The sequence below is a fragment of the Lygodium microphyllum genome, chromosome 22 (genome assembly GCF_053477565.2).
Source record: "Lygodium microphyllum isolate KBCC chromosome 22, Lygodium_microphyllum_v1.1.10, whole genome shotgun sequence".
Lineage (NCBI taxonomy): Eukaryota > Viridiplantae > Streptophyta > Polypodiopsida > Schizaeales > Lygodiaceae > Lygodium > Lygodium microphyllum.
In genome coordinates this window covers 72,378,952-72,523,130 of record NC_141156.1, presented here as the reverse complement: position 1 = coordinate 72,523,130, position 144,179 = coordinate 72,378,952, and the positions used below count along the sequence as shown (strand labels likewise).

Here is a 144,179-nt window from a genome sequence, read left to right as displayed (position 1 = left end):
GAGCTACATAAGTTGGGCCTTGTTCCAAGGTTTTGATGGCATGCCTCTACTTAGCATTAGTCATGATTTGGCAACCCTCTAGCTCCCATTAAAGTCAAAGAGTATACCATTTCCACAGGAAAGAGGAGTTGTTTTTTTCAATAAGTTGTTTCAATTCTTCAATTTCTTGGTCTGTGGTAGGGGTTGTGCTCTTGTTATATGAGGTGATGAATCATCATATGTACAGTTATTCATGGGAAATCTAGGTGGCAATTAGCTCCTCAACTACTTGGGGAGCCTTAACAAATAGGAATTCTAATTCTTCCTAAGAGCAAGCCACTGTATGTACCTCCATGGCCAAAGGCTCTTCCAAAAGGCCTAGGTCTAGTCGATCATTACTTTAAGTAGCAAGTATAGTAAATGTAGCATCCAAGCATTGAAGGCAAGTAACCACGTCATCACCCATATTTTTAGCCAAGTCCAAGGCCAAGGTAAGAATCGATCATCTCTCATAAGAAGGTTTTTGGCCTATAGGTGTTGAGATATCGAGCTCCACTCATGATACGCCAAGGTGACCGTTGTGTATTTATGTCACCGACTTGTCAGTTGTAGACGCGGTTGGTACACCGCTCATGAATAATAGCTAGATGACAGCTATCATTATCTACTCTAGTTCCTGGCTCAGTTAGTATGCCACCATAGTTAGTTGAGTTTGGTTTGAGACCCATATATAGGGTTCTTCTATTTCTTTGTAAGTGAGTTCTTTTGGCTTACACAACTAAGAAGAGGAAAACTGTTTTCAGCCTCCACCTCTGTGTGTATTCCTCCATTGTGCAAGCAAGAAAGCTACAAGTGAGACTCCTTCCTTCTCTCCCACAATCTTGACATGGTATCAGAGCCTTGTTCATGGTAAGGAGCTCAAGAGCACATGAACAATTCTGTGACAGGTGCAGAAGAAAGCAATGATGTATGGTATGTTGACTCAGGTGCATCAAACCACATGACAGGTCATGCAGAATGGATGGAGGATGCAAGGAAAATGGAAAAACCAGGATTTGTGGAGACTGGTGATGATACTGCACATCCTATTGTGCATATTGGAAAAATTCCTTTGTCTATGCAGGATGGGAAAGAGAAATACCTGTCCGATGTATTTCATGTCCCGAATATCACCAAGAATCTGGTTTCTGTTGGTCAAATGGTTGAGCAGGGCTTGCAGGTCAGATTTAATCCTCATGGATGCTTTGTTGAGGATATGAAAAATAAAGGTCGCTTGATAGCAAAAGGAAAGAAGAAGGGCAGAATGTTTACGTTGGATGCAAACATGTCTGAATTGAGTGCAGCAATGTTTGCACATGGGACCGGTGTAGTTGCAGATATTGATATCTTGCATAAACGCATTGGTCATGTTAATGTACAGCGACTTAAATCAATGCAGGCCCAAAATATTGTTGCAGGATTGCCCAAATTCAAGGTTGCAGAAATGCATAAGGTATGTGAAGCATGTCAGTTTGGAAAACAGGCAAGGAAACCATTTCCTAAACATGTTCAAGAGAGTGAGAAGCCATTGAAATTAATTCACTCTGATGTGTGGACTACTAAAGCTGCATCTCTTGGAGGCTGTCATTATTTTGTTAGTTTTATTGATGACTATAGCAGAAAAGTTTGGGTGTATTTTATGAAAAAGAAAAGTGAAGTTTTTGGGCATTTCAAAACTCTTAAAGCTATGGTTGAAAAAGAAACAGGTCTGTAGATAAAATGCCTAAGGTCGGATGGAGGGGGAGAGTACCTCTCAAATGAGTTTGCAAGGTTCCTGCAGGAGCATGGCATAAAGCAGCAATATTCATGCAGCCATACCCCACAACAAAATGGAATTGCAGAAAGGAAAAACAGGCATATTGGAGAGGTATCTCATGCCATGCTCAATGAAAAAGACTTGCCAGATTTTTATTGGGCTGAAGCAGTTGCTACAGTAGTCTACATAATGAACAGGACTCCCACTGCAGCAATACATGGAATGACTCCAGAGGAGAGGTATACTGGTAGAAAACCAGATATTTCTCATTTGAAAATTTTTGGTTGCATTGCCTATGTACATGTGCCAGATGAGTTGAGATCCAAGTTGGATCCAAAAGCTGAGAAGTGCATCTTTATTGGTTACTCTCTGTAGCAAAAAGGGTATAGATGCTATAACCCTTCTACTCATAAGTTTACAGTGAGCAGAGATGTTGTTTTTGATGAGATGAGTAGCTGGTATAAACCAGTAAATGTGATAGATGATGTAGATGCACAAAATGGTAATGCTGCACAGAATTCACAGCAGCAGTCACAAAATATTAGTGGACCTGGAGCGTCCTCTAGCAGTGGTTCACATTCTTCGCCATGGACAGGCAGATTGAGATCAGGAGAATCTTCTCAAGGCGGTGCAAATAGTGGTATGCAGGTATCACGAAAAGAAAAAGAGAAGGTTGATCAGCCCATGTTTGATGTGAATGCAGGTCACTCTTATGTGGATGGTGAATCCAGTGGCTCAGAACAGAGCATTGATGATGAGTTGGGTATTCCTTCTATTGTTACACCTGGAGTAAGGAAGACCAGGGATGTTTTGAGAGCATCTGGGAGTGAACCTATTTTGCGCAGGTCTGCGAGAGCTAGGTATCCTGTGGATAGGCTGAAATATGATGGATTTACAGCCATTCACTATGCATATATGGTCAAAGTGATACAGGAACCAGAACCCACTTCTTTTGAGCAAGCCATGGGAAAAGAAAAATGGGAGAAAGCCATGGATGCCTTGGAAGCAAATGCTACATGGGAATTGGTACCTTTGCCTAAAGGTAAGAATGCAATTGGCTGTAAGTGGGTTTATAAGGTGAAGCACAATGCAGATGGTTCTGTGAACAGATACAAGGCAAGATTAGTAGTCAAGGGGTATGCACAAACATATGGCATTGACTATGAAGAAACATTCAGTCCGGTTGCAAGGATGGAAACCGTAAGAGCAGTCATTGCTATGGCTGCATCAAAGGGATGGTCGTTACATCAGATGGATGTAAAGAATGCCTTGTTGCATGGTGATTTGCAAGAAGAGGTCTATATGGAGCAGCCACCAGGTTATGTACATGATGTTCATCCTGAGTTTGTTTGCAGGTTGAAGAAAGCCTTGTATGGCTTGAAGCAAGCACCTAGAGCATGGTCTGACAAGATAGGACAGTATCTTGTCACTATTGACTTTCAGATTTCCAAGGCAGATTTCTCACTTTATGTGAGAAAAACAGAGAAAGGTATCATGCTACTTGTCATTTATGTTGATGATTTGATTATGACAGGTGACAGTGATGAAGATATCCTTCATGTGAAAATGCTATTGAAGCAGAAGTTTGAGATGAAGGATTTGGGAGAGCTGCGTTATTTTTTGGGCATTGAGGTGATTAGATCACCAAGTGGGATACAGCTCTTGCAGAGGCAGTATGGATTGGGCATGCTGTCCAAATATGGGATGACAGGCTGTAAGCCTATTTCAGTTCCTTTGGAGCAGAATGTGAAGCTAAGCGCGCAGATGCAAGTGAGCTTCTGGAAGATCCTACTATGTACAGACGCATAGTAGGAAGTTTGATTTATATGACTATTACCAGGCCAGATTTGAGCTATGCTGTTGGATTGGTAAGTCAGTTTATGCAGGCTCCAAGGAAACCGCATTTGGATGCAGCTAGACGCATACTCAGGTATGTGAAGTCCACATTGCAATATGGACTATTTTATGAGACTGGGGTTGAGATACAGCTACATGGATACACTGATGCTGATTGGGCTGGTAGTATTTCTGATAGACGATCTACCAGTGGATATGTGTTCTCTTTTGGGAGTGCTGCAGTCACTTGGAGCAGCAAGAAACAGCCTATAGTTGCCTTGTCGAGCACAGAGGCTGAGTACAGGGGTGCAACAATGGCTGCATGTGAGGTAGCTTGGTTGCATAAGCTACTTTATGATATGCATCAGTCTACAGATGGGCCAGTTGTCATTTATTGTGACAACATGAGTAGTATACACTTGGCAAATAACCCAGTCTATCATGCTAGAACAAAGCACATTGAGGTGCATTATCACTATGTGCGAGAGAGGATTTTACTAGGTCTTATTGATCTAGTTTATGTCAGCACAGAGGATCGGGTAGCTGACATATTCACGAAGGCATTGGGCGCAGAGAAGCTGCGCAAGTTCAGAGACCTGCTTGGTGTGCAGGAATTGGGATTGAGCTCGAGGGGGAGTGTTGAGATATCGAGCTCCACTCGTGATACGCCAGGGTGACCGTTGTGTATTTATGTCACCGACTTGTCAGTTGTAGACGCGGTTGGTACACCGCTCATGAATAATAGCTAGATGACAGCTATCCTTATCTACTCTAATTCCTGGCTCAGTTAGTATGCCACCGTAGTTAGTTGAGTTTGGTTTAAGACCCATATATAGGGTTCTTCTATTTCTTTGTAAGTGAGTTCTTTTGGCTTACACAACTAAGAAGAGGAAAACTGTTTTCAGCCTCCACCTCTGTGTGTATTCCTCCATTGTGCAAGCAAGAAAGCTACAAGTGAGACTCCTTCCTTCTCTCCCACAATCTTGACAATAGGAGGTCGAGAATTGTTGACTGGGCTAGACACATCCACGCCTGAGGTTGGAGAATTTAGTTGCTTTTGAGGAAGTGGTGTAGTCACTTGTGCACTAGGTGAGGGTTGTGATGTAGTTGTTGTGTTGCTAGATACTTAGGAGGCCTTGGGGGCACTGGCAACACTAGGTTGAGGTGGTTTGGATACATCAAGCTGTAGTTTTGACCAATAGACTCATTGAGGCTTCGCAAGCATAGTGGGTTTGGACCCTATGGGCTCTATAGCTTGCATTGTTTGGGATTTCGGTTTTTGATCTATCATGCAGGCTTGTGTGGGCACACTTAAGGTTGCGCTTGAATAGTGCACTTGGTAGTCGTGGCTTTGGGTACCCATATCCAAGTATTGCCCTTGTATAATAGCCTTGCGCATGCAATAAAGTCTTGGGGACCTAGCGCAACTTGACTGTTCATCAATGCCTATAGTTTATTTTCTGCCTCCTAGGTTTTGAGGGTGGATTCCTAGCCTTGCAAGGTCATACTTGGTTGCTTCTTGGCAACGGTCCTTGATATTTAGGTACCCATTGGAACTTGGGTTCATGGGCTTTAATGTAGATGGTTCTGTTAGCAGGTATAAGGCTAGACTGGTTGCAAAAGGCTATGCTCAAGTATATGGCATAGATTATGAAGAGACATTCAGTCCAGTTGCTAGGATGGCAACTATTAGATGTGTGATTGCCTTGGCAGCAGTGACAGGTTGGAGTTTGCAACAAATGGATATTAAAAATGCCTTCTTGCATGGTGGATTGCAAGAAGAAGTGTATATGGAGCAGCCATCAAGTTATGAGGATTTAGAGCATCCCCTATATGTGTGCAGGTTAACAAAGGTGCTCTATGGGCTGAAGCAAGCACCTAGAGCATGGCCTAATAAGATTGGAGAGTATCTTGTCAATATTGGATTTTGTATTTCTGATGCCGATCACTCACTTTATGTGAGAAGGGGAGATGCAGGTTTGGTCATCATAGTCATTTATGTGGATGACTTGATTATTACAAGTGACAATGACAATGGGATTGTTGAAGTTAAGGACTTCTTGAAGAAGAAGTTTGAGATGAATGATTTGGGTGAGCTGATATACATTCTTGGTATCGAGGTGATCAAATATGATTATGGTATATGGCTATCCCAAAGGCAATATGGCTTGGATATGTTATCCAAGTATGGTATGATAGCATGTAAGCCTCTTTCGTTACCATTGGAGCAAAATGTGAAGTTGAGTGGCGACGTTGGGGATGAGATAGAAGACCCTACTATGTTTAGGAGGATAGTAGGGAGTTTGATTTATATTACTATCACAATGCCAATAGACTTGAGCTATGTTGTTGGCCTTGTCAGTCAATTTATGCAAATGCCTAGAAAGCCTCATTTGGATGCAGTTAGACGTATATTGAGATATGTGAAGTCCACTTTACATTATGGAATTTTTTATGAGGCAAGGAAGGATGTACAAGTCTTTGGATACACAGATGCAAATTGGGTTGGTATGTAGCATGTCAGACAGAAGATCTACTAGTGGATTCATATTTTCCCTTGGTAGTGTAGCAGTTACATGGAGCAGCAAAAAGCAACCTACAATTTCTTTGTGGAGTACAAAGGTTGAGTATAGAGGTGTTGTTACGACAGCATGTGAGGTGGTATGGCTGCAAAAGTTATTAGATGATTTGGATGTACAAGGAGATGTCCAATTGTCATGCATTGTGACAACATGAGCAACATACAGCTAGCTAGGAATCCAGTGTTCCATGCTAGGACAAAACACATTGAGGACAAAACATAAGGAAAGGAATCGTAGACATGGGAGCAAGAGTCAGTGTGCTTAGCCACACGATGCTCTAGGTCTGGGGTGACCCGCCTATTGAGAATGCTAGGTCTAATGTCATGCTAGAAAATGGAATGAAGGTCAAATCATTCAGAGTGCTAAGAAATTGACCATTGAAGATAGTAGGAGTCCAATTGAGTAGACTTCATCGTCATGAAGGGAGTCAATTACGATATCCTGCTAGGTTGACCCTAAATGCAGAATGCACAAGTCATAGAAGACTGGGACAACGGTCTGATCTTCTTAGGAAATCGAATGGAAGCACTGAGAGTAGAAATGGACACTTGGAAGACTATGCCAATTGACCTCGATATCATCTCAACTTTGTTAAAGGGTGACACTCAAGTTAGAAAATCATGCAGGTCGCTAATGAAGTATATCCCTTGCCCTAAGGATGATCGTGATTGGATACACATGCTAGCCATGATCGATCTGCCATTCTTGGATAACAAGGAATATGAACAAGCTGCTAACGCAATCGATGAGCCCAAGGACAAACCCCCAGTGCCACTATGCATGATGGCTAGAAGCCCTAATGAATGGCCCACCCCTATCACATTCCAGATCTTGAACAACAAGCAAGAGCTCCACGAGATCTTAGGGAACTTGATGGACAAGCTAGCTGGCAACCCAGTCGCTAATCTCAAACCCCTCAAGGATCTATTGGATGAACCCAAGTGGAGGTCGATCAAGGTGCATGATCTGAACTTGATGTACAATTAGGCCTTAGTTGTCAATGAGAAAGAAATGGACCATCGAGGCTTGAGAGGTGACAAGTAGTCGTTGGATGAGGATAGTTCAGACGATGAGTATGAAGATTGCTACTCTATGAACAAGGATGATGAAGAGGAGACCAATACAATAGAATACAACATGATGGTCGAGTAATTGAGCAAATTAGAGTAGACTCAAAGTCAAAGAGCTCCAAAGCATCTAGAATCAAAGGAGGATTTTTCAAAACCCAAATGTGATCTCACTTGGCTAGACCATGTAGGGGTAATAGACTATGAGCAAGCAAGGTTAATTTAGCCACGCCCCTATTGAGAATCGAGTCACCGTTAGAGGTACGACCACTAGGAGACGCTCCCTCTTCTAGCAAAGATGAAGAGTTTGATTCTGAGTTTAAAGTAAGCTCAGACAGTGACCCCGAGATACCTTGACCTCCTACTAGTATAAAGTGCACCAAGGGACCAGTCCACTAAAGGCATCGATGGTTGAGGGAGGAAGGAAGGGACTGCAAACTAGGGAGTCGAAAGCTAGAGATTAGAAAAAACCGCAAGACCTACCAAAATGATTCACGAAATTCAAGAAAGGTGATAAGGTAGTGATCTTGCTAGGAGCCAAATGACAATGGTAAGCAAGCGAGTCTATAGAAGGACCTGCTAAAGTAAAAGAGGTCAATTTGGTTAAGGAAGGGGAGATGACCCGACCGGTCTTTATAACCGATGACTTGAGCATGCAAGAAGAAGTAAGACTCATTGCTCTCCTATGAGAGTACATAGACGTGTTCACTTGGTCTCTTAACAAGTTGAAGGGAGTGTATCCGAGTATAGTGACTCATAACATCCCCATGACACCTGACGCAATGTCGGTCAAGAAGCGATCGTATCTGATGAATCCCAAGCATGCTCATGTGGTCGAGGAAGAGATAGAAAAACTCTTAAGAGTAAGATTTATCTACGAAATTGAGCACATGGACTGGGTTTCACCCATCGTAATCATCCTCAAGAAGAATGGAAAAATTAGAGTGTACGTTAATTATAAGAAAGTTAACATTGTTATGAAGAGAGACAACTATCCACTATTGTACATTGATCATATACTCAAAAGAGTAGCTAGCAAGGAAGTCTATAGTTTCCTGGATGGCTTCCTAGGTTACAATCAGGTGCAAAGTACATCCTGATGACAGGCACGCATTCGTTACTGAGTGAGGTGTCTTTGTCTACATGGTCATGCCCTTTGGGTTGACTAACACACCATCCACATTTCAACGGCTCATGTGTACCATCTTCAAGGACATGCTTTGGCAGGAGTTAGAAGTGTTTGTTGATTACCTATGTGTTCACTTGAGTTAGAAAGACTACCTAAACAAAATCTGTGCAATCTTTGAACGATGCAGACTGTATTGTCTCTCATTGAACCCCCTTAAGTGCCACTTTTGGATGAAGCATGGATGCATCCTAGGGCACCTGGTGTCCAAGAACGGCATTGCCACTGAATTCTCAATAGTTATGGTTATTGTTGACCTTCCACCACCAACCAACTACAAGGGAGAGTTCAGTGCTTCCTAGGGCATACATCATACTATCAATGATTTGTGTTGGACTATGCATTAATCACTAGACCACTCTACAAACTGCTGATAATATTCAAATGGACCAAGGAATGCCAACGTGCATATGAATAGTTTAAAAGGGCTCTGAAAACTGCCCCAATACTATAGGCCCGAGACTAGACCACAACCTTCCACATCCACATTGATGCCTCAAAGTTTGTCATGGGGGCAGTGTTGTGTCAACCTAGCAAACAGAATCTAGACTATCCAGTGAGTTTTGATAGCGGACAACTCATGGACAATATGTGTTTTAAAGTCCTTGAAAACATCTAGCACTTCACCCTTGTGCTTAAGAATATACAACCAAGTATATATGTTGAAATAATCAATAAACAAGACATCATATCATCTTGCACCATTCAAGGATGCATTATGCACCAAACCCCAAACATCTAAATGTACCAACTACAATGGTCTAGTACTATTTCTGACATGTTTGATAAATGAAAGTCTTGCTTGCCTCCCAAACTTGTAAACATAACATACATATTCTAACTCCATATACTTGAATTTTAGCAAACCAAGTACAACTCCAACCCTTGTATGTTTATATGGCCAATTTCACTTTATGCTACATCTCCACATTTGTGACTACTTTGGTATCACGAGCCAACATGGCTGCCTTTAACATAGGAATAGTAGTATCCAAGGTAAACATTGTGTCATCCCTTCTACCTTTAGCAATCATCTTGCAAACAATTATTCCGTGGAGAGACAAGGTTTAGCCATGGAGTTTGATGTGAAGAAATTTCGGCATTATCTATTGGCTACGCCTTTTACTTTCTTTGTTGACCATCAAGCCTTTCTCTATCTTGTTAATAAACCTTGTGCTACAAGATGCATTGCTGGATGATTACTACTTCTTCTTAGAATTCGACTTCTCTGTGGTTGTGTGCAAGGGGAAACAACATTACATGGCTGATCACATGTCTCGCATACCCAGAGGAGAAGCCGCTAGATAGGGTATCATCGACAAATTTCCAGATGTGCATCTCTTTAACCTGTCTAGTGAGAAAGATTTGTTTAGAGCCAACCTGATGCCATACTAGGCAAATGACATAGTCCAAGTACTTGAACAGGAACTACCCAAAAGACCCATCGAAAAGGCCCACTTTGGTGACTCGCCCTCAAGATGCAACCCTATTACTTCATAGTAGGACAGCTCTATAGGTTAAGGCAAGAAGGCTTGCTATGCAGATGTGTGTGCAAGCATGAAATCATGACGTACTTGCAAAAGCACACAATAGAATTGCTGGAGGACACTTCAGTGAGACATGACAGCTCGCAAGGTACTATAGTCTCAACTATGGTGGCCTACATTTTTTTGAGACACAACATGAATTAAAAAGCACTATGATGAGTGCCAACAGACCAAAACACCAATTCACAAAGACAAGATGAAGCTAACCCCAATCATTGCAAAACAACATTTCGAAAAATGGAGAATTGACTTCATCATGCCAATTAGTCCCACAGCACAATACTCGCAGGTCAAGTACATCATAGTTGCCACAAATTACCTCACAAAGTGGGTAAAAGCACAAGCCACTAGAAAGAACGATGCTAGAACCACAGCTAAGTTCTTGTGGGAGCAGGTGATCTCATGATTCGGTTACCCCATCGAACTAGTTAGTGATCAAGGCACACATTTCATCAATGAAGTGATTGCTCACCTCATGTCTACCTTTCTGATCATACATCAGAAATCCTTGCCTAACTATCCTCAAGTGAATGGCCAAGCAAAATATTAGTGAAGGTCTTGACCAAAGTTGTATCTGCTTCATGCAACCATTGGGACTACAAGCTGATGGGTGGCAGCCTTATGGGCCTATTGAACAACCTATAAAATGGTTGTAGGATAGACTCCGTTTAGGTTGACCTACAGAACTGATGCCATTTTACCAATAGAATTCTTTGTTTCTAACTTGAAAATGGCCACTCAAGAGAGATGGGATGGAAATGAGGCATGGATAAAACACCTAGTTGAACTAGAACGCCTATCGGAGACTCGACTTCTAGCTACCCATGCACTGATTTGCGAGAAGGCATGACGTAAGAGCTAGTTTGACAAGCATGTCAAGCAGTGATACTTCAATCAAGATGACCTTGTGCTATTATAATTAGTGCAAGACCACAAGTAAAAGATGAAATTTAGGGGATTGGGGCCTTTTAGAGTTTGCATCATCAACCAAACTAGCAATGTAGAGCTCAAGACCCTAGATGGAGAGGGCATAGGCTTCTTCAATGGTAGCCACATAAAGAAGTACTACCCTCCCATACATCCACTACACAAGCCTCCCATGCTAGAGTCCCCTATTATGAAAGTTTGAGCTGCCGCAATTATAGAATTTGAAGACGAGGCTAAAGAAGTAGTGGAACCGCTTACCTCCGTACAGCAATCACCACCCAGCGAGTACATACTTTCAATGTATTGATCGATGAGGAAGCTGATTTCCACATCTTAACTCATGATCATTGGGCTCAAATTGGCTAACCACAACTATAGCCCACGAGTACTAAACTCAGTCCTTTTGGGGGCAATCATACGCACTTTTGGAAAAGTGCAAAGTCGCAACCTCTATCAAGTCTGAAAGCATACCCATAATCTTTTATGTATTGCCGAACACAAAAGATGTTGGTAAGAAATCGCTGCTAGTTTGCGCCTTTATAAAACAAGTACATTGCCATGTCGACTAGAAGTTACAATGCATTCACCTTGCCATCAACAATGTATGCATCATAACATCTTTTAGTAAGGGTAGCACAACTCCATCAATGCCCACGAAGCCACTAATAGAGGGATCCACAACCAAGTCTAAGGAGGGGGGTCGTGACTTGTCACAACTTACCAAGCCTCAACATTAACAAGCCAATGAGATGACTTATGTACACTTCGAGTGTGTGTGGTGTTCTTTTCATGCACTGTGCAAAATCAGGCTTTTAGTTTCTTAAGTACACTTTAAGTGTCCAAAATAGTGTGGGGTGCAAATGCACGATGATAGATGCAACTCTCTTACTCCCTTGCACGTTCTTGGCCAGGTATGCTTCCAGGCTCAATTGTTGTTGGCCACTCTCAAGGGTCTCTAAGGTCTCCACTGTGTGCAATCCGGAGGCTCCACAAGATGTTCGATGCATCTAGAAGGCTACCGAAAGGTTTTCTTGCCAGAGAAGGTGCTTTGTTTTGCTTGGGATATGCTGGATTAGTCAATTTTCATAATAAACCTTTGGTCTGATTTAATAGGGTTCAATTCTCAGTGTTCAATTCCTAGAATTGGATGTTTGAGTGCATATGGTTTGAATTTTTTTTGTTTGATTTTGACATGTCCAATTTTCAAGTGGTCCAATTTTGGGCATGTGATTGTTCGATTATCCGAATTGGATGAGCCATGTGTCTGATTAGATAGGTTGGGTGGTGTCTGAGTGGTCCGATTTCCAAAATCGGACCGTTTGATTATCTAAAATCTGGCATCAGAGTCTAATTCTAGGAATCAAACTCTATCAGTCGTGTCCAATTCTGATGGCCATGGTTCTAGTCAATACAAAAAATCGAATTGATGGTGATGATTTTGGGCATGCCAGGCCACACAAACTTCCAGAATACCTAGCACGGCTAGAAAATACCCGTGCGCGACAATCGATCCGTGCTTTGGCCCTGGACCCTCTCTCTCTCTCTCTCTCTCTCTCTCTCTCTCTCTCTCTCTCTCTCTCTCTCTCTCTCTCTCTCTCTCTCTCTCTCTCTCTCTCTCTCTCTCTCTCTCTCTCTCTCTCTCTCTCTCTCTCTCTCTCTCTCTCTCTCTCTCTCTCTCTCTCTCTCTCTCTCTCTTTATAGAAGCTAAAAATGAGCCTTCAACCCCCCTTCCTTGAGTCTTAAACATTTGTTCCAATGCCAAATTATTGCCCTGTTAGTGCTCATGCCTTGTCAATGGATTTCAACCCCATTTTCCCCCTATTTTTTCCTATTTTGGGCCTGTTTACAACAATAACCCTAAAACGATTCGCTTCGATCTTTTGATCCTATCCTACTCTAGATGCAACAAAAATCAAAACTCAAGTACTAAAATGGTTGATCCTACTTACCCAATCATTAAAACCCAAAATACTTACTTGCGTTGAAGATTAAACTCCAAAATCTCCTACGTACATCAAGCACTAGTTTGGGGATGAAGCCTTACTTCGACGCTCGATTTGAAGCACACAAGTGCTCAAGCTTGAATCTATTGGTCCCGACAATGGAGCCAAAATGTAGTGGAAGGTCATGTGTTCAACCTCTAAGACCCATGGACCACTTATTGTTCAAGAATTTCAAGTGAGCTCTAATGGATATCTCTCACCTAGCCAACACGGCTTCAATCCCACGGGTGTAGTGAGCTTACCTTGATGCTTGTATCAGTGGCCTCCTCCCGCAAGCACTCCGATAGCTCCACGATCCTAGTTGCAAGCTTAAGCAACCTCATGCCTCCTCCCTTAAGCTCTATCCTCCATAGCCATGCATGGGTCAAGAGAAGAGAATATGAGAAGAGAGGAGAAGATGGAGAGCTTCTCCTCCACGGTCCCTTACCCTCACACGCTCACACACTCACTCCCTCACACTCTCACACTCCCTTTCTCAAGCACAAGCACACACAAGCAAGAAGGAGAGAAGAAGAGAGGAAGAAGAAGCCACTTTAGTCACACACCAAAGAATGATCTTCTCATTCACTTTTTGAGTTTATATACAAGCTCTAAATCCCTTGGGCATCCATCCCCCTTTTTTACATGACCGGGGGCATCTTGTCAAGGTCCTCTTTCCCTATTCCCTTCTTGTTGCCTTATTCCTTCTTCAATGCTTGTCTAGATTTTATAATTTTCACACGAGGGAGCCTAGAACTCTTCTACTTTGGTGATGCCGTTGTATTTTAAAATGTGTCTTTACCTTCGACTACTTGACCTTTTGCGCTTTTGACATTGCCTTTTTCCGCGTTATTCCCTATTTTGAATTTTGAATTTTTCAATCTCGCATTAGGGTTAACAAATTTTTTTTATTTTTTTAGAAAGGTGAAAGTGCTTCATATGCTTAAGATTCCATCTCCTGTACTTGTAGTGGAAGTATTATGGTTGCCAATAACTATGTTACATCATATAGCTTTCTACCTCATGGATAATAGCACATGGTTGTTTTCTTCAAGAAACTATATTTGCCAAATCTTCATAAATACATGCTCGAGCTTGACTCTCTTGCCACTTTGTGCTCACCAGTGGACGTATTCAGTCGATATTATAATTCTTCCATCATCTAGGACATGCTCAAGGTTAGGGATATAGGCTTTCAAAACACTCATATGAAATGTATTGTATGCTTTGAGATGAGACAAAAGTTCTAGTTTGTAAGAATTCCTACCAAGACATTTGACAAACTTGGAGGGTCCAAGCACCTTGGATTGATTTTCTTGATATTTGTCAAGGGACAAAGAACTCTTCTATGGTTGAAATCTCAAGAAAACCATGTCCTTCCTCCTTGAAAGTCCAACGAGCTCTCTTGGGATCTATATAGGCCTTTTATATGCCTTGGATTCCTTTAATGTTCTAGCAAATTACTTTGGTTTGCTCTTTTATCTCCTCCAACATTTTTGTGGATGCCTTGATCCTCATGATAGGATCATAAAAACTTAGAGGAGATAGATATGCTTCCCGAAAAAATACTCAAAAAGTAGTCATGCCAATACTTTATTGGTATGAAGTGTTATAGGCAAACTCTACTAGTGATATCCATTTCTTTGGCTCCCTACTATAGCAGGCCCTTAGAATGTCTTCTAGAACGTGGATGAATTGTTCAATTTTCCCATTAGTTTGGGGATAATAGGCATTATTGAAACAAAGGTAAGTACCAATAGCTTGAAAGAGATATGTCCAAAATTCGGAAGTGAACAATGAATCTCTATCACTGACAAATCTCTTTGGAAAATCATGCACTTTGAAATTTTCTTTGACAAATAATCTAAGGATGTTAGATTCTTTGAAAGTAGATTTTACAGGAATGATATGCACTCCCTTTATTGTCATGTATCCACAATTACTAAAATTGTCATATTCTCCATGCACAGTTGGAAGACTGACCACAAAATCCATACTAATATATTCCCAATTCATCTATGGAATATCAAGTGGATGTAGCTATCCTGGTAGCTTGATCCTTTTAGCTTTGATCCATTGGCAACTCAAAGATTGAGTTACATATCTTAATACATCAACTTTCATTCCTAGCCAATGCTGGCTTTTCTAGAATGATTTCATCCTTGATTTGGATTTGATAATACCTAGATCTTATGTTGATATTTGAAAAGATCACAGTAGGTTGTAAGCTATCCAACAATTTGTCAATTTTGTGAATGGAATACTTATTATATACAATAACATGATTCAATCCCCTATAATCAATGCAAAGCTTAAGGTTCTTTTGGAATAGAACAAGAGCACCCTAGGGTGAATTGCTAGGAGGATGTACATACCCTTGATCCACTCATTGCTTTAATTGCTCATTTAATTTAGTTGCGTTAGGGATAAACATCTTGTGAGGTCTTTTGTGACCATTTTTGCTTCAATTGTTAGTTTGATCGCATGGTCGACTTTATGCTCAAGGTGTAGTTTAGTCCTTAGAAAAAATATCTACATATTCACTTAACCACGATGGCTTTGCCTCATCCTTAGAGTGTTCTGCTTCATTGAGTTTAACTAGATAAGCATGGAGTCCTTTCCTCGTTCCTTTCAAGATTAAACTTGCTTTAGCTAGCTAGATTCTAGATTTTTGTGGCTTTCTTTGTGACTCAAACTATTCTGCCTAGCTAATGTTTGAAAGTGACTTGCACTTCCCTATAATGTATGTTTTCTTGGTTGCAACCTAACCAATCCATCTCTAATTGAAAGTGATAAAATCCTAGTGGTATAACCCTAAATTTGGCTCGAGTTATTTCCCTTGTCTAATTGAAATTGGGTATTATTGACTGCTTGAGTTGATAATGTTTCCCTTCAATTTGCTAATTCTACCAAAAGTCTCTTTGTCGGTTCTAGATTCAACATAAGATCTTTCACCAAATTAGGAGAAATAAATAAATGGGTAGCAATCAATTAAGATTTGGAAAAAAACAGCTTGATGATCTCTTGGGATTTGGATGACAAAGAACCAAGGTCCCACACTTTGGCTATTTACAACTACATGGATAGATCCTCTTTTGACTTTCTCTTTGAGAAGGATCTACTTCATCAACCACAACAACACATGCATAGGCTCTATCTCCACTCTATTGTTAAAGTCTCCTCCTCTTGGAGGATTGTGACTAGCATTGGCTCTTTTATGCCTTAGGTTCTTCCAAAGAAACCCATTCTTTAGAAAATAGCCATATGACTTTCTGTTGATTCTCTTGAACTCATCATCTAACCATCCTTTCCTTCTTGTCAAGGTATTCAAATATCATACAATTACTTTCAACCTTTCTCATCCTTGCAGTTTTAAGTCTACACAATTGTGAGGCTATGTGGCATCTATGAACACATAGATCATTTTCTTCATTTGGTTTGCACTTATTGGCCATTGTGTAAAGTACTAGATGTGAAATATGCAAGATCTAGAGTATGGTAGATGCGGAAGCTATGGAGGTTGAAAGAGGAAAAAGAAACTCATGAAGACATTGACCCTGACTAGGACAAATTGTTACACAAGTGAATTAGGTTCCAAGATTGAGACTTGGACTCATAAACACAATCTTGTGTATTGACAGTGACATGACACTTTACTGGAAAGAAAAGAGTACTACCATTGCATTAGAAAAAGAGTGCAAGTACAATGCTTTATAGGATTTGAGTGGTGGTACTTTCTCCTACTGTGCATATGGGATTTTGGTCCTGAGCCCTCACTACTCTTCACAAAGGGACTAAAGTAGGTGTGATTGCAAATATATCAACACTAGACACTACCATTGCCTAGATCAATTGTAAGACCTTCCTATGATGGCCATGTCTTATGCCAATGTTAGACCTCAAATTCGTAAGTTTGATGAAAAAGACTTTCATCTATGGTACGTACTAGTGAAATATAAAATGATGGAATGGGGTTACTGGCCCTTCATCAAAGGGACCAAGGTTATTGATCCATCAAATCCACTTGATGTAGAAGATGATGAAAGAGCCCAAGCCATCATCATGCTTCATCCGAATGGGTCCCTACCATCATATTGATCGACTCTCCACTGCCAATGAAAAATGGGATAAGCTTGAAGAGCTTTATGGTGCTATAGGAAACAACTGTAAAATTTTCCTTAAGATCAAAATTTTTAGCTTGGAGTATAAATAAGGAGAAGACCTAGGTAAGTTCACTTCTCACATGAAGGGGCTCATGGCACAACTATCCTCAATTCAGGCTGTAAAGAATGTATTTCCAACCCTTGTAACTACTCTTACAAATGTCCTTAATCCAACTTTGGAAAGCACCATCCAATCTTGTTTAGATGAGGGGAACAGAAATCAGAAAGAAGATAGCACTAGTCAAGCATCCACTTCAATAGCCCGTGACTAAGTCTTGGTTCATATTGTATCCACTAAATGCTCTTTCTACCACAAAAAGGGACATCTTGTCAGCAACTATTGGAAAAAATATCTTGATAAAATGAAGTGTAAAAAATGTAAGAAAATGTCATACCATTCCTAAAGTACCAAAAGCATTGGAGGCCAACCTTGTCTCCAACCCACATATGATCAACTTTTCTAAATCTAAAAATACTCTACTTATAAGCACTCTTGTAGTGTGATTTATAAAGGCATCCCACTTTGTTGAAAGGGGGGGGATATTAACATGTCTTGTAGTCCAATGCCACTCGGGCATTAAGGGGGGGTGTTGAGAGAGATAGGCATGTGAACCCTATGTATGCAACGGTGGATAAGGGTAGCTGGGTGTGAATGAGGGAGGGTAGGGGGAACACCCTAACCCTAGCCATCTAGAGGCTATATAAATAGCCTAAAGGTCACTCTCAATGTAGAAGAGAGTGTACTATTTGTACTTGTGAACAACTCATTAAGCAAGATCTTCTTCTTGTACTTAAGCTCTCTCTCTCTCCCTCTTGTGCACACTCTCATGCTCCCACTTTGCTATTTCAACATACAATTGATGAGCAAGTCTCTTCCATCCTATCAGTAATATCCACTTTTGCTAGAGATGGCCACCTACTATACAAAGGACTAGAAATGCGTCCCATAATCAAAACCTCATTCACCCCAAAGATTAACTTCTCTCTAGAAAGAGTAAGATTCACCTCTTTTAGTCTAGTTGAGATCTTTTCACAGTTGGCAATGTGTTGTACAACAAATCTCCTACATTTTTATTCATCCAATTCTTCATATTTATCCTCTTTTGCAGACCCTTTCATCAACACATCATCTAGAAAAGAAATAGTAAGATGTGGTATGTGATCTCGTAATACTTTATTCATTGCATTCATCATGTGAGCAATAGAGTTTGTTGGCCCTCCTAAGGTAAAGTACACACCCACACTAATCCCAATGGTGCTTTCATAGTAGTGAGATCATTTCTTTCTATTGCCAACATGAAATAATCATAACCAAAATATTAGTCACCCAAAGAGTATATAGCTCTCCCAGCAAAAGCCTATGTAAACTCATCCACAACAAGACTTGCCTCTACATTTCTAATGGTCACTTTATTAACTTAATGCATATTTTGAATAAATCTCAAAGGTCCCATTTTTCTTAGACACTATAAATCACACTTGTTTGAATAAGGAGCTAAAGGAGGCTCCAAGTTCCCCATTTTAATCTTTTCATTCAATACATCAATTGGCTTAGGTAGATGAGCCTTTGGCACTAGAATTGGCCACAAGCCCCATGGTACATGTACCTAGCCAAATGAGCCTTTGGCACTGGAATCGGTCACAAGCTCCATGGTACATAGTGAAGATGGCCATAGGTGCAACAATGCATGGATCCACCTAGCCAATCTCATGTGGTTAATATGCAAAAGCTCTACCATAAAGCTCTACCATGTCTAGATAGCATATCCATAAAAATTGTTTCTTTCATGGGCACACAGCTCAGATATTATTGCTCTTAAACTCTTCAAGGGTCTTCAACCATTAGACATATATCCACATAGCAATGCTAAGTTGCTCTAACTAAAAACACCCTTACTGTTGTCTTGAACATGATAATGTCCAACCTTAGAAAAAGCTTGTGTTGTTACCTAAAAAGCAAGATAAAAGATGATTGAAGATGCACTCAAATGCTACATAAAACAAATGCCATCTATTTGATTATATCCACACTTGCTTTAGACTAAATTCACTTTTGCTTGCTATTCATAGTCCCATCATCTCTAATACTCCTTGGGTGGGTAGGTAGCTCAATGACCAACTAAGCATGAATGGTGGTTGTTTCTTCTCTATTGTTAGACCTATCTACTACTAATGAAATGGCTATGTGACCACAAAGCAATAACTATCAACAATGGTTATTGACATGAAGCTTACAATGTCAACATTTTATGGGAGATGGATTGAGAGATGAGAGAAGAAATAACCATGGAAGCTTGAAGGAAAGCTTTGAGAAAGTAAGAAAGAACCTTGTATTACAAAATGTAGAAGTGGGTTTTAGCTATTTTTAAGTCCTATAGCCTCCATTTTATCAAAATGACTTTTAAAATGGCTCGAAAATTGTGACAATCTACCAAGTATATCCAACTTCCACCATTTTTGCTATATTCTTCTTTAAGCATATTTGGGAGGGGATGGATTGTAATATAGCTTTTTTTAGGGCATGAAAAATATGCTAAACCTAGGGAATTAGGGCTTAGTATGAATGGTGGAACCCTAGGCTTTGCACACATCTTTGATGATTTTGAACATACATTTGTAGCTTCTCCCACTATGGAGATCTTAAGGTTATTCCTCCTAGTATTCATGATGGTGCATAGTCATGAGACCACTATGCATGAGGTGTGTTTCATGCAACCTTCTATTGTATAAACCTTCTTTGATTTCAACTATGGCTACATTGTGCCATGAACAGCATGTTAAGATGAGATATGGATACGACATGGCTATGGCTTTAAATGTTTTTTGGAATCCTCTCATGATTATCAAGTTTCTTTTCACTTAGAAGTTTGATCTATTTCAGAGACTCTTTAATTAAACAAAGCGAATAGCTCTCTAAATTTATCTAATGTATGGGAAATTAAAGTGACCTACAACTTGCTTGAAATCCATTTCATTGCTATTTGATTAACTCTTATTTTATTTGATGGTGCTGCATTAGGATGGATAAATTTCTATGATATGTTTTGTGATTTTGTTTTATTGAAATATGTGTTAAATGAACTCTTGGATGCGAGACAATGTAATACAGAAAGATTTGTGATTAATTTGGGCATTACTATTGTGCATTAGATTTGTATTCTTCAGGTGTTAAGACTAATCCAAGGGAAGTGATGAGTGTAGCTTGGCTCGATAATGTGGGCAATCCCATGTGGTGGAGAGCTTGCAAATCATGCAACGCGTGGTTAGGGGGTCTAGGAGATAGGGAGGGTAGCTAGTAGTCATAAAGGGAGCAAGTGTAATATGAACAATTGAATTAATGTATAAAGGGTTTATTAGGAAAGCATTTCTTGGACCGTGACTTGGTCCATCGGAAGCGTAGGTGCGAAGGACTTTAGGAACGCGGGATTGGGGGGGGGGGGGGGGGGGGAGGAAGACTTGTCAAAATTGGGCGATGGGGATTCCTGTCGGGTACGAGGGGCGATGTTTTGTCAAAGGGGAGGGTGGATAGACGATAACGTATGCTCACAAATTTAATATTACTAGTGAGCGTGTGTGTGTGTGTGTGTGTGTGTGTGTGTATGCGCTGTTGGGAAAGGCAGTGAGGTGTCAAAAAGGGAGAGCGGGGAGACAATCTCTCTTTCGTACGCGGCATCGGGTGAGGTGTGACATGAAATTCCAGCTTGCTTCCTTCACTCTCTCGTGATACACATATCAACTATTATTACGTCTCGTGATGTATGTGTACATACATACATACATACATACATATAATTAACAACAACACTCCACCATCATACCCTTTTCTAGGTCTCATACACATCACCCATTTGTATCCACATGCCAATACCTATTGATGGGTTTGGTAGCACTTGCCTTTTTACCTGAAGTTGGAACACTATGGAGCTGCGTAATTCCGAATACCTTGATCTCCCATAACTCACATACACTCTCACCCAATCTGCTCGGCCACTTGTTGTTAGTAATTATACTGCACATGTGCCTAGTACATGCTTGCATGCTAGTGTAGAGAAAAATTTGAGAGACAATACTCACATGCTTAAGAGATATCTCTCATACACAAGTAGATAAATGCACCCTCTCTCTCTCTCTCTCTCTCTCTCTCATGTACATATACATACACATATAGTACATACATGCACATCTCTCTAAGTGCTCACAAAAAACAGTATTTTACTCTATTTGTACCAACTAGAATTTTGAATTAATAGCAATTCAAAACTTCTCATACATATACAAAAAGAGCACGAACACCAAACATTTTTGTATATAAAATTGAGCAAAAAACCTATTACTTTGAAAGTTTGACTTTGATTCCTTGGGGATAAAAAATCTCTCTCTCTCTCTCTCTCTCTCTCTCTCTCTCTCTCTCTCTCTCTCTCTCTCTCTCATATTTCTATCTTTAGCCTCTATCTTAAATACACCATACACATGCCTCCCTTTCTTTCTCTCACATTCACACATGAGTACAAATGCACATACTAGATATGAAAACGTAACATACATATTTGAGATCTCTCTCTCTCATATGAGATACAAAATCCTTCATGTATTATACAATAATGCATACACACACATGTACTTTTAAACAAACCATTCTATGCTTTTTCTGCACAATTTGCCTCCTCTCACCTCTTACAAGCAACTACTTTCGTTACATCACATGAATCCTCAACACAAGGTGGCCAGACAAGAACTTTGTGATGTGATCCTAGCCAAGTACAATAAAGTCATGCAAGCTTCAAAAGGCATTACATCCCTCTTCTTGATCTAGCTTGATATGGTTCTCCTAATAGGTACCACAACACTGAGTTCAAATGACATAACCTCAAAGTTTGGCCCCAATGTGACATCCTAAACGCAAGTAACTTTCTCAATCTTCTCTTTATTACAAACACACGTAAAAGTCAAGGCTTAGGTTCTTACCCTCAAACTGTACCAAATATTTCAACATATTGCTCCTAGCCTTTTTAAGTACAAGTGGTAAACTCATGAGAATATCATTTTTATTAACTTTAGCTAGTTATCCTTCCAATACTTTTCTTCATAAGGCCTTGCGACAATTAAACAAATGTATAGATTAAAGCTGAAGTCCTTTTGTGAATTTAACTTTGTCAAAGCATATACAAATCCAATGTTTACTATGATTACATTTAGAAATCTTGTTTCCTATAATGACATTTAGAAATCCTAGAATGGACATAACAAAAGCTCATTGGGTAGATGTGGAAAATATTGAAGTCATTAATCTAGGTTTATACCATTGATTTAGAACATGTGGAGACATGTCTCCTTGCATGAACCTTAGGAGTCACCCAAAGTATCAGGTTTTCCTTCCTTATTTCCATTTTGGAAAAAGAATACCCTAAATTTTAAGGCCATTAGAAGGGAAATGCTTTCCCCTATGACAATTTTGTCAAGCATGACATAAATACATTGTGGAAAGAATGCAAAATAATTTCATAAGCAAGTTTTCACTTGTTTTGGAGGGAGTTACTAATTGGGTTAGGACCTGATGGAACTTCATGATAAGCATGGGAACCTGGCCTAATTGAGTGCACACAAGTTGCGCATTCACTTTGAAGCTTGTGCAGTGAGTCTCGGAGATGGGTTTCATGGGCTTGAATATTAGTATATGTTTGTGACTCCCCTTCATTACTTGATGCTGATGGCACCTCCTTGACAATCTCATCCTTGTAATTAGCAATAGCAAGGAGCTCGACAAGTTTTTGCTGCAAGTAAGAAGTAAAGGAGTAAAGGAAAGAGATCAAGGAATGCTACGATTAAGTTAGCCAAGACTATGAGATTATGTTAAGCATAAGGTGAAACAACTTGTTGTGGCTTAGTTTTAAATTTATTATATTAAGTGAGGCATAATGCAAAAATGACACTAGCATGCTCTTCAAACTAGGCTAGGTAGGGTCCTAAGGTTCTCAAATGAAACATACTAGCAAAATTGTGGAAGTCCATCATCCCTAAAGAGTCCCACAGCCTAATCAGTTATTGGCTTGGGATAGATGTATATACAAGCTCTTTGACTTGGGAGATGCTAAGGAGAGGTTTACCTGCTTGGTGATGGCAGTGTGGCCACTCCTTTGGACGCCAGCAGAAGCACCAACTTGTAGTTGCACTTGTGAAGAGGCAGCTGCAATATAGGATGAATCAGAATAATTGACAAATAATCAAGGTAACGGAAGAAACAATATTATACGAATGGACCATAACGCCCAATATTGCAGCATAATTATTGACAAAATTTTCAGGGAACACAGGAAACAAATCTACCAAGGAACCGGCGTAATGCTGGGAGATGGAGAAATGATCATAATGTGCAAAAACGAGGAGGAATGAACAGAAACGATTAGTCAGAAGCACATAATGAGCAGACGCTCAAGAGAAACTGTCTGATAGCGGGTCATAAGGCGAGAAGAATTAAGTAGAGATTATCTTAACTGCAGAGAAGAAAGGTTATCTTGCTGCATATTAAAACAATCACGAGACAATCAAGAAACTCTGATCTGATAGCTAGCCATAAGCTGGCGATCGAGAAGAAGGAGGGATGATCTTATTGCCGAAGAAAGCTGAGCTTAATAGTGGCAAAGGATGGAAGATGGCGCAGTCCTTGATTATGCTGCTGATAATTGTATATGAACCGAGTGGATCATGTTCTGGTTGTTGTATGAGAGTATATGAGAGAGTATTACATCACTGAGTCAGAAGAATTAACTAAGCACGCAGGATGAATGCTAGAAGAAGCTATAAAGCATGCGCGATCAGTACTAATAATTACCCATCAGAAGGCGCGAGCTCTGGACCAGGTTTATCGCCCAAAGAAGCGTAAGGAACAGGAGCTGGAATCTGCGGTAATGGCGCATCACAGCTTTAAGCATGCTTCTCTGAATATGAGCACTCGCCAACTGCAGGTCTGCTGATCCGATTAATGACAGTCTGCTTGTTTGATAACTCACTGATACAGCAAGAGATTCTGATTGATTGAATGCAATATTGTTAATTGGATTCGTTTGAACTTTAGATCAGCTCAACAGTAAGGGTATCTGATATAGTAAGGGATTGTGCAGGAGAAACTGATGGAAAACACACACACACACACACACTCTCTCTCTCTCTCTCTCACACAGATGCATACATATAGACTATAACCTTCCTCTAAGTCCAACCCACAAAACAAAACCCACTACCCCCACGACTTTTCACATAGATAGTCGCACACATTGGCACACCACACCTCCCCTAGGCCCCCTTCTTCCCCACACCTTTTTGTACTCTTGTCCTTTAATTGGAGTGTTGGAAGTCGAGTTGCTTGTAGACTTGGAATATGTTGCAATGTTGGCCTATCACAGAGACTTCGGGCATACTTGGAATATGTTGAAAACCTTTTATTGAAGCAACATGTTTGTCACTGATTTTAATAAACTTAAACAAGACAATAGTGCCCCACAAGCACACACTGGTGGAGGAACATGGTGGAGGAACATTCTTACGGTGTCCATGGAAAGTATGGAGGGCTCATGTGTAACTCTTGGGTTATTAACGTAATGATTGCCCCTTGTATTTCAAAACTTAGTAGCTACAACCAAAACCTGTGTGTATGTGCGCATGCACATTTCAGGGAATATGGAACATGCATGTGTGTTTGTTTGTGTGAAAATGTGTGTAAGTGTGCATGCAACACATAACTATATGTTTTGTGTGCATGCTTATGTGTTCATGTCGTCATTCGTATATGTAGATATGTGTGCGCATGTGCTTCAGTGGTAGGGTATACCAAATGAATCAACTACATAACTAAATCCCAAATTCAATTCCTTATATATTTGTAAGTTTTAGCATAAGCGTTTAACCATAATTACTGCTCAAATGTATCTTACACCCATAATTTAAGTTTTTAATATCACATATGTAGGATAGGTATGATTTTATTAGGGTCTAAAGGAGTGTTTTTATTTTAAGGCTAGATGTGAAATTGTAGTAGATGATCATCTACACTTGTTGAGCCCAAACTTTTGAGTCTAAGGTTGGATTACTTAGGTTTCAAAGAAAAGAACAAAATTGCACTCTAATGCATTGAACAAGCACTTATGTTAGAAAAGGTACATCATTGCATTGGTTTGCACCCTTGAATAGTTTGAACTATTACTAACTATTATAAACTACCATATAGTGACATCTCAAAAGACTAAGTAGGCATTTGAGTTAACTCTACAAGAAGAAGGCTTGTTGGATGCAAAGGAAATGAGGGGAAACCATGAGTGCCATGGGGTCATGCCTCCTTACTAGCATGTTTATTCAATGCACAAACCTACACATGTGTACATACACACATGAATTTTTTACATTCATGAACAATATACATCTTGGAAACTTCACATCATTGAAAGCTCCATAACATTACATAATACACACTTTACACTTGTGGAGATGAGTCGATCTTGTGATAGCATAGGTAGTCTATGTTTTCATCTTACCTTGACTTTCATATCAAATTGCTACAAATTTTCAATGATTAGACTTGAAATATAGGAGATTATTTCAATGAACAAACTAGCATTATTTCAAACATGAATTCTACATGTGAGCTTGACAAAAACATAATATACTTGACCTCCACTCTTGAAACGTACTAAGCTCAATGATTTTCTCAAGAGTGAGATCATCCCATCTTTATCCCACGCTATATTCACATCACACCATGACTTTCTTTAATGTTCTCTTGGCATTGAGACTTTGACGATTTTCTCATGGTGGTGATTGACCATAATAAAGCTTTTTAATAATATATTTGTACTTTGTGTAATGTGTTTTTCAAAAACTTATCATTGAGTTAATCCATAGTATGTAAATTGCTCAAATTACTTGGGTCAATTGCAGGGCTTCATGTAGGATCAACCAAGAATTTAAAGCCAAATGACAAAATGCTCATGATGATTAAGTTGTTGGGCATGTATGAAAGTAAAATTTTCATCACAAATAACTATCCCTATAGTATGCCTTTCCAACTTTGACATGGTATTGTAAAAAGAAATGGGACTAAGTGAACATATCTCCAAAGCAACGCCTACAACATACAATATGTACAACATGCTACATATGCAAAATATCAAAGATTGTGTCTTTTACCAGCATTAAGAAGTGTTTATAAAGAGCATGCATTTTTATGCAAAAACAACATTGATGATTGGAATAGATAATTTCATTATTAGGAATTACTCTCTACATAGAGAATACGGAAAAAAAGAATTGCATATAGACTAAATTTGCCAAAACCTATCAAAGACAAAAAGTGAAAAAGTTTCTAAATTTTGATTGATGTTCTTCATTTTTTATTGGTGTTAACTTTTATATCAAAATGTATGGAGTCAGTATTTCAAGCAGAGTATCAAAGGAGTCAAAATGTATGGAGTCAGTATTTCAAGCAGAGTATCAAAGGAGTCAAAATATTACTTAGAATCTTTTTCTATTCAACAAATGCTACTTAACTTGAACACTTCATAAGTTGTTACCTACAAGCCTCCTTTTTTTGTGATGGGGTGTGTATGTGCATGTTATCAAATAGTGATTACAAAAGTCAAACAAATAACATATTAAAAAGATTCATATGCTTGATTGAACAAGTATGTTCACATGTATATAACTCCCACATTTAGAGTCAAATGTAATTCAACAAGTTTGCAACTCGTAGCACATCATGAACATTGACAAATAAGAAAAGTAAATTTTACTAAATATTAAGTGGTGTATTCCAATAGAGGATAGCACAATAAGGGAACTCCCCCCATGCATGGGTGAGCAATTTCCCCATGCATATATTTATGGATTTTGATTAACTTTTGTGCTCAAATTACTTTAGTGGAAATGGAAAATTTCCCACATACTTTAACAATAAATTAAGAGTGTGAATGGATCATGGAACCCAAGTAATCACTACTAGATAATTTGCCATTACATGCTCACCTACACTCTTATGAATTGAAGCATTATTGGATACAATATCAATTACATTCTTTAGACCTCCTAACTTTTCTATCAATCGCTCCTAAATATTTTAATGAAATGCACCATCTTTTCTTGCAAGAATGTATCAACTACTTCTACAAAAACACTTCTTCTTGGACGTATAGTTACTTCACTAATTAATGGCTTACATATAGTTTCTCTTTGACATATAATTACTACATTAATCAATGGCTTACAATGATTTCTTGTCCAACCATTTATTGCAATTGCACATCCACATGATGGTACAAAATTAAATACTTGGCCTTTTAGCTACATCTCCAACTTTGTTTCAACGCTATCCATGTCTTCTATGCACATTTTATTTCTCTCTCTATCTCTCTCCCCACCCCCTCTATCTCTCTCCCTCTCTCTATCCCCATGAAGACCAAGTGAGCATGGAAAATTCAAATTGTGTAGTAGTCTCATATGCATGCTCACTTTCTTTGTTGTCATCCACAATATAAGGAAAAAGTAAGTTACCACATGATCCAAGCAAATGCCTCTTCTATGCTAAGCTCTCAATTTATCATGATGCTCTACTCCAAGCTACCAAGAAGAGGTAGACAAACAAAAGAGAAGGAGAATTCTTCCCCTTCAGAATCCTTGACTCTCTCCCTTGCCATCCCACTATTTTTCATGCTCAAGAATGGATATAGAGACTAGAAGATATCAACATGGTGGATAAGATAGGAAGAAGAAAAGAGAAGGAGATGAGTAAAAGTGAGAGAGAGCTTCAATCTCCAAATCCATCACAATCTCTCTCTCTCTCTCTCTCTCTCTCTCTCTCTCTCTCTCTCTCTCTCTCTCCTCTACAATGGAGGTAGAAAGATGAAGAGAAAGCTTGAATAGTCAAAATTCACACATAAGAATCAGGGATTCTATTCATTTTACACATCATATACATAAGGTTTGTTGAGTGGGTAGCCTCAACACTTTTCCACTATCAAGTTCAATCAAATAGATAAGACAATGGAAATAGGAAGATGAAGGGAAATCTTGAATACTCAAAATTCACACATAAGAATGAGGGATTGTATTCAATTTACACATTATATACATAGGGTTTCTTGAGTGGATAGCCTCAGTGCATGTCCACCAACAAGTTTGGTCGCCTCTCTTTTACATGCTGGTAGCTTTTGTAGTTGTGGCATGAACTTCTCTCATGACATACAAACTTGTGTTTAGATCTTCATGACTTGTGGGCCTCTTGTGAAACATTAGAATACATACATGTCCATGATTTTAGGAGATATTACTATTTGTATGAGTGATTCTAGTTCTCACTTTCTACCATTCTAGTTCAAATGGACTTTATCCTTCTGCTCTCCATTCTAGCTCTTATGTACCAAAGTGATTCTAGGCCTCACTTTCTACCATTCTAGTTCTAATCCTTCTATTCTCCATTCTAGCACTTATATCTCCCCTAGGCTAGTTTGGTGGGATTGTGTCAAGAAAGAGGGGGGATCAAGTTAACACTAGTAGTTGTACCTGTAGAGAGGATCTTGATAATCATTAGTTGATGGGTGTAGATGCATTATTGCCCCTCTTGTGTCATTGGCACTGTTAGGAATTTTTTATCTTTTGGTGGGTAGCACTCCTTGCTTCCTCAACGAATTGATCAAATATCATCATTGTATCATCAATGTCTTAGAGGCACTTAATCATGGGCCAATTTTACTTTTTTCCTATGTCATCTACCATTTTCGATATATCTCTCTTGATCAACTTAGGCTTTAAGATTGCTAATGTTTGTGGTCAATAAATATGTTTCGACATTGATGCATCAATTGTTCTCCAACTCCAGTTTTGTATGCATTCCCATTGAAGCATTTCAAGCTTCTTTCTTGGTTGAGTTGATGCATGTAGTCACAATCAAGATATGGGATTTTTTTTATTCCACTCTTGATGGAGAAATAATAGCTATCAATTTAAAGGTTTTAATAGTGGTAGTAGTTGAGAATGACCCTGTAATAGTGGATTAGTAGTAGATGTTTTTTTACGAAATCTCTATTGCAGAATTGATAGTGAAATGGGATTATTGTTATTAGAGTTTTAGTATTTCAATTGCTTTCCCTTTAGAATCCAATTTATTGGTTTGAGTAGCAGCATGGGTGATGCTAATGTTGCATTTCCTATCTTGGTTTTGGCAATGTTAGCTTTTTGCAACCTTTGGTTATTCACATGGACTCACAAATACCATGGGTTGCTGCTTTTTTGGGTTTGATGGTTTCAATATCTTCCCTTGAGGACCCATTTTCTTGGGTTGAGTTGGGGTATAGTGCTATTGTTGTTTCCTTTTCAACTTCAAGTTTGGTAATGTTAAAACATGGATCTAGGACATGGCTTTGACAGAAGCTATGGAGGTTGAAAGAGGAAGAATGAACTCATGAAGACATTGACACTAACAAGACAAATTGTCACACAAGTGAATTAGGGTTCCAAGATTGAGACTTGGACTCATAAACACACTCTTGTGTGTGGAAAATGACACAGACACTTTACTAGAAAGAAAATAGTACTATCATTACTTAGAAAAGAGAGCAAGTACAATGCTTTATAGGAAACTGGATGGTAGCACTTCTCCTGCCCTCCTCAATCACAACCAAAAGTACAAAGCATATAGAGGCTTTAGTGAAAGCAACACCTGCAAAGTGTGGGCACACCATAACCATGGCAAAACACCAGAGGAGGCTATTGCAGGAAAGGCTAAGTGTGGGTACCAAAAACATGATGGACATCCAGAGGCTGTAACAGGGGCCTCACAAAGTGTACAAAGGTTGTAGTAGAGGGCTACATGAGGAGTTTACAAGTTTATGTCCAAAGCATTAGGGCTAGGCAATGCAAGGCTGAAAGAGTCTATCCGAATAGAAGAAATGATGAGGTTTCTCCTTCTCTTGGTGGTCTTCTTCTTCTTCTTTTGCTCCATGTTCTTCTTCTTCTTTAACAACTAGATAGGCCTTTTCGGACCTCTTTCTAGCATGGCAAAACTTCTCGGTGTGTCATGTTGTCCTTTTACAGAACTCACAAAAAAGCTTATTCTTCTTGCCTTCGTACATGTTGCCAACATATAATGCTTGTTCATCTCTAGAGGTGCTTGGTTCTTCCTTAGTTTTTAGCTTATTTTCCTCCTCTAATAGTGATGCATGGATATCAACAAGCTCAGGGTTTGGCATATTCATTAGAGTTATTGATACATTATTATATTCAGGAGGCAAACTTTTAAGTAGAACACCAATGCAAACATCTTCTTCCATTTTAATGTTGATTCCTTCAAGTTGGGTTAGAAGTCCTTCCATGTAATTTAGATGTGTGGCAAGTGATGTGCTGGACTTCATTTCAAGCCTAAAATTTTCAATCAAGAGACCATACTTTGATGATTTAGACTATGCACCAAACAAGGTGTCAAATCTCTTCCATGTATCTTGTGAATTATCACAGTTATCCACATGGTGGATATAGCTATCGTCTAGCTCCAGTTTGATAATGGCCTGAGACTTACTTTTCTAGTGGTAATGACCCAAAGGCCCTTCTTCATCAGGATGAGTTTAATGCGGGTCTTCCAAGTGTGAAACCCGACTCCTTTGAAGTGAGCAGTTGGAGAGTCTTTGCCCATATTAGATGACTGGATCAGCAGAAAATTAGCACCAAAATTCTTAGATTTTGAGCAACACAAGAGATAATCTTGAGTGTGCTAATAAGCACAAGTGCCAAAAAGTACTAAGTGATTAGTATCAAGAGATACTTATGGAGCCAAATGCTTGGTAAATGCTCAATAGGTCTTCTATTCCCCTCCTCGATTTGCTTGATGAACTGCTTGTTAGAAACTCAAAGTGGCAGAACCTTGAGTAGGGTAAGAAGAATGAGAAGGATGAGATGTAAGAGGTTTGATTTCTTCAAGACTTCAAAGGATCTTCAAGCACTTCCTCTCCTCAATGATTTGATGGCCCAAAGTTTGCTGAGACCTCTTATTTTGAAGCAGATAAGAGTGACATGTTAGTTTTTCCCAATGGGAGTGAAAGAAGAAGTGGAAAATGAGCTTATGATAAAGTGGCTATTGCAAACTGCTTCTAGGGTTTCAAACCCGTCTGCATTTTTGTTTGCAGCGAGTCACAAGAGAAGGCATTTGCCACAAAACTTACTGGCCAAGGAGCTCAAGCCATGGGCTAAATTTTCCATATGCTCAGTCGCGAGATTGTACCATGTAGCTCCATCGCCAACTATACAACCAAATTGGGCATGCAGACTTGTGCTGCCATGGAGAATGTTGCCAATGTCTGGACCAAAACAGCACCAATGTCGAAATATGGCATAATAGGATACTGCGTCCTGAGCAGAAGGACACATTCAGAGAAGAAAGTGTGATGTATTATGGCTTCTAGAGTGAGAACAAGAGGCTCCAACCAAGGTAGGTTCTGCAGGCTATGGCTGCCATGGAAGATCAAGTAGAGATAGGGATGGAGATGAAGTTAGATACTCACCACAAGCTTCGATTGAGCTGGAGAGGGACTGAGAGAATAGGCCCAAATGGGCTCTGATACCATATTGAAACATGGATCTAGGACATGGCTATGACCCAAGCTATGGAGGTTGAAAGAGGAAGAATGAACTCATGAAGACATTGACACTAACAAGACAAATTGTCACACAAGTGAATTAGGTTCCAAGATTGAGACTTGGACTCATAAACACAATCTTGTGTGTGGAAAATGACACAAACACTTTATTGGAAAGAAAAGAGTACTATCATTACTTAGAAAAGAGAGCAAATACAATGCTTTATAGGAAACTGGATGGTAGCACTTCTTCTACTATGCATATGGGATTCTAGTCTTAAGCCCTCAATGCTCCTTACAAAGAAACTGAAGTAGGTGTGATTGCAAACATCTGAACAGGTAGTGTGGGTTTCTTAGATACATTTGGTTTCTCATGTGGGTTGGTACCTATCATGGGACATTGTGCTATAATCTTGGGTAGCTCTAGTAACTTCTTCTAATAGATAACCAAGGGACTTTTGACAACTAGTATTCCACTTTAGCTAGAAAATGCAATCCGATGTTTGGGGGTAATGTAAGTAAGCATGGAGTAGTTAACCATATAACCAGGGGAAACTCCGCGCGAGTGTTTGACAACAATTAATGGATGGTTGCATGATTTCCTAATCATACGATTCTTCTCTCTCAACATATGGTATATTATTTTTAGGAGCCCATTTTGTTTGGGCCTTTAGCTTAATGTTTCTATTCAATGGTCATGGATACTAGCAAGAACTCGTTGAATCAATTGTTTGGGCCCATCACAAATTGAGGCTCACTCCTATCACACAACCTAAGGCCTTGAGTATTGTACAAGGATGCATTGTAGGGGTGGTTCATTACCTCCGAGGTCGAATTGCTACAACATGGGCGTTCTTCTTAGAGCAAGAATTATTGTAGTGGGATAATGGCTAGGAGGGTTTGAGAGACATTATGGCATCAAGATTTCCAAAGTTTTGTCCCAAGACCCAACTACTCGTCATATCTGATTCAATATAGCCATTGCACATGACTTCAAGATTCACAATGATATTATCGAGGAAAGACTCTTCATCTCCTTAATTGGCTTCACACATGGTGCTAATTCAAAACTATTTGATTTGAAATCATCTTTTGCCAATTTTGGAAATGGAACAAACTATGTTCCATGAGGGGTCAATTGAGATGATATGGGTACCTAAATTTATTGATTGTCAACATAACCAGTCTAGGTAACTAAATCCATTGATTGCCAAAATAATGTCCTTCACCATGCAAGAGGGATTTGGGAATCGAGCATGGCATCAAGATCATTGTTCATTGATAACCATAGTGAAACGCTCTTCATCTTTTATATTTTTTTGGTGGGGCCATTTTCTATGTCTATTTGGCAAGCTAGAGGCTGTTACATTGCCATTATTGGCAATAGGCACATCCACTTAGTGATCTTTTTTGTTTTTTCAAGAAGCTTATAGGTTTCCTCTTTGCCTCTTACAGTTTAAGTTACTCCTAAAGCACTTGTTTATCCCCCTCTTTCAAAGACTATGGGTTGATCTTGATGCAATTTGATTGCTTTTCCTTTGGAATAAAATATTCCCTTTACTAAAAGTATTAATAATCTTGATATTAGGGAGGCTCAATTGTATTCTTTTAGTATCAAAGTCAATATTACACTTAGCTATCCACTTGAAGCTTCTTAGAAGTAGGACATTTTTCAACATCCTCGCAATATGGAAGTATAAAGAACATGAGCAATGTGCTTCTAGTATCTATTGTCAGTACAATCCTGAAATCAAAGCCTTCATCTCTAAGAGCATCTGTGACATCTTCTCTCTTCTCTCTCTGTCGTTATGTTGGCTGTAACATATGCAAGTTCAACTAGCTCTTCATCCTTTGGGTCAATTGATGTGACCTTGAGATTTCTCATAAAAACATTTGTCCATGTAACTAGTTGAAAGCAAGGCTTGGTGAGACAAAAAGGAGTGTCCTTGACACCGCATTGGATTGGTGGTTTTTGTGTGTAAAGCCAAGTGTTTTTTAAAGAAGATGTAAAGGTTGAAAAGAGAGACAAAAAAGAATTAAATCACGTGGGGGTTGGAAAGGTGACCTCTTTTGAAATGTTTCATAACAAAAGGGTGGGACCTCAATAACATTAGAGGGTGAGGAGAGTTGCAATGCTCAACCTATTTTGCACACACTCAGTCTTTGTAGTTGCTGCACACTATAGCCCTCTCTCTCTCTCTCTCTCTCTCTCTCGTAGCATGGAACCTCACATCAACCCCTCCACCTTTGTCTACTCAGAGCAAGCTACATCAACAATGACTACCATGAAAGTTGGTGCCCCTTCTTTAATCCATGAACCTCTCTCTAATCAAGCTTATATCCACAACTATTGGGCAAAAAAGAAGTGGGAGCAATGAAGCAAGGAAACAAATCATGGTATGAGAGCTCAACTATCAAGTGCAGCAAATTCGAAGCTCAACTGGATGGCAAGAGTGGTTACATACAACATCAATAGTACAAGTTTTGGTAACAAAATGTATGTGCAATACCAAACTATAACATATTTGGTGTTGTATTGTACCCTAGTAGTACCCAACAATGCAATATGATCCAAATATGAAACTAATTTGAATAGCAAGAGTGATACAGTACCAAAAGTACCTTACGGGATACTAAAGTAAATGTGCAGTACCTGATTTGGTACTTGTATGTATTGCACTAGTTCTATAAAGTACCAAACTTGGTACTGCAACATATTTGGTACTTTATTGTACCCTATATACTACCCAAGCATGTGCACCAAATATAAAGCTAAAATGAATAGTACAACTTACATATAGTATCAAAAGTACCTTGCTAATGTCAAATTGTATGCATAGTACCAAATTTGTTGCTTTTTTGTGTTGCATTGGTTCTATAATATACCAAAAGTGGTATTGCAATAGATTTGGTTCCCTGCCTTGAATTGGAGTTGGTATTCTATAATACCAAATTGGTACTCGGTTCGAGTTTGGTACTTCGTACTAGTTTGGTACTTTGTATCAATTTGGCAAGAACAATACCAAAATATGGTACTTTGTAAATAGTACCAGATTTTGATATTATTCTGAATTCATGGGTTCGCATCAAAATATTTGGTTTGTTTTATCGTGAAAGTTTGAGCTCTAAGTTGGATTGTTTTCATGTGATAGGCTAAGCTTTACAAAAGATTCAACAACAGTTATCCTAGAATTATGCTATCACTTAAATTCTTTGAGATACTAAAACCATTCTTTGTTTGGAAGTTGAAAGAGTGATAAATGTGTTGCTGTGTATTATATCTAGATTATATATTTCAAAGAGGCTTTCATTGGATGCACCAAAACAAGTTTGGGCATCATGGAAAAGGTCATCTATATGCTCCATTTGTTGTGCAAGGAGTGGCTTAGGTTAGTGTTCTACAAACAAAGCAGTACATCAATACATAAGTATTTTGTGGCAATCCATATTGTGCTCAAAATAATATCCAACAAATACACATTTTTTTATGTGGGATCCAATTTACTACACAACTCATCAAGAATATGTATATAAGTAATACATCCAAATACTTTTAGATGGGATAGATTTGACTTTCTACACATAAACTTCTCTTAGGGTGTCATACCATGTATAGCAAAGTGGGTGTCATATTCATAGTGTATATAGCAATAGCAACTACTTTAGCCTTGTAGTAATGAGACAAGTTTCTTTCTGATATCAATGCATGAGTTATCTCTGCAATATACTTGTTTTTATACTCGGCAACTCTATTTTGTTACATAGTATATTTATATGTATATTGTCTCTATATACCATTTTTCTATAAAAAACCAAAAAACTCATTGGAGAAATATTCACCTTCTCCATCCAATCTTAGGGTTTTAATATGCAACCATATATCCTTCTCAACCAAAGCCATAAAGCTCTTAAAGTGAGTAAATGCCTCACTTTTCTCACGTATAAAGTGAACCCATACTTTGTGAGTATGATAATCAATGAAGGAAACATAATACTTACAACCACTCAAAGTTGTAGTCTTTGTAGGATCCCACACATCAGAATGTATCGATTTAAGTGGCTTCTTGCACACATGCTTTTCATGTGGAAATATATGCCTTGCTTAATTTCTAAATTGACATACCTCACATAGTTTATACATCCCATCAACTCTAAACTTAGGCAAATCATCCACAATCTATTTAATTGCATATCTTTTAATTGCTACACATTCACATGACTAATTCTCTTATACGGAATTTCAATATAAATCACAACCCCCTAAACATTGTGCAAACATGGAAGCATCCATTTCAGGTAGACATACATTAAAAGTAAACAATCTGCCAATGCATTTTCCTTTTGCAATCAACCTGCAACCATTTTTAGGATCTTCTATATACAACCATCAAATGTGAAACCAAAACTACAATCCTTGTTCTACCATCTGACCAATAGAAACCGAATTTTTTGTAATATTTGATATATATAGCACATCAACCAAGTACTTAGTTTTACCACCATGCATACTCAAATGAACATTTTCAACATGAGTAATGGGCCGAGTTGCATCATTCCTTGTCTCCACATTGCTTGGAGACTCTAGACTACACATTTCTCTAAACCACTCTTGATGAGAAGTCATGTGGTTAGAGGCAACTGAGTCTATATACTATACATTATTATTTGATGAACCATTAGCAATCATAGTATTTATAAAGTGATGCATAACAAATAATTATTTGCTTTTGTCATCGTTGTTTCTGTTATTACTAGATGTATAATTACCTTGTTCCTTTTTTTATTTTTTATTTTAGCTTTCTATTTTAAGCGGTTTTTAGAAGTATGGCCTTTCTAAGCATAATGTCGGCACTCCCTATTATCACTAGAATTCTATTGCCTATTAAAATTTACAACTTAGTGTCTTTGACTCCCCCTTCCTTGAGACTATCTCACTCTGTTTTATTATACATCATAACTTTAACCAATCACCATCTTGGCCTTTGCCACGATCTCTACCTATGTTAATAGAGTAAAACACTTGTTTAGAATTGTTCTTGCTTTGAGAAGAAGAGAAATCCAAGCCGAGATTCTTCTCCTCAAGTATCAACATAGAAATCAAGTCTGCAAAATCAAAAATATCATCCCTCATATTCATAGATGACTTAAACCTCTTATATTCATCTCTAAGTCCACCTAAGCATACACACACAACATCATCATCATCAACTACCACAATGATATGTCCAAGAGCTTTCACAATACTCTTGATCTTCAAGGCATAATCATTAATGGATAGGTTTTCACTTGATTCATGAGTTGTAGCTTTCTAACATTTGTGTTTACTTCAAATAGCCTTGCTAGATTCTTCCATGCAATAGTGGGAGTATCATATTCCTACAAATAAGTTGCCTTAGTTGGAAAGATCAAATGACAAGTGTGTTTGTTAAAAGTACTCTTTCTACTTCATATTGAAGGTAATAACGCTCTATTAAGAATCCTAGACAATTTAACGTCCTTTGACTTTGATCCATATGTGGACGAAGTAATTTTGCACATGGATTTGTGATTGGTACATGTATCTAATGCAAGCATAAAAATATATCATGAAAATAAAGGAATAACCAAGTCTTTTATATACCACCTTGAGGGTAGATATTCTCAATCACGAGTATATACATAAGATTGAGGGAGAGGATCTTGGTCAAGGCTTTCCTTAGAAGAAAGGAAACCAAGTAGTAAATAGGACCATGGTTGAGACCATAGCACTTGGTACTTGTCTTCAAATTGGCAAAAACTATAGAACTCCAAGACGTCCACATCTTCGAGGATAGAACCACCAAGTTGGAGATAGTGGCATTCAAATCTTACAACTCTATGGTATTTAAATGCAAATGCAAACTCCACTCTCAATTTCTCCATTTTGCTTCTATGGGCACACAACTATTTCAAGGGAAAAGAGACTCGAGGTTTTGGTCTATGTGCATGAAATAGAATGATGAAGATGAAGTAAGGCTATTACAAGCTAGGACATGGTTACCAACTCCCATCGTGCATCCATCATCTTAGCAACTTCGGCGCATATGCCCTCTATAAACTCTTTGCTATATAGAATGTAAGCGCTTTGCATTGAATAGGCAGATGCCAATGGAAAGCCTGGTTTCATAGGAGATAGCAGCCTCCAAAGTAGGCTGCACTGGTCGATCATTCCAAAGGAGCTGACTAATTGCAAAGCAGCAGAATCAACTGGTCAAGTTTTGTGGATTAGCCATGGATGCATCAAATGGTAGCCTATGTCTTCACTCGTATCATTGCTTAGGATTCCAGAAGAGATGCGTACCTTATTCTGCCCCTTTTAAATCCAGAAATATTAAGTTTCTCATAAATATCGGGATATTCTTGCACTAACTGCTCAGTGCACTGAAGTATCTTGGGTGTACCGAGAGTGCTACACCCTATCGGTTGTTACAGCCATCAAATCAGTTTGGGTATGTCAATGCCGAAACCGTTCAATTAGATATACTGTGTGTTCTTTAAAGTACCTTTTCTTTCCCTAACGACCTTGGTAGATACTAGATTGACCAGTTCGTTGGTTTAAGGAAGCTAACGAGTATTCCACCACTTCATTGGGATAAGTTAGAAGACTGTACGCTTGGGTAAGTAAGGTACGTTTGTGCAAGTTAGGGCCAATCAAAGCAATCTCTTATTAGATAGAGCAGTTAGCAAGGCCCTTGTGAGCAGTTCGATGCAGCATTCGAGGTAACACCTCTTGGGTGGCCTACTTGGGTTAGTGTCATCAACTTGGGTATGTGTCAGGACATCTTGGGTGGCCTACTTGGGTTCATGTCACTAAGTTGCAAGCATGTGATCTTATGAATAAAGCTATAAGTATTCTCTTTATAATAGGCAGTTGAGCTTCAAGACTGTCTTTCACATCGAAAAGTCTCTTGATAGAAGTATCCGTTAAAACTACAATCTCTTGCTTCATGACAGGCTTCTCGCTTCACATAGTTGGAGAAGTGCAACTACCTGTTCAGCATTGCCTCCTTGCATTATCCAGTTCAAGAAAGAAAAACTAAAATGAATTGGCAATCACCCTCACGTTGTGTATAATTTGCAGATTGCTGGTGGACTGTTGCCATATGTATAATCACAATCTTCCATGGCTTTGTGGGGGTGTGCTTATTGAGAATGATGGCTAGAATGATAAGGGATAGAATGATAAGAGATAATTTGAGGTGGGTCAAGGGGACTGTTATCTGCCCATCAAATCAATTGTAGCGTGCATCATCCATTAGCATGTGTGCTTGGGGATAAATGATGTGTTAGAGTTTACATGCCTTGTACAAGGTCAAAGCCATTTTATGGATCTTCACAAGTTTTGAATAGTACAATGTAAGAAGAGTAGAAAGCATGATATTAAACTTACAGGTGCAAATAAAAGAATGTTTCCTCCATTTTGAGTGGCTAAATGTCCCTAAAGAGTGAACACCGGTATAAGAGTTTTATGGTCCATTTTGTTGTGGAGGCCCAGCTTAAGTTTGAGTTTAGCATGAGCTTGACAAACTTTCCTTCAGCCTTTATAGAAGCATCCGAAACCTCTTGAAGCGTGGCAAGATAAGTTGAACAGCAATTTTAGAAACTTCTCGTTGGCTGGGAAAATATGTGAGGGTGCTTGAAAAAAGCCCAAGGGCTTGCCTTACCATGTTTCCCAGAATAAGCAATCAGATTTCTTACCAAATGGCTCTAAGAGGACATGTCCATCCCCTCCAGATAATGATGAGTATCATTCTTTTTCAGTGAAGCTGACATCCAGTCTAAAGAAAGCTGTCTGATTAAAAACATTGCAATTACATTTGTTCAAGATTGAAAATCATAACGGCCTCAAATGGTCTTGATGACAATATGAGCAATGCACGGGCAGCCTTCTGAGTTATGTAATACCTTGATCATTCTTATGCACAAGGCCATCATGTCATCGACAATTAGTAGGAAATCTAAGCCCTTTTACTATACCAATACTATTTTCTTCCTTTATGGCTATCCAAGCCAAACAACCCTACTTGCAAAGAAAAGAGGTGCCACAGGACAAATTGATGTAAAAAGAGGAAAAGCTTCAGATGATCTACCATTTGCAGTAACTCTCATGGTCCATGGAAGCACCCCAAAACAATAAAAAGGGCATATAATGTCATCATGGCACTACTTTTGAGCCTGTCCATCAGTCAAACTGCTTCTATGAGACAAAATGGAACAAGAAAATCACTCAGTACCCACATGATCAGAGATAAGGAGTCATCAACTGATAACTTGAGATTAGATTGGGCAACAGCTTCTGTGAGTGAAGATGATACAAAGAAGCCATTCATACTGATTCCCAAAAGTAATGGCAGCAGCCATGCCACCTGCCAGCTTCAAGATGGATGTCTACAACATCACAAACTCTTTATACCCCACAGTTATTTTCAGTTACATAAAGAGCGGATGAACCTCTTCATCAACTGATTCTGCTGGAATCTCTGTATCTATTAGCTCATCTAGCTTCGTTTTAATTGATCCAGGTAAGCTTTGCAAACTGCTAGCAGCTCTCATGGACCAGATATTTGCAGTCTCCTCACGTTGATTGATTCTGGACAATGGTTCCTCATCAAAGGACAAGAATTCTTCCCACTTTGATGTTGCCATCTGACTTTTGCTCTTTCCTTTTGTGACTGCCTGCTTTGGTTGCACCTGACTGGATGCTTCTCCAGGAGTCCCAAATTTCTCCCATTTTGACATAGGGCTTTCCTGTTTCTCTCTTCCAAGCTGCAGGTCCACATCTCCTAAGAATGTTGCCCACTTTGATATTGGCTTATTGCTTGCTTCTGCAACAGTTTCACCTTGTCTTTGTGTGTCTGATGGTACAGTTTCAGAATCCAAGAAGTTTGACCTGACAAAAGACCTCTTTGATACACATTCGCTATTTTTCTCAAAATGTATTCCAGAAACTCTTTTTTGAGGTACTTTCTTTGCACAGAATTCCGAGTTTTGGTTTGATTTGATGCCCTCAACTGGCCCTGCTAAAGGATTCTGAATATCCAATCCAGATCTGGCTTGTCTTTCTATTTTATTGGAGTACATAGAAGCTTCCCTGCCTTCTGGCATCCTGTTCACAAATTCATCAGAGTCTCGACTTGAAATTTCGGTGTGAACTTTCATGATTGAAGATGATGGACCAGATTTGTCAGCCCCTTGCAATTGAAACTTTCTACCCACCTCTTCTGCCACACAAGGATTGCGTTTTCTTCTACAAGGTTCAGGAATAGAAGTCACAAACTTGATATTCTCAGATGCATCTTCTGATGACTCAACATGCACTTTATAGATCTGTTTCAGGTCAGACAATCAGATATGACCCAAGAGTCTGAACTGGTAAAGTTTCTGACAACAGGCTAGCAAAATCCATATATCCAGTTAAAGTTAATCTGATTGAAAACAGTACTAGTCTTCCTCAAACACATGCTGTGATGGAGGTCTCATAAAGAAGTATTAATGAAGAAGCTCCACCCTACCAAAATCTGAAACTAGACTCAGATATATAGCACGTGGACAGTTGCATGTTTAGACAGGACAGCAGATAACCAAATGCCTCTGGACACCATGATTGAACAATATAACCAACTAGACACATGGATGTCCCTTGCTCATGTTAACCAATACACTAGACATATCCCAAGGATGCAGACAGAAATGGAAGCACATAAAAGGTCTCTCCCATGTGCAAACCCCAATTTAAGCAATCACTAAGATATTGAGCTCCTAGAACAAAAAGTTATTTAGCACAAGACTTTGTTGCTGAACGTGTGAGAGTGTGAGAGTGTGCAACAAAAAGGAACAGAAACATAGAGCGTGTGAGAGTGTGCAACAAAAAGGAACAGAAACATAGAGACAAAGGAACAAAGAGAAACTGCAAGAAAAGAAGAATGAAATCTGGACTGAACAAGGAAGAATGCTGATACAAACAGGAAACCGGAAGGAGACCGATCAATCCCTGCATGCAGCCCATGTTGGGAATAAAGGCTCACCATGCCTTTTACCGTGTTCGGGTGTGAATGCACCCTTCACTTGTACTTAATATATATTCAAAACCTAAAAGTGGTACACTAGTCTTTGTACCGAACATCAAGTGTCATGCTCACTCTTCCTCTCTACTGCTCTCAACTCTCTGTGCATTCAATCTCAGCCCAGAAAATTGCCCATCAAACTGGTATCAGAGCATAGGTTGTGCACACTTCCCGAAGCCAACAGGTAGCAGTCGACCGGTAAGTAGCAGGTAGCAGTGGACCAGCAGGTAGCAATCGGACCAAGCCCCAGCAGGTCACACGCGCTGCAGGCGACACATGGACTGCCTAGGCGGTAGAAGAGGTTAGCTATATCTTGCTTTATGTAGACAATTTGTTGATTATTGGCTTAGATTCTGCTACCATAGCGGAAATTAAGGCCAAGCTTTGTGCTACTTTTGAGATGGCAGACCTTGATTTGTTGTCTTGTTTCTTGGGAATGAAGATAGTTTGTTTTGAGGGTTGTATTTTTGTGTCTTAATAGAAATATGCTCTTCAGCTAGTGGAACAATATTGCATTGATCAAACATGGCATGTAGCCACAACACTTGATCTCGTTGTCCACTCGTCTAAAGATACCCCAGGACAGCCCTTAGATTTGTTAGCTTGCCATATTTAGTCATGTTAGTTTTTCATCTCTTGGTTGTGAGCTCTTGTCAAAGTCTGATGAAGACATTGAAGCTCTGATAGTTTAGTGTGCGTTTCTATACATTTCCTCCATTTTAGGCACATTTCTTGTGCATTTCTTGTCAGTCAGTTGAATTTCACCCCTTGACAATGTCTACTTCCTCCATGATTGCTTGGGATATTTTGTCATTATGTTCCCATTTTTTATGTGCAGTCAGATTGCATTTATTGTAGTCATATTGCCTACTTTAGCAAGTCCGCTAAATTTAGAGGCCTTTTTATCAATCGGCCAGTTTTAAAAGTATTTAGCTATATATAGCCACAATCCACACTTGATTGATCACTTTTTCTTGTAGATTTTAGTACATTCTGGCTTCGAGACACTCTTTGACTTGGTACTGATCTCAGCCTGCTTTGGTGCCCTCATTGATGCCTCGGGCTGCATACAGGGACTGAATAGTCCACATCATTGTATTCAGCATTCATCTTCAGTCAATGCAGTGTTTTTTTCTTCATTTTTTGCTTTCTCTCTCCTTCTCTCTCCATGTTCGTGTTCCTTCTTCCATTGTGCACTTTGATATCCTATCATTGCCTAAGTGAGAGCACACAGATGAGATCTATTGCAAAGGAGCATACATAGCCATCAAACATAGGCCCAACACCTTGCGTTTGCTGCAAATGCAGCCATTTTTGGAGGTTTTTGGTAGAGGCAATCCTCCTTGGTGCTAAATCGTCAACTAATTGGTCAATGCGGTAGCTTCTATACCCCAGGTGGCAGCATTTATTGCTGCCATGTCAGCTTTTGCAGCCAATTTTCCTCTTTTGGAGACTGCAACACCCTCTATCTTGTAGGTGCCAGTCTTTTCTTGTGCAGACGGCCTATCTACACCTCTTGTAGCAATTTGTTGTTTGACCTCCGCACTATTTCCATCAAAATCCAGTATTCTAGGTGATCGCAGATTTGGAAGATGTCTTACCATTAGTTTCAAGGCTTTGATGACTCAGACAAGGAGCTTTTGTCTCAACACTCTTCTGAGCGGAGACATGATTATAGGGAGTTTCGATGGGTGGAGTCTCCGAGAACCCATCCATCTTTTGCTCACCTTTCACAATGGGTCCCATCTGAAAGGAAGGCTCCATCTAATGTGAAGATGCCTTCTTTGATACCCTCTATTTAGGTTTCTGTTCTTTCTTCCTTACCCAAAGAAGATAAACTCCACGGTGCCAACTACTCATTGTGGTTTTGCAAGATGGAGTGCATCCTTGACACCTTTGATCTTTGGGAGCTCATTTTTGAGCCTATTTCCCGTCTGCAAGGGGATCCAGTTGATGGTACCTTGTTAGACCATGTTGCCTTGTGGGATCAGCTCAAGTCTTGAGCCCAATCCTTTCTTTTTACGAGTGTTTAGGACTTTGTCCTAGTTCATATTCGCAGGTTGAAGACCGCAATAATGGAGGTGTGGCACAAGCTTTTGCCTTTGTATGAGCACAAGACCTTTGTCCACAAGATTTCCCTTGAGAAGTTGTGAATGCTCAGTCTTGACAACTCTCCTTCTATGAAGGAGCACATCATCAAGATGGAGGACATGAGAGGTGAGCTTGTCTCTCTTGGACAGATAATATTCTTTGAGGATATGGCTATGATCCTGTTGATGTAGTTGCCATCTCCTAGGTTCGATGTTTTCTATACCAGTCTCATCACATCAAGGACCTGTGAGAGGCTCTTATGGAAGGAGATTTCACCGCTTATCTTGGAGCATGATGAGTGACTTAGAGAGGTAGGGGCTAGTGGTTCTGACTCCAAGGCTTTTACTGTAGGTACTAATGGTGGGAAGAAAAAGAAAAAGAAGGCCAAGGATAAGAAGTAGGAGGACAAGAAGAACAAGAAGGAGAAGAAGCCCAAGTGCCCACATTGTGAGAAGGGCACTCATCTCGAGAAGTGCCAGTAGAAGTACCCCCATTTGAAGTCAAAGGAGAAGGATTTGAAGGCCGCACCTATCATGATAGAGTTTGTCTTCATGCATGTCTTTGTCGAGCAGGAGACTGTTAGCCTGCTCTATTTTCATTCTCAGTCTGTCATCTCCTGGTTGTGAACTCCTGCCAAAGTCTGGCAGGAGACAGAGGAGGTCTGTCAGTTTTGTGTTTGCTGATTTAGTCTGCATTCCCTTCTCGGGTGGCACTCAACCCAAAATGGGCCCTTTTTTGTGTGTAGTCGGGCCATATTTGGGCAGGTCGGCGAGTTTCAGCCAGGTCGGCTAGTTTTGGCTGGTTTGGGGCTATTTATAGCACCCCCCCCCCCCCAGTCATTCTCTCATACATTATTCTGCAGATTCAACACACACTCCCTCCTCTCCCACTCCGGCATTGGTGCTGCCATTGCTTCCAGTGTGTTCTGGTGCCCTCACTGACGCTCCGGGCTGCGTGCAGGGACTGATCAGTCCACTTTGGTGTATTCAGCATTCATTACAGTCAGTGCAGATTTTCTTCCTTCATTTTCTGCTTTCTCTCTCTCCTCCTCTGTGTTCGTGTTCTTCTTCCGTTGCGCACTCTCACATGGTATCAGAGCCTGACTGAGAGCACGGAGGACCTAACCTTGTGGAGAGATACCTCACCCCTCTTCTGTTGCTATTGCCTCATCTCCAACTGCCCAGGCGGCCCCTCTAGGTGGCCATTCTTCTTGCGTTTGCTGCAGACGACTACTCCCGAGGCTGCCACGTCATCAAACGACCCCTCCTGCTTGCGTTTACCATCAGGCGGCCTCTCCTTCAGCTGGATGACATATCATCAGGCTGCGTTTTCCTGATCTGGTGGTCGTTTCCACTCCTGGCGGCTCATCTCCTGCTAGTGACCCACTCCCAGGCTGCGTTTTGGTGCTGGCGGTTTCTGTTCTGGTGATCTTCATCAGCTAACTTTGCGTTTTGCAGCTCCAGGTGTTTGTAGGCTATCACAGCTTGCGTTTTGGTGGTTGGTGATCATACTGTTGGTCATACTTCGGCTTCGGCACAGTTTTCTTTGGTGTTTGGTATTTTGCAGATTGGAAGATGTCTTACCAGTTTTCAGGCTTTTACAACTCAGAGGATGAGCTCCTTTCTCATCATTCCTCTGAGCGGAAGCGGGATTATCAGGAGTTTCGACGTCGGGAGGAGACTCCTCGCACTCGTCCCTCTTCAGTCCATGCATCTCAGAGGGTTCCATCTACCGTGAAGGTGCCTTCCGTGAAGACTGCTTCAGATGTGCGGATGCCTTCTTTGATTCCCTCTATTTAGGTGCCGATTCTCCCTTCCTTTCCGAAGGAAGATAAGTTGGATGGTTCCAACTACTCCCTCTGGTCGTGCAAGGTGGAGTGCATCCTCGATACATTCGACCTATGGGAGCTTGTTTCTTCGCCCATCGACCGTCCTCCCGTGGATTCGTCAGATGGAGCCTCTATGGACCGTGCAACCTTGTAGGATAGGCTCAACTCTCGAGTCCGTTCCTTTCTTTTTATGAGTTTACATGATTCGGTTCTTGTACATGTTCACAGGTTAAAGACCGCAGCAAAAGTGTGGAAGAACCTTGCGTCTTTGTATCAACACAAGACGTTTGCCCACAAGATTTCCTTGGAGAAGAAGTTGCGGATGCTCAGTCTTGATGATCCTTCTTCCATGAAGGAGCACATCACGAAGATGGAGGACATGCGAGGTGAGCTAGCCTCTCTTGGTCGTGTGATATCGTCCGAGGATATGGCGATGATTCTGTTGACTCAGCTGCCATCACCCCGCTATGATGTCTTCTACACCAGCCTCATCACCTGGAGGACTCGCGAGAAACTCCTATGGGAGGAACTTTCCCCGCTTGTCTTGGAGCATGACGAGCGACTCAAAGAGGTGGGTGCCAGTGGCTCCACCAAGGCTTTTACTACAGGTACAGGTGGCGGCAAGAAGAAGCAACAGAAGGAGAAGGCCAAGGACAAGAAGGATGCGAAGGAGAAGAAGCCCAAGTGCCCCCACTGTGGGAAGGGTACTCATCTCGAGGAGAAGTGTTGGCAAAAGTACCCCCATTTGAAGCCCAAGGAGAAGGACTCGAAGGCGGCCCCCGCCACGATAGAGTCTGCATTTGTACATGTTTTTGTTGAGGAGGATACAGCCTTAGCTTCTACCACTCAGGAGAAGCCTTGGCTTGTGGACAGCGGAGCATCTTCACATATGACCTTCAGACAGGATTGGCTTCAGGATCTTCGTTCCAGAGGGGGCACTGTCACCATTGGTGACAATTCTACAGTTCCTGTTCGAGGCGTGGGGACTCTACCTATGTTTTCTGATAGGCGGTCTTCTTCCGCCAAAGTTCTCTATGTACCTGATTTGGGCTTTAACCTATTGTCTGTGCATGGTCTTACTCAGCTAGGTACTTGAGTCATTTTTACACAAGATGCAGTCACAGTGGAGGATGCTTCTACAGGTGATGCTCTTTGGACAGGTACATAGGATGGTGGGCTTTATAAGCTCATAGCCTTGGTTGCGAGGGCTTCCCACGCACTTGGGCTGCTTTGGCATGCTCTGTATGGTCATTTGAACCTTGATTCTATTCGGCGGGCTTCTCGGAGGAAGATGGTGGAGGGACTTCCAGATTTCCCTCCTCTTTACACTTTGTGCCCTAGCTGCTTGAGGGGCAAGCAGCATAAGCAGCCTCACCCTCAGGTTGCCTCTAGGAGGGCTACTTCTCCGCTTGAGTTGGTTCACACCGACCTTTGCGGACCTATGGGCACGGCCTCCCTTGGGAAGGCCAAGTATTTGATGCTGATTGTGGACGACTTCAGTCGTTATGTGTGGCCTTATTTCTTGGAGTACAAGAGCGAGGCGTACTCCCGTTTCTGCGAGTGGAAGGTATTTGTGGAGACACAAACAACTTCCAAAGTTCGTGGCGTTCAAGCTGATCACGGTGGCGAGTTCACTTCTCACCTTTTCTCTCAGTTTTGCAGGGATCACGGCATTCGGGTGGAGTATTCCCATCCGAACACACCATCAGAGAATGGTGTGGTGGAGCGTGCGAATCGGACCATGATGGAGATGGCCCGATCTATTCTAGAGCATAGGAGTCTTCCTCATTTCCTTTGGGGTGAGGCGGTGGCTACAGCGGTGCATATTCGCAACCGCTCTCCGACTTCGGCTTTACAGGACACGACTCCTTATGAGGCTTTCTTTGGGAAGAAGCCTTCCGTGTCGCACTTTCGCATCTTTGGGTGTGATGCTTTTGTCCATATGGACAAGAAGAAGAGGAAGACGAAGCTCGACTCTAAGTCGAGAAAGCTTATCTTCGTGGGCTATAGCACGACCACGAAGGGATATCGGCTCTACGACCCGACGACATGGAAGATTGAGGTGAGCAGGATGTGATCTTTGATGAGGGTTCGGCCTCTAAGGATCCGATTGATGGTTCTATTACAGGTGCTTCTTCGACATCGACAGACCATCCCCCACCTTCTCTACCTTCTCTTCCTTCCAGGATACCCCTTAGCACCCCTCCTTTGTCATCGCCTTCTCCCCCTCCCATTCCTCCTCCTACTACGGCTTCCCCTCCCCCTTTGGCGGATGTGACTTCTTCTTCTACGAGTTCTTCCACCCCTTCAGACTCTCCTCCGGAGTCTCCTCGGGATACACAACCATCAGCTGGGGAGCCTTCTTTCGATGAGGCGGATCTACCTTCACTTGGTGAGGGGGAGTCCCTCGCAGACACAGGTGCTTTGTAGGTTCCGGAGACTACTCGGTCTCCCTCGCAACAGGAGGAGTCTCTCAGGATTCCTTTATGGTATCGCCGGCTCATGCAGGATTTAGGTGTTACTCACTTTCTTGCTTCTTCTACAGGTCCACGCAGATCAGCCCGCTTATAGGCCCAGCAGGATAGTTCACTATGTGTGAACTATGATCTTATGTCTCAGATTCTTCAGGATTCCGAGCCTTCCACTGTGGAGGAGGCTCTTGCACAGGATATCTGGCGACAGGCTATGCAAGCAAAGCTCGATTCCATCGAGCGGAACCATACTTGGGAGCTTGTACTGCGTCCCAAGAAATGGAAGGTGATAGGTGTGAAATGGGTCTTTAAGACCAAGTATCTTACAGATGGCTCCTTGGACAAGCATAAGGCTAGGCTTGTTGCCAAGGGTTTTGCACAGCGCGCAGGATTGGACTACTTCGAGACTTTTGCTCCTACAGCTCGGATGTCTACCAGTCGAGTTATTTTGGCTCTTGCAGCTCACCACCGTTGTCCTGTTTATCAGATGGACGTCAAGTCAGCTTTTCTGAATGGCGTCCTTGAGGAGGAGATCTATGTTTCACAGCCTCCTGGTTTTCTTATGCAGGGGAAGGAGGATCATGCCTACAAGCTGCGGAAGGCCCTTTATGGCCTGAAGCAGGCTCCTCGTGCTTGGTACCAGAGGATTGACTGCTTCTTTCTACAGAGTGGCTTTCAACGCTCCGATCATGATCCCAACCTCTACTTTCGGGTTGTGGGTTCTCTTTGTGTTTTCCTTATTTTATATGTAGATGATCTTATCATTACAGGGAGCAACACTCAGCAGGTGGAGCATACTCGGTCCATTCTTCGGCAAGAGTTCGACATGACGGATCTAGGGATCCTTCACTTCTTTCTAGGACTGGAGATCTATCAGATGGCACAGGGCATCTTTATCTCGCAGCACAAGTACATCTCCGAGCTTCTTTCGGAGTTTGGTATGGCCGAGTGTTGGCCTATTTCTTGCCCCATGGACCCTGAGTCCAAGCTTTTGGCAGATGGAATCCCCCTTACAGATGCCACTCGTTACAGGTGCCTTGTAGGCTCTCTCATCTGGCTGATTCACACTCGGCCGGATATCTCTTTTGTGGTGACTTTGTTGTCTTCTTTTATGAAGACTCCTACATAGGATCACTGGAGGGCAGCCTTGCGTGTTCTTCGGTATTTACCGGGGGTTCGATCCTACAGGATCATGTATGGAGATGGGATCACCCTTTCTGGATGGAGTGATTCTGATTGGGCAGGTGATGTGGATTCGCAACGATCCACTGCAGGTTATGCTTTCACCCTTGGATCTGGTGCTGTCTCTTGGAGCAGCAAGAAGTAGCCTACTGTGGCACTTTCTTCTACAGAGGCTGAGTATCGGGCCCTATGTTCAACCGCTATGGAGGCAGTTTGGCTCCATCGCTTGCTGGCGGAGATTGGCTTTTCCCAGACAGGACCTACGAAGCTTCGCATGGACAACCAGAGTGCTCTTGCTCTGGCAAAGAACCCGGTGTTTCGTGCTCGCACGAAGCACATTGAGGTTCAGTATCACTATGTTCGAGAGTGGATCGTGGATTCGGAGCTGGCGGTGGTCTATTGTCCCACGGCGGACAATGCGGCTGATCTCTTCACGAAGCCTTTGCCTCAGGCTTCTTTGCTCCATTACATAAGGTTGTTAGGTCTTCAGACCCTCCCAGGATCTGAGAGGGGGTGTTAGCCTGCTCTATTTTCATTCTCAGTCTGTCATCTCCTGGTTGTGAGCTCCTGCCAGAGTCCGGCAGGAGACAGAGGAGCTCTGTCAGTTGTGTTTGCTGATTTAGTCTGCATTCCCTTCTCGGGTGGCACTCAGCCCAAAATGGGCCCTTTTTTGTGTGCAGTCGGCCCATATTTGGGCAGGTCGGCGAGTTTCAGCCAGGTCGGCAAGTTTTGGCTGGTTTGGGGCTATTTATAGCAGCCCCCCCGGTCATTCTCTCATACATTATTCTGCAGATTCAACACACACTCCCTCCTCTCCCACTCCGGCATTGGTGCTGCCATTGCTTCCAGTGTGTTCTGGTGCCCTCACTGACGCTCCGGGCTGCGTGCAGGGACTGATCAGTCCACTTTGGTATATTCAGCATTCATTACAGTCAGTGCAGATTTTCTTCCTTCATTTTCTGCTTTCTCTCTCTCCTCCTCTGTGTTCGTGTTCTTCTTCCGTTGCGCACTCTCACAGAGACAACCCTTGCTTCTTTCACTTAAGAGAAGCCCTGGCTCGTGGATAGTGGAGCTTCTTCTCATATGACCTTTTGATAGGATTGGCTTTAGGACTTGAGTTCCAGAGGGGGCATTGTCACCATTGGTGACAACTCTATGATTCCAGTTCGTAGAGTAGGGACCATTCCCCTATTACTAGACGGGCAGTCTTCATCTGCCAAAGTTCTTTATGTATCTAAGTTGGGCTTTAACTTTTTGTTTGTTTGCTGAGCTAGGTATATGTGTGGTCTTCACTAGAGATGTAGTTACAGTGGAGGATGAATCTACAGGCGTAGCTCTTTGGACATGCACACAAGAGGGTGGGCTTTATACACTCACAACCTTAGTCGAGAGGTCTTCCCACGAGCTAGGGCTACTTTGGCATGCTTGGTATGGTCATTTGAACAAGGATGCGATCCGGTGAGCTTTTTGGAGGAAGATGGTGGAGGGATTTCGAGATTTCCCTCATGTTCACACCCTTTGTCAAAGCTGCTTGAGGGGCAAGTATCATCGGCAACCACATCCTTAGGTTGCCACTTGGAGGGCTTCTACACCACTCAAGTTGGTTCACACCGACCTTTGCGGACCTATGGGAATGGCCTCCCTTGGGAAGGCTAATTACTTGATGTTGATTGCTAACAACTTCAGTCGTTATGTGTGGTCATACATCTTGGAGTACAAGAGCGAGGTGTATTCCGGTTTCTATGAGTGGAAGGTGTTTGTTGAGAAGCAGACGACCTTCAAAGTTTGTGGCGTTCGAGCCGATCATGGTGGAAAGAGTTGACTTCTCACCTCTTTTCTAAGTTTTGTAGGGATCTCACGGTATTGGGATGTAGTATACCCATCCGAACATACAATTCGAGAATGTTGTGATGGAGTGTGTGAATCGGACCATATTGGAGATGGCCCGATCGATGTTGGAGCATCGAGGATTACCTCATTTCCTGTGGGGTGAGGTGGTGGCGACTGCGGTTCACATCCTTAACCATTCTCCTATCTCAGCTTTGTAGGACATGACTCCATATGAGGCTTTATTTGGACGAAAGCTTTATGTGTCTCACTTCGCATCTTTGGGTGTGATGCATTTGTTGATGTGGACAAGAAGAAGAGAAAGACCAAGCTTGACTCTAAGTTGAGAAAGCTCCTCTTCATGGGGTACATCACTACCACAAAGGGATATCGACTCTATGATCCTACAACACGGAAGATTGAGGTGAGTAGGGATGTGATCTTTGACGAGGCTGTGACCTTGGAGGATTCAATTGACGGTTCAAGTGCAAGTGATTCTTCATCATCAATTGCCCCTCCCCCGCCCTCTATACCTCTCCTTCCCCCTAGGTTACCTCTCCACACCCCTCCATTATCGGTCCTCCCCCCTCCCTCTCCCCCTCCCCCTCACTCTCCACCACCCCCTTGTTCTCCTCCTACTCTAGCTTCCCTACCACTGCTAATGGGTTCCTCTACTCCTTCAGAGAGTATCCCTACCCCCTTTGCCTCCCCTCACCTTTTTGGGAATGCACAACTGTCAATTGGGGAGCTTTCTTCAGATGAGGAGGATGTATCTTCACTTACTAAGGGGGAGTCCTTTGTCAAGATTGTGGGAGAAAAGGAAGGAGTCTCACTTGAAGCTTTCTTGCTTGCACAATGGGGGAATACACACAAGGGTGGAGGCTGAAAACAGTTTTCCTCTTCTTAGTTGTGTAAGCCAAAAGAACTCAAGTACAAAGAAATAGAAGAACCCTATATATGGGTCTCAAACCAAACTCAACTAACTAAGGTGGCATACTAACTGAGCCACGAACTAGAGTAGATAAGGATAGCTATCATATAGCTATTATTCATGGGCGGTGTACCAACCGCGTCTGCAACTGACAAGTCGGTGACATAAATACACAACGGTCACCATGGCGTATCACGAGTGGAGCTCGATATCTCAACACTCCCCCTCGAGCTCAATCCCAATTCCTGCACACCAAGCAGGTCTCTGAACTTGCGTAGCTTCTCTGCGCCCAATGCCTTCGTGAATATGTCAGCTACCTGATCCTCTGTGCTGACATAAACTAGATCAATAAGACCTAGTAAAACCCTCTCTCGCACATAGTGATAATGCACCTCAATGTGCTTTGTTCTAGCATGATAGACTGGGTTATTTGCCAAGTGTATACTACTCATGTTGTCACAATAAATGACAACTGGTCCATCTGTAGACTGATGCATATCATAAAGTAGCTTATGCAACCAAGCTACCTCACATGCAGCCATTGCTGCACCCCTGTACTCAGCCTCTGTGCTCGACAAGGCAACTGTAGGCTGTTTCTTGCTGCTCCAAGTGACTGCAGCACTCCCAAAAGAGAACACATATCCACTGGTAGATCGTCTATCAGAAATACTACCAGCCCAATCAGCATCAGTGTATCCATGCAACTGTATCTGAACCCCAGTCTCATAAAATAGTCCATACTGCAATGTGGACTTCACATACCTGAGTATGCGTCTAGCCGCATCCAAATGTGGTTTCCTTGGAGCCTGCATAAACTGACTTACCAATCCAACAACATAGCTCAAATCTGGCCTGGTAATAGTCATATAAATCAAACTTCCTACTATGCGTCTGTACATAGTAGGGTCTTCTAAAAGCTCACCTGCATCTGTGCTCAGCTTCACATTCTGCTCCAAAGGAACTGAAATAGGCTTACAGCCTGTCATCCCATATTTGGACAGCATGTCCAATCCATACTGCCTCTGCAAGAGCTGTATCCCACTTGGTGATCTAATCACCTCAATGCCCAAGAAATAACGCAGCTCTCCCAAATCCTTCATCTCAAACTTCTGCTTCAATAGCATTTTCACATGAAGGATATCTTCATCACTGTCACCTGTCATAATCAAATCATCAACATAAATGACAAGTAGCATAATACTTTTCTCTGTTTTTCTCACATAAAGTGAGAAATCTGCCTTGGAAATCTGAAAGCCAATAGTGACAAGATACTGTCCTATCTTGTCAGACCATGCTCTAGGTGCTTGCTTCAAGCCATACAAGGCTTTCTTCAACCTGCAAACAAACTCAGGATGAACAGCATGCACATAACCTGGTGGCTGCTCCATATAGACCTCTTCTTGCAAATCACCATGCAAGAAGGCATTCTTTACATCCATCTGATGTAAAGACCATCCCTTTGATGCAGCCATAGCAATGACTGCTCTTACAGTTGTCATCCTTGCAACTGGACTGAATGTTTCTTCATAGTCAATGCCATATGTTTGTGCATACCCCTTGACTACTAATCTTGCCTTGTATCTGTTCACAGAACCATCTGCATTGTGCTTCACCTTATAAACCCACTTACAGCCAATTGCATTCTTACCTTTAGGCAAAGGTACTAACTCCCATGTAGCATTTGCTTCCAAGGCATCCATTTCTTCATCCATGGCTTTCTCCCATTTTTCTCTTCCCATGGCTTGCTCAAAAGATGTGGATTCTGGTTTCTGTATCACTTTGACCATATATGCATAGTGAATGGCTGTAAATCCATCATATTTCAGCCTATCCACAGGATACCTAGCTCTCGTAGACCTGCGCAAAGTAGGTTCACTCCCAGGTGCTCTCAAAACATCCCTGGTCTTCCTTACTCCAGGTGTAACAATAGAAGGGATACCCAACTCATCATCAATGCTCTGTTCTAAGCCACTGGATTCACCATCCACATAAGAGTGACCTGCATTCACATCAAACATGGGCTGATCAACCTTCTATTTTCCTTTTCGTGATACATGCATACCACTATCTGCATTGCTTTGAGAAGATTCTCCTGATCTCAATCTGCCTGTCCATGGCGAAGAATGTGAACCACTGCTAGAGGACGCTCCAGGTCCACTAATATTTTGTGACTGCTGCTGTGAATTCTGTGCAGCATTACCATTTTGTGCATCTACATCATCAATCACATTTACTGGTTTATACCAGCTACTCATCTCATCAAAAACAACATCTCTGCTCACTGTAAACTTACGAGTAGAAGGGTTATAGCATCTATACCCTTTTTGCTGCAGAGAGTAACCAATAAAGATGCACTTCTCAGCTTTTGGGTCCAACTTGGATCTCAGCTCATTTGGCACATGTACATAGGCAATGCAACCAAAAATTTTCAAATGAGAAATATCTGGTTTCCTACCAGTATACCTCTCCTCTGGAGTCATTCCATGTATTGCTGCAGTGGGAGTCCTGTTCATTATGTAGACTGCTGTAGCAACTGCTTCAGCCCAATAAAAATCTGACAAGTCTTTTTCATTGAGCATGGCACGAGATACCTCTCCAATATGCCTGTTTTTCCTTTCTGCAATTCCATTTTGTTGTGGGATATAACTGCATGAATATTGCTGCTTTATGCCATGCTCCTGCAAGAACTTTGCAAACTCATTTGAGAGGTACTCTCCCCCTCCATCTGACCTTAGGCATTTTATTTGAAGACCTGTTTCTTTTTCAGCCATAGCTTTAAGGGTTTTGAAATGCCCAAAAACTTCACTTTTCTTTTTCATAAAATACACCCAAACTTTTCTGCTATAGTCATCAATAAAACTAACAAAATAAAGACAGCCTCTAAGAGATGCAGCTTTAGTAGTCCACACATCAGAGTGGATTAATTCCAATGGCTTCTCACTCTCTTGAACATGTCTAGGAAATGGTTTCCTTGCCTGTTTTCCAAACTGACAAGCTTCACATACCTTATGCATTTCTGCAACCTTGAATTTTGGCAATCCTGCAACAATATTTTGGGCCTGCATTGATTTAAGTCGTTGTACATTAACATGACCAATGCGTTTATGCCAGATATCAATATCTGCAACTACACCGGTCCCATGTGCAAACATTGCTGCACTCAATTCAGACATGTCTGCATCCAATGTAAACATTCTGCCTTCTTCTTTCCTTTTGCTATCAAGTGACCTTTATTTTTCATATCCTCAACAAAGCATCCATGAGGATTAAATCTGACCTGCAAGCCCTGCTCAACCATTTGACCAACAGAAACCAGATTCTTGGTGATATTCGGAACATGAAATACATCAGAGAGGTATTTCTTTTTTCCATCCTGCATAGACAAAGGAATTTTTCCAATCTGCACAATAGGATGTGCAGTATCATCACCAGTCTCCACAAATCCTGGTTTTTCCATTTTCCTTGCATCCTCCATCCATTCTGCATGACCTGTCATGTGGTTTGACGCACCTGAGTCAACATACCATACATCGTTGCTTTCTTCTGCACTTGTCACAGAATTGTTCATGTGCTGCACCATAAACAGATGCTCATTTCTATCATCACCCTGTCTACTAGAAGATGCATAATTTCCTTGTTGCAGTTTTCCATTCATGATGTCATTCTGCTTTTTGTAGCAGTCTTTAGCCATATGACCCATTTTACCACAATAGTAGCATTCAACATTACTGTTTGCATTTTGGCCTCTTTGCCATCCACCACAACCTCTTTGGCTCCCCCTGCCTCTAGAGTTACCACGTCCTCCTCCATAGGACTGGTTTTTTTGAGTTTGCTGCATATTCTGATTTCTACCACGGCCTCCAAATCGGCCTCCTCTACCTCTGCCTCTACCTCTTCCAGCATTTGAGTAGAAGACAGCTTCTTTTGAAGTTCCTCCTGAAGAAGATGCACCACCATTTCTCTGCTCCTCAGAAATTAGAAGAGCAATCAACTCCTCAAAATCAGGAAATCTTTCACGGACGGAAATGGATGTCCGAAACTGCGCATAATCCTTTCCTAGACCATTCAAGGTCACAGAAACTAAATCATCATCTTCCACTGGCGACCCAATGGAAGCAAGTGCATCTGCAATCTTCTTCACCTTCATGTGGTAGTCATTGATGCTCATATTTTCTCTTTGCACATTATGCAACTCTTGCTTGAGCTGCATTTTCCTGGCTTGAGTATTTGTGCTATACATTTTTGACAAAGTATCCCATGCCTCCTTTGGCGTACTTGCATCCTGAATATGCACAATCATAGAGTCTGAAATACTGATAGACAGCCAATACATAACTTTCCTGACTCTCTCATGCCATGATTTAAATGCCTGCATTTGCTGTTGATTGGGAACATCAGGAAGAACTGGTTCTTCTTCATTTCCTGCAACAAATTCCCAATATCCTTTTCCCATAAGGAAATTCGTCATTCTAAACTTCCATGCTTGGAAGTTGTTCTTGTCAAGCTTTTCAGTGACAATCTGTGAAAGAGAATCAGATGCCATTACAGAACACTGCAAAAAATTATGTCACTGCAAAAAACACAGCTTCACCCTCACAAGGAAAAATCTGCAAAACTGACGAAAGTGGTATTTGACCACACAGTCACTTCCTAGTGACGATTTTGCATAAACAGGAACCAAGGATAATTCTGAAACTCCCAATGTCTGCGCACAAGCATACGATGCGATTTCTATAGTAACTTTTCACCGACCTGTAGAACAGTGGCTGCACGGCATAAAACTGAGCCTTTTCCTGAGTGCGTGCAGAAAACTTCCGTCTGCAAAACAAGCCCCGAAATGGCCTCAAATCAAAAAAACAAGGTCGCCAAGGGCTAAAGCCCTATCCCGCAGCATATACTGCCATCTTGCTTCACCGCGAAGGGCGTCTCAACCTGAGACAATGCACTCTTGCAATTTCCAGCTGTGCTACCTGCAGAGATCTGCTCCCAAAACAGAAAATGAAAGCAACACTGCTCCTCTTACCAGAACACCGCAAGCTTGGCTTGCTTTCTTGAGCTCCTTACCACGAACAAGGCTCTGATACCATGTCAAGATTGTGGGAGAGAAGGAAGGAGTCTCACTTGAAGCTTTCTTGCTTGCACAATGAGGGAATACACACAAGGGTGGAGGCTGAAAACAGTTTTCCTCTTCTTAGTTGTGTAAGCCAAAAGAACTCAAGTACAAAGAAATAGAAGAACCCTATATATGGGTCTCAAACCAAACTCAACTAACTAAGGTGGCATACTAACTGAGCCACGAACTAGAGTAGATAAGGATAGCTATCATATAGCTATTATTCATGGGCGGTGTACCAACCGCGTCTGCAACTGACAAGTCGGTGACATAAATACACAACGGTCACCCTGGCGTATCACGAGTGGAGCTCGATATCTCAACATCCTTGCTTAGTCTTAGTTAGTTGAGGAATTTGGGAGCTTTGTCACTTTCTCCATTTGTCATTCATTCTCATGTGTGTAGTCCTTATTTTAGGCAAATTAGGTGGAGATAATATTGCATTTGCACCAGCCCACTTGTGTGATGGTAGTATGCTTTGTAGGTGAGCTATTGCGGCATGCAACAAAGTAGGAGTTGGGTGTAAATGTGGATAAATGTAACAAAGGGTTTGTTAATGTTTATGGATTACATAGGTTATTATTATGTATGTTGTTTTTGTTTGATTTGTTGTATTTGCTTGCTTTTGAAAAGGAGACATATATGAGCATGCTCTGTTAGCAGTCATGATTGTCATGCCTTGTCATCTCTTGCTTGTGAGCCTTAGTTTGAATTAGAAGAGGAGATTAGGAGCTTTGATAGTCGGTCATGTGTTTTAATGGAGGAGGCAACTCTATTTCAACATGCCTTTCTATGCATTTCCTTCAGTTGTCAGCTTCCTCTGTGCATTTCTAGGGAAATTTTTACTTTTTCCAGTCTATCTCCACTTGCTAGACATTATTCTTGCCATCTAGGATTTTTTTGTGGCCTCTTGGTAAATTTGTTGGCATTTTTCTAGTGCGACCAGCATTAAATGCTGGTCGGCCAGCATTCATTGCACCTACAGGTGCAAGTTGGCCAATTTTGGGCTTTTATGGCTATTTATAGCCAGCCCTCCACCTGGCAGTCATTCATCCTCCTTGGTAGGTGCACACTTCGACACTCCATCTCCTCCATGCTTGGTGCTATTATCGTCATAAGCCTGATTTGGTGCCCTCATTGACATTGTGGGCTGTGCGCAGGGATTGATCAATCTCCTTTCACTTTCCCGTTTATATCAACATCCTTCCTTGTTCAATGTAGATTTCATTATTCTTTTCTTAGTTTCTCTCTATTCCTTTGTCTTTGTATTTCCGTTTCTTTTCGTTGAGCACTCTCACATGGTTTTATTGTTTGAGAGACACAAATGTTTTGATTCTTGTAGAGGAGACCATCCATATCCAAAACACTAGTATTCAACCTTGTGTTTATTGAAAATGCACCATCTTTGAAGTTTTGTGTAGGAGCGACATCATTTGAAGCCTTGTCGATTGCTTCTATGTAGAGGTGACCTCTTGGCACTAGGTAGTAGTTTTTTATCAGAATTTTGCTGAAAACGCAACCTTTTGGCTGCAGGTTATAGTTCCCCTTGGCGACAGTCGCTACCCTTAGGCAATAGCCTCTCCATCATCGCTTTGTGTTGCATCCTTGTGGTGGTAGGCAATAGCGTTTAGTGTGCAATAGTATTTTCCCCATAGGTGGAGCTTCTACATCGAGATCTCGGTATCTTGTAGTCACTTCCTTTTGTTTTGGGGCTGTTTATAGAAAACGGGTTTTCTTTTGTGGGTGATTATAGAAGAACATGTCTGTTTCTTTTTCAAGCTTTGTGTTACGACAAAGAGTGCGAGGATTGAGACACGCAATGCTTTCACACAGCAGAGAGACAGAGAGAGTGCAGAGTAGAGAGGAGAGTGAGCACGATGTTCTTGGGTATGAGGAGTGTACCTCTTTAGGCTTTTAGATAGATATATATATGAAAGTACAATGTGCTAAGGGTGTGTTCACACCCGTGCACATGTAAAGGGCACGATGGCCCTTTATTCCCAACAACCTCCCATCTAAAGGCAATGTGCCTTAAGGGAAGAAAAGAATCAGCTAAGCCTAGGTATGTAGAAAGCTGAAATACATATATCTATCCAACTCCCATCATCTGTCAGCAATGAGCAAACTGCTCTGTTGGAAGACCCTTTGTGAGAAGATCTGCAGGATTATCATCTGTATGTACTTTGACAAGCTCAATGCTCTTGCTGTCAAGTACATCTCTAATGAAGTGATACTTCATTTGTATGTGCTTTGTCTTTGCATGAAAGACGGGATTCCGTGCTAGCATGATAGCACTCTGACTATCACATTGGAGAACAGGTAACTCTATAATGCCAAGCTCTCCCACTAGACGTGAAAGCCATAAAGCCTCCTTGCATGCCTCAGTGGCAACCACATACTCAACCTCTATAGTAGACAATGCAACACACTTTTGTAGGTTGGAGATCCAAGAGATTGCTCCTCTTGGGAGGTAAACACATACCCAGAAGTGGACTTTTTGTAGTCCACATGACTAGCATAGTTTGCATCCGTAAAGCCAACGACAAATGCCTTTTGCTTTCCAAAGCAGATGCACAAATCCTTTGTGCCTTTGAGGTATCTCATAATATCTTTTATTGCTTCCCAATGCTTTTTACCAGGGTTTGTTATGTATTTGCTAACCACTCCCACTGCAAATTCAATGTCAGGACGTGTGGCAACCATAGCATACATCAAACTGCCAACAGCTGAAGCATATGGTATCTTGGCCATTTCAGCCTTCTCATCATCAGATGTAGGGTTGTCCTCTGCACTAAGTTTCACATATGGAGGCAATGGAACCCCAATTGTTTTCCCCCCCTCCATATTGAAGTGTTGCAAAACCTTGGAGATATACTCTTGCCGAGATAGATAGAGTAATCCTTTTGACCTATCCCCGAGTATTTGCATGCCAAGAATGTGATTTGCATCACCAAGATTCTTCATGTCAAAGTTGCCATGAAGACTTTGCTTCAGTGAGTCCAAGACACGAGTATCCTTGCCAACAATTAGCATGTCATCAACATATAGAACCAAGATAATCAGGCTGCCCTCTACGGCCTTCTTGGTGTACAAGCAGTGATCCACTTGATTTCTATAAAAACCTTGAGACTGCATAAATGTATCAAACTTATGATACCATTCTATTGGTGCTTGTTTCAGCCCATACAAACTCCTTTTGAGTTTACATACCATCGTCTCTTTCCCTTTTGCCACAAACCCTTCAGGCTGCTGTATATATATGTCTTCATGCAGATCACCATGTGAGAATGCAATCTTTACATCCATCTGTATAAGCTCCATATCTTCAGTTGCAACCAAGCCCAAAATGGTTCTCAGTGTAGTCATCTTGACTCCAGGAGAGATCTCATCAAAGTCAACTCTATGTTTCTGCTTGTATCCCTTCGCAACCAATCTTGCTTTGTACTTTGGCGAGGAACTAGAAGTGACCTTCATCTTGTAAACCCATTTGCATGGAAGTGTTTTCTGCCCTTTAGGCAACTGCACCAAGTCCCAAGTGCCATTTTTCTCAAGAGATTCCATCTTTGAAAACATGGCTTAATACCATTTCTTACTGTCTTGTCTGTCCATTGCTTCCTTGAAGCAAGACAGTTCACCACAGTTTGTCAACATGACATAATCAGCCACATTGTTTGCACAAGGAACGAATCTATTAGGTTGTCTAGTAGCCCTAGACGATCTCCTAACCGAATGATCATTGTTTGCTGGTGGCTGTCCTGGCATTTTAGCCTGCAAATCAGCATTGACTGTAATCGGCCTGTTCACTGGGAAGGGCAGTAGTGTACAACCAAAATAAATAAATGCTTTCACCCAATTTAACAGTCGCCCACTTTACCTGAACTTAAAGACACAGAATCAAGAAGAAACACGGGAAGCTAGAATGCTCCTGTTGCCACACAGACACCTTATTGGCCCCTAACTTAGGCGCCCCTTGCGGTATTTCTTTATTTTTAAAAAGAGAAAGTACAATGGGCCGTCTTTCACCTATTCTAGGTGAAATTTGACAGCATAACAGTACAATTACTGACCCAAATCAAGTTTACCAAGAGGGGAAACTCTGCCCAAGTCTGAATCTACTGGTTGGAGTGCAGAATTGACCATTTCAGCCTGCTGTATTTACTGGTTCAGACCTGTTCTGAAACCTGTTTACAACTCTTACTGTTCCCTGTACTATTCAGCCCACTGTAATTACTGGTTCATACCTGTTTTGACACCTGTTCTCAGCTCATATTGTTCCCTGCACTGTCTTGCATCATCTGGGCCAAGTGCCCCTTGATTCTGACATCAATTGGGCTCTGAAATACGCTCTGAACAGTCCAGAATCAGTTCTGGTTCAATGCTGTTTCAGACACCTGCTTGGTGAAGTTACCACCCTCACCTGTCCCTACTGGGACAGCAAACAACTGCTCCTGTTCCTGGAGAAAAGAGGCTCTTGCCTCATGCAAAAACAGCATATTCCACACAGCTGTATCTGAATCAGAAGAAAGGCCCTTGATTCTGCAGCATAACCATACTGTCAGGGAGAGGAAGAGAGAGAGTAGGAAGCAAGCTCAGCCCTCTGTGCATCATAGACAAGATAGACCAGCTCTCAAGAGCTCTCCATCTGCAGCTATCCATCTCCCTTTCACAAAATGAGCCCCCCATGCATTGAAACTCGTTTTTCTGCTGCCCTCTCTTTCTCTTTTGGGAATTTATGCCCAAATTGTGACACATGGCATACATGTAACAATTTTCCTGTTTAAACCTTTCGGTCTGAAATTCTCCGTCCTCAGTTCAAAATTTGACCTCGGCATAGACCAGAGGGGCATATTCCACACAGCTGTACCTGAATCAGAAGAAAGGCCCTTGATTCTGCAGCATAACCATACTGTCAGGGAGAGGAAGAGAGAGAGTAGGAAGCAAGCTCAGCCCTCTGTGCATCATAGACAAGATAGACCAGCTCTCAAGAGCTCTCCATCTGCAGCTATCCATCTCCCTTTCACAAAATGAGCCCCCCATGCATTGAAACTCGTTTTTCTGCTGCCCTCTCTTTCTCTTTTGGGAATTTATGCCCAAATTGTGACACATGGCATACATGTAACAATGTTCCTGTTTAAACCTTTCAGTCTGAAATTCTCCGTCCTCCGTTCAAAATTTGACCTCGGCACAGACCAGAGGAGCATATTCCACACAGTTGTACCTGAATCAGAAGAAAGGCCCTTGATTCTGCAGCATAACCATACTGTCAGGGAGAGGAAGAGAGAGAGTAAGAAGCAAGCTCAACCCTCTGTGCATCATAGACAAGATAGACCAGCTCTCAAGAGCTCTCCATCTGCAGCTATCTATCTCCCTTTCACAAAATGAGTCCCCCCATGCATTGAAACTCGTTTTTCTGCTGCCCTCTCTTTCTCTTTTGGGAATTTATGCCCAAATTGTGACACATGGCATACATGTAACAATTTTCCTGTTTAAACCTTTCGGTCTGAAATTCTCCATCCTCGGTTCAAAATTTGACCTCCGCACAACCAGAGGATTAATCCTCGTGCAAAAACGAAGATAATGACGCGGACAGATTTTGGGGTCCAAAAATAGTAACTCCCTAAATTTTAGGAATTGCTTCCATTGCATCCCCACTAGTCTTCTGACCATCTTTGCAGACTATGGCTACATCCAAATTTGTAATGTAGCTCAAGTGAAAGTGAATTTCCACTAATGACCCCACATGGACTAATCTCTTGAAGATTTGTCCATCTTCACTTTGAACTAGTCTCTTCCAGGCTAGTTCTTCAATACACTTGTCCATATACACTTTCACAAGTCTCTTGCAGGCTTGTCAATCTACAGTGCCATCAGTCTCTTCCAGACTTATACTGGACCTTAATGTCAGAGTGCAACGGTGCGGAAGCGTAAGATTGAAAGAGAGAGAACGCAGAGAGAGGAGAGAGAAAGAGACAGTGGAAGATGAAGATCTGCTGTATACAAAGATATGCAGATATGTACACGGGCGCAGTGTGCTGGACTGTGTGTCTCCACCTCGACGATGCAACCTGCTGTTCACCTCGAAGTCCTCTGCAGTCTGCACGATCTCGTCTGAAATCTGTGAACAGAGACGGAGTCTGCACGTATCTCCAGCCTGGAACTTGCATACAAAAGTGTATAGGCAGACTGCTGAAAACTCAGCTATAAATAGCTAGAATATGGGCGATCATAAATGGCAGGTCGACTGCATTTGTACTGGTACAGGTCGGACTGCTACGTGGCAGTCCGACTGTACGGCCAGTCTCTGATTCGCTAACACCCCCTCTCAGAGCCTGGGCGGGGCAGAAGCCTGAGGGATCTGGAATGTCTCCGAAGTAGAGCCTGGGGAAGTGCCTTCGTAAACAAATCCACAAGATTGTCCTCCATCTTGCAGTACTCCACAGAGATGGTCTCATCCAGAAGCTTCTCTCTAATAAAATGGTACTAGATCTCTATGTGCTTCGTCCGAGTATGGAAAACAGGATTCCGTGCCAAGGAAATGCAACTCTCATTATTGCATTGCAGCAAAGTAGGACGAGTCTGGGGGCAGCCAAGCTCCTCCAACAATTTCCGAAGCCACACAGTCTCACATGTGGTGGAAGACGCGGCCCGATACTCCGCCTCAGTAGAGGAAAAGGCTACCGTGGGCTGCTCTTGCTACTCCATGAGATAACACTTGCACCCAAGGTAAAACGGTAACCTGTAGTAGACCGCTTGTGGTCCACATCACCAGCCCAATCCGAGTCGCTCCAACCTGCAAGTACAAGATCTGAACCATCTGTGCCTGCTGGATAATGAACCCCTAAATCAGATGTCCCCCTCGAATACCGAAGTATCCTCTGGGCAGCCTGCCAATGCACCGTCTGAGGTTCACTCATGAACCCCGCCAAGAGCCCAACAACAAAACAAAGATCAACACGAGTATTGAGAAGCCAAATCAATGATCCAATCAACTGACGATAGCGGGAAGCATCCGCCATGGGAGAAGCTGAATGGGAAGTGGCCTTCCGGCTTGGATCTAGAGGAGTAGAAAGGGTCCGACAATCCTCCATCGTCGCAAAAGAAACCAAGAGCTCTTGTACATATCTTTGTTGAGAGATGAAGATCCCCCTTTGAGACTGATAAATCTCATGGCCCAAGAAGAAATGGAGTAGACCCAAATCCGTCATCTCGAACGTCCGATGTAAAGCTGCCTTCGTCTCTTTGACCTTCTGTGCATGATCACCTGTGACAATCAAATCATCAACATACAACACAAAAAGCACACAACCAACCTTGGAAGTGTGTACATAAAGCTGCGGATTGGCTTTGGAACGCCGATATCCCAACTGTGACTGAAGGAACGAATCAATCTTCTCGTTCCATGCACGTGGAGCCTGCTTGAGGCCATACAAGGCCTTCTTCAACCTGTAGACTTGCCCATTTGAAGATCCAAAGCGAGGAGGCTGCTCTACATAGATCTCCTTCAAATCACCATTGAGGAAGGCTGACTTCACATCCAACTGGTAGACAGGCCGTCTCCTATGGCCAACCAAGGCAAGAACAGCTCCAATAGTCGCCATACGAGCAGTGGGGGCAAAAGTATCATGACAATCAATCCCTGGGCGCTGTGCAAAACCTTTAGCAACAAGGCGAGCCTTGTGCTTGTCCAAAGAACCATCGCTAAGGTACTTGGTCTTGAAGACCCATTTGATGCCAATCACCTTCTTATTCGGGGGGCGAGGCATGAGTGACCAAGTGTCATTCCTCTCAATAGCCTCCAACTCCGCTTCCATAGCTTTCTTCCATGGTGCGGGCTGTAAAGCCGCCTTCACGGAGGTGGGTTCTCGATCCTGCATAACACGGGTCATCAAACAATAGTTAGAACAAACAAGCTCCGTAGAATGTGCCTGGTGCCTTCGTGACCGCCGCGGACCATCCTGCGGTCCCCACTCCTCAGGGACCCTCTCGAACCCTGAATCACGGAGTGTGTCACGGGCCCAACGAGGAGGCAGACCTCTCCTCGTCTCTCTCCATCAGCTGAAGACTTTGGGATATCCACCGGTGGTAACACCTCGGGGGTGACTGATGGAGCAGTAGACTCTGTATCAGAAACAGAATCGGAATCAAAAGGCGCGGGCTCCAAAGGAACTGTCTCGAGAGTCCAACTCTCCCTTGGATCTCCAAGAACGGGATGCTCCTCACCCGCTGCTATGGCCGGAACCTTCACGAACCGCACAACTCGACTGGTGTACACATCCCGCTTGACGGGATCATACAAACGATAGCCTTGGGACTGAGAGCTGTAGCCAACAAACACCTGTCTTCGGGAAGTTGCTTCAAATTTATCACGATGAGCCTTGGGAATGTGAACATAGGCATCACACCTAAAGACCCTAAAATAAGAAACATCGGGCTTAGTTCCAAAGTAAGCCTCAAAAGGTGTCATCCCATCAACGGCTGAAGTGGGGGATCGGTTAAGGATGTGGACTGCAGTAGCCACAGCCTCGGTCCACAGAAACTGAGGTGTTTGTCAGTGCTCCATCATGGTGCGCGCCATCTCGATCACACTTCGGTTCTTCTGTTCAAGAATGCCATTTTCTTGAGGAGTGTTGGTGTTAGCAAACTCCTAGTGAATACATTTATTTGCACAAAAACGAGCAAACTCATTAGAAACAAATTCACCACCCTTGTCGGATCGCAAGGTCTTCAATCTCCGGCCCGATCGGTTCTCCTCAAAGAGAAGCCAATCCTTGAAGTGGAAGAAAGCTTCTGACTTCAACGCCAAGAAATAGGCCCATGTCATCCTGCTGTAGTCATCTACGATCAACATGAAGTACGAGCTTCCTCTCAAGGACTCGTTCCTCATAGGGCCACAAAGATCTGTAGATACAAGCTCCATCGGTGAAGTAGACCGCCATGAAGCTTTATTGGGAATCACATCCCTATGTTGTTTCCCACGAATACACGAGACGCATGGCTGTTGGCTCACCACTATGTCCGGCAACCCTCGAACAAGCTGTCCACTTGACGCCCTCCAAAGATAATCATAGTTGAGGTGACCAAACCGAGCATGCCATAGCTTTGACTGTGTCTGAGAGGTAAGAAGAAGAGTAGAGAGAGCGGTAGAAGACTTCAATTTGTAGATGTTGTTCTCCTCATATCTTGATGAGAGAACCTTCCTTGACCCACGATCAAGGACTCGCACCGAATCACTGTCAAACTCCACCAAAAGTCCAAGGGAACAAATCTTATGAACTGACAGTAGATGATACCCTAAACCTGGTACATGCAAGACCTCTGAGGTATGGGTACCACCACGTCCATCTGGAATAAGTTGCATCTCATCCCATCCTGCAATAGACACCGAAGAGCTATCTCCAATGAGAATTTGCCCACGTGAAAGTCGCAACTGGGCAACACCATCTGATGAAGGAGTCATGTGCTGGGAGGTACCACTGTCTACGATCCACTCTCGAGCTTGGGGAGCTGTCATCGCAGCATCAGAAGCATTTGGTGTAGAGTCCTCAATGATAGCTAGATGAAGAAACGCAACTGATAAGGATGCAGCTACCGCTCCAGAATCCTTCGTGTCCTTCTTGTTGGTGTCCTTCTTGTCTTTGTCAGGGCAATCCTTCTTCCAATGGCCGGTCTTTCCACAAATATGGCATGTGGATTCTTTGTCCTTGTCCTTGTCCTTCTTTGACTTGTTATTCCCCTTCTTCTTCTTTTGGTACTTTCCCTTCTTCTGAGAGGCTTGACCTGTCAGTGCCTCCGACTTGGAAGCATTCTGTCCCTTCAGTTGTTCCTCTTGGTCCAAGACCATAGGAACCAACTCTTCCCACCGAAGAGTGGACTCTCACCTTGAAGCAATAAGGGCGGAGTAAAAAGCACCGAATCGTGGCGGCAATTGGGACAAAAGTGTGATCACCATGTCTTCGGAGAAAATCGGCTTCCTCGCATTCTGAACCTGCATCTGAAGCTGTCTAAGCTTGTTGATGTGCTCCTGCAACAAAGAAGACTTGTTCACGGACAAGGTCCGCATCTGCACTTCCAAAGAAACCTGCTTCATAAGGGTCATCCAGTTAGACATCTAATCAAGCTCCAGCCATATCTCCCGAGCCACCGTCAAGTGCTCGATGTGAGCTATCACGGCTGTAGTACAAGACAGAAAAAGAAAGGAACCAATCCGGGCATTCAGTTTGTCCCAGTGAGACTATGCCTTGGCCAACTCCGCACGAGCATTGGAAGAGAGTTTGGACTCATCTCTCACCGAGGGCCGGTCGATCTCTTCCTGTACAAGCTCTGCCAAATCGTAGGACTCAAGGATGGCTAACATCATCACGCGCTAGATGCGGTAATTGTCGCCATCGAGCTTCTGATATGCGGGAAGAGCCGGTAAGACAGGCACCGTCCGGTCCATGATCGTTTGGAACTCCAAGTCAATCTCTATAGACATCTTCATCTGTAATGCCTTTACAAACGCAAAAGCAGCCCCCTCTGAGTGTGAAAACGCAGCCTGCTAGGGCTCTTCCACATCCCGAAACTTCTTCACCCGCCGGAGGCGATGAAAAAGTAAAACCTGCACTTAAAAGCTGAAAACTCAAACTTCCTGCTTGTCAAACAGCAGTAAACAGCAGCAAATCCACCACCTGGGCTCCTTTCCCACTCGCCCACGCTCGCTTCAGCCTCGTTCCGAGGCGCAGCCCTCCTGCTTGCCCTCAAACGTTGAAAACGCAACCTTGTGTCGCGATGGAAACTCTTCTTTAGGTTGGTTCTTCACTCAGCTAGCCCTTCTACACTGCTCTGATACCATGTTAGAGTGCAGCGGTGCGGAAGCGTAAGAATGAAAGAGAGAGAACGCAGAGAGAGGAGAGAGAAAGAGACAGTGGAAGATGAAGATCTGCTGTATAAGTGTGCTGTATACAAAGATATGCAGATATGTACACGGGCGCAGTGCGCTGGACTGCGTGTCTCTACCTCGACAATGCAACCTGCTGTTCACCTCGAAGTCCGCTGCAATCTGCACGATCTCTTGTCTGAAATCTGCGAACAGAGACAGAGTCTGCACGTATCTCCAGCCTGGAACCTGCGTACAGAAGTGTGTAGGCAGACTGCTGAAAAGTCGGCTATAAATAGCCAGAATCTGGGCGATCATAAATGGCAGGTCAGCTGCATTAAATGCAGCCGACTGTACTGGTACAGGTCGGACTGCCACGTGGCAGTCCAACTGTACAGTCCGACTGTACGGCTAGTCTCTGATCCGCTAACACTTAACTGTCCAATCTTGACTCACTAGACATTCCTGTCCATTTCACAAACTGGCCATGCAACTCAAGCGTTTAGATTTCAAGAGGGATCCTTCCAAAAAGAAAAACCAAATAAAATATGTAATAAAGAAATCAACAAAAAGGTACTAGTTGTCACAGTCTTGTGACATTAACAACTTGCTGTCCTAGTTGTTCCTGCACATCTAGTGGCTTATCATTATGGGCAATAGCTGGCTGATCATTTCCAGTATTATTATTTTCTGCATTTGCAGGTTCATTTACAGCAGGTATTTGCTGCTGTACAATGGGCACATTTTGCTATCCAAAAGCTATTTCTTCTTGGAATACAACCCTATGGAACTTCTCAGTCTTTTCGGGCTGTTTGTGCATATGATCTTCTCGGAAAATAACATCATTGCTGTGTACTACTTTCCTTTTCTCGGGATTCCATAATCTGTATCCCATTTCACCTTCATTACCATATCCTAGAAAGTTACATTTATAGGACTTTGGCTCAAGTTTGCTGCGTTTTTCCTTACGTATGTGCACAAGTGCTTTGCAGCTAAACACTTTCAAGTGTGTATACAAAGGTGGCTTGTCCGACCACGCCTCTTGGGGAACTTCCCCAACCCAACCCAACAACCCCTACCCCCACCAAAGCCCTGGTTGGTGACCGATTAATTAAGTGTACGACTGTCATAAGAGCCTCTACCCAAAAACCATGAGATAAAGTAGCATGAGAAAGCATCGTACAGACCTTATCTTGTATGGCCCGATTTATACGGTCTAGAACTCCATTTTGGGGTGGATTATGAGGGGCAGTGAGCTCCCTCTTTATCCCTTTGGCCTTGGACACATATTCCCCACCATTGTCAGAGCGAAGACACTCAAGTGTCTTATTAGTCTGATTTTCAACCAATGCTAATAATATTTTAAACTTGTCAAGCACTTCGTCCTTGCTACGAATAGGGTAAACCTATATCTTTTGTATAGCATCATTGACAAAGGTAACAAAGTATCTCTTTCCCTCTAAAGATAACCTTGGCATTTGACATACATCGAAATGTACTAACTCTAGAGAAGATTTTAGCGAAAGAGACTTTTTATGAGACGTCTGTGCATGTTTACCATAAACACAATGATCACAATGCTCAAAATTAGCATAACGAAGACAAGGCAAGTAACCCAAACGAGAAAGCACTTTCATTCCAATTTGACTCTATGTGTCCCAACTGGCTATGCCACAAAGAAACACTTGGTTGCTCAATCACGGCAACAACATGATCGCTCACATTAGATGCATGGAGAGAATACAAGGTATCACTTTTACAACCTCTGGCAATCACTCTAGATCCCTTATAGATCTTCCATTTTCCATCACCAAAGGTGGTATAAAATCCATCATCATCTAGTTGCCTTGTGCTAATCAAGCTTTTCTTGAGCTGAGGTACATGCCGTACATGCTGAAGTGTGAAGATAGAAGCATGCTGAAACTGCAATTGCACACTGCCAATACCCAATGTCACATGCATAGTTGTCCCTAAGATGAATAACACCATGTCGACCCCTTGTATAGTCAAAAAACCACTCATGATGAGGGGTGACGTGAAAGGAAGCACTTGAATCTAGAATCCAAGTATACATGTCGTCATTCGTATCTGCAAGTAAAGCATGTGTACTAGTGTGAAGAGACAAAGAGTACGTCACTCCTACTGTCACTGTCATGAGTGACTACATTCATCTCTTCAAATTTGACACTGCTCTTCTTAGGTTGACTCTCTTTCTTCTCTTGCTATCATCTGTCTTCTTGCCCTTTTCTTTCTCTTTCTTCCATTTGTAGCAGTCACGTTTAAAGTGACTCTTCTTGCCACAATGATGGCATTCAACATCCTTACCACGTGATTTACTGCGTCCCTTGCTATCAGATATGCCTTTTTGTTGTGATCTGCCCCTAGTATGCAAAGCACTGGAAGATTTACTGGATGCATCGTTTTGCTGATTCATTTCTTCCATGAGTAGAGTACTTTCTACATCAGCATATAGAAGGATTGCATTAGAATTGCTCATAGTAGTCTTGAATGCATCCCAACTCTTTGGCAGGGTGCAAAACAAGAACGTAGCCTTAAATTCTTCATCAATCAAAAGCTTCAAGACAACCAACTGGCTGAAAATAGTGTTAACTCAAGTGAGTAGACATTGCTGTACCCTCTTTCATATGCAAATCCATAAGCTTTTTCAGCCAATAAACTTTGCTTGCAACACTCTTCTGGGCATAGAGTTCTTCCAGTTGAGTCCAAATAGCATAGGCAGAATCCAAACCTTCAATGTTAAACAACAAGGCATCACAAATCGATAGCTCGATGGTTGAGTATGCAAGCTCATTTAACTCATCCCAATCTTCTTGTTCCATGTCTGCAGGCTTTGCCCCTTTGGTCTTAATCAGCTTTGCCTACTTTTTCTGCAACATGATATTATAGCACTATTTTTGCCAGACTGCAAAGTTATGTGCTCCTTCAAGCTTCTTAATGTGCATGAGATTACTGCCGTCATTGCTGCCAGCCATGATTTTCAGCCCAAATGTGACAAAAAAATTCAGCAAATGCAAGCCCAAATTGCACATAAGTGACCAAGGTACAAGCAAGTATCAACCAGCAATAAATAACCATGTAAAAGCAGAAATTTCAGGTTTGCAATTAAATTTTTAGAAGCAATAAACCTTGTGCTACAACACTCCACAATTGATTATAGCTGTTCCAAGGACAAATACATAGCTTCTACCAACGTGCCGCTACCCTCGCCTTGTGTTCCATCAAACTGCCCTCTGCCGACTGGCCGTCGCGCCTTCCTCGTCCCTCTCACCTGCCTCCTCGCCATCAGGTTCCCCCCCCCCTCCCCCCTTCCCGCGCATGATATTCCCCCCCTCCCGCCTAGTACCTCCCCCCCACCTTGGTCACCTTCCACGCCTTGGTACCTGCCACACGCTTGGTCCCCCCTCTCCCTCCCCTCCGCCCTGGTACCTCACCCGCGTTCTCTCCCGTCTCCTCCACCCTGCAGCCACCTGCCTACACGTCTCCCATACTGCCATCCGTGGCGCTCGGGCGCCTCTATCGACATCAGAAAATAGAATCCCTCCCTTCCCCCCTTGCGACAGTACAACAACGTGTTTGGTAGGTTCTTAGTAGGGAAGTGAAATGGAAACCTCTGGTCAGACGGCGGTGCATTCTGCGAGTGCCCCCTAGTCAGATACCTTGTGCGTTGTTCTCTCTGAAGAGCAGCTCTTGGCCGTCCGCACCACAGAGCTGGAGCTTAAAGAAACAACAACTTTCGGTCAGGTGGTAGGGCACTCTCTAGCCAAGGCCCAGCTTCGGGATTGGCTCCACTCCACGCTGCGCATTGGCACATCGCAGACGATAGAGACAGTCCTCATGGGCTGTGGGATCTTCATGGTTTATCTCACCTCTGCGGACGCAGCTCGAGAGTTAGTGGAGAGCTCGCCCTATGCTTCATGAAGGGAGCCATTCACATGGTTCCCTGGTATAGCGGCTTCACAGTGGAGTTATTTGAGCTTCACAGCTGATTTCTCAGACACCCAATCACTTTACTTTTTCCCGGACTGGCAGTAGAGTACCGCTAGTTAGTGGAGGACTTTGGTCGGCTCTTCGGCATAGTTCTTCTTGCGTCCTTCACGGCTGCTGTGACAGCTGCAGGAGTTCCCGAGGTACGAATGGCCATGAAAGACACAAGGTATACCCAAGTTCTTGGAGATAGAGGCAGGAGGCCACTCCTTTAGGCAGCAAGTCACTGTGACCGGGCAACCAAGGCAGTGCCTGCATTGCCATGAGTTTGGGCATCAGGCAGCAGACTGTACGCACTTCGGAGCCAAGGTGGCTGCGTTGACAGGTCCACATGTGGATGCTGATGGCTTTACACGGGTCCAGAGACGACAGAGAGGGAGACGGTAGGAGGGGGCGTAGCTAGCTCCGCAGATGCAGCCTCGACAGTAGGGAGCAGGAGGGCGAGCGACGCCCCCTCGGTAGAGCACTCCACAGCCCCCCTGCCTGCTCCACTCGATAGGGCCGTAGCTCCCCACATCCACCACCCACACCACAAACTACCTTACCTGAGAGCCCACACCTACCCCCCCACCTCCCATGCCCTTTCCACTGACTCAGGTCCATGCCCCCCCCTCTCCAGGGGCCACTCCGACCATCCCATCCCCTCGATCTTCTTCTCCCCCACCACCTCCCCTGAGAGAGCACCCCCCTCGATCCGCCTCCAGTTCTGGTGATCCCTCCTAGAACCGCCCCCCCTTCCTCCCACAGGAGGTGATGAGCCATACATGCCTATATCCTCCTCGCACTAGCAGTTCTCCCCTTCCCATACAACCACCAGCTCATCTGCCCCTGTTGCTCGTCACTTTCCCGAGACAGGCATAGCTATTGCTACAGGAGTTCTTCCGCAGTGGCCCATGGTCCTACTTGAGAGTTGCGGTGCGCGGAGAGTTCCCACTACCTCTAGAGCTGGGGATTTTCATGGTTCGCAAGCCAAGGAGGGGCAAGATCCATCTACTAGCACCACCAGATGGACCAAACTACGCCTTTTTTCTTTTAGTCCTCTCACTCAAGGGTTTGGATGACAACACAGATAGAGGAGGATTTGAAGAGTCAGGTGGAGGACCACATCTCCCAGTGGATGGGAGATGAAGGACGCAGCAGTGGCCTGGTTGCATGATCGATATTAATTGGTGGGTTGGTGTTGAGGTCCCGTACTTGAGCATCATCTTTCGAGTCCCTCCACAGTGGAGAGCTCCGCGGGATGTGATCGAGTGGTCCCTGGCACAGGCGGCCCGTTTCTACCAGTGTACAGAGTCACGAGTTTCAGTATGGCTGATAGATACATTGATAGTACCACCTGGAGCATCTATCACCCCTATGGTCCGGCCGAGGGCCACCATGGGGGATTGGAGTTCACCTTCCAGACATGTGGCACGCGATGCTTGGAGAGACCTTGCCTTCCAAAGGAGGGAGAGGTCGTTGGACTTCTCTTGGGGATACAGGTGGCTAGGTGGAGTCCTGTTGGAGCGGTTGGACAGATTTTATGTGGGAGAGTGGGGAGGCTCTCGTGGAGGCCAGATTGTGCAGTTGGCGGGCATCGCATTGTCCGGCCGATCATTGCCCGGTTCTCCTGACACTAGATCCCCTAGCATCTGCCTAGATATACCATCCTGTCGGATCCTTGACTCGATCTATAGGAGGGAGGAGGTGACGAGACAGATAGAGCAGCTTTGGACTAGGGAGTGGGGCAGGAGGGATTGGATCACAGAGAAGGTTACAGAGGTCCTAGCTGAATCAAGCAGAATCTACTAAGAGGCAGCCATACAGGCCAAGCAGCAGAGCTGGGAGAAGGAGAGATCACTCCGGCAGGACCTTGCAGCCATGCAGAGATTACTACAGGAGGCACTAGGGGATCCCACTCTCCACGCATAGGAGGTGCAAGCGCGAGCAGCCATTGCTAGCCTAGAGGACAGGCGCTCAGAGTTCCCTTTCCTTACCTCAACAGCTTTCTGGGCGCGGCAGGGGGATACAATGTGCAGGGAGTTTTTCCAGGTGCACCTGCCTCGCACCTCAGGAGAGCAGATGCGCAGCCTTCGAGATCAGTATGGGAGGACTTGTTCTAGCCCAGACAAGGTGATAGAGATTGCCGCTAACTACTACAGTCGCCTTTTCTAGCAGGGGATAGCCTTAGCTAGAGGACAGTGATGTGGGCAACAAGTCTAGGATCACATCCCGTCCCTCGTCACAGAGGAGATGGGACGCTCCCTCCTAGCTCCATTCACAGAGAAGGAACTAGAGGAGGCTTTCCATACACAGGATGAGCAGAAATGCTCGCCGGGAGAGGATGGCCTCTCTAAGGCCTTCCTTACTACCTATTGGGAAGTGGTGAAAGACCCCCTATTGATGGCCTTCCAAGAGATTTTCACTTCAGGACAGATGCCAGGGAGCCTTTCGGCAGGCCTTATCAGTCTCTTCTCCCCAAAGGGGAAGATCGATTGGAGCTTTCCCAGTGGAGACTGATCACCTTATTGTCAATGGCCTGTAAGGCACTGGCAAAGATGATTGGTAGGCGACTACGCCCCGTACTGCCAGACATCATCCATGACACACAGACAAGCTTTGTCCAGGATAGGAGTATCTTGGACAATGTATTTACCTTCTTTGAGGCGACAGAGTGGGCTCAGCACAGTGGGCAGAGACTAGCCGTACTTCTCTTGGATTTCGAGAAAGCTTATGACAGGGTGGATTGGGATTTCCTAGAGGGCACCATGGTGAGGTTGGGTTTTCCCCAGGCTTGGATTTGCGGGGTCTCCGCACTTTACAGATCGGCCATCGGTAGGGTTCTCATTGGTGGTAGGCGTGGGAAGGAGTTTCGACTGGAGAGATCGGTTTGGCAGGGCTGCCCCCTGGGCCTGTATCTGTTCCTACTCTTTGCAGAGGCGATGTCTCACTTCCTCAGGTCCTATGTGAGTGGGGTACTCGGCCTTCGACTTCCAGTGAGAGAGGAGACTGAGTTGCTAGACTCAGAGTATGCAAATGATACAACACTCTACATAGAGGACGATGATTTGATGTTGGAGAGAGTGAGGTTGGCTTTTGAGGTGTTTTGTTCAGCAGCGGGAGCGAAAATTAACTGGCGAAAGTCTGTTAGTTTCCTTACAGACCCGGACTCTAGCATAGAGTGGGGTGTCCACCTTGGATTTAGATGGGTAAACAGAGGGCAGGCCATCCGATACCTAGGATTCTAGGTGGGACTCGACATCACTCCCACCCAATAGTTTCTTCTAGTCCTCGATTCTATTCGGAGGAAGCTGACCTATTGGAGCACGGCTTGCCTCTCACTAGCTGCTCGAGCCTTGGTGGTTAACTAGGTCCTCCTAGCGATGGCCTGGTACATCTCGTGTTGGTGCTTCTCGTCTTGTGTAGTGCAGTGTCTGATGACTCAGAAGAAGACGATGAAGCCAGAAGAAAATAGTTTTCCTTCGTGAGCACGAGTGATTCGTTTCTCCTCCCAACCACGCCTAGATAAGTGTTGGCACCTCTCTCTTCCCGTTTCCTCTGCCAGCCGTCCACTTTTGGTGAGTCCTACTATTCTTGGACTCTCTTACTCTCTAGACTCCCCTTAACCCCGTTCGGGCGCCCAAGAGCCCGGACGGTCATCCTCGTGCGTGTTCCCCTAGATTTACCTTAATGTCACATTAAATGTCACTTTAATGTCACATTTAATATTTGTGACCTTAATGTTACATTAAATATCACTTTTAATGTCACATTAATGTCACATTTCCTTCCCCTTAAGAATCGGTTTCGTCCTCGAAAACGATACTTGGAAGGCCTAACTGTAAATCGGGAAACCTTTTCTTTAAAGTACTTACTCGCTCCCATGTTGAGCTTTCTTCTGAACAATCTTTCCACTTAACCAAACATTCTTGATAAATAGTGTTCCTTGTTCGTCTATTACGAACATTTAATATTCTTTCTGGTTCATGTGGATTAGATTGGTCATTGAATAGCTCCTCAATATCATCATTTAAGATTAGATTATCCAAATCACCCAGCTTCTTCCTTAATTTACTTACATGAAAAACTGGATGTATTTTACTACGAGCAGGTAGTTGGAGCTTGTAAGCCAATTCTCCCACCTTTTTAAGTATTATGAAAGGACCACAATACCTTGGTGAAAGCTTTGGACATTGTCCCTTTTTTATAGTTTTAGTTTGTTCACGCACCTTAAGATAGACCAATTCTCCTTCTTCAAAGGAGATGTCTCTTCGGTGAGGATCTGCATATGCTCTAGCTCGATTTTGAGCTTTTTTAATATTTTCTTGAGCAAATTTTAACATACTATTCATATCCTCCAAAAAGTCTTTAGCTGCCTGAACCTTTTCCTTATGCAGTCCTATTGCAAAAGGAGCTCTGGGCTGAAACCCATACATTAACATAAATGGACTATATCCAGTGGAAGAGTGCTTGCCACTGTTATATGCAAACTCTGCTATCGATAAATACTCTTCCCAATTTGTTTGCCTTTTACTTACATATGCCCTAAGCATATCTTCAAGAATTTGGTTAACCCTTTCAGTTTGCCCATCTATTTGCGGATGATCCGCCGTACTCATGCTAAGTTTAGTATCCAATTTCCTAAATACCGCACGCCAAGAATGGCTATCAAATTTTCTATCCCGATCAGAAACTATATTTGCCAGAAGGCCATACAATCGGTATATGTTCTCTACGAACAATCTAGCCAATTCTGGTGTTTTAACATCAGTTGAAGTTGGAATGAACCTAGCCATTTTGGTTAACCTATCCACAATCACCCACACAGAGTCGTGTCCCCTCTGTGTTCTAGGTAAAGCAACAATAAAGTCCATGGAGATACTCTCCCATTTTCCCGAAGAAATTTCTAGTGGATGGAGAAGTCCTCCCATTTTCAGTCTTTCAGCTTTATTAACCTGGCATTTATTACATTTGACCACATAGTCAAGGACGTCCTTATTCATTCCAGGCCAATAGAACTGCCGTTTAATAAGACTATAAGTCTTATTAACTCCTGGATGTCCCGTGCTAGGGGTATCATGACACTCAAAGAGTATCTGGCGCCTTATTTCTGTATCTTTCGGGACACATACCCTACCCTTGTAGAGTAAATAACCATTATCAATGGTAAAATTCTTCCACTTGAATCGAGTTTGAGCAACCCCTGATGCTCCATTTCCTTGTTGAACATCCTCAAATATTCCTTCCTCAGTAGAAGCACTTTCATTTGGATCCCCATTTTTTATTGCTTCCCATATGTTGGAATATGCCGGATCAAGCTGGCATTTTCCTTTTAAAGATTCAAGCAAGTTGGAAGTGAACTGAGTAAAACTCAATTCATTAATGATAGGCATTCTGCTGAGTGCATCAGCTACTATATTACACTTTCCTTTTCTATATCTTATCTCATAGTCGAACTCTTGGAGGAGTTCGGCCCATCTGGCTTTACGCCCGTGTAAATCCGGTTGATCATTAAGCCACTTAATGCTTTCATGATCCGATAAAATTAAAAGTTTGGCACCGTACAGATAGTGCCTCCATTTCTTCATTGCATGTACTATTGCATACAGCTCCCTCTCATAAACAGAATAATTCTGTTTTGCACGGTCTAATTTCTTGCTTTCAAAAGCAACTGGTCGACCTTCTTGTAATAAGACCGCGCCTATTGGCATCAGCTTCAACCACAAATGGTTTATTGGGATCCACAATTAATAATACTAGAGCTGTAGCAATAGCTACCTTAAGTTTTTGAAAACTTTCATTTTGGTCTGTTCCCCAATTAAAACTTTTTCCTTTCCCTTTAAGTTGGTCTGTCATTGGAACAGCTATTTTGGCATAATCTCGAATGAATCTACGATAAAATCCAGATAAACCTAGGAAGATCTGCAACTCTTCCAGGTTTCTTGGAGGTGGCCATTCAATAATTGCCCTTACTTTTTCTGGATCCATGTTGATTCCCTCTTTCGAGATAATATACCCCAAATATTTGACCTCTTGTGCAAAGAATTCACATTTAGTTTTCTTCGCATAAAGGGAATGTGTTCTTAACAGTTGGAATACTAATTATAAGTGTTCCAAATGTTCTTCTCTTGATTTACTAAAGATCAAGATATCATCCAAGAAAACTACTACAAAATGTCCTAGATAGGGCCGTAAAACACTATTCATCAACTTCATAAAGGTAGCTGGTGCATTAGTGAGGCCAAAAGGCATCACCAAAAAATCATAATGCCCGTATCTAGTACGAAATGCTGTCTTGGAAACATCTTGTGCCTTAATTCTTACTTGGTGATAGCCTGATCTTAAATCTATCTTTGTGAAGAATTTTGCCCCTTGCAATTGATCAAAAAGATCTTCCATTCTGGGCATAGGAAATTTATCTTCACCATTATTTTATTAAGTGCTCTATAGTCAACACAAAGTCGCATAGAACCGTCTTTTTTCTTTACCAATAAAATTGGTGAAGCCCAAGGTGAATTACTGGGTTGAATAAACCCTTTATCCAGGTAATCCTTAAATTGTCTTTCAACTTCTTGATGCTGTGTTTCACTTAACCTATACGGTGGTTTAGAAAAGGGTGTGTATCCTTATTTATGTCAATTGGGTGATTTATATCACCCCTATCTGGTGGAAGGCCACTTGGTAAATCAGAAGGAAACACATCTTTAAAATCATCTAACAAACTACTTAATTCATTATTAACATTCAACTCACAAACATAAGAAAATTGTTGCTTTATATTACAGAAAGTAAAAGTATTCTGTACAGGAAGAGACCATAACATATATATCTCACAAACTTCCTTCTTTATCAGCTTCTGAACTTCAGTAGAACACAGCAAAGGATTATCAGATACTTCATGTTCACCTTGAATGACAAAAGTCTTACCATCCCTTTCAAATTCCAGTGTATTATGGTGATAACTACGTTTTAAGGATGGTTCCAATCCCCATAGCCACTCCCTCCCTAGAGCAATATCAGCTCTTTCCATGTTCATAATTTGGAAATCAAGTTTATCTTTATATCCTTGAATCTCAATTTCCAAATTGGATACCATTGTATCCCATATTTTATTGTCTTGGCCTTGCATCATACGAACAACATATTAATGCCTACTCTTTTGTTGGGGAAGTTTCAATTTTTTGACAAGTGCATAATTTATAAAATTATGTGTGGCAAAGTCATCAATCATGACTCTAACCCTCTTTCCCGCTATCAATCCATGTACTCTAAGTAAATCATGTGGCCCAAAAGTAGGCTGCCACATAGAAGTTGACATACAACACTTATGTTGTACATCCATATGCAAGGCCTCTAAAGATTTGTACTTTTCATGCCCCTTTAATTCTAAGGTCTGCACTACATGGATTTGTTTTTATTTTCCCTTGCCCTTGTTCTTATCCTTTCCTTTGTCTTCCCCCTTTTTCTTTTGAGAGCAATTCCAAGCAGCATGATTAGGGGATAGGCAATTGAAACACAACTTTTCTTTTTTGGCCTTATCAAAGTCATCACGACTTAACTTTGGCCTCATATATGGTTTCTTTTCAAAAGGTTGTTTTTTACCCTTAAAGAATGGCATTTTCCTTTTAAATTTGCCCACAAATTTTGAGGTTTCCAATTCCTTAGACTTGGGCTCCGTATCAGTGAGACTAGTGAGTGTACCTGGACGCATACTATCTTCATGAATTAATGCAAATTTAATTGCCTCTTCCAGCGTCTTAGGTGAACTCCTTTTTACTTCCTTTTTACAGGCTTTGTCTAGTCCCCTAATGAATCCTCTTGTTTTTTGGAATTCATCTATTCCTTCCAATTTGAGGATTATCTCACGATATTCCTCCAAATATGTCAGCAGGGGTCTTCCCTTTTGTCTGACATAATCCCAATCTTCTCAATTTCTTTTCATTTCATTTTCAGGAAGGAATTCTTTCAAAAAGACGGATTCAAATTGAGCCCAAGTTTCAGGTATTTTATTTGCCTCCTTTAAAGTTTGCCACCACTTATATGCTTTGGGCCCCAAAGTTAAACTAGCCTCCAGTGCTTGGAGATGTGGTGGGGTATTTTTTAGTTTATGTAAATCTTCCCATTTTTGGAGGAAATTAAAGATTGTATCTTTATTCCTATCTTTTTCATCCCCGTGAAATTGAGGTGGTTTCATATCCTTTAGAACTGGATTATTCCTCAATTTATGATGGGGTTCCTTAGGATCTCGCATAGTCACATCTAAATCTTTCGATGAAGATGGGACATCGGAGGTTTCTATTTTATTTTTATCTCTTTCTAACAATAAAGTTAATTGAGATTTTATTTCAGTGAGTGTTTGGGTTAAAAATTCCATTTGAACCCCCTGAGCTTACACACGAGCAGTAAGATCATCAAATTGCTCTCGTGTAGCAAAAAATTCTTCCCACTATTCTTCTTGCATTTCTGGTTCCTGGGGATCTACCATAGGGTGGTCCCCAGAACTAGAACCTTCCATTACTCTCTCTTTCCCTTTTTCTGCCATTAATACACTGGAATTGGAAAGCAAAGATAAAAAATTTGCATACAAAGTAAAGTACTTCCCTAATTTTAATGGCAAGCAGTTGTTGTTGGTTTGGAAATAAACCCGAAGAGTAAGGAACAAATTTTATCGCCCGAACAAAGTTGGTTACGCAGGAAATAAAGCTTCTTTGCAGAAACGACTAGTATTCAGCCCCTTTCTTTAATAATCACGCAGGCCATCAATGCCCCTTTCCTGAATTTGCTCTCTGCTGAGCTTGTACTTGTGATGTAAATGCAGTCGAGGCTGAAAAGAAGAATTCCGAACACGCAGTCGACCGATCAAACACATATCAGAAAATAACTTCAACTTCAGCCCGTGAAAAGGAGAAGAATGCGTGTTTCGTTGGTGTGTTCATGGAGGGGCATTCATGGACAGGCGTGAACAGGATTTGGTGGCCCACGAACAGCCTACGACGTTCACGGACAGGCGTGAAAAGGTAGCTGCCCCCCTCGATAAGTGACGTGACATAGATACACGTCACGTCAAACTTTACGTGACGTGTCACCCAACACCTTTGACCAGCCACTTCACGGATTCGTGACAGGTCGACGAAAAAAAACCCATCGACTGAAATTTCCTGCGTGACGTATGAAACCCGTTGACTGAAACGCTGGCGGGTGAGCCTCACGCGACTAGCATCCTGGCTGGCAACTCGTCAACTGAAACGAACCACGAGACCATCGATGAAGAACTCCACAAGTCCACACGACACTACCTGTCGGCTCTGATACCAATGTCTGATGACTCAGAAGAAGACGATGAAGCCAGAAGAAAATAGTTTTCCTTCGTGAGCACGAGTGATTCGTTTCTCCTCCCAACTACGCCTAGATAAGTGCTGGCACCTCTCTCTCCCCGTTTCCTCTGCCAGCCGTCCACTTTTGGTGAGTCCTACTATTCTTGGACTCTCTTACTCTCTAGGCTCCCCTTAAACCCGTTCGGGCGCCCAAGAGCCCGGACGGTCATCCTCGTGCGTGTTCCCCTAGATTTACCTTAATGTCACATTAAATGTCACTTTAATGTCACATTCAATATTTGTGACCTTAATGTTACATTAAATATCACTTTTAATGTCACATTAATGTCACATGCAGCTTCGCCGTCTAGTGCAGAACTTCCTTTGGTCCGGGTCTGACGGCTCGAGACTCCGGGGCCAAGGTGGCGTAGGCGATTATCATATGGCATTGGTCAGAGGGAGGGCTCGGGATCATAGACACAATTTCAGAGTATGGCCCTCTTGGGCAAGCTAGTCATTCGTAGCCTCACACCGGGAGGGCAGACTTGGAAGGTCCTACTGCAGGAGGGTCTTTAGGATTGCAAACTAAGGCTTGGCAATGAGTGGAGGCCATTCTTAAGATGGATCTTCATGTTAGCCCAGATCACGCCCCCCAGATCACCTTTCCTATGCAGCTTACTCCGCGTGTGGCAGGGCCTTCGTAAGGCCCTAATCCAGAGTCCCCTAGGCTGCCAGGAGGAGATAGACTGTCAATCGGTGATCTGGAACCCCCAGGTCAAAGATTGGGAAGGGGCACAGATTGGCGAGTGCCCCCACATCTAGTGGGCTGGTTGGGAGGCTGGCTTGGCTCGTACCATCAGGACATGGCGGAAGGTGTACAGGATGGCAGATGAGGAGATGCTGCAGCGAGTATTAGGTTGCTAGAGAGGAGTGGAGTTGAGGCGAAGGGAGATAGACGTAGCAATACCTTTGGAGTGGCTTGCTCCCCCGATACAAGTGCCAATAGAGCGCGGGGAGGTATGGGCCGCTAGGTTCTTACCAGCAGGCATCTCCCTATAGGTGGCAAGTAGAGTGGGCGGCGCCCTGCAACAGGGGACTTTCTTCACCGTTCGGGAGGGGGGGCGTGTGGCCCTTGACAGAGGGTAGCAGGATGAGGGAATAGTTGCCCTTTCGTGGAGGAGGATTCGGGTGGTGGGCCTTCAGGGAAAAACATGGCGACTTGACCCCTATGTTTTCTGGAAGGAGCTCAAGGAGTAGCGCCTTTGGATTTGGGAGGGTAGACCACTTGATGAGTTGGAGTAGGATCCAGGAGAGTGGCTATGGCCAACCACTGCAGTTGCCAAGAAGCCACCGAGGTTCCTGGAGTACACTACCAGGATTGGCAAACACGTACTGATGCAGGAGGACATGGATGGGCGCCATCACGTAGCAGGCACTGGGCGGAGCACAACATCACGCAGCTGTTTCGATGGACTTTTTGGTGCCACCTATGGGATAGCCGGAGGCCGGAGGGTATCGTATTTCTTATGGCTGGTGGTAGATGGAGGCCTGGCGGTGGGAAGTTGGCTGCCCAGATGCAGAAGGAGGGAGGTTGTAAGCCCTGCATACAGCAGCCTTTGGAAACCCCAAAGCATTGCCTTTGGTCATTTGAGGAGGTGCAGCTTGTGTGGAGAGGAGCATGCCGCATCCTTTGCCATATAGCACTCAACCTTGGATGTATCTCATGGGGAGCTTTCTGCTGGCAAGCAGTCAGCCAGGGCCGTCACCTTCTATATGAAGTCGAGATGCAGAACACGATATTCATCATCGAGGCAGGGTCATGTGCAGTGGTCGGCTTGGAGGCTCTACCCATCTGCGCCAGGTATTGGAGCCCACAACAGACTGCTTCGAGGTATGGGAGATCATAGGGAGTCTTATTGGATGGCATATCTGGAAGGTGCAGTGTCAAGAGACTTTCGGCGGAGAGAGACTTTCATCACATGTGACCTTAGCAGAGCTCTAGACCTCCATCATCCACTCCCTCCGCGGCCGTTGGAATCAAGTGCAGGGCGAGTCTAGGGCTCGTCAGGAACTCCGTAGTCATTTCATGCATACTTGGGGTGGCTTGGACTTGTTTTTCGTGATGGAGGCAGGCAACCCTAGATGGCGATACACTCCCCCTCCATGGCTTCTTGCTCCCATCCCCCCCAGATCGTCTTGAGAGGCTCGTATTCATGACGTATTTGTGACTTTGCATCAGCTCCAGCTAGTCTGTTGAGCATGAGCTCTCCGTTGTAATCAGTTTTCTTGAGTAATATAATCAGCCACATTTTATCGGAAAAAAAAAAGAACAAATACATCACATTACATGAGAAGCCCCAAATTTTTTGCTGCAATTTCTGTTGTACATGCACCCACATGCAAAAATTTGACACGCACGGTCAAAAGCCCCAAAATTTTTGTGCTTAAAGCATCAATCATACATCTGCACTGTCTCTGACATGTATAGAATAGGTCAATTTTGCCAAAATAGAGCAATTTCAGCAAAACCCCCAAATTTTTCCAAGTGCTAGGTGTCCAAATTGCATGGAATTAAACCCGCATGTACATAAAACGACCAAATGGCACACAAATTTTGCCCAAACAGCAAAAGCCCCAAATTGCATGGGGTCCAATGTGCATCAATGTCGAGAAATTGGGTAAATTTCAGCCAATTCTTGCATGTACATGAAAAGCCCCAAATATCGGAGGCAAAATGTCACAAATCCTTGCAATTTTTGAGACAAATATCATTGTTGTGTCTTGCTCGCATCAAATCTGGACAAATCCCCAAGTTTCTGGCATAGATACGCCCAAAATCATGAACTGTGCTTACACCCACGAACGACCACAAAGGAAAGGGGTAAAAACTGTTTTTTTTTTTTAGAAGAAAGAAAAACGTGACCCGGGGGGGGGTCTGTTGACGTGCCGTGCAGGTCGCCACGCTTCCGTCGGCGCCTACAGACCGTCGCCTATCGATTGTCGTCACCAGCTTGTTGCGTCGTCAGTCTCGTCTAACGCCTGCATCCCGTCGACTCGAGTCTGCCGTGTCCTTGTGCCACTAATGATGCTGCTCTGTCGCGCCCAGCTGTTGCTGTCGCTTGCTTGCGGGACGTCTACAGCCCGCGACGTGCAACTCCTGCTTGCTTGTGACACAGCTTGACGACTGTAAGCTCTTGCTCGTTTGTCACTCAACGTGATGATTGTTAATGACTCCGGAAAGCGTGCACGACTTGTGAGCTTTGATACTAGTTTGTTATGACAGAGTGCGAGGATCGAGACACGCAAAGGTTTCACATAGTAGAGAGATAGAGAGAGAGAGTGCAAAGTAGAGAGGAGAGTGAGCACGATGTTCTTGGGTACAACGACACGTGTACCTCTTTAGGTTTATATATATATATATATATATATATATGTATATATATATACATATATATATATATATATATGTATATATATATACACATATATATATATATGTATATATATATACATATATATATATATGTGTATATATATATACACATATATATATATATATGTATATATATATACATATATATATATATGTGTATATATATATACACATATATATATATATGTGTATATATATATACATATATATATATATATATATGTGTATATATATATACACATATATATATATATGTGTATATATATATACACATATATATATATATATATATATGTGTATATATATACATATATATATATATATGTATATATATATACATATATATACATATATATATATATATATATGTATATATATATACATATGTATATATATATACATATGTATATATATATACATATGTATATATATATACATATGTATATATATATATATATATGTATATATATATACACATATATATATATATGTATATATATATACATATATATATATATATACATATATATATATATATATATATATATATATATATATATACATGAAAGTACAAATGTGCTAAGGGTATGTTCACACCCTCGCACATGTAAAAGACACGATGGCCCTTTATTCCCAACACTTTGATGACTCAGATGGGGATTGCTATTCTCAACTAAGCGGAGGCATGATTATTATCACAAGTATGGGTGGAGGGAGGACTCTCCTATTTGTGCTTGTTTCATTTCTATCCATCTTTCAGAGAAGGCTTCATCCGATGTGAAGATGAATCCTTTGGTGCCCTCTATTCAGATACTCGTACTTCCTTCGCTGTAAAGAGGACCGGTTGGATAGCTCCAACTATTCCCAATGGTCTTGTAAGATGTAGTGTGTTTTGGACTCCTTTGATCTTTGGGAGCTTGATTTTGAACCTATCCCTCATCCTAGGGAGGATCCTATAGAAGGGACATCTATGAATTGCATAGCTTTATGGGATTGGCTCAATTCTAGGGCATGATCCTTCATCTTTATGAGTTCATCGTATTCTGTCCTTTCATGTTCGTAGGTTGGAGATTGCAGTGGAAGTGTGGAGTAAGCTTGTATCTCTTTATTAGCAGAAGACATTTGCCCACAAGATTTTCCTTAAGAAGAAGTTGTGGATGCTTAGTATTGATGACTTCTCTTCCATAAAGGAGCACATCACTAATATGGAGGACATGAAGGGCGAGCTCACCTCTCTTGGTTAGGTGATATCTTTTGAAGACATGGCTATAATCCTTTTGACTGAGCTGCCATTTCCTCAATTTGATGTCTCCTACACCAGCCTTATCACATCGGGGACCCTCGAGACACTTCTATGGGAGGAGTTATCACCGTTGGTCTTGGAGCAGGTTTGAGAGGAGGGAAGAAAAAGAAAGGAAGAAAAGGCAAAGAAGTAGGAAAGTTCTTCAAGCTTTGACTTAGACTCAGAAAAGCTGAAATGCCCACATTGTGGGAAGGGGAGACACATCCTGAGGAGAAATGCTAGAAGAAGCACTCTTACCTTCGTCCGGGAGCAGGAGCCTTCTTCTACCTCTACACCCGGTGTTACCCATGAGTCAATGTTCCTTCATGTCCATGCTTTGGAGGAGGAACCTTCTTTGGTGGCTGCCATGTCTTTTGAGCAATATTGGTTGGTGGATAGTGATGCTTCGAGTCATACAACTCCATGAGGTGATTTGTTACAGGATCTCCATCCATTAGAGGGTCTAGTCACTATTGGTGACATTATTTCGATGTCTATTAGTGGTGTTGGCCCTTTGCCATTATTACTTGACCACATGTTGTGCTCCCTTTTGGAAGCCCTCCATGTTCCAAACTTGGGCTTTCCCCTCCTCTCTCTTTATGGTCTTATGAGGCTTAGCACCCATGTGATTTTCACTAAGCATGCCATTGTTATTGACAATTCTTTTACAGGAGCTATCCTATTGACAGGTTGGTAGGAGAGAGGGCTTTATAGGCTCCATTCCCCTTCTATGATGTAGGGTTTTCTGAGGCAGTCTATTGCTACACCCATTCTTGCTTGTGTACCATCTATTCTACTAGTCCCTTCCCATCCCCCACCCTCTCCTTCATGTCAGAGTGAAGCAATGCGGAATTGAATGACCGTGACAAAGAGTGAACGGAGAGAGAGAGAGAGAGAGAGAGAGTGTGTGTGTGTGTGTGTGTGTGTGAAACATCAAAAATCTGGAGTGAATAATGATGTATAAGGATGCAAAATTATACACGGGTGTAGAGAGAATATTTGCGTATGTCTCCACCTTGAGGACCTCGATCTCTGTCAGCCTTGAGTGTTGTCTCCGTCACCTGCAGGCTGAAATTTGTCAGATACAAGTGACGAACTCTATTGGAAACTCAGCCTTAAAAAGGCTGAAAAGAATGCCTTGAAAAATCCCCAAAATAGGCAAGTCAGCTGCATTTAATGCAGCCAACTGCAGTCACAGATAGTCCGACTGCTGGGCAAAATTGCCACGTAGCAGGGAGCTGACTCTTAACACCCCCTCTCAGATCTTGGACAAGGTAGCAGATGTAGGGATCTGGAATGTCAATGAAGTAAAGCCTGGGGAAGTGCCTTCGTAAACAAATCTGCAAGATTGTCTTCAGTCTTATAGTACTCCACATCAATGGTTGCATCTAGAAGCTTCTCCTTGATGAAGTGATATTGGATCTCTATGTGCTTCGCCTGGGCATGGAATACGGGATTCTGTGCCAAGGAAATGCAACTCTCATTGTCGCACCCCAAGATAGTAGGACGAGTCTAGGGGCAACCAAGCTCCTCCAACCACCACCGAAGCCACACAACTTCACATGTGGTAGAAGACGGAGCTTGATACTCTGCCTCAGTCAAAGATAGGGCTATTGTGGGCTGCTTCTTGCTACTCCAAGAGATAGCACCAGCACCTAAGGTAAAACAATAACACGTAGTAGACCGCTTGTGATCTACATCGCCAACCCAATCTAAATTACTCCAACCGGCAAGAACAAGATCGGAAGCATCTACACCTGTTGGATAATGAATCCCTAGGTCCGAGGTCCCCCTTAGAAACCCTAGGACCCTTTGAGCAGCTTGCCAATGCACCTGTTGAGGTGCACTCATGAACCTAGCCAAGAGGCCTACAACAAAACATAGATCAACTCGTGTGTTGAGGAGCCAAATCAATGAGCCAATCAACTAACGGTAGCAAGTAGCATCCGCAAAAGGAGAATTGGCGTGTGAAGTAGCCTTCTAGTTTGGATCCATAGGAGAAGAAATGGACCAACAATCCTCCATCTCAAAAGTCACCAATAGCTCTTGTACATATCTTTGCTGAGAGATGAAAATCCCTCTCTGAGACTGATAAATCTCATGGCCCAAAAAGAAATGGAGAAGTCCTAAATCCATCATCTTGAACTTCTAGTGTAGGGCTGCATTCGTCTCTTCGACCTTTTGGATATGAGCACCTGCAATAATCAAGCCATCAACATACAAAACAAACAAAACACGACCACCCTCAGAAGTGTGCACATAAAGTTGCGGATCGGCCCTAGAGTGCTGATAGCCCAACTTGGCCTTAAGAAACGAATCATTTTCTCGTTCCAAGCACGCGAAGCCTACTTCAGGCCATGCAAGGCCTTCTTTAACTTGTAAACCTACCCATCTGAGGAACCAAAGCCAAGAGGCTGCTCTACATAGATCTCCTCCTACAAATCACCATTCAAGAAAGCCAACTTGACATCCAATTGAAAAACAGGTCATCTCCTATGACTAGCCAAAGCAAGAACAACACGAATAGTCGGCATGCAAGCTGTAGGGGCAAAAGTATCATGGAAGTCAACACCTGGGTGTTGTGCAATACCTTTAGCAACAAGGTGAGCCTTGTGCTTGTCCAAGGAGCCATCACTATGGTACTTGGTCTTGAAGACTCATTTGACATCAATCACCTTCTTATGAGAGGGACGAGGCACAAGGAACCAAGTGTCATTCCGCTCAATAGCCTCCAGCTCGGCTTCCATCGCTTTCCACCAATGATTAGATTGTAAAGCCTCCTTCATTGATGTAGGCTCTCTATCCTGTATAACACGAGACATCAAACAGTAGTTAGAGCAAACAAGCTCCCTAATATGTGCCTGGTGTCTCAGTGACCTCCGCGGTCCATCCTGCGGTTCCCACTCCTTAGGGACCTCCTGGATCCTTGAACCTCGGAGGGTGTCATGGGCCCAACGAGGAGGAGCCGGATCTCTCCTTGGCGCTCTCTATCCATTGAAGACTCGAGTACATCCACCGGTAGGATCTCCATTGGGGTGGCCGGTGGAAGAGAAGACTCGGAGTTTGAAAAAGAATCTCCATTAAGAGGCTTGGCTCCAAAGGAACTGTCTCGAGAGTCCAACTCTCCCATGGATCTCCAAGTACGGGGTGTTCCTCACCCCCCTCTGTGGCCGGAACTTTCACGAACCGCACATCTCGGCTCGTGTAGACATCTTGCTTTACGGGATCATACGAGTGATAACCTTGGAACTAGGAGCTGTAGCCAACAAAGACTTGTCGTCGGGAAGCCGCCTCAAACTTGTCATGTTGCGTCTTCGGGATGTGCACATAGGCGTCACATCCAAAGATCCTGAAATAAGAGATCAGGCTTAGTCCCAAAGTAAGCCTCAAAAGGTGTGATCTTGTCAACAGCCGAAGTGGGAGATCGATTTAGGATGTGGACTGCCGTAGCCACTGACTCAGCCCATAAAAACTGAATTGTCTATTGGTGCTCCATTATGGTGCACGCCATCTCAATCACACTTCGGTTCTTCCACTCCAAAATGCCATTCTCTTGAGGAGTGTTGGTATTAGCAAACTCCTAGTGAATGCCCCTATCTGCAAAAAAACGAGCAAACTCATTGGAAACAAATTCACCACCCTTGTCTGATGGCAAGGTCTTCAATCTCCAGCTAGAGTGATTCTCCTTGAAGAGAAGCCAATCCTTGAAGTGGGAGAAAGCCTTCGACTTCAGCGTCAAGAAGTAGGCCCATGTCATCTTGCTGTAGTCATCTACAATCAACATGAAGTACAAGCTCCCCTTCAAGGACTCATTCCTCATCGGGCCACAAAGATCTGTAGATATAAGCTCCATAGGTGAAGTAGACCGCCTCGAAGCTTTGTTGGGAATCTCATTCATATGCTGCTTTCCACGAATGCAGGAGACACATGGCTGCTGGCTCACCACGATGTTCGACAAACCTCGAACAAGCGATCCTCGCGACGCCTTTCCGAAGATACTCATAGTTCAGATGGCCAACAACCGAGCACGCCATAGCTTGGACTGTGTCTGAGAGGTAAGAAAAAGAGAGGTGAGAGCGGAAGAGGACTTCAATTTGTAGATGCCATTCTTCTCATACCCTGAAGAGAGAACCTTCCTCGATCCACGATCAAGAACACGAACATCATCACTGTCAAACTCCACCAAGAGACCAAGAGAACAAATCTTATGTTTCGAGAGTAAATGATACCCTAAACCTAGCACATGCAACACCTTGGAAGTGTGGGTACCACCACGTCCATATGGAATTAGCCACATCTCACCCCGTGCAGCAATAGATATAGAAGAGCTATCTCCGATGAGAATCTACCCACGTGAGGATCACAAATGGGCAACGCCTACTGTTGAAGGAGTCATGTGCCGTGAGACACCACTATCCACGATCCACTCTTTAGCTTGGGGAGTTGTCATCGCAGCATCAAAATTGTTTGGTGTAGGGTCCTCAATGACCGCTAAGTGTACAAAAGCAGTTGATGAGGGTGCAGCCACCGCTCTAGAATCCTTTGTGTCCTTTTCTTGGTATCCTTGTCCTTGTCAGGGCAATCCTTCTTCCAATGGCCGGTCTTACCACAAATATGCCATGCCGATTCTTTCTCTTTGTCCTTCTTGGATTTGTTGTCTTCCTCCTTTTGGTCCTTTCCCTTCTTTTGAGAGGCTGACCAACCAATGCCTCTGTTTTGAAAGCATTTTGTTCCTTCAATTGTTCCTCTTGGTCCAAGACCATAGGAACCAACTCTTCCCATCGAAGAGTCAACTCCCACTCCTTGATGCAATAAGAGCGGAATAAAAAGTATCGAATCGTGGCGGTAGCTAGGACAATAAAGTGATCGCCATGTCTTCGAAGGAAATGGACTTTCCCACATTTTGAACCTGCATTTGAAGCTGTCAAAGCTTGTTGATGTGTTCTTGAAGTCAAGAAGACTTATTCACAAACAAGGTCCGCATCTGCACCTCCAAAGAAATCCTCTTCATAAGGATCATCAGGTTGTACATCTGGTCAAGTTTCAACCTTATCTCCCGAGCCACCAACAAGTGCTCGATATGGATCATCACGGTTGTTGTACAAGACAGAAAGAGAAAATAACGAATCCTGGCATTCAGTTTGTCCCAATGAGATTGAGCTTTGGTCAACTCCACATGAGCATTGGAAACGAGTTTGGACTCCTCTCTCACCAAGGGCCGGTTGATCTCCTCCATTATAAGTTCCGCCAAATCATAAGACTCCAAATACGGTAATTGTCACCATCAAGCTTTTTATCTGATGGAATAGCCGGTAGGAGAGGCACCTTCCGGTCCATGATCGCTTGGAATTCCATGTAAGTCTCTGTAGACATCTTTACCTACAATGCTTGCACAAATGCAAAAGATGTTGGAAGCGATAGGGACGCAACTCGAGCAGGAGTGAACGAGTGAGTGTGATGGCTTGAGAGAGTGAGTAGAGTGGAAGCACGAGACGATAAGAGTGTATCAACACAAAGAATAAAATGTATTTATACTTAGGGCACGTAAAGGGTGCGTTCACATGTACAATGTGTATGTACTATACATGGAGGTTACCGTGCCTTTATATCCCAACAACCTCCTACTTAAAGATCCAATATGAACCTCTAGCTAACCAACTCCCACTAGTCGAATGCAATGCTCGTGCTGAGCTTTGCCTAGACTTTTAGTGAGAACATCTATAGGGGTTATCTTGTGTTTTAATCTTGGTCAATGTGATTTGACCATCTTCTAGAATCTATCTGATGAAGTGATATCGAACATCTATATGCTTCGTGCGTGAATGATACATGGCATTCTTAGCCGAATACACAACACTCTGGCTATCATATCCCAAAACTGCAGTACCCATAGACATGCCGAGATCATCTGCAAGTCTGCTCAACCATATAGCTTCCTTAGAAGCTTCAGTAGCTGATATATATTCAACTTTAGTGGTACTTAATGCAACAATGTTCTGCAACCTGGAACACCAAGAAACAGCCCCACCAACAACTATAAAGACATACTCGCTGGTGGACCTACAAGTGTCCAAGTCACCTGCCATGTGTTGGGTGTAAAGGTCCTTTATGCGCTCTCCCGTGTATACTGTAACGCGGGCAGCAGGTCCCATACGCCTAGGCCTTGCGGCAAATAAGCGGTCACTTTTTTGGCCACTTTTAGTCCCCCTAACTTGTTTTTTTCTTTTCTTTCTTTTCTTTTCTTACCTTTCTTTTCTTCTTTTCTTTCTTGAACCTTCTCTATTCTTCTTTTCTTTCTTTCTTATCTTTCTTTTCATTCTCTCTATCTTTTCTTTCTCTCACAAAGACTCAAGAGAAAAGATTAAAGATTAAAGTTTTAAACTAACAAATTCACTCCCCTCCCCCACCATCTCATTCATCCTTTCAAGTTCTCCCTTTAAAATTATATGTATTTTTTCCTTCATCGAACGTAAGATCGGCCAGGCCAAGATTTATTAGTCCGATTAGTATCGTACTAGCATCGGACTGTACTAATCAGACGTGAGAACCTTGGGCACTGTTGATGTGGCAGGGAGCTGACTCTTAACACTTCGGTGGTCCTCTTGTACCCCCCATCCTTTTGACAGGGGGTGTTAGCAGTCATGATTTTCATGTTCAGCATTCCTTTTTGTGCAGGTACTTCAATTGTAGGCTTCTTGTGTGGATTTCTAGGTCAGTTTTTGCTTTTCCTAGTTTGCCTCCACCTACCAGACATTGTCCTTGTGATCTGCGATTTTTCTATGGCCTCCTAGTGTTTTTCGGCATTTTTCTAGGGTGACCAGCATTAAATGTTGGTCAGCATTTATCGCACCTACAGTGCAAGTCGGCCAAATTTGGGCTTTTATGGCTATTTATAGCTATTTGTAGCTAGCCCTCCACTTGGTAGTTATTCATCCTCTTTGGTATTTTGTCCTCCTTGGTAGGTACATGCTTTAATACTTTGTCTCCTTCGTGCTTGGTGTTGCCATAGTCATCAGCTTGATCTAGTGCCCTCACTGATGCTGTGGACTGATGGATAGTTTTCTGAGTTGAGTGAATGCGCAGAGAGTTGAGAGTAGTAGAGAGGAAGAGTGAGCACGACACTTGATGTTCGGTACAAAGTCTAGTGTACCACTTTTAGGTTTTGAATATATATAAAGTACAACAAGTGAAGGGTGCGTTTATATCCGAACACGGTAAAAGGCACGGTGAGCCTTTATTCCCAACAATCTTCCACCTAAAGGCAATGTGCTTGAAGGTAGAGAAAAGAATCAGCTAAGTCTATGTATGTACAAAGCTGAAAGACACATATACTATCCAACCCCCATCATCTGGCGGCAATGAGCAAACTGCTTGGTTGGAAGATTCTTCGTAAGGTCTACAGGGTTATCATCTGTATGTACCTTGACAAGTTCAATGCCTTTGTTGTCAATTACATCCCTGATAAAGCGATACTTTACTTGTATGTGCTTTGTCTTTGCGTGAAAGATAGGATTCCATACTAGCATGATAGCACTCTGACTGTCACAATGGAGGATAGTAACCTTTGTAATCCCAAGCTCTCACCAAATGTGAAAGCTATAAAGCCTCTTTGCATGCCTCCTTGGCAGCCACATATTTTGCTTTTGTAGTAGACAATGCAATACACTTTTGCAGCGTAGATATTCAAGAGACTACTCTTCCAGTGAACATGAATACATATCTTAAAGTAGACTTCTTGTAGTCAGGATGATCAGCATAGTCTACATCCGTGAAACTGACAATAGGCAACTTCTGCTTACCAATGTAGATACACAAATCCTTTGTGTCCTTAAGGTATCTCATGATACCCTTCACTGCTTTCCCAATGCTTTTTCCTAGGATATGCCATGTATTTGCTAACCACTCCCACCGCAAATGCAATGTCAGGACGTGTAGCAACCATAGCATACATCAAGCTATTAACAGTTGAATCATAGGGTATCTTGGCCATTTCAGCCTTTTTATCATTTGATGTAGGGCTATCATTTACACTAAGTTTTACGTATGGAGGCAGTGGTACACTAATAGCTTTCGCTCCCTCCATATTGAAACGCTGAAGAACTTTCGTAATATACTTCTGGTGTGATAGATAAAGAAGACCCTTTGATTTGTCTTTGAGTATACGCATGCCAAGAATGCGATTTGCCTCACCAAGATCTTTCATATCACAGCTATTGTGTAGACTTTGCTTCAATGAGTCCAAGGCATGAATATCCTTGCCTGCAATTAATATGCCATCCACATACAAAACCAAGAGAATAAGGTTGCTTGCCTTCTTGGTGTATAAGCAGCGATCAACTTGAGAACGATGAAATCCCTGAGATTGCATGAATGTATCAAATTTGTGATGCCATTCTCATGGTGCTTGCTTCAGCCCATATAGACTCTTGTGGAGTTTACACACCATGTGCTCTTTTCGCTTTGCAACAAAACCGTCAGGCTGCTGCATATAGATCTCCTCATACAGATCACCATGTAAAAAGGAGTTTTTTACATTCATCTATATGAGTTCCATGTCCTCAGATGCAACCAGGCCCAAGGTGGTTCACAAAGTAGTCATTTTGACTATAGGAGAAAAAATTTCATCAAAATCAATTCTATGTTTTTGCTTGTACCCTTTAGCAACCAAGCGTGCCTTGTACTTTGGCAAAGAACCAGAAGTGACTTTCATTTTGTATACCCATTTGCAATGTAGCACTTTTTGTCCTTTTGATAAATGTATCAAATTCCAAGTGCAATTCTTCATTAAAGATTCCATCTTTGATAGCATTGCTTTTTGCCATTTTTTACTATCTTGTCTATCCATTGCTTCTTGGAAGCATGATGGTTTACCACAATTTGTTAACATAACATAATGAGCCACATAGTTTATACTAGGAACAAATCTATTTGGCTGTTTTTGCACTCTGGTTGACTGATAGACCTAGTGGTCAAAATTTGCTGGCTGTTCAGCCTGCAAATCTGCATTAACAGCTTGCTGTTGTGCTGGTTCAGCATGCTGTATAGTTGGTTTAGGTTGTTCCAAGTGCACATGTTCTTGCTGAATTTGTGGGACATCATGGGCAAGATCTTGCTAATCATTTTCAGCATCATTCCTTGCATTTTTAGGGACATTTACAGCAGGTATTTGTTGTTGTCTAGTGGGCATTCTTTGCTGTCCTATTGGTACATCCTCTCGAAATACAACCTTTTGACCTCCTCTGTTCTTTCGGGCTGTTTGTGCATGGGATTTTTCGAGAAGATGACATCATTGTTGCATACTACTTTTCTTTTCTTGGGATTCCATAATTGATACCCCATCTCACCTTCATCACCATATCCTAGGAAAATACATTTACAAGACTTTGGCTCAAGTTTGCTGCGTTCTTTTTTGTATATGTGCACAAATGTCTTGTAGCCAAACACTTTCAAGTGAACATACGAAGGCGGCTTGCCCGACCATGCTTCTTGAGGGACTCTCCCTTTGCTCCCTTCCCCTGATATCCCATCTCACCTTTATCACCATATCCTAGAAAAATACATTTATAAGACTTTGGCTCAAGTTTGTTGCGTTCTTTCTTGCATATGTGCACAAATGTCTTGTAGCCAAACACTTTCAAGTGAGCATATGAAGGTGGCTTGCCCGACCACGCTTCTTGAGGGACTCTCTCCTTGCCTTCTTTTCCCCCCTTACCCCCCCCCCCCGCCTTCCTCTTTCCAAAGGCCTGTTTGGTGATCAATTAATGAAGTGTACGGTTGTCATAACCAGCTCTGTTCAAAAACCATGGGGTAAAGCAACATGTGATAGCATTGTATGAACCTTGTCTTAAATGGTCCTATTCATACGCTTTGCAATACCATTTTGGGGTGGATTATGAGGGGTAGTAAACTCCCTTTTAATCTTTTTGCTGTCACAAAAGTCTTGAAAGGCTTTGAACATATATTCCCCACCATTGTCGAAGCGAAGGCATTTTAATATCTTGTTGATCCGATTTTTAGCATGTGCGAGAAATTTTTTAAATTTATCCAAGGCCTTGTCTTTGCGATAGATTGGATAAACCCATGCTTTGCGTGTGGCATCATCAACAAAGATAATGAAATACTTATTTTCTCCTAAAGATAATCCTGGCATTTGACTTATATCTGAATGTACCAACTCTAAGGGTGAAGACTTTAGAGAAAGAGATTTTTTGTGTGATATTTGAGCATGTTTACCATAAATACAATGATCACACTGTTCAAAATTACCATACCTCAAAGATGGTAAATAACCCAAATGAGAGAGTACTTTCATTCCTGATTGACTCATGTGTCCCAACCGACTATGCCACAAAGAAACACTTGGCTGCTCGGTTATGGCGACAACATGGTCACGCACACCAGATACATGCAAAGGATACAATGTATCACTTTTGGACCCCTTGGCAACAATGTGGGAGTCCTTACAAATTTTCCATTTGCTATCCCTAAAGGTGGTGTGATAGCCTTCATCATCTAGTTGCCCTGTGCTTATCAAGCTCTTCTTGAGATGAGGTTCATGTCTCACATTATGCAAAATAAACATGGAGCCATGCTGAAATTCTTGTTTCACACTGCCAATGCTTGCAATTTTACATGCATAGTTATCCCCCAAGTGGACAACACCACGTACACCAACATTGTAGTCAGAGATTTACTCATGATGTGGTGTGACATGAAAGGACACACTTGAATCAAGTATCCAAGTGTGCATATCATTCTCAGAATTTGCAATCAATGCTTGTGCATCCAAAGAAGAAGCAAGAAGTACATCACCATCATTGTCATTATCATGAGTGACTACATTAACCTCTTCTATTTTCACATTGCTCTTTTTGGCAGGCTGGTTGTCCTTATTTTCAGCTTTGTTGGCATCATTGTTTTTGTTTTTATCATTCTCTTTCTTCAATTGAAAGCAATCTCGCTTGTAATGCCCTTTTTTGCCACAATGATGGCACTCCACATTTTTTCCACGATATTTGCTGCGTGCTTTTTTTTTAGAACTACTCTTATACTGAAATCTGCCTCTACATCAGAGTATAACAATTGAGTATTCAAATTACTCAAAGCTGTCCTGAAAGTATCCCAACTTTCAGTTAGAGTACATAGCAAGAAAGTAGCTTTGAATTCTTCATTAATATGGAAATCCAAAGCAATCAGCTGACCGAAAATTGAGTTAAACTCATTGAAATGTACGGACATGGCTGTACCTTCTTTCATGCCAAAGTCCATCTATTTTTTCAGTCAGTAAACCTTGCTAGTTGCACTTTTCTGAGCATACAATTCTTCAAGCCTTTGCCACATTGCATATGCTGAATGCAACTTCCCAATGTTAAAGAGCAAGTTGTTTGATACTGAGAGCTCAATTGTAGAACAAGCAAGCTCGTCCAAGTCATCCCACTCGTCTTGTTCCATGTTTGTTGGTTTGATTCCCTTTGTTTTGATGGGCTTTGAATGTTTCTTCTGCACCAAGATGTTGTAGCATTGTTTTTGCCAAATTGCAAAATTATGTGCACCCTCAAGCTTCTTAATGTGCAAAAGATTACTGCTATCACTGTTTCCAACCATAATTTGTAGTCCCAAATTGACTAACTAGTTACAAAGGCAAGCCCAAATGTGACACAAGTGGCCACAGTACACAAGAGTACCATCTAGAAATGAAAATCCCAAGATTGCAGAAATTGCAGATTTGCAAATAGATTTTCAGAATTAAAATTTGTCTTTTGCTGCACTCCTCAAGCAATTTTTGACACATTTAGAGACCAAGCCACCAGTTACATGTGAAATCCCCAAAATTTTACTGCAATTTCTGCTCCAAAGGCATTCCCGAGCAGAAATTTGACAATTTGGATCAAAAGCCCCAAAATTCTAGAGGATAATCCGTTCAGATTGCATCAACACACGTACCCAAGTGCATATACTAGGCAATTCTTGCACAAATTGATGAAATTTTGCAAAAGCCCCAAATTTCTTGGGTGTGATGTGCACAAATTTCAGTGAAATTGAAGAAATTTCACTAAAATGTGAAAAGCCCCGAATTTCACGGGCAAATGTGCACTGATTTTGCAATTTCTGAGTCAGATTGTCCACTTTTGCATTAAAGTCCCCAAATATGGGAAAAGCCCCAATTTACTTGGGCAAAATTTGACTTTGTGCCTTTGTGTATGGATGCCCGGTAAAGCAACTGTAGAAATTAAAGGTTTTTTTTTTTTTTAATGACTGTCAAGTCAGATTTGTGACCCATCTGGTCATGGGTGACTTGTCGAACAGGTCACCGCCTGTCCACGTGAGTCGTGAAGTGATACGTACATATAAGTTAAGGTCATTAAGGATAAAATAGTATCCATGAGTTTGAAGGAACTTATCCATCCTCTAGAACCAAGATTGCAATACTTGCTTCAATCCATAAAGAACTTTCCGCAAGCATAAGACCTTATCTTTCCGACCAACAGAAGAAAACCCAAGTGGTTGCTTCACAAATTTCCTCCTTCGGATAGCCATTCAAAAATGTCCTTTTGACATCCATTTAACAAATTGACCAACCGTGGTGAGCAACTAGTGCACCAACAAATGGAATGATATTGACCATGTAGTAGAAACAAAGGTCTCTTCATAATCAATGCTTTCATAGCCATCTCCTATTTATAAGCCCTACAATAACTATATAAGTAACATATGCTCAAGTTAATTGACTATTTATTGCACTCCATATTTTCAAACCATCCACTTTATTTTTGGGCCTTAAGCATTTATCATATTAGTCAAGGATCAATAAGTCATAAATGCAATTATTATAACATTTTGTTAATTAGGGAACTATCCACTCAATCCATTTTGCTTCTCGATCTTCCAAAGTTCTTCAATCCCGACATCTCTTTTAGGTACACATTGTATCACTTGCAACATCTCTATTAGGTTAAACTAAGGAATGGTCAAAAGCAAAGGATCATAGCATTTAAAATTTAGCCTTGTTTGGTTACTTTCACCTTTTATTTGATGAATTTATGACAGGGACTTTTGCTTTTGCAAGCATGTTGTTGATACCACATTAGACCATTGCAAAGTTTGCGTTGTTTGTGATTATAACGGATTGCTTTAGTTGATACATCATCAAGAGATACAAATTCTACAATGTATAGAATGAGAGCTAAGTGTACAATCATCGATGCAAAAATGCATGTTGTATTGGTCATGGCCAAATGGAAACAGGAACGAAACAATAGATATCTCGAGGGTGATGTCCTTGTAGTTTTAAGACTGGCTTGGCAAGCCATTGTGCCCAAAGATAGTCATCCAAATCTCCAATAGATTGGAGTGTTCAAGCTGGATAAGGAGAACCGGCAACTGTCTCCAAGGTCATTTTCGTACCTTTGCTTTGCTCATGAGATGGAATGGCGAGTATTCGTCATGCCCATGAATGATCTTTCCAATAGCCTCTTCAAGTAGAACACGCATTCCAAGCCATTTGTGACTCCACTCTTCCATTGTCTTATAACCTCTTTAGAATTAGATTGGCATGAAATTTGTAAGTGAGTACATTTGGATGCAACTAAGTGCTTGACTATACTAGTCACTTGCCTATTGCTTGTCCAACAAATTAGTGGATTGTCAAGCAAGTACCTCTATTCAAGTGTGCCATGCGCAATAGCATTTGGCATGTTCACACTAATAGACACATCGTTCAGACAAAGCAATCTTATGTGAATATACAAAATGCTTCGAATATAATCAAACATTTAAATGAGGACGTATGTTGCACAAGCACCTTCATTGATGCATAACTTCCATGCACTCCATCTAGTCTAGGCAATGGACCTCTTATACAATGTCAAGAAAGAACACTGAAGTTAGAGCCACATGAAAGAAGTACTCCTTCTGTGAATACCCTTGACATTTGTAAGATAAGCCTCACATTGCACATTTTGGGTAAATCTCAAGATTGTGGACTAGTTTCTGGCCGCGAACTAAAATCTACTGTACACATGTTTATGGTACTACAGGCATCAAATAGTCTTAGACACTTTGAAGCCAAGACAGTAGATCATCATATTATCACATTAACCATGTATAGTATATAGAACTACTTCACATAGAAAAACTGTAACTTGCAAAAACGTCTTGAGCAAGCTCATACACATTACAAGTAAGACATACATTGCAGCCAATGAGCTAGGTATGTGTGCTACTTAAAAAGCTTAGAGATCAAGCCTTTGGCTGCTAAAACCAACCTCAGTTGGAAGATATTCCTCCCACTTGCTTTGTTTTTGTGCCTGCAGATTGTTGATGTTGAAGACTTTGTTTTCGCGCAAGGGTGATAAGGTGGAATCACCATAGGCAATGCCAGGGCCAACAAATTCAAAATCTTCCGATTCAGGGGATGCAAAATCAGCAACTGCGTCAGCGAGGGCGCTCTCCTTTCTGCTATGATGAGAGAGATTGAAATCCTGCACAAATTTTCTTATGTCTTTGGCAGCTCCAGAGGAGGCATAGACCTTGCGGACCGACTGCTTCTCGTTGCACAGGCTGCAGCTCCACTTGTTACTGGACTTCTTCTCCTGCTTAACCTGCGCGCATGGTTCCCAAACGGCTTGAAGTTTTACCACAATAATCCAAAGAACCATAGGCGAACTCGACAACAGGAACGATATGAAAAGACCTGCATCATTTGGCATCTGTAGCATTGCAGTGCAAGAAATTGGGGCATCCTCTCTCTCTCTCTCTCTCTCTCTCTCTCTCTCGTATTCAAAACTGTCGCCATGGCGCTCTTTTTGATCTGCCTTAGTCATACAAATCATGGAATTGTCCTGCGCAAGTCACGAGAGCGGCCATTGACTAGCGTATGTCCAATAACTCTGAACTTTAATCACACACAAGAAACCTCGTCCAATAACCCAAACAACTCTAAAAATGGAGGTCCTTGGGTTTACTCTATCCACTCCATAGACATCAAAGTCTATTGAGCATCATATTGTCTCTCTCTCTATTTATTATGGTTTCTCTCTCCTTTGCATAGCACATCAGGCTCTAAGTCCACTATCGACTCTACCCACATGTGGCTACTATTATCCATGTTCAATTGCATTCTCAGCTCAAGTCATGAACTTCAGGTGGCATGGCTCTAAAGCTGTACTGCATTGTCGCAACACATAGGGTTGAAGGTCACCATAGGGGTTTGGCAAGAAAACTGAGCAAGATAGATGGGGATGTGATTTCAAGGGATGTGTAGTTACAAGTGAGTGTTTGAGGGTTCAAGAGGATCATTCACAATCTTCAGTTCTCCATGTACTTTGGCTTATCTTGGAAATATAGATTTATACATAAGATGGTTGAATAAATGGGTTAAAAGCTTGAAACTTATGCTCACAAAGATGGATGAATTGCAAACAGGAGCTAAACTTCAATCGATACAAGATGAGTCTTGCCCTTCCTTGCCTATGAATACAACTGCTTATTTCAACCTAGGCATGAAGAAGAACTACAAGATACATTCTCTTTTCAACTGTTTAGTACAATGAAGATAGAAGATCAAGAAAAAGACTGCCTATATCAGCCTTTGAATGATTCAAGGTTATAGGACTAGCAACATTATTGTTGGGTTATCATGAAAAGATCATGAGTTTCACGACTTAAGTCAATGTAGCTTGAATTAAGCAGATGCATAAAAGCTTCAGCTTATGGATTGACTGTTATGGACATCCAAGTTTGATTCCAAAGTATGGCAAGAAATCACTGAAAGACTTCTTTAAACCCTCCCTTGAATGAAGAGGAAGCAATATACTATGAAGAGAGAATTACAGGTCTAGTTTGTATTTGCAATGTTGGGAGATGAAGTAAAATCTGTGTTTACAAAATTCAGCCCATGAATATCCTCTTTTATGTCGAGAAGAAGGGTTCAAAAGTATCACTTGTTAGTGCCAAAAGATGTCCTTGAAATTTACTCACAAAGAGTAAAGCTCGTAGTCACTCATATGAACCAAGAGCAGTCCATGTTCTACCAAGATTAAAGAAGTGGATCACAAATAAAGCTTCAGCCCATTAATTTCATGTTTTGGGCAACCAAGAATAATCCAAGATGACACAAATAATATACCAAAGAGTGTCTTCAATGCTCTTTCAAGACAAGAGTGTTTAGATACAACAATTCAAGTGAAAGTAGAGCATGTTCTCTTTATAAACCATAAGAGTAGAAAATGGAACATCAACAAGAATCAGCCCAAAGAATGTGATGGGCTGAATATAACAGTCCAAAATCAGAGTTTAATGACTCCCAAAGATCTCTTCTTGGTAGAGAAGAGAGTCTACATCAAGCGGTAGGTATATAAGAAATTGCCCTTCTTTCCATCTACGCAAATACATGTATCTCATGAACCGTACAAGAGATGCTTTGCAAAACAATGATTCAAACCACAAAGAAAGTAATGGGCTGCATATAATAGTCCAAATCAAAGCTTTATGTTTTCCAATAACTCCTCTTGATAGAGAAGAGAGTTTACTTCAAGAGGTAGATGCATAAGACAGTGTCCTTCTCTTGTTTCTTCACAAGTGCACATATCTTTTGAACCATACAAGAGATGCTTTGCAAAACAGAGATTCAGCCCATTAAAGAGCATTCCTAGGCCTTTCAGTTCAGCCCACAAATCTTGATAAAAAAGATCAAGAAGTGGAACAAGGGCTCCCTTCAAAGGAGTGAATTGCTACTCCAAAGATGTAGACACAAGCACTGATCAAAGCTTCCTCCTTTCTCCTTCCACGAGCATGAGTCCCCTCCTTTTTTAATGGACCGCTACCCTCCTTTTTATACATATTAACCCTGTTTTACTTAGCCAAGAGTGGAGTTCCGTTTTCGTCAGTGCATAGGAAGGGAGATACTTACCATTCAAGTAGAGATTTCTGAAGATGCTTGTGGTTGCATGGCTTGAGCTTCCCCTTTGTTGTGGTGGCTTGGACACCTTTCATTCTCCTTCATCCATGGCGCCTGGTCTCAGCCTGAAGATGCCCGCAAAATGCGGTGAAAAAAACAGACTGCTCCTCCTTTCCACAATGCACAAAAGGTTCCAAGTGTCATAAGTCATGGAAAGCTATTTACACAATGTCTTGTGTGTACTAGGTTAATCAAATCAACTTTGGAGACTTAGAAGAGGCTTAAGAGAGCGGTCTTTCCATCCGGGTTTAGTGGCAAAGAAGCTTACAAGGCAGAATCAAAGGGCTAAAGATCGAGCAACCCAATTTTCCATCTTGTATTAGGCTTGGTGATTTACATGACTTATACAACTTGTGGTCAAAGAAGCAAAGTTAAATGGGTTGTAACTTCAAGGTTGTCATGACACTGTCTTTTAGTCAAGGTGGGAACTTTTTGACTTATGGCAAAAAAACCAAAGGATGGCACATAATGTTGGAATGGAAATAGAAGCGAAGGATAAGAGTAATTGAAGCAGGTAGAACAACTTATTTTGTGGATTCTCTAGAAAGCTCTAGAGTGATTAAGAAACAACAAAAAGTGTTACTTTTCATCCTTGGGCATACATTCCCATGACATTCACCCCCTCCTAACCTGCACATCCTCCGACATGTGCCACTTCTTTGGATTTGTAGGATTAAGAGAGATCTTCATTTGTCATGTCTTCATCTTCATCTTCGAATCCTTCTTCTTCTTCTATGTCTTCATGCTCTTGGATTATATCCAAGTCTTCTAACTCATATGTTGAGCTTTCTCTTCATTTGAAGAGCTCGATTCTTTTTCTGGCTATGTGTATCTTCATGTTTGTACCATCCAACTCAGCTAATGAATATGTGGCATTGTCGTGAAAAAATTTAACCACATATGGACCAAACCGATGCTTTATCATCTTCCTAGAAGCACTGTATTGATTGTCTAGGCTACCGTCAGACAAGCACCCAGTTGTTTTCTTGAATAGCTCTTGGCCGAAGTCGATGTTGCCTATCAAATCTTCTTCTGTTCTTTAGTCTTGCTGTTTTTAGCTTCTTAATAGCTGCTTGCAGGCCTTCTTTCTAGCTACCATATGCGCAAAGTCAGCAACTCTTCTCTACTAATGCCTTCCTCCCAAGGTAGAAGACTCCATGTGAGAATAGATTCTTCAATTGGCATAATTGGTTGCTACCCATGCATAAGTTTAGCTGGCATATAGCCAGTTACATTACTGTGAGTAGTCCGGTCAGCCCACTTTGCTAGAGCTTTGAGAATAGGTTGATGCCTTCTCTCACTTTTTCCATTGCTTTCAGGATTGTATGCTGATGTCAAAGCCAACTTAATACCCAATTGAGTAAAGAAGTTGCATGCCTCATCGGCATCCAACTCTCCTCTATTTGCAGTTACTTTGCCGACACAACCATATCTACAAAATACTTCTTCAAGCAAAAAGTGACAAACAGCTTGAGTGGTCTTGGTTGTTAAAGCTTTACCTTCAACTTGATTGGTTAGATCTTCTCTTGCAAGCACTAAAACTGCATATTCCATACCCTTGTGGGCATGGTTACAAGATCGATAACCCATCTATAATGTATAGACAAGGGATAAGTCAGTTGTAACCCATCCTAATGCTTGACCATAGAATAAATCTGGCACACATAACAGATTTCAACAAAATTCTTTATATCTCGATACATGTTCTACCACCAATATTTTTCTTTGACTTTATTAAAGGTTCCCCATGTACCTCTATGGCCAGCCCACAAACTTTCATGAAATTCCTTCATTACCTGTTGTTGCAATCTTTTGTTACCTAAAACTCAGACAGGCACTCATTTCTTCTTCTTTGTGTGCTTCTATAGATGTCATTCTTTAACGAAAAAGCCATAAGCTTTCCTCTTAATATGCTTGAATTCCTCATGAGTCCAAGTCTCCTTCTTTTTCATTATGCTCAAATATTGGCCAATCTTCAGATCTTGAGCCAATTTTCTTCATAGTATTCTTCAAGGAAATGAGCTAGAACTTGAGCAATGTAATGAGCATGTTGGCTTCTAGTTGACCACCTTTCTTCTATAGACCATTAAAAAGATCAACCATACTTGCAGTTTTTAGCTTTGGTTCTATATATGCAGCCTAAAAAGGTATTCTCATCATCACTCATAGAATGAAATTCAGCAAGTATAGATTCTTCAACTTCATCTTCTTCCATCAGCTCCTCTTCATTGTCATATCTTGCACGGAATAACATGTCAGCAACTGGATTCTCCTTTCTTGCAATATGCTTTAATTTGGGGTTGAGAGATTTAATATATGCAATCCATCTTAGGATAGCAATATCGAGTGTAGAGCAGTTGGCAATCGTGCCCAAGAGTGGAAGACAATCAATTTCTACCACTACAGAAGCACCAATATAGTATTCTCAATCACACTTTAATGATGTTACAACTCCCCACAATTCCCTTTTTACATGTGCATACGTTCCTTGACGTTCATTGAGAATCTTTGCTCCAAAACTAATTGCATACATGTCACCTTCAAGATCTTCTTGGCTAACAACCCATCCTATCCCAATGGGACTTATATTCACAGTAAGGATGATGGATTGACCATTTAAATAATTAGTCCTTTTAAGAGTGGGGGCTGAAATTAACAACTTCTTTAATTTGCATATAGTGAGAGCATGTTCTTTACCCCAAGAGAATCTTTGGCCTTTTCTTAATAATTGATAAATATTTTCGGCTATATTAGCAGAATGTGGTATCCATACATGATAGAATACACATGCACCAAGAAATCTTCTCACCTCTGAAATATTTGTGCATTTTTCTTGCATTCTACTGATGGCATATATCTTGATCGATGAAGGTTTACATATGTAGGGGCCACACAAGTGTCCAACGACTAAAACTTCTTCAACCCCAAAAATAGACTTAGCTCCAGAAAGAGTAAGATGAACCTCCTCTAGCCTTATCAAAATCTTGTCACAATCATGAATATGGCTAACTTATACACAAATGTCCTGCAGTCGTGTTCATTAAGCTTCTCATGTTTTTCATAGACTTCATATCCCTTGATTGGTACATCATCAAGAAAAGGAAGAGTAAGCTATGGAATAAAGTCCCTTAAGACTTTGTGCATGGTCTTTGCATCCCTCTCATTTCCCATTCTCCTTGAACCAAGTGCAGCATGAATCCGCTTTGACCTTGACGTTTTTGCGTAAAGTAGTTCACCTGGGATTCGATGCTAGTTACTCTCTAGGAACTTGACTATTAGGGAAACCCTGATTCAGGTCGGTCCTAAGTGGGAACGGCTGGAATGCTTCTGCTATGTGGTAGACTCGGGAAGACCTAGATCGCAAACCCCGTAACATTCCGCGGAAGTGCCGGGCAGCGCTTTCTAGACTCTCTTCCCGATGGGCTTCTAAGACGTGTCCTACAAGAGAACGGGTGGACACGTTACATCCAAGCACTTAATAACTGCCATGACATTCTTATGTAAAGCTGTTGACCAAACTCCCACTTGGAATCTTGCAAATAAGGCTTTAAGAAACTCCATACATCCTCATCGAAGAACAAGCCATTGCTTTCCCATTTGAAAGCTTTGAAACCTTTTAGACTTAGCAAAGCATCGTTGTAAAAGAAGACCATTGAGATCAAGTATTATACATAATTATGTTGCATTTCCTATCAAGGAAACATCAATCACATCATCGTGCTCTACTGTTGTTGAATCTATTAGATATCCAACCATAGATGTCTTAGTTGAAGTTACAAGGAAGAAAAAGAAGCACATTAGATTCATTTACTTCCTCGTCATTCTACCTAATGTTTGAGCTATAAACTGGCATAGAACACTAAAGCAATTTAACTTCACATTGATAAATACATAAATAGGTACTACTTAAAAAATGATGTCTTAAGAAAAGAGACATTTGACCATGTGGTCAAATCCAATCAAAAGTAATATCATGATGTGAAAAAAATATATATGACGATTTTTTGAAGTAAAATCTATTCTAATAAAGTCATTTTTCCATACCTACTTTTTATCGCTAGTTATAAGTATACTTGAGATACTAACAATAGATTCTTGTAATTAGTTGTACAAATTATATTATCATTATAATATTTAACATACTCAGTTTTTAAAAAGGCCTTCAAAATGGCATGTACAAAGAATGTGTTTATTAGTCCTAATTATTAAAAGAAAATTTAAACATGATACTTTTGACCATGTGACCAAAACTATGTCACATATAAGTGACACATGACAAATTAATTGAGATAAGTTATACTCTTTTTGAATAAGTTTTCATAGTTTCTTCTTAAGGACTAACCATTCTATTTTTGAACTAGTTATATCCCATAGATATTTAAACTCACGAATTGTAACAAGGATTTTACCTTAATATTCCATATACACATCTCAAAAGATACATTGGAGAGAAATATTTGTTGCAATATTTACTACTGAGGTAAAACTCCTTTGGGAGGTGCAATGAATCTTTTTTGGGGTGTGCAATATATTGTTGGCTTTCTTATCCTAAGGTACATGCATAGACATACACTAGTGATGTAGTAAAAGAGGTTATAAGAGATAAGAGATTTGACCATGTGAACAAATCTAACCAAAACTAACATGACAAGATCATAACACAACACATATAAGAGTTTAATTGAAATAAGATCTAAAATAGACTTAAGTAAATTTTGCATAGCTAGCTCAAACTTTTCATTATGATAAGTATTCTTACACGTTAGATTACAATTAAATAGTTATCCTTACAAAGGATGATAAATTTTAATGAGCTCTTTAATACCGATTTGGCAAAATATTTACTTAAATAGATTTTTAAAACCAAACATGCTTGTACCTTTTATAAAAAAGTAAAAAACTAAAGACATAGTTTCTTTAATTAATATCATCAAAGAAAGAAAATATTGCAAATGCTAATGGAAGTAACTTCTCAAGAAAAAAATCAAAATTAACATCAATGTGTCTTCCTTGATGAAAGGAGAAGGAACGGAGTTTAAACACCTGAAGTAGCCCTTAATTTCTCATTCATAATTAGACTTGCTATATCTTGGCTTGATTCTTCTATGCCCTCGGGTGGTACTTCAAAAACTTGAACTTCAGTGGGAGGAACCTCTTGGGAGTTTGAATTTTGTTTGGCACTCTCATGGACCCTCCACAATTGTGCTTCAACCTCTCTTTGCTCTTGAGTGTTGCAAACCACTGCAATAGTCTTCATATGATTTACCAATGCCACCTTAGATGCAAGTCCACTTGCATATACATCAAAGACAACCTCATGAGCATCATTGAATGCTTTGATTGTAGTTTCCATAACTTTCATTTTCTTTCTCAAAACGGCCTTTGCAATCCTTTGTTCTTCTTCAAGATCTTCATCATTGCACTCCTTGTCCAAGCCTTCAAAGTCCAAAATGGAAGGCTTGTTGACATTGTTTATATATCGCTTAAAATTGATGAAGCTTTTCTCCATGGTCACTAATGTCAAAACCACAAAAGAATCTATAGATCCAAAAGCAAACGTTCTATCCATTGGTAGGAAGTCAACACTACCAACTAGCATGCGATACTTGCAAGAAATGCTTTCAAGAGCATTTTCCAAAGCTGCCATTTGCTTTCGATCAAGAAATGATAACAACATGAATTATTTAGGTTCACATGTCATTTGTAGTAGAGTGGATACAACCTTTCCAAACTTTATAGAGTCCCATTTCATTCCCTCAACCCCATGTGCTGCATCTAGAACAACAACCCCAATGATAATTGGATCTCTGTAAACATTATGTATAAGATCAAAGGTTTCTAGATTGCATCTGACAACATATACATGCCAAGGGGAAGTAGTGGAGGATTGAAGAGGATTTTGCTTTTTTCCAATTAGGAAGTTCACAATATCTTTTGCTCCATGTGGTAGGGACCTTGCATTAGCTCCACGTGTGAGCTTCTTTGATACCCAATCATTGCAAATGCCTAAAATATTTGTGTAGACTTCATCATTGATATCATAATCATCAACAGGCTCTTCCCAAGTCTTCATCATAGCGCTACTTTCTGGAACTGAAGCATTGAAAAGAGTGACTAATTCCTCCTTTAGGACCCTATCTTGCTTGATTTGCTTAGCCCTTGTTTCCATGTCAATCATATCTTCCTTATCCCATTTGTTTCTAAGAAAAAGGATATGACCTTCATTGATCTCCTCTTGTAGTGTAAGGATGTCTCCATCCTTTAAACCCATAAGGCAACAAAATGCAGCAGGAGAAGGTTTACTTCCCTTTTTTCTCAAACTCTCCTTTTGGGATATAAGTTCACCTCTAGAGTATCTCTTCATGATTTTGATTCAACTATCAAATATTTCTTGGGAGCTAACATTCATATGGCAATCTCTAGATGCACAATTTTCTCCAATGTATGCCACAAATCTCTACAAAAAAAAGATCAAAATAGTGAGCATAGAATAAAAGAAAGAGCATCACACTAATCTTCACAAAAAAAGAAGGTAAGCTTATATGTGATTACCTGCCATGGTACTCTTTGAAAGCTTGTCTTAGAAAGCCCTTGTTGGGGTTTTGGTGGAGAACCAAATGCTAGCCACTGATCTCTTAATTGTTGAAGTTGCTCAACATAAGGGGCATTCTTCATAACATTATGTGATTCCATATTTGTCATTCGTGAAAGCTCAATGCACATTTCCGCAGGACAATCAACTAATATTCTAGCATTTCTTATGGTGTATAAATGCTTGGTTGCTAGACAACGTGTAGTATTACTCTGAATATATTTTTTTGCTGCATGAATTGAGTGAAGCCCTGATATAATCCAATAACTATAAGTGTCCAATTTATTAGCATCCACCTCATCACGATGCATGGGTCTCTTCTCATTGTTGTCTTGTACAAAAGGCATAAGATATGCTGTTGTTGTTGGGTTCATGGGATTCTTTATGAAAGACGTGGTTAGCTTCTCTACATAATCCCAACATAGTGACCTATAAGCGTACAAAGGAGGTGCCTCATAACACCTATCAATGAGAATAGGAAATTGTATTGTTTGACCAAATGGAAAGAATTTTTCAAACGTGTGAAATCCTAATTCTTCCTTATTTCCCTTCTTCTTAACTATTTCGGGAAAAACGAATGTTCTTTCTACTCCCTTGACCTCAAAAGAAATTATTAGCTTTGCAGGTGTAACTTCTAACATGGAAGGTAAAGTGGCATCATTCTTAGTAGTGTTAGCAACCATACTAACAACAAGAGCTTGTGACAAGGAACTTTGTTGAGGTGATTTTGACTTTGAGCTTGTGGGATTTCATGAATTATTTTCTTCTTGAGGAGAAGGTGAAGATCTCAAGTCTATTTGTTTATCTTGGAGCTTCATTCTTTTGTTGGGGCGATCACATTTTCTTGATAGGGAAAGTAGCTCACTATTTTGAACAGCTTGGAATGCTAATATAATGTCTTCTATGCCCTTTACCTCCTCAAATAAGGTCCATCCCATTGTTTTCAAAGAGTATTCTTCATCCTCTTTAATACGGGCAAAGTGAAATGAAAAAGGATCAAGTTTGTATACTACATTTTTTCCCTTGACCTTAACAAGATTACATGGTATTCCCTGTTTCCTAGCACATCCATCAGTTATCTTCTCTATGACACCATCTTGTTGATAAAATGCAATATCACTCTTTAAAGTGAATAAGAGAATATTGTCTACCCTTTTTCCTTGACTATCATAAACATCCACATACCATGGATACACAAAATCACCACTAACTCCATCAATGGTTTGGGTCTCCTTTTTGGATGTGCCATCTTTCTTTGCCATTGAATAGTTCTACAAAGAGAAAAAGTTGTTAGACAAAGTTGGATTTAAAAATATTCAAAATTCACAAAACCCAAATAAATGTATAAGATTTCTAAGTTAAAAATTGAAAACACAACAACACAAGATTTTATGAAATACAAGACAAATGTACTCCAAAGGGACTCTTCCATAAAATTAAATATTGAAATTTGAGATTAACTGTGGTATGAGATCCAACCATAAATATGTGTGCTTATGTATCAAATCTCATGGATTATCCTGGCCCTAAGTTAGCATTAATTATGTTTCTCTTGCAAGAATTATATAGTAAAAACTTTGCCATGGACTTCGGTGAGAAGATCAAATTCTATTAATAGTGAGACTTGACCATGGGCTTAACCAAATGGTCAAGTGATAATGAAATGTTGAGTGTGAGTGTGGTATGACATATAGTGAAAAATCATTGTGGTTATGTAGAAAATGTCATGGATGATTTTGTCCCTAAGTTAATATTGGATTTCTTCTCCATGTAAGTTTTCTATACAAGGATCATACTCTAGGAACTTTGCTAAGATTTTTGGCTATGTGGTCAAATCCTATTTAATCAAAGAATGAGATTTAGTCAAATATGAGATCCACCTATATATCAATGTGGTTATGTAGCAATCTCACAATTCCATTTGGTCCAAAGTTAACATTTTAATTACTACACATGTAAGTTTCCCTTCAAAGGAGCTATATTATAGAAACATTGTCATTGGTTTTAGCCATGTGGTCAAATCCTATTTAGTTATAAGACTTATCTATAAGATTAGAAACTTTGCCATGGTTTTTTACCATAGGGTTTTTAAAGGCTAGTTAAAGAGAGGATGCTGTTTATTGTGATATGAGATTCACATATAAACAAATATAGCTATGTAGCAAATCCCATAGATATCAATATAAGATAAAGTAAAAATACTTGAAAGGTGGAGATTTGACCTCATGGCGAAACCTACAAGATAAGACTATTTCTATAAATTGGTTTTAACCATATAGCCAAATCTAGTTTCATAACCATATGAAGAAAGTGATTCATTTGTTGTAACATGCTGTGAAATTGGATTTGACTATATAGCCAAATATTGTTTTATAGTGGAATGAAAAAGTGGTCTCATGGTTTGCAAGATTTATAAGATTAGATTTGATCATATGGCTGAACAAAACAAGAATGGGGGATTCTTGGATGCTAGCATTGATAACAAAATGAAAGATTTGACCATATGGCCAATTTTTATTTTATGGTGGAATGGAAAAAGTGGCTAATTTGTGGCAAAATGATATGATATTTATAGGAAGCTATGAAAAATTGAAATGAAAGAAATAGTTTATGGAAATAAAGTGGTTTGTTTGTTGCACAACAAGTTTTAATCACATGGCAAAACTTCCTATAAATATAGTAGGTAATCAAGGTGTTCCAAGTAGAACATGGTCTTCCTTTTTTGGAGATAATGTAGAAGATGTTTTTCTTAGAACATTTTTCCATACAACCAAATCTAGCATACCCAAAATTTGTGTGATTGAACCCACCATAGATTTAATCTTAAATTTTTAGGATCAAATTTCAAAAAAGTGGTTTGTTTGTTGAAAGACAAGATTTGACCACATGGCCAAATTATAGAAATTAAGGAATTCTAAGTAGAAACTAGCCTTTCCTTTTGGAAGTAAGCAAGGGTTGATAATATAAGAAAGCATTTGACCAAATGGCAAAATGTCATTCTTGTAGTAAAATGAACAAAGTGCTTGATTGGTTGCAAGATATTGTGATACTACAAGAGTCCTTATTTTGGCCAAGAGATAGCTTAAGGAGAAGATTTGGCCACATGGCAAAATCTCACAGTATATTGGAAAAAAGAACATAAATTACTTCTTATATTATAAGAAAAGATTTGACCTCATGGCCAAATCTCAGTTTGCATTGAATAAAATAACAAAAAGTACTCCTTATATTGCAAGAAATTTTTTGACCATATGGTCTAATCTATAAATTGATGAAAGATCATGATATGTGTTGTTAGAAGATCAAATTACATCCTATGGCAAAATCATATTGAGTATTTATTAAGTATTGTATAGCCATATGCTTATTGCAAAATTATAAAGAGTGTAACCATAAAATCTAATGGTAATGCTTTTACTATGAAAATACAGTATAATGGAAAGTTCTATATAGTAAAGTATAATAGAATGTAGAAGAACTTGATAAAATGCTCTAATATTACGGAACAATACAACAAATATAAGGCTAGGTTTAGCCTTGAGGCAAAATCTCGAGGTATATAGCATCACAGAATAGAAAGAAAGGCTAGTATTTTGAAAGCCCTCATCTTTGATAAAAGCATTGCACAAACCATTTATTCCATATCCACATCTAAGAGACTTTTTTCAACATTACACAAATCATATATTTCATATTCACAACAAAAAGAGTATTTTCAACAGTGCAAGAAGTCATGTTTTCAATATTAACGTAGAGTGAAGCTATCACTTGCAAGGTAGTGGTTGGACAACAAAAAAGACAAGCGCTCTAGGAGATCAATCAAGCAATCGAGAAGAAGAAGAAGACATTTAATTCTCAAGAGTGAGTGCCTAATCTCATTGCTACAGAAATACATATACAAAAATACTTATTACATTTAGTTTTCATACATGATTCTTATTAAGAAAAGGCTTTTGGTGTTTGATCTTCATATTATTCAATACTAATCATACAAAAGAGTAATAGTGTGATTTGTAGTAATTGTATGGATTGAAATGGTCATTATCAATGTAGTTTAACTCAAAATTAGAAATAAAGTAGGGAAAAGTTGAAAACTTGTTGTAATTAGTAGGTCAGTAATGTGTGCCAGCATAACAAAAATCACCCGTGAAGTAGGAGCAGGCACGGTGTGGACTGGCGATCATTCACTGCCTTGTTGAATTGCTGAAGCCTTGGAGCAAGATTTCTGATTTGAAGACGCACGTAGTTTTGGTCATAATACCCTGATTCGAACCAGAAATTGCACTACACAATCTGTTTCAGTTTGAGAAAATGAAACAATGGAGAGTGGTCAAAGAAGAGGAGGGGATAGAACCGCCAAAGATTAGGGCTGCAACACCTACAGTAAGAAAGGGGCGACAGGAGCAGAGATAAAAACACAGAGGATTAGAGATGTAAAACCTACAACTGTAAAAACGCAACAGAGAAAACACTCAGGTTAGAGAGTTGCGTGGAAGAGAGAGGGAGGGGAAGAGAAACTCATTTTGAAAAATATCATGATTAGTTGTAAAGACCGACTCATGAAATGAATCATTCAATGTATCACGCTATTCGAATAACCATAACTTGTTACGGAATACGAGTAGATTTAGATCTTATTTTTGTGTCTATTTTTTACTTTTATTAAAGATTTCAAGTCGCGATTTTTCCAAAAATCACATAATGGCTATATCATTGGCTGCCGGGGTCTACCGACTACCCTCGGACCCCGCCGGTGGGGGCCTTTCTCCCAAACCCCCACCGGGGGGGTTGCCCCCAAACCCCCACTAGGGGCGCTGCCCCCGAACCCCTGCTGGGGGCGTTGCCCCTAGACCTCCATAAGGGGGCGCTGCCCCTCGGAACCCCCGTTGGGGGCGTTGCCCCCAAATCCCCACCGAGGGCGCTGCCCCCGAACCCCCACTGCTGGGGGCGTTGTCCCCAGACCCCCACAAGGGGTTGCTGCTCCCCGGACCGCCCGTTGGGGGCGTTGCCCCCAAAGCCCCACATCGGGGGCACTGCCCTTAGACCCCCGCTAGGGGCGTTGCCCCCAAACCCCCATCAGGGACACTACTCCCAACCCCCTACTAGGTGTGTTGCCCGCATACCCCCACCAAGGGCCCTACCGCTTAAAACCCCCATTGGGAGCTTTGCCCCCAAATCCCTACAATGGGCACTATCTCGAAACCCGACCAGGGACATTGCTTCCAAACCTCCACCGAGGAAGACATTGCCCTCAAACTCTCACCAGGGCATTTCTCCTAGACCAGCTCCTTCTTCCCCCTCGCCCCTCCTTAAGAACCCACCATTGGGATATTGTCCCTATTTCCATAGCTAGAGATTTTGCCTACATACTCTCTATCCTACCCTACTAGAGATTCTACTCTCGAACTATCACTAAGGTGGGTTCAAAATCCTCAATGATATTACACATTACATATTAGATACATTAAATATACATAATCTTACAAAATATAATTTAATATATTTAAATTATGTTTATTAATTATTAATAAATTATATATATATATATAATATATTCCATAATATGCACATAGTACGATATACTAATATAACATGATTTAAACTAAAATAGTATAACTTAAAAATAAAATGTAATATGATACATTTTACTATTATCAATAAGTAGGTAGTATAAGATTTATAAATATTTAACCATGATAAAAATTATCTTTCCTTCTCAAATAGCTTCTAATTGATGCTAAAATTTCCTCAATATTTATAACTTTGTGTCATAGGGAATGAAATCTCCTATTCTTTAGAGGTCATTGTGGTTTCAACATTTAAGCACAAGGTCAAAGTTTCTCAAAAATATCTTTATCCTTGTTGTCATGTGGAATACATGAAATAAAGGTTTTGATCATTTGATCAAATATTTTCCAATGGAGATCACAAATTTTTTTTATTCTTGTTGACATACAATAAAGGCTTTGAACATTTGGCTAAATCTTGTTTTATGGACATCAGAAATAATTATTATTCTTGCTATAATCTAGGTTAAATACATGTTTTAACCATATGGCTAAATCTTTTCTTGTAGATATCACAAAGAATTTTAATCCTAAGTCTTGTGTAAAATAGTTGCAATAGAGGTTTTGACCATTTGGCTAAATCTTTTTCCATAAAGATCACAATGAACTTTTATCCTTGTTATATGTATTTGACTTGAGTTTTGACCATTTGGATAAATATTTTTCTATGGAGACCACAATGAACTTTTATCCTTTTTGTCATGTGAAATACATACAATAGATTTTTGACCAGGTGGCTAAATCTTTTTCTATACACATTATAAATAATTTTAATCATTGTTCTCGTGTTGAATAGATATAGTACAAGTTTTGAACATCTGCTATATCTTTTCCCAATGAGAATACACAAGGAAGTTTTTGCTTACTCAAAGGGTAGCTAATAAAATAAAGTAAAATCAAGGAAACTAAAAATAATAGAAGAAACTTTTCTTATTTACTTTAGGCCGGCACAGTTCATGAGAAAGTTTGTTTTTGGCCATATGGTCAAATCTATCCCCTTCTTTCTGTACAATGTTTCCATTAATACTTTCTATTATGGAAGTTGGACTCATTCTATCTAATGTTTAAGTACTTTTTTTGTTTCAATGAAATTTGATACTTCATTGTATTTAGCAATTTCATCACTATTTTTTTCTTTTCGAGAGGTGACAACATACAAATGATAAAATCTCCAATTTCTCACTTGTACAGGTATCATGAATAACGAATTTTATTTTGCTAGTTGATCATGAGATTGTTGCACTTGGTAGAGTGCATGCAATACATCCAAATGAGACATGCCATGGAGAAACACTTGAAGATGGATATATTTCAGTGGCTATTGATAAATGTTTAAATGTAGCAGCGTATTTGCCATTCCCAACAATTGATGCAATGAAGGTTCATGAAGTTGTAGGTGGTTTTGCAAAATGGGGAAAGAAAGATGTGGTATGATGGAGGAGATGATTATGAATCAGGTCATGTCCTACCTTCTGAGGATATTGATGTGCTTAGCATTCATGAAAGTTGGAGAGAACGTAGAGTGATGCTATGGACAGAAGACAACACTGTGTGTGTTGGGACAGGGGTTATATTATTGGCTTTTCCATATCGCTAGGAGAAGAGGATGTTGGTGTGGTGGTAGATAAAGCCCTTGATCAAACCACAGTAACATACATATATGACAACCTCCATTGTGTCACTTTGGAAAGATGGCCTATTAAACAAGTCACCTTTGATGATGGAACATCACTGCTACAACAACAATCATATATGCAATTTGTCTCTATAGATGCTTGTGCCAAAAACATGGAAGATACCAATGAAGATTATGTTTCTGCAAAAAAATCAATTTTTGTTCAGAAGAGATCATATTGTATGGTTAATAGAAAGCCTCGAATTATTGCCCCTAAAGGTGCAAACTTGAGGACTTCTATGGACTCCATTTCACAGGTTTCCATGATTGATTGTTGCTAAGAAAAGTGTTGTCAGTTTGCTGATAGAGAAGTAATGCAACAATTACATAAATACTTTTGGGGATTGCAATTTGAAGACCGCACAACCTATGTTTATGACAAGTTTGAATCATCATGCATGATTGATTACTTGGGAACAAGGAAGTACAGCTTTATCTTCAATGGACAAGTGGTATGTGGAAGGGCATGGTATGAGATTCATGGAATCCCAAAGACATCTTTTTACAGGTACAAAACACAATTTGAACATGGCGTGAGGAGGGCAATGCATGGAAACAAGGGGGTAATAAGAGTAGCTTGGGATCACATAGAGATGGGAAGAGCCATCCTTAGAGACTTTGTTAAGAAGAATGCAGAGCAAATGCCACACAAGAGTAGAACAATGCAAGATGGATCAAGGGAGACACAATTGGTCATCCCAGATGTTTACAAGCAGGTGGATATATGGGCAGAAGTAAATACAACATTAAGTGGTATTGGATGTAAGCAAATGTCCTTGTCCACCTTCAATCGTATTTGGAACACAGAGTTCAAGCATGTAACCTTAGCAAAGACAAGTTGCTCAGAGATCAAAGAGCAACTTGCAGCAACAAAGTGTCTTCAAGAGCGAAATGTGCTTCTGAAGAAGCGTCAATGTCACATGCTACAGCAACAAAGTTGTCGGAACATATACTACAATTGGCGCTTGGCCTCAGCATTATATCCAGATAAAAACTTGTGCATCATACATGATAAAATGGACCAGCAAAAGACAGCTATCCCCAAGTTAAGGCTGTTGAGATATCGAGCTCCACTCCTGATATGCCAGGGTGACCGTTGTGCATTTATGTCACCGACTTGTCAGTTGCAGATGCGGTTGGTACATCGCCCATGAATAATAGCTAGATAACAGCTATCCTTATCTACTCTAGTTCGTGGCTCAGTTAGTATGCTACCTTAGTTAGTTGAGTTTGGTTTGAGACCAATATATAGGGTTCTTCTATTTCTTTGTACTAGACTTCTTTTTGGCTTACACAACTAAGAAGAGAAAAACAGTTTTCAGCCTCCACCTTTATGTGTATTCCCCCATTGTGCAAGCAAGAAAGCTACAAGTGAGACTCCTTTCTTCTCTCCCACAATCTTGACATGGTATCAGAGCCTTGTTCGTGGTAAGGAGCTCAAGAAAGCAAGCCAAGCTCGCGGTGTTCTGGTAAGAGGAGCAATGTTGCTTTCATTTTCTATTTTGGGAGTAGATCTCTGCAGGTAGCACAGCCGGAAATTGCAAGAGTGCATTGTCTCAAGTTGAGACGCCCTTCGCGGTGAAGCAAGAGGGCAGTATATGCTGCGGGTAAGGGCTTTAGCCCTTGGCGACCCTGTTTTTTTTATTTGAGGCCATTTCGGGGCCTATTTTGGAGGCGAAAATTTTCTGCACGCACTCAGGAAAAGGCCCAGTTTTATGCTGTGCGACCACTGTTCTACAGGTCGGTAAAAAGTTACTGTAGAAATTGCATCGTATGCTTGTGTGCAGAGACATTGGAAGTTACAGAATCATCCTTGTTGCCTGTTGATGCAAAATCGTCACTATGAAGTGACTGTGTGGTCAAATACCACTTTCGTCAGTTTTGTAGATTAGCCCTTGTGAGGCTGAAGCTGTGTTCTTTGCAGTGACAGAACTTTTTTGTAGTGTTCTGTAATGGCGTCTGATTCTCTCTCACAGATTGTCACTGAAAAGCTTGACAAGAACAACTTCCAAGTATGGAAGTTTAGAATGACGAATTTCCTTATGGGAAAAGGATATTGGGAATTTGTTGCAGGAAATGAAAAAGAACCAGTTCTTCCTGATGTTCCCAATCAACAGCAAATGTAGGCATTTAAAGCATGGCATGAGAGAGCCAGGAAAGTTATGTACTGGCTGTCTATCAGTATTTCAGACTCTATGATTGTGCATATTCAGGATGCAAGTATGCCAAAGGAGGCATGGGATACTTTGTCAAAAATGTATAGCACAAATATGCAAGCCAGGAAAATGCAGCTCAAGCAAGAGTTGCATAATGTGCAAAGAGAAAATATGAGCATCAATGACTACCACATGAAGGTGAAGAAGATTGCAGATGCACTTGCTTCCATTGGGTCGCAACTGGAAGATGAAGATTTAGTTTCTGTGACCTTGAATGGTCTAGGAAAGGATTATGCATAGTTTCGAACATCCATTTCCGTCCGTGAAAGATTTCCTGATTTTGAGGAGTTGATTGCTCTTCTAATTTCTGAGGAGCAGAGAAATGGTGGTGCATCTTCTTCAGGAGGACCTTCAAAAGAAACTGTATTCTACTCAAATGCTGGAAGAGGTAGAGGCAGAGGTAGAGGAGGCCGATTTGGAGGACATGGTAGAAATCAAAATATGCAGCAAACTCAAGAAAACCAGTCCTATGGAGGAGGACGTGGCAACTCTAGAGGCAGGGGGAGCCAAAGAGGTCGTGGTGGATGGCAAAGAGGCCAAAATGCAAACAGCAATGTTGAATGCTACTACTATGGTAAAATGGGTCATATGGCTAAAGACTGCTATAAAAAGCAGAATGACATCATGAATGGAAAACTGCAACAAGGGAATTATGCATCTTCTAGTAGACAGGGTGATGACAGAAATGAGCATTTGTTTATGGTGCAGCACATGAATAATTCTATGACGTGCGGAAGAAAGCAATGATGTATGGTATGTTGACTCAGGTGCATCAAACCACATGACAGGTCATGCAGAATGGATGGAGGATGCAAGGAAAATGGAAAAACCAGGATTTGTGGAGACTGGTGATGATACTGCACATCCCATTGTGCAGATTGGAAAAATTCCTTTGTCTATGCAGGATGGGAAAAAGAAATACCTGTCCGATGTATTTCATGTCCCGAATATCACCAAGAATCTAGTTTCTGTTAGTCAAATGGTTGAACAGGGCTTGTAGGTCAGATTTAATCCTCATGGATGCTTTGTTGAGGATATGAAAAATAAAGGTCGCTTGATAGCAAAAGGAAAGAAGAAGGGCAGAATGTTTACGTTGGATGCATACATGTCTGAATTGAGTGCAGCAATGTTTGCACATGGGACCGGTGTAGTTGCATATATTGATATCTGGCATAAATACATTGGTCATGTTAATGTACAACGACTTAAATCAATGCAGGCCCAAAATATTGTTGCAGGATTGCCCAAATTCAAGGTTGCAGAAATGCATAAGATATGTGAAGCCTGTCAATTTGGAAAACAGGCAAGGAAACCATTTCCTAGACATGTTCAAGAGAGTAAGAAGCCATTGGAATTAATCCACTCTGATGTGTGGACTACTAAAGCTGCATCTCTTGGAGGCTGTCATTATTTTATCACTTTTATTGATGACTATAGCAGAAAAGTTTGGGTACTTTTTATGAAAAAAAAAGTAAAGTTTTTGGGCATTTCAAAACCCTTAAAGCTATGGTTGAAAAAGAAACAAGTTTGCAAATAAAATGCCTAAGGTCAGATGGAGGGGGAGAGTACCTCTCAAATGAGTTTGCAAGGTTCCTGCAGGAGCATGGCATAAAGTAGCAATATTCATGCAGTCATACCCCACAACAAAATGGAATTGCAGAAAGGAAAAATAGGCATATTGGAGAGGTATCTCGTGCCATGCTCAATGAAAAAGACTTGCCAAATTTTTACTGGGATGAAGCAGTTGCTACAGCAGTCTACATAATGAACAGGACTCCCACTGCAGCAATACATGGGATGACTCCAGAGGAGAGGTATATTGGTAGGAAACCAGATATTTCTCATTTGAAAATTTTTGGTTGCATTGCCTATGTACATGTGCCAGATGAGTTGAGATCCAAGTTGGATCCAAAAGCTGAGAAGTGCATCTTTATTGGTTACTCTCTGCAGCAAAAAGGGTATAGATGCTATAACCCTTCTACTCGTAAGTTTACAGTGAGCAGAGATGTTATCTTTGATGAGATGAGTAGCTGGTATAAACCAGTAAATGTGATTGATGATGTAGATGCACAAAACAGTAATGCTGCACAGAATTCACAACAGTAGTCACAAAATATTAGTGGACCTGGAGCGTCCTCTAGCAGTGGTTCACATTCTTCGCCATGGACAGGCAGATTGAGATCAGGAGAATCTTCTCAAGGCAGTGCAAATAGTGGTATGCAGGTGTCACGAAAAGGAAAAGAGAAGGTAGATCAGCCCATGTTTGATGTGAATGCAGGTCACTCTTATGTGGATGGTGAATCCAGTGGCTCAGAACAGAGCATTGATGATGAGTTGGGTATTCCTTCTATTATTACACCTGGAGTAAGGAAGACCAGGGATGTTTTGAGAGCACCTGGGAGTGAACCTACTTTGCGCAGGTCAACTAGAGTTAGGTATCCTGTGGATAGGCTGAAATATGATGGATTTATAGCCATTCACTATGCATATATGGTCAAAGTGATACAGGAACCAGAACCCACATCTTTTGAGCAAGCCATAGGAAAAGAAAAATGGGAGAAAGCCATGGATGAAGAAATGGATGCTTTGGAAGCAAATGCTACATGGGAATTGATACCTTTGCCTAAAGGTAAGAATGCAATTGGCTGTAAGTGGGTTTATAAGGTGAAGCACAATGCAGATGGTTCTGTGAACAGATACAAGGCAAGATTAGTAGTCAAGGGGTATGCACAAACATATGGCATTGACTATGAAGAAACATTCAGTCCGGTTGCAAGGATGGCAACAGTAAGAGTAGTCATTGCTATGGCTGCATCAAAGGGATGGTCTTTACATCAGATGGATGTAAAGAATGCATTCTTGCATGGTGATTTGCAAGAAGAGGTCTACATGGAGCAGCCACCAAGTTATGTGCATGCTGTTCATCCTGAGTTTGTTTGCAGGTTGAAGAATGCCTTGTATGGCTTGAAGCAAGCACTAAGAGCATGGTCTGACAAGATAGAACAATATCTTGTCACTATTGGCTTTCAGATTTCCAAGGCAGATTTCTCACTTTATGTGAGAAAAACAGAGAAATGTATTATGCTACTTGTCATTTATGTTGATGATTTGATTATGACAGGTGATAGTGATGAAGATATCCTTCATGTGAAAATGCTATTGAAGTAGAAGTTTGAGATGAAGGATTTGGGAGAGCTGCGTTATTTCTTGGGCATTGAGGTGATTAGATCACCAAGTGGGATACAGCTCTTGCAGAGGCAGTATGGATTGGACATGCTGTCCAAATATGGGATGATAGGCTGTAAGCCTATTTCAGTTCCTTTGGAGTAGAATGTGAAGCTAAGCACAGATGTAGGTGAGCTTCTGGAAGACCCTACTATGTACAGACGCATAGTAGGAAGCTTGATTTATATGACTATTACCAGGCCAGATTTGAGCTATGCTGTTGGATTGGTAAGTCAGTTTATGCAGGCTCCAAGGAAACCGCATTTGGATGCGGCTAGACGCATACTCAGGTATGTGAAGTCCACATTGTAGTATGGACTATTTTATGAGACTGGGGTTCAGGTACAATTGCATGGATACACTGATGCTGATTGGGCTGGTAGTATTTCTGATCGACGATCTACCAGTGGATATGTGTTCTCTTTTGGGAGTGCTGCAGTCACTTGGAGCAGCAAGAAACAGCCTACAGTTGCCTTGTCGAGCACAGAGGTTGAGTACAGGGGTGCAGCAATGGCTGCATGTGAGGTAGCTTGGTTGCATAAGCTACTTTATGATATGCATCAGCCTATAGATGGGCTAGTTGTCATTTATTGTGACAACATGAGCAGTATACACTTGGCAAATAACCCAGTCTATCATGCAAGAACAAAGCACATTGAGGTGCATTATCACTATGTGCGGGAGAGGGCTTTACTAGGTTTTATTGATCTAGTTTATGTCAGCATAGAGGATCAGGTAGCTGACATATTTACGAAGGCATTGGGCGCAGAGAAGCTACGCAAGTTCAGAGACTTGCTTGGTGTGCAGGAATTGGGATTGAGCTCGAGGGGGAGTGTTGAGATATCGAGCTCCACTCGTGATATGCCAGGGTGATCGTTGTGCATTTATGTCACCGACTTGTCAGTTGCAGATGCGGCCGCCCATGAATAATAGCTAGATGACATCTATCCTTATCTACTCTAGTGTGTGGCTCAGTTAGTATGCCACCTTAGTTAGTTGAGTTTGGTTTGAGACCCATATATAGGGTTCTTCTATTTCTTTGTACTAGACTTCTTTTTGGCTTACACAACTAAGAAGAGAAAAACAATTTTCAGCCTCCACCTTTGTGTGTATTCCCCCATTGTGCAAGCAAGAAAGCTACAAGTGAAACTCCTTCCTTCTCTCCCACAATCTTGACAAAGGCTTCGATCAAAAGAGACTGAAAGATCTACTCAACTACGAGTTTCTTTAACATGCATGATTACACATGGACATGGAGAAGGTAGATATGGACATTTCTCACTCGATCTATGGCCTCATGATCCTAACTTCACGATTGCCTCATTGTCATTGTGCTTTAGGAACTTGGAGCGACTACACAGGCATGCAAATGGTGATCTACAAGTAGATGGAATGCCAAGATCAACCTCTGTGCTACTAAATGTCCTCAACTCGAAAAAAGTACTAGACCATCATCAAGGTGTTGCACAAAATAAATGATGCATGGAAGATAATACACCACATGATGACCATCATCATTTCAAACGATTGCCAGAGAACTTACTACTTCAACTTGATAATTGTGGGTCAGAAACAAAAATCGCTATCTCTTTGCATATCTATCATTGCTTGTTGCACGAGGAACATTCAAGATGATCTAGCTTGGGTTTCTCATGGTGGGTCATACACATGAAGACATCGATGCAATGTTCAGCAAATTTTCAGAGAAGCTAAGGACGAGCATGACCTTCACTTTTCCTCATCTTATGCAACATTTTCAATCATGCCAGCTGACTAGTCCTACACCTTTCTTATTGACACATGTGCCTGACTTTAAGAGATACATTGAGGGATACTTGTGTGATTCGAAAGATACACTTGTTGGTCACTCAAAACCTCTTCAATTTCGATTTTATATGCATGGAGATACACCTGTCATGCAATACGAGATGCATCCAAAGTCCCCAGACTGGTTACCAAGAGAAGGTGGCATTGAATTATGGAAGAGAGACCTTGTAGGAAAGCCTACTCTTCCAAAGGGTGTTCCAATGTTGCTGCCCATGTTTGAGTATGTTAAGGATCATCAAGAAGTAGTAAGTGGAGTTAAAGATTATTTGAAGTATTGGGAAAGATGGTCAAATGTACAAGGACCTGAAGCAGAGTTCACAAAGTTTAGAACACTAGTGATTGATTATTGGAAACATATGATCTACGCTCTTCAAACTCCAAATGTCCAAGAAGATTAATTTTTCATAGATTTTTGGCCAAGAACACAAAGTGATGTAACCAATATAGATGTAGATAATGCAGATGACTTCATTGGATTGGAAGAGTTGAATGATCACTACTGTGGTCCTTTGAGTAAACAACCCAAACATGCATTTGAACCAATGCTTGATGTTAAGGAAGATGACTTTGTGCTTGTTAGACCTTCAGATCCAGTATATCCAATATGGCTTGGTGTTGCACAAAGTGAGATCGATACAAATAGACATTCCAAAAACTTCAACAAGGTACGTATACAATATTGGGCACCAGTTTGTAGTCATCAAAATGCTACAGATGCAAATGTGTATTTTAATTGTTGGGATAAATATTGGATGTGTAACAAAAAAGATCCTGAATGATGGGAAACAATAGATAGCATTGTCTTCTCTTGATGAAGAAAGGTACAAAATCTCCCAAAAAAATTAAAATTCCCCCAAAGGTTGTATTGAAGGCTAAAGAAAGTCTACAAGAATCCATCGACTGAAGATTTTCCTTGAATATTTTAAGGATATTAAAACTAAGATGTTTATTAACACCGCCTTTTTGAGTTTTTTTCAATCTCTTGGAAACAACCATAAGCAGTAATATGTTTAATTGCACCAATTTCCAAATTAATGAAATTCCCAAAATTCATGAAATCCATTTTGATTTGGTTTTCCCATATTGATGGGAAATTCCCAAAATCCCGAATATGGAGTTACAAAGGCATATGTCTTCAATTGTGTCTAAAATTTCATGGGATCATTTGGTGATGTTGCATGTGGAAAAGGGACTATTACTGAATTGGATCGAAGGACAAACGGAAAAATCTTAAAAAGCTAAAAATTCATTTGAAGAGCACAATAAATTTTTAGAAGAGAAGCTATATAAATGAAGGATGTTTAGCCGATTAGGGGTCCCTTTCCTCTTGTGGTGATAGCTAATGTGCAGACTCTTGCATGGCAAGAAGTTGGAGGAGGGTGGCCTTTGGATTGCACATATTGTGGAGCAATTGATGTCCTAGAAAAAGCTAGCATATGCAAGGTTGAGTTCAGTAGTGTGGTCATAATTGTAAAGTTAAGGTGACTATTTTGTTCTTATAAGACTTTTGTAGAAATAAACTAGAAAAAAACGGAGCTCAAGACATTCATTCAATCTGTTTTGTAGAAAGAGATGCTTTATTTTTTTTGTGATTGTGAGGCTATAAGAGGCTTATTGTCATCGACTTGATAGTTTGTTAGTGTTCAATTATGTGGTTTCAAAGATTTTAAGTTGGGTTTAGTGTCAAGGCACAATCATTTATCCATTCGACACTCCTTTTTTTTTTTCTTATCCTCGAGTTGTGGGAGAGGTTTAATCTTTGATTACCACTCTGTGACATCTTTTTTTGGTGCCACTATTATTAAGGAGTGCCGAATTGACTTTGTCTTGGTTGTTTGAGCTTGCCTTGTGATTGAGTTTTTTTATTCACTAATTGTGACCGTAGATCATTCAAGATGTTTAGTTATTTTCTTGAATTTCATGGCACAAAATGAGAGGATCCTCAATGATTCCTTGAGAAACTTGAGCTTGGATGCATTATCTAGCATATCACTGATGCAACATTGCAAAAGGCTTAAGAATCTTTAAGTAGTTGGAATTTAAGCTTAAGCTTCTAATTTGCTTACTCTAGATATAATTTTTTGTCATAATTGTGCACAAGGGCACTGGGTTGAGGCTAAACACAAGAGGCAACGAACAAAGGTGCAATGTAAGATGGATGCCTTGAATGTAGCTAGATAGGTGTTTAGGAGGTAAATTAAAGATGACTACCCCAACAATGCCTATATGCATTAGATTATGTCCACGATGCATGTGTGCATTGATGGGTGTACTAGTGCATGGTGTAGTGTAGTAGTGAGAGGCTAGGGGTGGTGCAACAACGGGCTATAGGTAAACTATGGCAAGTGTTCTATGAAAATGCAAGTACTAAATGCAATAAATTATGTATGTGTCATGGGAATGTATGTTGATGCAATGCGAGGTGTATGTTTCCTTCTTCCTCATTCCCCTTGGCCCCCTTTCTATGAATAGGGTGTACAAGCATGCATCCCTTTTCTATGTATTGTGGAGATGTATACTGGTGCAATGAATAAGAGAGAAAAAAGAGACAACTAGTAGGTGCATCAGCATGTGTTCCTTTTCTATGTACAAGTGTTGTGTGTCCTAGTTATTTGTGTGTATGCACTGTGCGCTATGTGATGCTATTCTATTAGTGGGGAGCTTAGCCCTAGTTGCGGGCTACATGCACTAGGCTATGTAAGGTGGGCTAACCACTTAAACTGATGGAAGGATGGGTTCTATCGTATTGTTCATGCATGCACTATGTGTGTGTGTGTGTACTATTCAGTGATGAGTGGTGTGCATCATGCATTGAGTAGTGTGCCATGTGTATTGAGGAGGGGGCTAGTGCACAAGGTGGTATGTAAGTAAGCTAATGTTCTAGTGAGCTAAAGTGTGGCATAGTGCACCACGAGCATAGTAGGGCAGAGGTAGGCAAGTGCATTTAAGCTCACTTTTATGAGCAAGAATATTAGTGCACTAGTGCATGTTGTGGTGCACTAAGCTCAAGTCTTATGTTCTTGGATCATTTCAGAAAGAGATTCTACATGTGGAGTCAATTGCTTGTTGATGTGTACCAGATTTACATACTTCCTATAACATAAGGGACCAATAGTGGAACAACTAAGCTATTTCATGGTGAATCTTCATTGATATGGCATCACATGTTGGTTTAAGATTATCAATTGTGCACACTCCTGAGGGGAAGCATTATGTAGCTAACAATGCCTTGTTGATGAAGATTGAGGTCACAAACTAAAATTTTTATCAAGGGCCAAAAGATTTACATGTAGGAAGTGAGAATTTCATATGCAGGAGCCAAAAATAGAATCTAGTGCTGCAAAGAATGATGGATGGTTGTTTGGCAGGCCATGGCATAGTGCTTAGTACTAAGGCTCATAATCATAAGGTTTGAGTTCAAGTCCAAGTGGGCGCATCACTTGGTTGGACACCCATGTTCACATGATGTGTTCATGTAAGTTCGAGCGCTTGTCTAGTCAGGCACTCAATTGATCGTGCTCCTTAGTAGGTTCATTGAGGACCGAGGAGGGTCGTAATGCAATCAAGCTCCGCTAATCATTCGGCTTGTGAGCAATTCCCATGTGCGCATGGGAAAAGGCCGATGTGGCTCTTGCCTACTCTCTCTGAGCTAGTATTTGGAGCAAAAGCATGATCCCTTGCAGGAGTTCGGGTAGGCGTGTCTTAAGAAGATGATCAGAGCGTGGCCAGTAAATCTCTCTCATGAAGTTTTCTGCATTCGCTCATCCGGGCTCGAGCGGAAGAATTCAAACTCTCTCTCGAACAAAGCGAACAGCACAAATGCTATCATATTCGTTTGAAAAATGTTTGTTAATTTTTTGGCATGCACTACACGAGTCACGACCACGCATGCGAAGATTGTCGTTAGTATTGACACGCTTGCGCAGAGCCGAGGTTTCTTCGGCTGTCCGGAAAATGATAGCAACACAACAAAATACTGGGCTGGCGCAGCGCGCCGCGCATAATCTATAAATATGATATCACACAGAAAGAACGCTTCGCAATAATATATGTTTATATTATCTTTATATTATTGGTTCTTGTAAGAAACGGCGGCTCTGCCACCCCAAATTTCTGCCACATCTTTTTTAAAGCTGGACAATTATAAAATGCTACATGCACACAGATTCTTCAAAGGTCTCGTTAGGATAACTTATCAGACTGTGCAAGTTTAATATATGGATAATGGCATATCTGTGTATAAGGGTTGATTAACCTATTGTAACTTTATGAACTGTGATCACATCAATCAATATCATTCATATAGTCATATTGAATTGTATTGACCACGTATCACTATAGGCCTTTTGCATGTTTAGATTCACCAACACATCATAATGATTCACTGCTACTTGCTTGTACAATGTAGATCAAACAATATGTCCTATGGATCATATTGATTGCTACCACATTGGCATCTCCAAGCTTCTGGGTAGTACTCGTTCGGCAGGCGCCGCGATGCACTCCGGATGGGCACTATGACCCTCACACATGGGTTGCATGGCTTGCATTGGTCCACACACTGTGGAGGAGAAGACCCTATCAAGACCCTCTTCCTCTTCTCAGCTCCCTGCATTCATCATCATCAGATCTTTCAGCCCTAATGTCATACATAAGTGAAACAATAGTAGCTCATGCAAGCTGATCACTTGGAGCGTGAATAGACTCCCATGTCGTTCTGTACATTCATGAGAGTGGATTTAGGGTGCAGGACTTTGATAATGCAAGCAATTAATTGTACCACAACTGTTAGAGACTCATTGCAAAGAAGAAGATCATGCATAGATCCAATCGATCAGTCTATAGCTCCCATACAAGCGAAGCAATAAGCTTCAGAAAACCTTATACTGCAGCAAATCTAGATAAGCTTGCTTATAATTAGGCAACACATTATTATCTTACTGGATGAGTACAGATCAAATCGGACATTCACTATTTTATCATCAAGGAACAATCATTGCATTAATTCGTATATTCAAATACTAAACACTAGATTAGATAACAGCACAGTGATATTACTATACTGGTTGGCGTTAATGTTCCGTTTCTTCTTTCCACCGATGTGCTTTGATCAGGATGAGTTGCATGAGTAGTTTCTTCTAAAATCCGGTCCGGAAGGACTGATGCGTCCATTAAACTGTTCGTCATGTAAGCTAGCTAGGAGCAAACACATCAGAGAAGGCGCGTGATGAGTAAACAGGGAATCAGATAAAACTTATAAGGACAATGTTTCGGTGATTGAGCTACAATCTGAGTTACGGCTAGAGGCATATACCATGGCCAGCTATGGTGGAATAAGGCGACTGATTCACATGAGAGCACACAAATGTACCCAGCAGGATAAACATAAACATTCCAATGCTGAGAAAGAGAAAGATGAGAGGGCTGATCACAGCTACAACAACGCCATCTCTGGTGCTGATCATGCTTGATGAATTCAATGATGATGATGACGACGACGACCACGGTGATGATGATGATGAGAGGGAAAGGCTGCTGTGCTAGAGGGAAGTAGAACAGTAATCATGACTATGTACATCTCAGGAGAAATCTATAGCAAAGCTGCAGAACACTAATCATGACTGCCTCTCTGTATCGAAGTATAGAGAGAGAGAGATATATATATCTATCTATATATATATATAAAAGGGCAATTGCCTCTGTGCGCCCAGTTTCAAAAAAGTGTATGCCCATACTTGGGTGCGGGTTGGGCTTTTGCCATTGGGTGTGTAACCAACTTAAGTATACATGCATGTATGTGCACCTATATGTGATAATAGACATATTCTAAGCTTTCTAATAAGATGTAGGCCCATAGAAATTTTAGATGGTGGAATGTGTATTTACATGTGTGACATGAGGACATATGCATGTGTACATGTGTATATACATACTATGTGTGTGCGTGTATGTGTATAAATAATAACCATGTATATGCTTGTATATATATTATGTATGCATGTGTGTGTGTGTAATATCCATGTATATGCATGTATGTACATGTATGTATGTATATATGTATGGGTACAATATGAAACTAAGGGCAATCCACATATGTGTAATTAAATATTCTAATATGATGTGTGAGATCTCTCATGTGGAACCACAGAGACCATGTATTTTGCCTTGCATTCTTTGTATGGGGCATGCTTTGGATACCAAAACAATTTGAGTATATGCTTTGCATGGGGAGAGCTTTGGATAGAAAAACAATAGCTTCCATCAAGATAGCTTTTTATAATGTGATGTGTATTAAATAAATAGAATTTACATCCCAAAAAAGGAGGCAAGGGTTGCTAATGAAACACAATTAGAATTCTTACACCCTTTATAGAAGATACCTAGAGATCTTCTTGCCTAAGCAATGTAAAATACAAAGGATTTCATCTTAACAAGCAACAAAACTTAGAGGCTTAGACCTTTTAACTTTTCCAAAAACTTTAGAATTTCTATGGCTCCAAATGGCTCAAATCACAATTGTTCTGATGATATTCCAAAATGGGGCCTTAGCGTCATGCAAATGACCATAGTCCACAAAGAACACTGTCACAAGGTGGTCACACGATACATATCCTTTTGGTGGTAGGTTGGTCTTTGAAAAGCAACAAAAACTTAAAGGCTTTCTTCTTAACAAGCAATAAAACTTAGGCTTAACCTATTAACAAGCAATAAAACTTGGGCTTAAGAATTTCTGTGGCTCCAAATGGCCATAGAGAATACCCTTTGGCTAGCCATATATTAAGCCCTAGGACTATGATAATAGAATCAAAACATTCTTTGAGGGTTACCCATGCAAGCTAAATAAGAAACACATGGACAAATTAGAGGCTCCTTTCATGGAGGAAGGACTTGGCTATGCTCTTAAGTCCATGAAGGATGGCAATTGGGGGTTGACGGTCTACTCCTTGAGTTTTATAAATGCATGTTGGATTGCTATTATAGAGACTATATGCCAAGTTGGTCTTTGATTTAGGATATTCACTCACATTTGGCCTTTTTCTTAAGTGCATCAAAGCAGGTTACAATAGGAGCATGTCCATTGAAACTCTTTTGCACTTAGTTGCACTTTTGTAGCTTGAACCTTATAGGTCTCTTGAGTTTCAAGGAATAACTCCACTTCTTGTAGTAAATTGCACAAAATAATGCCACTGGGTATACAAGAAATAGCAAACAAAAGAGTAAATCAAGCTCCAATAGCATTATCCATAGTGTTTCTCCTTTCATCAAGATAGTTAGAAAAGTAGACAAATTTCAATTTCATAGGCAACTCTTGAGGTTTTCTCCCATTTTAAAGTCATCTCCGGCTAGATAGATAAACATGAACCAACACAAGCCATTCTTAGACAAAAGTATATACTTGTCCCTTTGGACTAGATAAACAACTAGAAATCACTAAGACTCTTGAAAACTTAAGTCGCAATTTTCTGTATGTTAATTTGAAGCATCCCTTGATTAGGCGATTACAATATTTGTATATACTCATAACAAGTGCTTTAATGATACTTGTTGGGCACTTGTTTTGGAGTTGGAATCTTTCTATTAAAAAACTATTTGCATAGTTGAGAAATGTGGAAAGGAAGAGATGGATTGAAGGGTGTTACTTCACTTGCTTTGATGGTGCGAGTCTCTAATTATGCTTTTTAGGCACGCTATTGGAGAACTCCACTACTCATTTTGCTTGCTAGAGGAAAAGCATTAGAAGATGGCCCATCAGTGTGATCTTGTCTTTAAGACAAGAAATGTGGTGGCTAGAGAGTTTGATATTGAGCATGAAGAGGAAGCTTAGATGTAGTGGTTATTGGAAAATAATAATAGGGATCGGCAAACATCCTTTGTTCAAAGCTTTGAGAATCCCTTATTGTATTAGAGAAAATCACAAGTGGAAGCCACTAGTGAAACTCAAACATAGGTGCGATATCAATAAAGAATATTAGGTTGGATTCTGAATTAGCTAACTCCTAGAGAAACCTTTTTCATTTAGACTCAAATGCTTCTTGGAGGAGAAAAGTGGCAAGGTTTAGACCTCTCCACCTTCCCAAGGGCTAAATTTGCTTTTAAGGCATGTTTTGATGAGTAAGCTTCTTGTCAAGGGGAAGTGAAGCAAGTTTAAAGGCAAGTTTTGGGCTTAAATCTTTTGTGGCATTGTAAGGAGCTAAATTAGGGGCATGGGGCATAATACTTAGTGTCACATTGACCTAAGTATAAAAGGTGTGAAGGACACTTGTACATTCATCATTTGAATAATACAACTTTGTCTTTTCACCCTCCCAAGCTTCTCTTCTATCCTTTCATGGTTGTCAGCCATCTCTCTCTTCTCTTCTTTTCTTTCTCTCTCAATTTCTAGAATTTCCATCTCCTCTTTCAATCTTTCTCTCTTCTCTACACTCTACTTCTCTCACTTCTCAAGTCTTCTCTCTCCTCTAAGTTTTGTTTTTGCAGAGAGATGTTGTCTATGTGAGGTTTGCTTGCATGCTTAAAAGGATGATCCTTTGAAAGGAGCTATAAGTGACTTGAACCTGCACCACAATGCATGAAAATGACAATTTTCCAAAGATGCCAGTGTGAAGGTCAGCTTGGAAATATTGAAGATTATCAATTTTTGATCAACATGATCATTGGAGGTAGGACAACTGTTGGTTTTGATCATGGGGGGGATCCAAGAAGCAAAGAGGAGTTCTTGGTGGTTGTCAAGAGGAGAGGAATACATGGTTAGATTCTGCAAGGTGACCTTATGCTATCTCAACAAGATTAGAAGAGCATTCTGAAAGATTGTATTGAGGGTGTCAAGTTTTAAAAGGAGGGGTATACGATCTAATTTGGAGGGGCTGATTAACCATGAGAGCGATGAGATTAGTCTAAAAATGTAGCTTGAATAGCAAGATGAGAGCAACCAAAAACAAGAAACTAATCATGTTAAAATTCTGACTAAAAAACAATGTAGTAGGCTTGAGGATCTGATTGCAAGGCTTTGGAGCACCTTCAACAAGAGTGTTGGTTTAGCAGAGCGGCATCTTAGATTGGATGGGAGGTGGTATGTTTGTGGAATTCAACTTGGAGGATACATTGATCAGCAAATTAGCTTATGACTCTCTAGACCACTGAGATCTTTTACTTATAACTGGAATGCATTGGCCATTGTACAATCTATTAGCCTTCAGGGTGGGTTTGCAACAAATGTTAAAAGAGGGCATGCTTAGTAACTAGAAGAGGGGCTTTCTTGATCTCGATAGGTCTTTCTTCAAATATAGTGGAAGATAAAGGGCATCTCTTGAAAGGGAGGAAGATTGCATGTAGATAGTGTGTTAGAATGACACTCTATTAAGTAGAGAATTTTGATAAGATATTGTAACCTATTCTAGTAGGGTAAACATTGAAGAACCTTGTTGTTATTGGCCATAAAGCATTGAGAAGCATCATCCATACCTTAAGAATTTCAATAAGGAAGTGTTGCCCTTGGCACCAATTAACATATGTGCTTAGTTGGTGAAGTTCTACAATACTAAATGGAATGGTCCAATGCGAGTACTACTTGCTTTCTTTCTTCCTCCTTCCTATCCCTTTGTTCTTCCAATGTCTTAAGGAGGTCATCAAAGTCTTGTCCCATTCCTTGATGATGAGGAAAATCTGGGATGGTGTTTCCTCTAGACACCACCTTCTTTATTCTTCTTCCATATTGTAGGCCTTTTTTGATCCTATGAGGAAATATCCTATTGATGGACTACTTGACAAGATCGAGTAGAGTGCTTCCACCCATTGTCTGCCTTCATTTGAGATCTAGCTACTACCCCCTCCGATTTAGGAAGCGGTGGTAATGGTAATAGCACAATTTGTAGCCAGGTTCTCTCTATTACTCGAGTAGGCTGTGGTGGTGGTGGCAAATGATGGATAGGTTCCTTTCCCTTGCCTTCTACTGAGTTGTATCCTTCTCCACTTATTGTACTTTTAGCCCTACTTGAACTAATGCTTGGTTGGATGATTTCGGGTGGAGCTTCCCTTGGTGCCTCTTCTCTTCTACATGTCTCTTCTATTGAGTTTTGCATGGCTAGGTGATATTCCTTTTCAACTTTTTTCTCCTCTTTGGCTTGCCATTCTACCTCAATCTTTCTAGACTCCTCCATGTCTTTCTAGAGACCTTTTTCTTGCTCTTCTCTTGATCATCCTTTTGTGGCTCCTCTTTGGTTTTGGCTTTCTCTTTCTTTCTATTTTTCTATGGCTTCCAACTCTACTTGTTGGGGCTCTTCTACTCTTTTTATTCTCTCTTATTTTGTCTTCCTTTCTCTTTGGATTTGTATTCTCTACTTTTTCTTACTAAGAGTGGCCTAGGATCCTTCATCTTCATGTGTCTACTCCCATCATCCCTACTCACTAGATCCTATCTTGCTCATGGAGTTTTGTGCTTTGGATGTGGCCATATGCTCTCGGGCACCCGTCACTACTTCTTTGGGGGTGTTGAGATGGTTCAATGCTTCTTTAATAACGGCCATAAGTATTACTCCAAAGGCAACCATAGCTGCTCTCCTAGTGGCCTTTCCCTTGGTAGGTTTACAACTTCCCACTGATTTCTTCAGAGCCGTAGGCTCAATGATTAGTGTAGTTGCTACATGGATGGTGCTTCTTGTATAAGCATTTAGGTCCACATCCTTTAGGTCTCTTGACACCAAATCCTTGAACATGGTGAGGTAGATTCTACTCATGGCAGCATTGTGCCGAGCACTTGAAAATAGTGTGTGGATGAACTTGGATTGTAGCTGCAAGGCAGGGTCTGGTATAGCCTTAAACTTGATTCCATCATTTCCCATATGTTGCTTCATGAAATTGAATTGGGCCACCACATCTTTCTTTGTCTTTGGTTTGAAAGGGCATTGTGGCAATCCTAAGGCCTTGTGCACCAAACTTGATGAAAGTGGAATCTTCACCTTTTGCAGCCCTTTAACACTCTACACTGTGAAGGTCCCTATTTTCTTTTCTCCATCATAATTTGTAAGGAACTTAGTGCACTTTGAGTGGTTGACCCTAGCTCCAAATTTTTCCACATACTTTGTTAGGGAGCACATTTCCACCAATTCCTTTGCCTTCTTTTCATCGTCCACCACCTCTCTGAGATTTTGTCTCTACTTGTACCTCATGTCTTTGTTTTGTAGGATGTCTACATTCATATTGTACTTTGCATGTTTTGCATTCGTGAAAGGGATTTGGGGCTTTCCATGTCTGTTGCAGGCCACCTTTTAGTTGACTCTGGCCTTTTTTGGTATGCTTATAAGAAATGAGAAAATTTGTGGTTAAGATAGATTTGAACTATTATACATAACCTTACATCTTTTGCTTGTCAAAATTTGAGAATTTTCAATAGTGCTATGGAATGACTAAATTTGAAATGACTGCATTTGCATTGGAATGACTGAATTTGAAATGATTGTATTTGCATTTAAATACTTCCTTCCCTCTCGGGAAAATTAGCAATGCCTCCTAGCTTGCATGGGTGAGGATGGTAGGGCGGTAGAACATTGAATACACGAGGTTATTACAGATTGACAAAAATAAACAAACAAAAAAGAAAAATTAGAAGGAAATGAAGTTTGTAAAAGTGAATGGGTGAGAGGCACACAGTATGTATACTACAGAGACTTTGCCGGACCTTTATGCAAAAGCCAATCATAGAAATTTGGATTGTACTCCATGGCACCATATGGTCATGTCATTGGGTCTAATGCCCAGATGTGTGATATAAGTGAGCATGTCTATGAGGAAATCACCTGTGTTTAGGCAATTGGCAATGCGTATTTCCTCCTCACATAGGACTCTATCTAAGTATGGATGTAGCAGCACATGATCTTCCAAAGGAGTGTTGTGGATGATGGCTAGCACACACAAAGAATTGGATATTGTGTAAGTGGGATTGTACTCGATGGTCTTGGTGGCTTGTCATTGCTCCACATTTGTCTTTATCTGACAGCCATGTTTTTCCCACCATTGTGCATGTAAGGTGAGCCACTTTTGAGGGAATTCATGTTCTGATGTGACTTGCTTCTCTAGTATGCTATTTCTATCTTGGAGGCTTCCACATGGCTACGTTTGAAAGATGTGATCAATTGGCTGTGTATGGCCTGTTCTTTAATAACTTGAGTGGCAATGAGCTCTTTGGAAATAGAGGCATGCTTGATGAAGATGGATGAATTCATATTCTTCCCAAGAGTTAGGGCAAGCCTCTTACTACCATTGTAGTATCTTAATCTAATAAGGCAAGGTCCAAGAAGTCATAGTTGTGAGTGAATAGGGTGAAGGTATTGTCAAGACAATAGATGCTATTGACAATACTCTCACCAGTATTAGTAGCCATGTCTTCATCAAACTCTACAATGGAAGGTCTAAGTACGAGGGAAATAACTCAACAAGAGCTCAACAAGCAGTTTGGGTTTAATGTTACTTACCAGTGATGTACCTTTACTTGGAGGATTTGCTTGTTTGTTGTCCAGTGTTGGTACGCTTAGAGGTGTTGTGGTTGTTGTAGTGAATTTGAAATGGTGGTGCTTGTTGGCACACTTTTTGGGGGTAAAGGTGTAGTTGTTTATAGAGTTTGCTAGTTGGAATCCAGTGATGTAGCTTGCGTGGATGTATATGGGAGGGTTGTAGCCTCTGGACTCTTAGGCCTCCACTTGTGAGGAGATGGCAATGGTAGGTGGCACGGTGAGTTTTTGGCTCTTGCTTACGGTGTCATGGAGTCGTTTCATTCTAGCTTCGGTTGTGGGGTCTTGGTGACTCGTTGGCTACTACACAGGGAGCATAGAGTTCAATTCAGTAAGAACAGGGTCAGTAGTGGTTTTTTTGGCAGATGGATGAGCGAAAGTTGTGGTCTTGCTCATGATGGTATCCTTGGTACACAAGAAGGTCTTGGGAACCCATCGTGGCCTTATATATGTCCTTTGACCATAGCACCACCCTCTACATTGTTTTTTCCAAGAGTGTGTGTGAGGCTTAGGTGGTTTAGAGATCAGAGTTCCATAGCCTATGTTAGTGTTTAATTGTATGGATATGTTGACCACTGGCTAGCTCACTAACGTGCCTTCATTTTGTTGTTTGAGCTTGATTTAATTTATGTAGTATTTGTGTACCCCCTCATTAGAATTGGTGATAGATGATAGCCTTGGTGGTAGTGCAAGTTTTGGCTGAGGCCTCTCGAATGCCCTTGCTAAAAGCCGTTATTATCCTAACATTCGCAAGAGCGAGATGAATATGTTGGGTATTATAATCAACATTGCACTAAGTTTGTTTCTTGAAGATCCATCTCAATAATGTCTCTTGTCCCACTCCCTCAATGTTTGGAAGCATATAAAAGATAACAAGAAGGCTTTTAGTCTCGATGGCAATCATGATCATGTACTTTCCTAGCATGGCTTTCCCCCATACGAGTTGATTCTAGCATTGGTCGAGATAGCCGATTATCTTAGTCTAATCCTCATGTGTGAGTATGCTATTATTGACTCCCTCATATATTAGTGCATCAAGAACATGGTCTTGTGCAATCAGAACACGTGGTCGTAGATAAGTTGGTGCAATAGGTTCCTCATCTTCCAAGTCAATTTCAATGATTGACACAGCTTGTATGTTGATAGGTGGCAGCAACATAGGGGAGTCATGCACTGGGTGTGCAAGCGAGTTATAGTATTTCTTGATGCAACTTCAATTGAAGAAGCCAATCCCCTCCCCATCTAGTGTTTTGAGCTCCACATTGCTAGTTCTACTAATCTGATAGACCTTGAATGGCCATAATCCATGAAACTACATTTTTTGCTTATGGTCCTTGGTCAAATATAGGAACACCAAATTGCCTTTTTCAAAAGTGTGTTGTTTGAAATACTTGTCAAACCAAGCCTTCCTTTGTGCCTTTTTGCAAATGAGCATATGTGTGGTAATAAGCCGAGCTTTGGATAGTCTTTTCAATTTGTTCAAACATTCAGTCCATGCCTCCTAGCCTTCCCATCTATCTTGAACAACTATCCTCAAGCTTGGAACAAAGAACTCAACTGCCAAGATTGCTTCCATTCCATAGGTTAGCTTAAATGGCATTCCCGTTTCAGAGGCCATATGGTACGCCCACAAGACTTCCATTAGCTTATTGCCCCAATTGCTTCGTGAAGTAGAGATAGTTTTAGTTAGTACATTGAGGAAGATTTTGTTTGTAGCTTTCACTTGACCATTAACTTGGGGATAGTATGGTGACTTTCTATGGATGACCAAGGTGGACAACAGGTGCTTCATTACCTCATTGATGAAATCAGTGCCTTGGTCGCTAACTAACTCAATGGGGCAACCAAACCTAAAGATGAATTGCTCCCAAAGGAACTTGCTAGTTCTTGCATCATTTTTTCTTGTTGCCCTAGCCTATGCCCACTTTGTGAGGTAGTCTATGGCTAGTATGATGTATTTTGCTCATGAGTACTAAGCAGCAAGACTAACATGTCCAATGAAGACGAGGCTCCACCTTTCAAACGGTTGGTGTGCTATAACTGGAATCAACTCCATCTTGTCCTAATGTATGGGAACTTTGGTACACTGGCACTCATCTCAGTGTTTAACAAACTTAGCAGCATCATGGAATAGTGTGGCCCACCACAATTGGGACTGTAAGACCTTTCATGGAGCAGTGTCCTCCTACAAATCTGCCATGTGCTTTAGTGAGAACATCATGCATTTCATTCTCGTCGACACACCCTCTTGTCAACTCATCCTACTCTAATTGATAAAGCTGTCATGCAATCATGTGATATGGTTGAATATTTAAGATGAGTCATCTCAATCTAGCTTTTTTGATGAGGCAATTAGGGATCCCGTTCTCCAAATCTGCACTATATCATCTGCCTAGTATGGCATGAGGTCTGCTTTGTAAAGCTCCTTTTTGTTGGATACTTTGAAAAGGTGAGCATTAGGCAAATCATTCATGATTCCTTTTTTTAGCAAGCTCTCTTGTGATTATGTAGGCCTTTTGCACAACCACTAAAGAGTCAAACTCTAACAAGAGCAATAGCCATCTAGAAATGTGTCCAATTGCACAAGGATTGTTAACTAGATAAAGCAATACTTGATGATTAACAAAGAAGGTGAATGGTGTAGCCAAAAGGTAATGTCTTAACTTTTAATAGCGAACACCAATGCTAACCCTTCCCGCTTTGTTGTTGAGTAATTCATCTCCACATCAATGAGCTATTTGCTTGCAAAACTCACTAGGAAAACCATGTTATATTTGCTAGGTTGGCACAACACTACTCCCACTACAAATTTTGATGGATCAATATGCACATGGAAGGTAATGGTCCAATCTAGGACTCATAGGATAGGTGCCGATAATAGAGCCTCTTTAAGTTGTTCATAGGCTTGTTGGCACTCGTGTGTCCATTCAAATACAATCAATAGTTTGTATAATGGTCTAGCAATTAGGGCATAGTTCAACACAAACCACTGATAGTATCCAATATGGCCCAAGAAGCATTGAACTCCCTTGTAGTTAGTAAGAGGTGGAAGATCAACAATCACCTTCACTTTTGAGAAGTCCATGGCAATTCCATTCCTTGACATAGTGTACCCTAAGACAAAATTGTGTTTTACTCAAAACTAGCATCTTAAAGGGTTCAGTGAGAGACCGTACTGTCTACACCATTCAAAGACTTTACAAAGTTTTTCTAGATGGTCTACCCAATTAGTGTGAGCACATAGGTCCATCAACAAATACTTCTAATCACTTCCTGAGCATGCCTTTGAAGATTGCACACATGAGGCATTGGAAGGTGGCTGGTGGGGCATTAGTTAGCCCAAATGGCATGACTATGTAAGCAAACACCCCCTATTCAATGGCAAATGTTGTTTTGTGCCTATTATCGAGGTCCTTTGCACTTGATTATAGCTTGGAAACCCATCTAGGAACTATATGCCTCCTTCCTTGCCACTCTCTCAAGCATGTGCTTGGTGTATGACAATGGATAGTTATCTCTCTTTGTCATTGCATTGAGTTTTATGTAGTTTATGCTCAATTTATGCACACTCTAATCTTACCATTCTTCTTGAGTACAATCACAATATGTGATATCTAATTGGTGTGCTTGATTTCATATATGAATCTTGCACTCAAGAGTTTATTGAGGGATATTGTGGGTTATATGCTTGGATCAATACCCTTCAGCTCCTCAATGGACCATGCGAACACATAAGAGAACTCTTTCAGGAGACTAACGAGGTTAACCTCCTTATCCATGGTTAGGTTATTTGCTATGAATACTAATCGAGGTTTTTTACCTTCGTTAGCCAAGTTGACCTCCTTAACCTTGGTAGGTCCTTTGATGGGATTGTTGGTTTGACCTTGTCTCTTTGTCCCTAGAAACACCACTATCCTATCACCCTTCTTAAACTTTTTGAATCATTTGGGCAGATGCTAAAGTTTCTTTTTTCTTTTAACATCAGACTCCTTATATTGTTTTCTTGCCTTGGTGTGTTGGGTCCTAGGGGGTTTTGGAATTTTAGGATCACTATCAGATCTTATTTCAAAATTGGAGTTGAATTCACAACCTTCACTAGAAGAAGAAGTCTCACTAGGTGGTCAAGCTCAGATGATGCTGATCCTACTTCATATAAAGTTGTGGCAACAAGCTGGGTTAGCCCCATGTACTCGTAATCCATTGCATTTAGATGTTTGAGCTAGGTCCAATTGCAATCCACCCTCATTACCCCTTTCTCCATCCTAAATGCATTGGTACCTTTGGGCTTAGAGTCCATAATTATCTGCTCAATGGTTTGCGCCCATCGATGTCATAGTTTATGGTTTCTACTTCTTCCCCACTTTCCTCATTTCTAGAGTCACAATTTACATACTCATCATCGGAATTCTCCTGCTCCAAAGGCTCATCCTCCTCTCGTTCATGATCCTATACATTTTTATTTTCTCTCAGTAGAGCCCAATTGTATAGTAGGTTCAAATCATGCACTCAGGTCGATTTCCATCTCTTATTTCTACTAGGAGATCCCTAGGAGGCTTTAGGTTACTTGCAAGGTTGGAAGCTAATTCTCTTGTTAGATAAGGATTTTGTGGAGCTCTAGTTTGTTTGATAGAATATGATAAGTCATGGATGATGGTTTCATATTTGAGCTTCGTGCCAACATGCACAGAGGTAACATAGACAAGGCGTCATCCTTTGGTACATGAGATTTAGCTTAGGTAGTGAAGATGCTTGTCTTTTCCACAACCCTTTTATGGTCATCCTCATCGTTAGAGAATGGCAAGTCAATGGTTGTGAGCACATGCATCCCATCCCACTCATCCTTTGGACATGGTACATACTTAGTTAATGGACCATAGTTGGGGCTACTCTGTGATCCTCCTTTGAGCATGGCTAAGATGGCATCAAGGTCAATGAGTGATGTCTTCCGGGTGCCCATATTCACTCACAATGCGTCCTTTCTATTTCCAAAAAACATTAGTCCATTATCCTAGTTCTCTACTACACGGGAATTTCTCATCTAAGGTCTTCCCAGCAAGATATCATAGTTGATGTGCCTGCCATCATGATGAAATTCACATAAAACTTCACTTCGCTATCTTGATTGACCACCTTAAGCACTCTGAATGGGTGAAATTTTTATCATTAGCAAAGTTCATTGAATCTAGTAGTTTCCATCTATGGAGTTTCCCAAGCTTATAGTGCAATGTGGCTAAGGATGCTCATTCTTGCTCTTGTGTCTACTATGCCTTTTCGTGTTGTATCCCCGAATTCCATCATGGGTGGGATGACATGCATCTCAATCCTTTCCTAGAAGGCATTTATTTGTAGTGATCCTACCATTGGAGATGGTGTCATACTATGTGGATGCCGCTATCGGCTCCATTTGGTGGCATAGTTTTCTCTTGTCTCTCAACCCATGCCTTAAAGGTGTTCTACAACCCCTCATTTTTCCTCATTAGGTGCCCCAAGAGCAATGAGACTTGTGTTGAGTTCCCATCAATCTTGTTGGTTGTTCGTCATCTTGGAGGTTGAGTTCCCATCCCTAGGTTGAGCTGCTGCAAGGTGGTTTTCTTTGGTTGAGGGTGAGGTTCTTGTTCATAGCTAGTCACTTCTCTCAAGTAGGTTGGCAAGGAGGGTGGCTCTATGCTAGATATCTCGTGGTCCTCATAATCTAGTAAGGATTCTCCCATGTGTGGTTGAGCCACTTCTACCCATCCTCTCACGTTCTCTATAATTTTCATTTGATGCTTAGGATTGGGGTACTCTCCTACTTTACTAGTTCTTCCCTTCTTCTCAGTCTCTTTGGTGTAGATATCTTGGGTTCTACATCAGGCACTTATCTTCTTATGCTAATGTTGTCACACTATCGCCTTTTAAATTGATTTTTCCTTTTGCTCTCTTCTTCCTATTCTTCTTCTTCTTCTTCTTCTTCTTCTTCTTCTTCTTCTTCTTCTTCTTCTTCTTCTTCTTCTTCTTCTTGTCAATGGAAGATACATCTATGTTACTAGGTCCAAGCGCTGTCACCCCGGCTTGCTTCGCTTGTGCTTGGGTCATCACATTAAGTGGTATAGGGTGTTGCATCATCATTGAGAGTCTCTATCCCAAACAGTCCTAAGGGAATTGATGGAATGTTAGATCCACTTGTTGACACCTTTCTTCTTGGGAAATCAATGTATAAGTGTGTTATGCCACACTCAGGGAATCACAATTGAGCCTTGTCTTTGTTCATTTGTTCCTTTTCTAGGCATCGGGAGGAGGTGTGTCCAGGGTGATCACAATTCTAGCATGTCATTGGTTCCTGTGACTACATTCCTCTAGATCCACATCTTCTTCCTCTACCCACTGCCATCATTGGGATGATTTGTAGTCCATAAGGACTGGGTTTCCCTCTTCATCATATGAGATGTAGGGGTTGACATACAGCTCCTCATTGAGGACTTCCTCTACATAATGCATGGGAGCATCACTTCTCTGAGGCAAGGTGATGATTGGTGCCAAGGGTCTAGGTATTCTTGTTGGATTGATGTCTACCCTTGTTGAAATAGTGCATATATTGAATGTTTATCCTTGTAGGTCTTTGCACAACATCTTGAAGCTTCATCACTTTGAGCTTGAGATTAGATATCTTCTAGAAGAAATCCACACTCTTGTCTTTCTCTTGAGCTTGAAAGGTTGTCTGCTTGCTACAAATGGTGGATATTTTGCTATGGAAAGCAATGATTCCTATTGGTGTTAAGATTTTGTTGCTTCTTTCCTTTAGCAGATCATCCACCCCTTATTGCCTCATTGAACATGTTAGCCAAGGGATCTTGTTGGCAGACTTGAATTGCTTGCCAAGGGCTTATATAGTTCTTCATTCTTTACCCCACTTATAGACACTATTGACACTGCCTTGGTCATAGGTCTCTTAGGTTCAAGGATTCTTTTATAGGGACTCCTCACATGGGTAACGTAGTCTCAAATCTTCTCATTGTCTTTCTAGCTCACATTCATTAGCTTGAAAATTAGGTCATGAGAGTACCTTACCTCTAAGAAGTGCTTGATGAACAAGTTCTTGAGCGTATCAAAGTTGTTTCTCTTAATGTCATCGAGGCTTGTGAACCAAGTCTGACCTTTTTGTCCAAGACACAACCTGAAAGATTGCGCTCTCTTATTTGCATCCATGAGGTTGTTTGCATCACAAACTTGTTCAAACTACTCAACAAAGCTATAAGGGCCATCTCTTGCAATGTACTTGTCCACTTGTTTTGTGACTATTGGTATTTTTTGTCTAGCTCCTATTCTCTCGGGTGTTGCCCCCAAGCTAATTAGAAGTGTCGTAGCTAGTGCACCTCTAACCTTTTCTATTGACGTGCAGTCTAGCAATCTTTTGATCAAGAACTTAGATGGGCTAAGGTTTGCCTCAAGCATTCCTAATTCTCATGTCTCTTGTCTTGTGGTGATTCCTCCTGCTAGATCCAAGATGCACTAGATTTGTCCTAATTCAGTCTCGTTCCTTTGCTTGTCTACTCATTGATTGTGTGTGGAAAA

At 41.3% G+C, this 144,179-nt stretch overlaps 2 protein-coding genes across 2 annotated transcripts; both read right to left on the bottom strand.

Moving 5' to 3' along the window:
- Positions 1-22,252: 22,252 nt before the first annotated feature.
- Positions 22,253-24,193, bottom strand: LOC148017284 (uncharacterized). The gene is made up of 3 exons (XM_087663011.1): positions 23,894-24,193; positions 23,169-23,248; positions 22,253-22,835 (listed from the first exon to the last, which is right to left on the bottom strand). Exons 1-3 carry the CDS (start codon positions 23,991-23,993, stop codon positions 22,578-22,580), a joined length of 438 nt encoding a protein of 145 aa, XP_087519137.1. The 5' UTR covers positions 23,994-24,193; the 3' UTR covers positions 22,253-22,577.
- A 14,789-nt stretch (positions 24,194-38,982) lies between these two features.
- Positions 38,983-100,979, bottom strand: LOC148017283 (uncharacterized). Its single transcript, XM_087662780.1, has 3 exons — positions 100,759-100,979; positions 100,331-100,666; positions 38,983-41,018 (listed from the first exon to the last, which is right to left on the bottom strand). Exons 1-3 carry the CDS (start codon positions 100,858-100,860, stop codon positions 40,122-40,124), a joined length of 1,335 nt encoding a protein of 444 aa, XP_087518906.1. The 5' UTR covers positions 100,861-100,979; the 3' UTR covers positions 38,983-40,121.
- Between the last annotated feature and the right edge of the window lie 43,200 nt (positions 100,980-144,179).

What these genes read in the sequence shown, in the direction of transcription:
- LOC148017283 (XM_087662780.1), bottom strand. Translation starts at nt 100,860, where the DNA reads ATGGCGACAGTTTTGAATACGAGAGAGAGAGAGAGAGAGAGAGAGAGA. An exon ending in ACAGATGCCAAATGATGCAG is followed by an intron (nt 100,667 to 100,758) that starts GTCTTTTCATAT and finishes CCATGCGCGCAG; the next exon opens with GTTAAGCAGGAGAAGAAGTC. An exon ending in AGGAATATCTTCCAACTGAG is followed by an intron (nt 41,019 to 100,330) that starts GTTGGTTTTAGC and finishes GACCTGAAACAG; the next exon opens with ATCTATAAAGTGCATGTTGA.
- LOC148017284 (XM_087663011.1), bottom strand. Translation starts at nt 23,993, where the DNA reads ATGCTTAAAGCTGTGATGCGCCATTACCGCAGATTCCAGCTCCTGTTC. An exon ending in GAGCTCGCGCCTTCTGATGG is followed by an intron (nt 23,249 to 23,893) that starts GTAATTATTAGT and finishes CCTATATTGCAG; the next exon opens with CTGCCTCTTCACAAGTGCAA. An exon ending in ACACTGCCATCACCAAGCAG is followed by an intron (nt 22,836 to 23,168) that starts GTAAACCTCTCC and finishes TCTTACTTGCAG; the next exon opens with CAAAAACTTGTCGAGCTCCT.